Below are 144,179 nucleotides of genomic sequence, written 5' to 3' on the forward strand. Positions count from 1 at the left end.
CTTCAAAAACATAATGAAAATAGCACTTCAGACAATAGGCAATTGCTATGAATTTTATTTTGTAAATGATAAGTTATCCTCTCACTGAAGTCTATAATAGGCCTACCTTCTAAGTGGAAATTTGAGAGTCTAGAGGAGTTTCAATTACTCTGAATCTTTTCAGACGTTTTGCAAAAGCAAAGAAGTAATCTAATAACTCTAGGTCGTTGATGGAGAAATGGGCAAAGGGAGGAAAGGGAGTGAGGGCATCCACAAGGATGTCTGACCTCCAGAATCCAGCTTCCCCCGTCCTCTCTTTACACCAGTTGGCACACTGAGGTCAGAGAGGAATGAAGGTCAGCGATGAACAAAAACAAGCAGAAGGAAGCATAAAATAAGAATTTCAAGCTGTATAAGAGACGTGAAGGGAGAACGCCATATTCTGCGTATTTCTCTTCAATAACTGGAAATGACACTGTCTTCACTCTTGTGCCTCAGAGACTGCCCATACACTTTAGGGAAAAGCAGATTACAAATTAATCAACACTCATATTTTGTGTTAACTCGAAGCATTATTGAATTTCTTGGCTGTAATGACAGTTTTCCTCTTCTAAGAGGTCCTTATTAATATTTTTATTCCAACAAGAAGGACTTTGGTGAGAGGAGTGGATAAATTTAAAAAGAAATCTATAGATAGTTCAGATGTCACAGTAATCCCCCAAACTGTGAACCTTAATTATGCTAAAGCAAGATCAGAATTTATCTCCTTACTGAACACTACCAAGCCAACATCAATAAAATCTCCATTTAGTTCCACTATGAATGAAAACTGGTTTCTCTGATGTTGAGGGCACCTGACATGAAGCTGACCAGTCACAGTTCCTTGAAACTGCTGGCATAAACAGCACATCTACCAGCCCATTATCTCATTTGTTTTATTTTGCTGTGGAGGATAGGATTGAAAGGACTTGCTTTCCAAACTGTAACTGGGTGAGAACAAGTCTCTCTCTGTCTTCATGTCCGAAAGCCTGCAAGTGCAAGAGACGAGTGAATTTTCTGTAGTGGCAGTAATACAAAAGCCTAGATGTATATTTGGGATGGAGTGAAGTCCCTAGGTGGCAGCTGCGTTCACTGACTGAAGCAAGATTTGGTCATTGGAAACCTACTGTGATGCCTTGTAAGCAGAAAACCTCAGCTCGTATCTTCTTCCCATCTCAACACACAGATGTGGAAACCCTGAAAGAAATTTTCATTAAACTATCCAATAATACACTGAATAGATTCATAACACTTAATGAGCCCTGCCAGAGGAGTCACTGGTCACTTATTTCCAAAGAATCCAGAAAGGAAAATGGAAATTGCTGTCTGAAACACAGGGTAAAACCAAGACTTCCGAGATAATCTGTCAGTCACTGCGGAAGCTGAAGGAGCACATGAAAGAGGATGCTCAGAAACTGTCAATAAAATAGCAGGAGGGAAAACTTATGGGACTTTTTGTGATTCGCAGGACTTGCAGAGGGGAGCCACTGTGGGCTGGGATGGCAGAACCTTGTTTACTCCTCAGGGAGTGGGAGAAGAGATTTAGGCAAGGAATAAGAAGTTACAAGGACTGTCTGCTACATGTGCGTACAAGCCAGACACTCTACCCCAGGAGGAAGAGGACTGTGAAATAAGCACTCAATTACCCAAAATTAGAACCAGTGACATGGTTAACTTATTATTCTGCAAGCTGCTGCCTTACGAGATGCTTGATATTGAGAAGATTCATTTCTATTCATGTATTTTAGCCTACCAAGCAGAATTTTAATAAATAAATGTTGTGGCCCTGAATTTTCCTATGCTTTTATGCAGATTCAAAAAATCAGTTTGCCATACTGCACGGATAGAAGCTTATTTGAAACTGAATGCATTGGAAAATTGTGCAAGACCAAGTGATGAAGAAAATAACTAGAATTTCATATAAGCACTGGTAAGGGGAGAATAATTATGTAACTAAGCTTCCCGCATGCCCTTCACAAACCTTTGTAACTGGAAATACTGATATCTTTTAAGGACAAACTACCATGGAGGCTGCAAGTCAAAAGATTTTATGAGAACCATTAAAGGGACTTTGTTCTCTTCACATCTGGCTTGGCCTGTGTTGTAGATTTCATGCTATTTAGCTAAATCTAAAAATATGGAGACAGAATTGCTTAAAATCAAGCAAATATACTATTAATGAAGTCTAGGACAATAACTGATATATTTTTAAGATTACCTAGAGGTTGCTTATTCATGTCTATATATCTTTTGTTTTTTACTTATTTTACCTAGCTAAAAAAAGTAAAATTTAAGAGTTTTTACAGTAAAAACTATTAGGTATTGGCTTAAGACTACTTATCGAGTTGATGTGACACAATGTTACAAGTCAGGTCAAATTACACAAGCTGTGAAGAATTGTTTCATTTCCCTTTCCCAGATCTCATTCATTTTCTAGACTCCCATGTCATTTAAAGGTTTCTTTTCACCAATATTGATATATTATTAATTTATAGTATTTACTGGAAAAAGAAACCAATGCAGGAAAAAATGGAAGCCTGTCTAACCATACGTGCGGTGCAATCCCCACTATTTGCCCACAGTCCTTTCATGGGCTTGTCTATTTTTAGACAACTCTGAGCCAGAAAGAGAACTGGGGTTAATCATTGAAGGAGCCGTAGTATTTTGCATGAGGTTTTGGGACAAGAATTTTAAAACTTGGCTTTCATGCATCGATGCAAAATAATTCTTTCTGCAGTTGCTGCCAAAAAGATACATTTTGCCAAACTTTTACCTCTTTGAAGGAAATAGAATTAGGGAAGGGAAGCTGAAAACACTATGGCCTAATTCTGCTCTCAGACTTTCTACAATGTCATATTTCTCTCTCCCTTGCTTCTGAGATCATATGTTTAATGTCAGCAGGATAGGGGAATGGGGTCCAATGTCATGGAGACACTGAGGTTTGACCCTTCTCTGTGAAAGGAGGCAGGGATTTATGTGTCTGAACTTGACTGGAGGTAGCTACCTGTCACACAAAGTCTGAGGAGTGTGACCCCAGGAAGAGGAGACATAAGTGAGGGGAGGCAGAAGTCTTGATGGTTTGAATTACTACACCTCTTCAGCCACCTCCATCTTTCTCCATTGAGCATACTGGGAACTGCAGTTCTCCACAATGCACCTAAATACATTGCTGAGAAGGTGTTTACGGCATCCTCTTAACAGGCAGGACTATCCAGAGGATGTTTTGCAGGTCCATGTTTTCTAAGAAGGACTAAATTTTCCTTCTTTTGTACAGACTTTAAAGTGCCCTGGGGTCCTTGACACCAGTTTGGGCACAGAGACTTGTCTTTCCAGAGTAATTAAGCCCCTATATGTGAGCTATCAAGTCTGATTTGCTCCTATTGCAATGAGCTTTCAGCTCAATTTGTCTTAGCTGTACGTGGCCTGGGGCAGCCATAATGGGTGCTCAGCACCAACAAACATTTTACCTTCATTTTTACCAAAATTTAAATTGTTCCTGGGCGATTGCAGTGTGCTAAGGCATGAGCATCCCAGCTGTGGGCTGAGGCATCTCAGTGCTATGTGCGGTACTGTCACAGGAAGGGAATTCCCCTGTCCCAAAGACCTGTCCTTGCCGTTTGATCTAAAGGCAATGAGTATGTCAGCACTGCTCAGTCTGGGGTCGATGAACTGGAGCATTTATTTTATGATGGTCATGTAATTTGTCAGTGTGCACAGCACGCTGCTCAGAGCCATGGCGGGTATGTCACTAATGCAATGTACAAATTGGCAGAAGGAACCTGAGACATGGCAATATCATGTAACAAGTTCAAATGAACTAACACGCTATACAGCAGATGACTGCTGTTGTATCTGAAGAGGTCTGAGATGTGATGACCACTAGCCATCTGGATAGTGCAAAATGCAGACTGAAAAAGCAAAATATATTCACTGTCAACAAGGCTTTTCTCCTCACAGAAAGTTCTCTTAGTAGGAAACTAAAATAACATCAACAAAAATGGACAGAAAAGCAGCACATTAAGGCCTAGTGTCCTATAATCCTGAATGTATAGATAGGATTCCCCAAAAGCCTCTCCTATTCCACACTTCCCAAGGAGCCATTTAATTAGATCCTCCCTTCAGTGCTTGTGTAAGGAAAGGGAGCCTCCCCCCGCAGCTGGTTTAACTCTTTGTTCACAGGCCTCGTATCCCGCTCTGGAGCTTTTGTGGAAATTTCTGTCCAACAGATATTTTTAATTTTTTTAAGCAGCCTTAACATTTTTCTCCAGAAAAAAAGAAGTCCTCTATGTCAATCCATCTGCCCTGCCCCCCGCCCCCCCCCCCAAAAAAAAAGAAAGAGGCATCTCTCCTCTCAGTGCTTCTAAGCAGAGCTATTTGCCTAGGAAATTTAGAGGCAGGTAAGTGACAGTTAACTACACCTCTGCATTAAAACTTTCGTCTGAAAAGCAAACTGGCTGCTGGATTTCATTAATTTGTGTTATTACATAGAGGTCTCTTCTGTTTAGGAACAGAATTCTTAGATGCCATCTGTGCATTCCCCCCTTTCTGAAACACAATTTACCCCTTGCCTTGCTCTCCACCCAGAAGTAGCAGGAAGATAGTTGTTTCAGTGCTTCCTCTATACTAATGGCTTGATCTCTGTAAAGAAGGAATTGGATGTTGCATTTACTGCTTCACATGAACACTTTGCAGAAGATAAATACGAGAGCGCAATGAAAATGTCTCACAGGCCTGCAGCCGGGTCCCTCTGCTCCGCTTCTGCAGCCAAGGGCCCTCTCCCTGAGGAGACATGGCCTCCTGCCCCCTCAGCCAGCCCTGCCCTGCTGCTGCAAGCTACCCAACACATCACCTGCGGCCAACAGCCCTCGAGCATTTCTGCACAGGCTCTGTTTGATGCTGACTGCTTTCTCTGGGGCTGCTTAAGTATGAGATAAAGTGCATGTGCCTGTGCTTGCAAAGGGGCTGTCTACCCTGGCTTTGCTGATGTGGAGAGTATCCAGGGGTGGGTATTGCCTGTTTGGGTTCTCTTTGCATCATCCCCATCTCTGTTTGCCTAGTTGATGTTGTCTTTCCTGACTCGACAGAGTTAGAGCAAACCAGCCCTCTTTGGTTAGGGGAAGCCAGAGGCATGATGAGGGAAGAGATAAATTACCCCACAGCAGACACGGAGGGAAAAGAGAAGGCCCTCTTAGGCGGGGAAGAGGTGAGCTGACCGGCTCCAGCCTGCCTGACAGGCTACTGTGTCCCGGCCCTCACCTCGGATCAAAGGGCCTGCAAAGGACCAGAGGCCTGCGCCGGCAGGGACGAGGGGAACGGGCAGGGGTGGCTGCAAAGGCACCTCTGAGACAGCAGCCCCACGCCAGCACCGTCTCTGTCCCTCCCCGGGCTGGGGGCAAAGGGGGCTGCGCCCAGCAGGGAGCATGAAAACCAGCGGTGCCCTCTCTGGGCGCCCTGCCAACCCCATCTCTGAGTCCCTGTGCCACCATTTATTGCAGGTGGAGGAGGAGGAGAAGGGTCACAGAGCGCAGAGCTATGTAATGAATATATATCTTCTCCTTTCAGGAATAGGAGAAAGTGGAGGGTATGAGGTGGGATTGGTCAAGATGCAAAGAAAAAAATGAAAGCCTAATTCTTCTAGGGGGCTGCAGGGACGAAACATTGTCTCATTGATTTTGAAGTGAAACTCATCCTTAGTTTCAACAGGAGTTTTAATTTTGCTTCAAAACAGATATTGCATTATCTCACCCTATAAATTAACTTGCTCTCTCTCCTTTTATTTTAGCACTCTCTCTGCCCAAGAAAATTGCACATTTCATGGATGGGGGGAAAAAAAAAGATAAAAAGAAAGCAAGGTTTTCAATGCAGAAAGAGAATGGAGAAGAAAGAGAAGACCATATGGCCCAGATACTATAGCTGCTTATTGTACATGCAGAGACAGGATTTTATGCTCTGCTGTTGTGTTTGAATAACACAAAGACATTTGTTAATGTAGAGCCCATCACATTTGAAAGACCTACTTAGCCCTTGGCAAATAAAAAAATCATCTTCTCCAATTTTATACTAAAAAACACAATAAACCAAAAATGTTTGCTTATTTGTGCAACTACTGAGATGAAAAAAAGTTATAGATTAATATAAACAATAAGGGGTAAATTATCTTTACTCCAGCCATTACAGATAGGCTCCTCGGTATTTCTTTTAGCACCTGCTAACAGCTTTTCAGAATTCCTTTCTAACATTTGCAACACATACACCATTGCACAATATTTACATTTCAAACAAAAAAGGAAAGCTTCCTGCTCTCAAAAATAGCTATTTCTGATAAAGCCACTTAAAATAATACTCTGCCTCTCGATCTTAAACTTGCCAACAGCATCATTTCACCACTTATTACAGACATAAAAGAACATGCAGGCTGTAAAGATAAGTACCTAAAACGCAGGAAATTGAGTAATTAAAGACTGCATCACAATATGCCTTAACCTCCATCACTTACAGCAAACATTGGCCTGTAATTAGCTGTATTATTGTTGCACTATAGTACAAAGCATTTTACAGGCAGAGGAAAAGAAAGCCACTGCCCCAGATTCAACCAGCTGCAGCTAATTCAAGGGCTGCAGCCAACATGTCCCACTCAGTCTTTTCTTCCAAGGCATATTTCTTGCATCTGCCACCTGGGTCACATTAAATTAACCAGCATGGACGGAGCAGGGAAGGTGCAGGCAACCTCCTGGTCTGGGAGGCCTGACCCTCACTCGTGTGCATGGCTTTCCTGGCACACCGCTGGCTGGGGAGGAGGACACGGTCAGATCTTCAAAACAGTAGAATTACCTTGGGAACAGCCCTTTGGTTTGTGAAACAGGAGAAAAAAAGGCTCTGACCCATACTTACTGCAAAGAAAATATCAGTGCTAAGAACTGCTTCTTTGGAGACCACCCGTCTCTGACCAGTGTGTCAGAGCCGCCGACAAGATTTTCCAAGTCAAAAAGCCTTATCTGAGTCTGTGGTCTTGCTCAGCTGAGATAGCCTGTAATTAAATACTAGCAAAGTATTAAAGCTAATAAATGGGCCAAATGCTCACCCCTGCTGCCGTTGCTTCCCCTCCTTCAGCAGGATAAGGAGTCTGTGAAGCTGCTGGATCTTCTTCTTCCCCATCCCAAGGACTTCCTGCCCTCAGGTGATGTGGAAAAGCTTCTCATCAAAGCTGCTCCACATCCCCGGTGTGGAGGAAGCCCACCCAAACAGCCGCTGGGTCCCTCGCAGCTCTCTCGGAGCGGTGGCTGCCTGGCCACTTGCCTCTGTTTGCCTGTGATGGAGGAAAGCGGTATAGCTCTCCATTTTCCTACTCTTTCTCTGCAGCTGTGCCATCCTTCCTCTGCATACAATTTGGACAGATTGGGGAATCTGGAATATTTCAAACTCTACTTGATAAGTGTTTCCAGTCATAATTGTGATTTTAACAGTTCTGGGCCCAAACCTCCCTGCTGTGACTGTGCTAAGAGGAATGGGCTGATCTTACTCTGCTTATGAAGGGAATCGCATTGACCTCACGTGGCTTTACTGTTATAAGTATATCCATAGGGTTGGACTCCTTAATCAAGACACTGAGGTTTGCATTTATTGTTACTATGTACTACTAGCAAATGCATTTCATTCCCCAGTCTCTCTTCATCTGCCAATATGCTATAAGAGCAAAGTGTTGTGGAAAATCACTTCATCAGGAAGGAATCAAACACTGTTGCGAAATTTTCCTTAGAGTAATCCCATAATCTGGCAGTTCTTTGAAGAAGTCGTGCATCTGTAATGTGCAGACATCTTATTGCTAGGGAACAAAGCTTGCCTGTAATGACTATTTGATGTTAAATTTAAGCTTAAACAAGACTGCTGTAACTGTTGCTTCTGCATGACACTGCCTTCACATTTGGATTTCAAAGGATTGTAATATTAAATTCTTTAAAAATAGCATTTATTGTTTCCAAAAATAATGCTGCCATCCTCAGATTTTAAAGTGCTGCTGACTGTGCTTTGTCTTCTGTGAGTTTGTCAGCTTTTCCATCACAGACCCTGCTGAGAAGCATATGGGGTGAGATTTATTATCTTCAGCCAGCTGAAATGGCACATGAGGTGGAATTTTTACTCTCCCGGGTATTGGATGCTTATTTGTGTAAAGTTATGTCCATTAACATGGTTTTGGTGGAGGCATCAGCGAACCTCATGTGCTACCCTGTTCCTGAAATATTTTGAAATCTCCCCCAGGTTTCTGATGGCCCAAATATTTAAAGGTAGTGGATAACTAGCTGGGGCACGGAGATACGTAGGAGAGGATGTATGACATCCAACCTCCTTCACAGTCCCACCACACTGTAGTTTGAAATGCAGGAGAAAAGCAGGAGCGCTGCCCTTGTCATCTCCTGCACCTCTGAGCATAAGGAGGGGTAAGAGAGAGAACAGAGTTATTGCCTCCCTTTTCCTCCCACCCAACATGAAAAGCAAGGGGGAGAGGGAGACTGATTCCCTAAAGCATGCAAGAGAGAGAAAGCTATTTAATGCTTGTCTGTATGTAACTGGGTTTGCCAACATGGCTTTAACCAGTGGAGTTATTTCTGTACATGTGAAAGTGCAAACCTAATTTAGATGGGCGAATGAAATTTCCTTGTTGGTATAGCTTAGATCAGTTCTCAGAATAGAATAAAGGACTTAGGCCAGTGTAAATGCATCTTCATTAGGATTTTTTGCTGTTACAGCTATAACAGATTGGGTTGTGTTTTTCTTTTCCTTGTTCTTCAATGACATCATTACTATGCCAGCAATGCTTTTAAGAGCAAGCCTTACTTAGGCAGGTCTTGCGTGAGTCTGTCAAACAGCCCCTAGCAAAAGCAAACATGCTCTCACTAGTCAGACGCTTAGGCAGACCTGAAGCAAGAAGAGAACGGGCTGGCTACAATACACATCAGGCTCCACTGAAGGATAACATGAAGTAGAGTCAGGCCAATTGACATTCAGGATGTCAGATACTCAGGTAGATGGAAAAACCCATGGCCATGTGAATTGTGGTGAAAAGCAGCTAAGCAGCATGCCTTAAGTTAAAAATTCTCCTCTTGAGTTGTGAAAATGCATGTGCCAAACCCTTACCTTTTAGTAGTTCAGGTCTTAAGTAGCAAATAATTTCCATTCTTTGAAGCACTTTCCTGGCATCCTACTGAAATTGAATGTAAATCAAGGATCCCTTTTCCTGGCACTGAAAAAATCCACCATCTTTTCGTTTTCCCCTACACAGCTCCCAACACCGCTTCACAACAGGCCAGGTCTTCATGGGTGCAGAGCTGGGGCTGACTGGATAGCACCAGGTCAAACATCACTCTTCAACCCAGTTCTGTCAACAGACCCTCCATAGTCACTGACATTAAAAACAAAAGTGATTCTCCCCCAGAACTGACAGCTGAAAACACCTGGACAATAAGTACAGTAACTTCTTGAAACTGTATTTTCTGTTCTCTGACACGGTGTTCCTCTTCAGGCCAAGTCACTAAACCAAGTCTCTGCTGGAGACAATAAAACAGATTTTGTCCCCTCCTGATTTAACAAGGTCCTTTGTAGTTTTGCCATTGCAAAGCTGTTTGAGCTGAATGCCTGGGACCTGCTATCTCTATTCTTGGAAGTTATGGCCTATTCATCCTTACAGGCAGCTTTGTTGCTGCACATTAGGTCGTCTGCAAACAGGCATCAGATCAACCATTTCCAATGGGAAGCCCTCTCCTGGTATCTTTAGGGAATGTAGTGTGCAAACCTTGGCTTTATTTTTCATTCTTTGAACAAATAATTTGCATGCTAGCAGGGAGAACATGTGTCTTCGAGAGAAACCAGTGATGTGTAGAATCAATGATGCCAATCACGCAAGTTATTTTGGTAGCTCTGAGCTCAGATCAGGTTCACCCTGGCTGCAGGCCGTGTATGATTGTGCTTCGCCCCACGCTGGAGTGGGTTTCAATCGGTCTGCGGCTCAGCAGCAGCCCTGGAGTCCAAGGGAAATGGCAGTGCCTGCAGCTGGGGAAGGGGAGCCTGGCTAGAGAGGTTACTTTGCAAAACCCCAAAGCACCGCTGGCACCAAGGTGATGTCACTAGCTTAATTTAAATTAGCTGCTCTTGCCAACATCTTCATCTTCTCCTTCAAGTCTTTACCTGACCCTCTCAATACTAGAAAGTGAAATTTCCATACTGCTGTAAGCAACTTAGAGACTGTTTCAAGTGCTGACATACCTGTCAAATTCCCAACAAATATTCTGTCAGTGTTGTCCCTGAACTCCCATCCAGAAACTCTCGAGAGCCCATCTCCCCATAGGAGAGTCCAGCTGCAAAGCCCCCCTCTTGCCCTCCCAGCACCGGGGGTGTCTTCAGCAGGATGGTGTCAGTCTCTGCCTCCTCCTCCTCTGCGCCACACCCCAAAGGTCGGAGCTCTCTCATTCATTCCTTGCAGTTAAAGCTGTCATGCAGTGCTGAGAACATCTGTGGCACAGACTTAAATGATACCAATCTACTGATTTTTAAAGTCAGACCAATGGGAATCTAATTTAAAACCTGGAATAAAGTTGGAAGTATATGACTTAGCCTCACCAAAGCCAGTGTCCTTATGTGGCTAATATCCATTACTTCAGACTGAGCTCTGGAAACAGGCTTATACAAATTTTTGTCCCTATGCAAATAGAAGCATTAGCTCTGAATTGCCTGGCTTTTGCTAGCTTATATCAGATTCAAAATTATTTTATGCAGGATTTTAACATTTATATTCTTTAATGCCTCCGACCTTCTTGTCTGCCAGGCAGCTGTTTAGTGTCCCCTTGGATCTGCTCCAGCTGGAGCTGAATTCAGATGTCACTCTGGGTGCTCTCCTTTCTGACATCAACTATTATTCCTTTAAAAGTGCAAATAAATAAAACTATAAATTAAAAGAATCAAGAGGAAACATGTGCAGATGGGTTTTTTTTAATCTTTTTTTTTTAATTCATCAAAGGCAGCTGAGTCCCTCTAGTGCTTCCGTGTTGTGCTCTGCACTTGTTCCAGCAGGAGGATAATGAGAAATGGAAAACATCAGTCTTCATTATTTTAGCATATCCCCAAATGTGCGTATTGGTTCACTGGGAGAGAAAAAGGAGATGGACTTACATTGCATTTAATTCACTTCTAAATCTGCCCAGACCTGATTGTGAAATCGAATTTCTGACATATGTTTCAAAAGTTTCCACAATTAACAATTTCACAAAAGTCCTTCCCTTCCCTTCCCTTCCCTTCCCTTCCCTTCCCTTCCCTTCCCTTCCCTTCCCTTCCCTTCCCTTCCCTTCCCTTCCCTTCCCTTCCCTTCCCTTCCCTTCCCTTCCCTTCCCTTCCCTTCCCTTCCCTTCCCTTCCCTTCCCTTCCCTTCCCTTCCCTTCCCTTCCCTTCCCTTCCCTGAAGGGAATTAAGCACTTAAGCATGCGCTTAAATGCCCTGTTGAATCAGAGCTGTACCCACAAGATATCTTTCTTTTATTAAAGTAGCTACAGACAAGGCCAGTTTTGTGACTCAGTTTAAAGAGTAATTCATGGTTTTGCTGCTTAAGTGAATTATTCAAAGCTCTTGGTAGGCAAAAGTGGATCATATGTGTGAGAAACATAAGGACTACAGACTTCAGTAGGATGTGGTCAGTATCTATGCAACTTTGAAGCCATTTTTAATATAAACAATGCCCTGGTGATGTCAGATTTAGCCACTGCCCATCTGCCAGACATTGCAGAATGACCCACTTTTTTGTGCTTAGCTGTGCCTTCAGTGTGTGTCTTTGAGCATCCCTCTTTCTTGATATTGTAGCACCCATTTTTTTTGCTAGTCTGGCTGTCAGAAAATTGAAGAAAACAGAATAAGAAAAACAAGTGAATTCTTTTAAAGCTTCATATTTTTGATGGCATTTGTTTTCAATTAGAACAAAAAATTAGAAAAGATTCCCCATTAACATATGTTGCTTGACAGAAATTTTTAATCCAAATAATTGAATTTCAGTGGTTTTCTTATCCCTAATTTCCTCTCCAGTTTTGTACGTGAAAAATTTTACGAAGTGGCAGTATATATTTAAAGTGTTTGGGAGAAGACAGGCATATTGTCTCAGTTATACTGAAAAATATATTGGTGCACAATTAAAATGGCCACTGCGTTCAGCTTGCCTGATTATAATCTCTACCATATGACTTCCCTCTTCCCTTAGCTCCAATTGTTCCCACTATATTGGAACAACCAGCTCCTTTTTGCGCTTATAGGAAAATATGTTATAGTTGAGTGCAACTCATATTGGAGAAAATATTAATTTTCAAATGGAATATCTGGGAAGAATCATGAGCTGGTAGAAACTCAAATTAGTTTTGTAGCATTCTTACACAAAAGTACAGTGTATTAAGGATGACAGATTTTGCACTGGTTCAACTTAGATTGGGATGCTTAAATTTAAATATTGCCCAGACATCTGGGATCTCATTCGCTTATGGTCATAGGCTGCCATATAACAAAGGGCTATCCTTCATCAGATTGAAGCTATCAAGCACATGTAGCCAGCTTACAGGCAAAGGTGCTGTATGAAACTGTGCTTCTATTGCCCAATATTAAATCTCTTTTGCACAAGACCCTCTTACACTGTCGGGTACCATAAAACAGATCTGCAAGTCCAAACAACGCTACTTTCATCTCCAGCAAGAATCAGTCTGCCCCAGGCTCCGGGAGCACAAGCATTTATTAAAACACCATGTTCCTAGCACCACTTGTTGCGAACCTGATAACTATGTTTTGATTTCCCTTCTGTCGATACAGGTTGTTTTGTGTATTGAAGGGGAATATCATGCATGAATGCATGTTTGTAGCTGCTGTTTTACTAGGAAAGCATCAAGGTTTGGGGCTGCAATGGAAGAGCTATCAATCAAGCAGGCGCCACTAGGAGAGGTGGCAATCTCCTGGTCTGTTCTTTTTCCGCCTCCACATGTTATAACAGTGCAGTCTGTTTATGCAAAATGGGGTAAAATGCAAATGTTTATGCAAAATGAGGGCTATTGCTGAATGCTTATTTACACTCCTGTTGTAGCCTAGACATGTCCTAGGGATTCGCCTCTGTTTTCGGGGGGTGTGGGGGCAGGCAATCAGTTTGCTATATTTGGGTGACCTTTGCTAGGGAAAACTTTTCACCTAATTATACCCTCTTTGCCTCGAGGACTAAGCAGTCGTGACCATATCACACAGGATTTGATCTTTGCTCCAAGTGGTGGTTGGTAGGCATGTTTGCAATTGCATGGGATAAAAAGCTTTCCCAGGTGTATGAGGCCCAGAATAACGTCAGGCTGTTGAAGCAAAGCTGTGTGAGCAATTTCATAGCCACCTGATGAGCAGAAGCCAGACATTACTGTGGGAGTGTTTGCTGAGGAGTCTGAGCTATTCTTCTGAGGCTGCCTTTCTGAATTTCTTTAGGAGTGTTTTCTTCTCCATTCCCTAACCTAGCTAGTGGGTTAAGATATTTTATGTAAAATTTTCCCCCCACCTAGACCATATCACCTATTTGTCCTACAACATTCAACAAATCACATTACTTTCCATCTGCTTGCCCACTTGCAATGTGGCAATGGTAAAAGCAAAGGTCTCACTTGTTTTTCTGTACAAGGTGTCCCAGACTTTACTGAAACATACACAATGCTTGGCGATGTTGATTTGAATGAAAGCTACTGTGAAACTACAAACGAAGGAATCCAGTTGCCACACTACAAGCTATGTGGAGCTGCATTTCAGAAAGTGAAATGCCAGCTTTGCTAGTACCTGACACATCAGGGTGCTGTTCATAACTCTGGGGCCTTTATGCTCTAAGTCAATGTCCTGACATTAAAATTACAGCTCCGAATATACTCAGGCAACTGATGGCTCTGAAATGCATGTATCAGCTGCTAAAGTATATAGCAGCTCTAGACAATTTCAGGGTTTTCCCATACCAGATATATAGAATTATATCTTTACTCTGAAAGCTCAAACAGAACCAACTTCTATAATAGCAAACAACCTTTCTCTGCTCTGAAACCACATGTATTACAATCAGTAGCAAAATAGTTATTTGGGCAACACCAATATCTCTTGTTTTTACAACAACAGCTGGACTAAAGAGAGGGGAACGCAGCTGCATAAGAACCCTATCGTATACTATTTTTTTTTCCCTGTTTACTGTTAATACAATTTCAAGCAGTAAATCATATTATTTATTATTTTAACAGTGCCACAGGAAAACGGCTACTCCAGATTTTCTAGTAGCACCATTTACAGTGCTTACCCAGCATAGATACCACAATTTTATATCTAATCAGCCTGGAAGGTAGTTCTCCAGCATAACTATTTTCCTCTTCAAACTGCCACTCATTTTCTAACTTAGATGGTGAAGTTTGAAGATTGGATTCTGGAGATCTAGCCCTCAGACTGGACTTGTGTCCCAATGCCAAGCTCTTTAAGGCCACTGAAATGCTGGAAAGAGTTTTTCCTCAGTCTCATGATGCCTGAAATGGCAAAGAACTACTCACTATGCTGCTTTCATTTGCCCCTCTCTGCCAACGGAGAGACTTTAGCCTTACCAAGAACTGGAGGATCGCTCAGCCTTGAAAGCAATGAAACCAAGGGTGATTAAGGCAGACACATTTCATTCATTTAGACACCTGCCTCTCCCCACACCTCTGAAAATACTTGAAGATACAGATTTCATCTACCAAGCCCACAAGAGCCAGCTCATTTATCTTATGACACCAAAATGTTAAAAAAACAGGCTATAGCTTCTCTGAACCTGGGAAGAAGCTGGACAAATTTGGCTCCGAAGTGGAGTGAGGTTGTCCTCAGCTAAAATGCTGGGCACTGGAAACCTCCCACCCAACCTGTCAAGCTGGACAGCTGAGACAACCTGGTTGAAAACAACAATCTTCGTCTAAGGTCTGAAGCCCATTTGGGCATCCGTGGAAGAGTGGCCCTGGCCCAAGGAGAGAGTGCCTGTGCTGGCAGAAAGCACCAGCTCTTACACTCACCCCCACGCAAGCTTCAGTGCCACCTCTGCTCCCGAGAGCGTGCTGTGTGAGTCAGTAATAAAGTATTGCGATTCCTGCTCGCAGTAACGAACATGCACACAAAAAACACTTAACTCTCCAGTCCTTTGTAATAAAAGCTATAAACCGCCAGACTCTTGGTGCAGGGGATATGTTTAATTGTGATCTTGATTGCTACACAACTAAACTATGCGCCACTGTTTTTGCTTGTTTCCCTTTGCTGGGTCACCCAGAGCAGCAGACTTTCTTGTAACTAAAGGGAGCTTCGGAAGGGAGCAGTTCTTTGATCGCATTGCCTAATTAATACATTATTTGGAGCATGTTCTCTACAACCCAGCTCTATTATAATAGGATATAATTTCATGAACCGTATTACTGTATAACAGATGCAACTGCTGAGAATTCATGATCTAGTCAAAGAGAAATATGTAGTCAGTAAACTATGACTTGGAAGTGCAGTCTTGGTCAGCTGCGCTGCAAATATGGGTAACGAGTTGACCTTCTGCTACCATGCTTATGCTCTAAAGAAATGAATGCCACCATAGCAAATAGGCTGCCATTATATCCTAACTTTTTATTAATTCATCGCTCATTTTATTATGCAGTCGTTTGCAAGAGTGTTAAAAAAAAAGTTGTTGTTATTGCCATTTGTTATTGTAAATACAGAACGTGTTTGATTTCCCTCACCCCCTCCGACTCCTCCCTTAGCTCTAGTTAACCGCGGGGCTGGCTGATCTAATCTAGGTAATGCGGCCGAAGCATTTTGGAAATGCAGAACACTTCAGCACCTTTTGTTAAAGAAGGGGGAATTTGCTGCATTTGATTGGATCCAAATTCCCTTCAGCATGAAAGGCGGTGCCTGTGAAACACCATTTTTCTATCCCACGAGCCTCCTTAAGCGCTACTGCAAGAAGTGAGAGTATGTCAGCACCTTGGGCTTGCTTTAATTGATACGGGTAGGTCTGGGAGAAGCTTTCCTCCGCAGGGCTTTCTTAGCCTTGCGTTGAATGTTTCTCCTAGGTTGATGAGAACAAATCTGGGCAATTACCATCACCCAGAAGTCGTGGGATCTCGTCACTTCTGTAGATATGGCAGGGTCTTGCAGTTTCAGGACTGTAGCTCTGTGGGCCCATAAACGGAGGGTGTTTCAGGCAACACCAACCGACAGCTACCTATTAGGACATGAAGTCTACAAGGAGAAAGAGCAACAGCAGAAAATGAAAATAAAAATGCTTTTTTTTTTCTCTTGGAAATGTATATATCCCTCATTTTAACCTGCTGTAGTAAAATACACAATTAAATAAAGTATTATTTGTTGTATTTATAAATACTTTTAAGTATTTCTAAAAACACGAAGTGATTGGCTCCCTCCTAAATAATGCTAGAAGTAAAATGTTCCCCAGTATTTTTGCATGTCAAAGACAAAGTAATGCTCAATGAAGTGTGACGTGATGAGAATTTTTCTATGTGCTTTAGAGGGGCCAGGATTTTATCCGTGGAATAAAGTGGGAACTATTTCTGCAAGACAGAGTCCAAACATTGGCAAAGGAAGTTTTAATAGATTTTTACATGACACGAAGCCAAAAGTATTCATAAATGACTGATGTCTCAAATTCCATGGCAAAAATCCTACCGAGTTCAACAGAAGATTTTCCCTCGACTGCAGTGGTCATGAGATCAGAAATGAGGGAGCAAAAATCAGTTTCTTGATGCTTAGTATGTATTTTAACGTTATAAAACGTGTTACCAACAGCGTTAGAACAGTTCATTCATACAGTACTTCTAATTAGAAAAGCATGATGAGGAGGCCCTCCAGAAATTTGTGAGGGAAACCTCTGACTGTTAGTTAACGGTTTTGAATTTTGACTGCTTCTTTCCCAGTAGGGTAAGGTTAAGCGGAGCAGGTAAAACTGCTACTTTTGTACATATTTTGTTGGTTATAAACACCACTGACAGCAATACTCCCTCTGTAAGCAGTTATTAAAACCAGTGGCATCAGTCTAGTTGCACTCCATTTTTTTAAAAAGATGAAACAACAGTGCTGAGCACCCTGTTAGTGGTTAAGTAATAAAATGCAAAATTACCCTTTTTACCGTGGTATACGACATTATGGGTAGAGTTTTCCAAACCCCTTCACTAACACAGTCAATTAGTAGCCTAAGCTACCAGTCATTTTGAAAAATGTGGTTTAGCTTTTTTTGTAACATTGCCTTAGATTCCAACCTCTTTCCACTCGATGGACTAGTTTTACTCCAGTGAAATAAAGACGCTCCATTTCCAAAATTTATAGGGTTCATTTATTACCTCTAGTAACATATTATACTGTATAAATACTCTATCCTTGTTATATGTCCTTTTAAAAAAGCGATAACTTAGAAGATCACATTAGACAAGAAGTATAAAAATAAATACGCTCATTATATGCATTTATTACAAATTATAACCCTTCCCAGAAGGGAAAGAAATATAAAATACTTATAAAGTATATAACATCTATAGTAATATATTTTACTATATACATATGGAAAGCCATATTCTCTTATTGTCTATGGACTGGCACAAACTTTAATTATGCGAATGTTGGTGTATTGCTGTGGATGGACCTGCTATCCTTCAGCTTTGTCTTCCCGCCTTATCAGTGATTTGAGCACTACAAACCCATCAGAGGCCACATACGAGGTTCCCATTCAGAGCGGGACTTCTTTATCTTTTTTTAAACACAAATGCAAATAATTTCCATTGGCTGGGGTAAGGTAAAAGATTTGAATGTGAAAGCATGACTCAAATGCTCACAAATGCCATCAGTCTGGTTGACAGGACGGTAGGACCAAGCTCGAATCAGAAAAGCCAGTGGAAGGTATGCAGAAGGCACAAAGAGCAACTACTCAGAGACGCTACCTGCTCCATGAAGATTTTCACTTTTTCTAGCCTCTGGATTACATATGTCACCGCAACGGCATCAGAGCGGATGAGAGAAATGGAGAGGTACATTGGGATGACATAAAGATACTTTAAAAAAAATGAATTTCTAGTTATTTGTGGAGTTGACTGACTGTTCTTGATATCTTACTCTTTACAGGTAGAGAATATGGCTTTATTTTTATATAAAACTATTCTCTGAAACAATAGCAGCCATGAATGACATAGTTAAAGCTCCTTTTCCAATCCTGTTTTTTGCCCTTCGTGAGGTAGGTAAGCCCTGACCAATTATTTTAAGCTATCTTTTCCACTCCCCTTTCCATCCCCTTCCTACACATGGGGACTTGATCAGTACCACAATATAAATCCAAAAGAAGGGAGAAATAACCGAACCCCAAAATGTTTCCTTAGGCATGTTTTGGCCACTGCTCATGTTTTGTTTAATTTGTAACAGACTTAAAAAAAGGCAATTATAATGCCCTCAGGCCTTATCTGCTGAAGACGAGTGAGTGACATGGGTCTGCCATCCAAGTTTTCAGTTGGCAGGGTATTTTTAGGATGCAATGCCAACTAAAGCTATTTGCACTGTCCCACCTCAACGGATCCTCACCATGAATTTTGTATGCAAAAACACATGCGCTGCCTCCAGCCCTCTTTTTTTCAGTGCATTGTTCTGAAGGAAAAAAAATAAAATAATTAAAAAAAATTAGCTTTCCCAACTTATACTATTTAACTGCAGTCCGTAACGTTGCAGAAGTCTATTAGGTGTTTCGGTTTCTTGGAAGGCTCACAGCTTTCTTGCGGCAGCACATTGCCGTCGTAAGAAATACACTTCAACAATCTCTTCTTGAAACCTTTCCCGCACGTCTTAGAGCAGGGCGACCAGTCCCCCAGCTGCCACTGCGGGCAGGGCACGTCGGCGCAGGGACGGACGTCGCTGGGCTTCAGCTCCCGGGCGCAGTCGGCGGCCAGCCGCCCCTGAGGGTCCCGGCACTCCACCGCCCGCCGCTGCCAGCCCGAGCCGCACGACTTGGAGCACTCGCCCCACTCCTCAATGACCCACTCAGAGGAGATGATCTCCCTGATGGCGTTGAAGGACTCCTTCTTTCTACTGAGCGCCTTCTCTGACCCAGGCTGCATGGGCTTCTTCACGAAATAGGTGAACTTGATCTTGGGCTGTGGCAAGTCTCCCACTGTGAGGACCTGAATGGTCAGAGGCTCCTTTAGAGGGCTGAAACTGCGGATCCTCTCCAGGGCGGCGGAGGAGCCGCTGTACCTCAGCACGCTGCCCTTGTAGGTGATGTCCTGCTCCAGCGTCGACAGGGTGTAATCGCCATTGAGGACGTAGGTGCCATCTGCGGCTTTGATGGCAAGGAAGCTGCCGTCATGTCTCGCGCCCCTGTGGTTTCGCTGCTTCACCTCGATGTTCGTCGCTCCGGCTGGAATGGTGACGACGTCGTGGTAGCCAGGTCTGCGCAAGAGAAAAGGGAAAGACTGAGTCCTCCGCTCTTCCCTGCAAAAGGGAAGAAGCTGCTTGGCACAAGACTGAATTTCATTTGAAGCCAAAGCGTTAAGCTCATGAGCTGCTGACCTAACTGAACTAATGGATTAAGGGATTTGCAAAGTCACATCCCATGTCATTCCTACGGCAGAGGCGTGCCCATGCCTTACAGCTTCCTTTCGCTGGGATCTCACTGTAAGTTATCTTCAGTCAAGATGGCTCTGACAGATCAAATCTCAGTTCCGACAATGAACTGGGGCAACACCTCACTGACTTGGAAACCCAAACCTTGCACCCACAAAATATTCACCAGAACAAAATAATAGCAGCAGTTATATACTCACTTTGCTCTAACGAGTGTGCCAGACACTTTCTTGCAAGTGGATCCATTGCCACCGCAGATACCGCATTTGTCAAACTTCTTATTGGATCCTATCATACGGTCGCAGCCAGCCTTTACACACTGTCCCTGGACGCAGACAGAGGTGGAATCGGGGCTACACGGGGTACCATCCACAACCTTTGCAGGAAAAGAAGCAGTAGGGCGTTTGATTAGAAGATGCACATTGCTTTGAAATTGGCATGATACAGACACATACAAAATATGGACAGGTGGAAGACCTGCAGCACCTGTATTGTCAAGGCTTTTGAAACCAAAAACCAAAGCAGCCCATATATAGTTGAAGGTACATGGTGCTACTTCATCTCACTTGCAAAAATGATGCCATGGTGACAGGAGGAAACAACCAAATTAATTTTCTATTAACATTCCCCCCAAACCCCTCCACCCACAAAACTGTTTTACTCATTTCATATGAAGAAGAATGTTGTTTTCTAATTTCACTAGAAGGCAGTCATGTCCTCAAAGTACAGCACCAAAATTGCTTTTAATGGTGTTCAGTGTATCTTTTATTTCTAGGAGTACTGCTCTACAAAAACCATCTGTGTCATCGCCCTGGTAGTTATTGGCTCTCAACATCTTATGACAGTGAGTTCAAGTAGCTATGCAAGACAAACATTTTTCCTTCTGTTTATTTTAAGCTGTCAGCATATTAGTAACCAGTATGAGAAAGCACCAATGTTTTGGCAAAGAACCCCCCCAGTTTTCCAAACATATCTCAATGTAATCAAATCGGTGGAAGGAGAGGAAAGGAAGCTAGGGTGGAGTGAGAAGAAGAGGCGGTACATGTGAAATAACTGGAAAGACTGTGCCAGAATATTTAAAGCATGCTTGCACTAATCAAGCTGTACGTGTAGGAAGAGGAGAAGGAAGAATCTAGCTTAAATACGAGAAAGATGTAATTTCAGATTTCTACGCTCCTTGACTCTTAACTTCACATAAAGAGTTAAATAAAAATCTTATTCATGATTAGATGGAAGAGGTATAGTTTTGAAATACCTTTGGCTGTAAAACAAAGAAATATCCCGTTCCTTTTGCTCGGCAGACCAGCTTGCATCTGTCTTTTGGAGAGACACCGGCAAACTTGGGTGTCCACTCCACTGCAGGTCCGCTTCCAAAGGGAGACTTGGAAAACTCATTGTGCTTTTCACATTGCTCCTCCCTAAAGGTTTTGCCTGCAGGCAGAGGAAAGACAGGTGGACATGAGATCATCTTCTGTACATGCTCCTTCTCTACAAGATAGTCTTCCTTCGCCTCAAAAATGGGGAAAAGATTACCATCGTTGTCCGGGCAGTCCTCGATGTTACACGATCTGTACTGCACCCGCTTCCCTTCACAGTATTTCCCCCCATTCCTCGGGACGGGGTTGTCGCACTCCCTGAAGGAGTACTGCACTCCACCGCCGCAGGTCCGGGAGCACTCTCCCCACGCCCCCCAGGACCCCCAGCTCCCATGCACCGGTGTCTGGAATGACAAGCAAAAGCAGAACAAAAATGTCAATACAGTAAAAGCAAAACCAAACCAAACCACAAAAACCACAACCATGCGCATTTTTACCTAAGCCACTTAAAAAAAAAAAAAAAAAAAAAAAAAAAAAAAGCTCTAAGTTTGTTTTACTAGCTATCTGCCTCCATTTATTCAAGCCCTTTTAACTGATTACTCCCACTGAAGCATTATCTGTGCTACTCTGCAACCCAGGATGTATTCTGACTTTTTTTTTTTTTTTTTAATACTTACATCATAATGCTTCTTCTCGGTTTTATTCACACACTTGCCATTCATGCACCACTTCCCTTCCCCGCAACTGGTGCCGTCTGCCCAAGGGAAGTGTTTGGTTTGGCACACGAGCAGTCCTCCAGAAGTGCCAGTACACCACAGCGTCGTACACGTACTGGCTGCATCGGGGCAGTGCTTGGACTCATCTCCAAATGTAAACTGGCACTGTCTGTTGGCGTCGTACAACGTGCCAGGCAAGTCAGAAGGAAGCTGGATTGGTTTGTGGGGCTTGTCCAACAAACACTCACCTGAAAAGGAAGGGAAAAGAAAAAAAAAAAAAAAAGCAGACGATGCTGTCAGTGAGTTTGGTTTCAAAAGGGAAAAATGTATTTCCATCTTTGGAACTGCATTTGCTTTGTAACAAGTCTTTAAGCCAATTTGTGCCACCATTTTTGTAAAACTAAGGGTCTTCTAAATTCATTTGCAGCATGTAAAAGGTTAACTCTATGCTGTAGCAGAAAGCACTCTGTTAAGAAAAAGAAGAAAGAAAGAAAGAAAAAAAAAAAGCAAAGCAGTAAAACACAAGAGCTTAAATGCCACATGAATGGAAAGCTTAATAATCTTACCATGACCATTATCCAAAAATGTTGTAATCATGTAGGCGCTACATGGAGACCAAGGCTGGCTGCGATCCAGATTGGAAAGCATAGATGCCATCATGTGGAAATCCCGGCTTATTCCATTAATACCAGCACACTGCTTTGCATCGTCATGAGGCATGTTAAACACGTGGCCTTAAAAAAAAAAAAAAAAGGAAAGTCCATGATTTTAGGAAGTCTGTCCTATGCATTACCAATGCTATTTTAAATATTACTCTATAGCTGCTCATAGCCTGGTCTTTAAATAATAACCCGAATCTGAATGCTGCCAAACTTTAAGCAGATGGCACCGTATCTTCGCTCCCCTCGCAGGCTTCTCACATGCTTTTTTCCTGCAACCAGTCAAACACACAGCTCTTGCAGGCAGTGCCGCGCAGACCTGATTTGCTTTCCGCAGTTCAGCCCTGCTAAATGGCAAAGCTTTGCCTCCTCCCGACTGCGCCGGGGAGCACAGGGTGTGCCGTGCCCCGCAGGGCGAGCCTGCGGTGCGGGCTGGCAGCTCTTTGCTTTATGGCATCGAGCTGGCTTCAATTAATCACGTGAAATCGCCTTTAAAAGTTTCAAGTACCTAGTTCATGGGCTGTTGTAAAGGCAGCCTGTAAACCATCGTCTTCTATGATAGAGCAGCTACGGTTTAGATCACAAACCGTTCCCACATCAGCCATCCCGAGAGTATCACATGTCTTGGCACCACAGAGGTCCTGTAAAAAAAGGCAGTTTCATTATTAATCAGATCAGAGACTTAACCTTGGCAAGAAACATCCAGCCCTGGCCGTTTGCCTTTACTTATGGAAAGAGCATAAATATTCAGCACTTCAATGGGTATGATGGCAAAAATCTGTCTTTGGAACATACACAAGGGTTACACGTAGAAATAAAATGCATAATTTCCATACTAAATCTGCTAAAAATATATGAGGCGGAAATACGTTGCACATACTGTGCGTTTCACCTGAGACGGAGCAAACAACAAAATAAATGACTGAAGAGAAAGCAGTTCATTTCAATTTTAGCCTACTTTGCTGAAGCCGTGATGACACGAGACTGCCTCTGAATGCTTTTTCAGAGGTCTCCAGGCAGAGGGGGCCTCCGGGGGCAGGGAGCAACGGGCATGGGGATGGACTTGACCTCCGTGTCCCTCACCTGCCTGGTGAAGAGGATTGCTGTGTCATAGTGTTCGGCGTGCCGGTCGCTGGGCGGGTTGTGCTGCTTCTGCCAGCTGCAGAAGTTTCTCAAAGTCAGGGCTGCGTTGGAAGAGATATCGGGTCCCTTCCGCTCCTCGTAAATGACCATGATTTTCACCACCACGAGGCTGATGGAGTTGCGGATGCTGGGGTGCTTGTACAGTTTGGCCGCCACGGAGAGCAGCGTCAGGAGATAGTGCTTCAGCCCGCTGCCGTGGAACTCAGCCATGGACTGGTCGGCTACCAGCATGGTCTCCACATAGCGGGGGCTGGACACGAACCTTTTCTTCCTTCTGCTGCTCGTTTCTGCATTAACAAAAGACAGGGACAGGGAAGGAAAGGGCAGGTTAGCGCAACAAGAGAAACACCACTGCAAGAGACCACCATAAGGAACCCAAACCCCACCGATACTCAAGATTTGCACCTAAGGGATGTACCCCACGGCGCCGCGCCCGGCTCCCGCCCCCAAACTTTGGCAGCCTCGGCTGAATAACCCCCCGAGCCGCCGCCGGGCGGAGCGGCGATCCCGGGACCCGCGCCCAGGTGGGAGCCCCTCGGGGCGGGGATGAGGGGGAAGGGCTGGCCGGGGTGCAGGTGGGCGCAGGGCGAGGCAGATTCCCCCCCCGCCCTCCCCTCCCCGGCCCACGGAGCGCGGCGCGGCGCCCCGACGGTACCTGCGTGCCCGGCGGGCTCCGGCTCCGGCCCCACCGCCGCCGCCGCCGCCTCCGCCCCCGCCCCCGTCTCGGCCACGGCGCAGCGGGCGGCGGGGGCGGCCCGGCGGGGCCCGCGGAGGCGGAGGAGGTGGGCGCCGCGCTGGTGCGCCGTGCCGGGGGCGGGCTGGATGAGGTACTGGCGGCCCCGCAGGGAGAAGGCGCCGCGCATCCCCGCGCAGAGGCTGAGGGCGGCGGCGGAGCTGGGGTCCCGGTTGACGGTGCCGGAGTAGAAGCAGCGGGAGAGGTCGTCCTCCGGCGGCGGCGGCGGCCCGCCCAGGTACTGCAGGGTGAAGTCCGGGGCCAGGAAGCTGCTGTCGGGCTCCAGCTCCAGCGTCAGCCGCTCCCCGAAGGCCTCCAGGCGGAAGCGCTCCCGGCCGCCGGCAGCGCCCAGGCGCCGCGGCACCACCAGCGCCTGCCGCTCGGCGGGGCGCTCGGCGCGGCACAGGCACAGGCACAGGCACAGCCCCAGCAGCGCCGCCGGCACCGCCACGGGCAGCGGCACCGGCAGGCGCCCCCCGGTCCTCATCGCGGCCGCCGAGCTCGGGGCGGGGGAGGCTTGCTGCTGCGGCCGCTGGCTTGACGGAGCCCTTTTTATGTCTTTATTTGCTCTTTTATATATACGTGTAGATATATTTTGGAATTTTTGCTGTCAGGCTTTGGGGGTCTCTTAGTTTCTTTCTGCGGGCGGAGGAACGGGGAGGGCCGGGCGGGCGCCGGGTCCCGCGGTCACTGCAGAGGCGGCGTCGGCTTCCCCATGGCCGGGGCGCGGCGGCGGCGGGGAGTGAGGCTCTGCGAGGGGAGCAGCCGTTCTCCCCGTCTGTCGCTCCGTCTGTCCGTCCTCTTTCTCTCGCCGCCGCTTCTCCTTCCCGCCGCCTCCTCGGCTCTCCCCAGCAGCGGCGGTCGGGGAGGAAGCTCCGGCGAGTCTCCGCTCGCCCCTCCGGCAGCCCCGGGACGGCCTCGCCTGCACTTCCACGGCCCCGCGGCGCGGGGGGAGGCGAGCGCCGAGAAGCCTCCCGTCCTTGCAGAGCGGAGCAGAAAACGGAGCGAACGCCGCCCCCGGCCCTCCGCGCCGGGCCGCCCGAGCCCCTCCGCTGGGCTCCAGGCGCCTCCGCCGTGCGGGGTGAGTGCGGCGGCCGGGGCGGCCGCTGCCGCCCTTTATGGGGTTTGCCCGGGCCGCCCCCACCCCGCCGCGGCCCGCCGCCCCCCGCCGCGCCGCCCCTCGGCCCAGCGCCGCTGAGCTCACCGCCTGCGTAACGCTGCTGCGGGCGGCCCCCGCCCCCCGGCCCCCCCACCCCCCGACGGGGCGGGACGGGGCGCGGCGCGGCGGGCAGAGCCCGGGGTCGGCCCCCGGCTGCCGGGCGGGGGGCGGGTTGCGCCCCGCCGCGCCGCGGCCCCTTCCCCCGCCCCCGCGGCTCCCCCTCCCCGGGGCCCGGCGACGGCGGGGGTCTCCGTCCCCCCCGGGCCCCGAGCGCAGCCGGGCTCGGCCCGGGGGCTGTGCGGGGCGGGAGCGGAGCGCCGCCGCCCCCGTCCACGCCTCACCCCGCGCTCAGCTCCGCTCCTCTCCGCTCCGCTGGAGCGCCTGGACGGGCTTCGGGCGGCCGCCGGCCCCCACCCCGCCGGCCGGGGCGCGGGTCTGCGCCCGGGGCTGACAGCGGCAGGTGGACGGCGCGGAGCTCCTGCGGGGGAGGGAGGGAGGGAGGGAGGGAGATCCCTGGTCGTGTTCGTGGTTTTTCTTTTCCTTTCCTTTCCTTTTTTTTTTTTTTTTTTTTTTTTTTAAGCAATTCTTGCCCTTTAACGGCCCTAATAGCTACAGTCAGCTGTGCACCTGTACTTCTGGGAAATGGTCCCTTTCAGATCACTTAAACAGAGACATTTGCGTAGGTGCAGCCAATATTTTCCTTTGAAGTCATGACCAACCATCGTAGTACGGCTAATCCACTTAATTCTTTATTTGCAACACGCGTGGGATGTGCACAGCCCCAGTAATACCGCTTCCTCCTTGTCGAGGCCTTTTTGCAGGATGAGGGCAAAGAACTAGTGAGCAAACGTGTGAAGGAAAACAGAAGCAGTGTACCTGTTGGTCACAACTCCGGGAATTCCAAATTAAAGAAGGATGCTTCAGTGTCAAGTTGACACTGCGTTTTACACAAGTGTAAACCTCAGAGGCTGAAAACAGAAGTAGCAAAATATATCATCCTTGAGACAGAGCAAACATTTCTAAAATTTTATTTATCTGCTGTTCTCTTAGGATGCAGTGCCCCAGTTATGCCACTAAATCTAAACCAAATTAGGTTTTCTTCCTAATTTAAACCATGTCAGATAAACTTAGAGCCATGCTTCTGTGTCAATTGCACAGTCTGACTGCCTGCTCAGTTCCGATAATACATGTAACTTCCCATGGTGTTCTGTAAATCATACAAGTTTAGTAACACACATTTTGGAACTTGTGCAAAAAGCCTATGAAAAGATGAACCCAATTTTCCAGTTACTTATTCCACAAAAGTGCTGTTGTCCCATGGAGTGATGAGCAAAATCAGAACTGGGCCTCAGATGAGGGATTTTCCTTGGTAGACAGCAGGAAATGCTGGACTTTTTGAGCAGAGCCTTGGCCTTGAGAGGCTGCGACTGCTGCCCGTTACTACGTCAGGAGCGGAAATATCCATTCGGTTACAACAGAGGCCTAGTTTTTTGCTCGAGTCGGAGAGGTGTGCCAATCTCTACCCTTATCTTTGAGATCTGGCAATGTGTACCCAACTCTAACGCTTTTTCTGGGATAGAAAACTCACAACAAAGTTACGGCTCATTCGTGCTGTTAATTTTGTGTTGCATATGACACGTAGCTAGCAGTTGCAGATGTTTTGCATGTTTAGGGAATTACAAGTTTAAAAGTCTAGAAGTATGGTATATAGACCATAGTCTTGAAAGGAAAGCGTTTTTATAATTTATTTTTGAACTTATGCTAGATACAAAATAGTTAAGCTAGCAAAGATATGAATTAAAAATACGAAAACCTCCTAGCCTGCCAGCGTAATCAGTGCAACGCGTAGATCAGCAGGGACCAGAGCCAGGCCACTTCGGTGCCCACCCAGCACATGTCCACCCAGAGGCCGGGTGCACCTTTCTGGTAATGTTTTGCTGTTACTTTTTGGTTTAGAAATCTCGGACTTGAAGAGGTCCTGACCACCTTAAAACAGCTTTTTTTGCTGTGACAAGTCTTCCTGGTTTTCCACCAGGTGGCACTCGCCTATAAAAAATTTTTCTCGAAGCGTGTTGCACGGTTTATCTCCCAGGTTTCAAACTGTGCTCTGGTGGAAGAGCACTGTTCTCAGTAGTTCCATGATTAAGACAAAAGTTTTCCTGGCCTTTATATAACATCCAAGAAAGTGTTTTAGTAAAGAACTCGGCAATTGCCCTGTTTTCCCCTTATGGCCAGCTGTGCTGCTGTGAACACTCAGGCTGGCACGTAAATACTTTGCACTACGTGAACACGAATCGAGTTGGGAAGGAACATCTACAAAAGGTTTGCTTCCTGAGAAATGTGCGACGTTGCCACACACCACGCGTGTGGTCCTGCAAGTGCCTAAATCTGTTTCTGTGAATAACCCCAGGGAGTTCAGCTGGATTATTCAAGACTAGAAGGCACGGGCACGCGTATTTGCAATCCGTATCGTATCTGCTCCGTATCAACTCCAATCGTATTCTGTGTAAATCAAGATTTAGAAAGATAAGCGTACTGAACTTTTGCAGAATTTCAGTTAGTGGGATTAAAAACTTAGAAAAGGCATAAAACTTGTCTTTTTAATAAATTTCTAGTGCTTCTTGGGGAAAAAAAACCTATCAAGGATAGAAAAAATTGTAATGCAAAGTAAGCCACCAGGTGGAGCTAATAGATCATCATATTTTAGTCTCCAGTGCAAGAACAAGTTTTTAGGCCGAAGTGTTACCAGTATCTGAGCAGTATTAAAAATGGTGAACTTTTAATTTTTTCGCCAGTGTTTGTATAAACCGCTGTTTCCAAAATTTTTTTAAAAATGCCCACCACCCTTTTCCAGCCTATTTCTTTAAATCCTGCAGAATGATAGCTTCCGTCATAAACCGTTATGATTTAGAATTAAAACAGCAGGTGGCACATTAGGCCCACTGAATAGGGGATTAAAGACCTGATGCTCAAAAAAATCCTCAGGCGAACACTTCCAATAACCTTGAGCCATTTTTTTTGGTCAGACATTCATCTGATGTTGCAGAACTCTTTTCTCATCGCTGCTTGTGGCTACTGAAAGGCTCACCCTCAATCAATGCTTCTATTCTAAGCACTCTCTTATTAGTTGCTGAGCAGCGTGAGTGGTTTGGCTTCATGCAGAGGATGGGAATCCCTTGTCATTCAGGGCAAGTGACTGTACCAAGCGATTATTTCTGGAGATGGTTCCTCTGTGATGTCTTTTGTGATGTGCATGATTAGCTTATTGGTTTTTTTCCATTTATTTACTGATTCTGATGTCATTAACAGTTGTTTTTTGTTAAGCAGGATAACACGGATAAGAGAGAAAACCTCTGCCTAAGTGTTTTGATAATCAGCAGTAGTGGGAAAAAGCAAAACAATGTCCATCATCACTTTAATGAGAAGGATACTTTTTTCTTTTTTTTGAGGAGGAGGATCATGTGATGTAACCTGGTTATCTGTTTCCCCATAATTTCTGCTTTTACATGAGCTAATTATCAAAGTTGCTGAAAAAAATGGATGCAAAAATTTTGGGAGCCCCCAAATTTTATTCCTAAATAGCCTACATAGGCCTGTATGCACTCAAAATGAAGCACTACTGATTCTTTCTTCTTTCCATTAGTAAACTTTTGTCAAAATTGGATTCAATGGGAACTTGGTCTGCCTCTGGCTGCGTGAGTCAAACATTTTGTTATTCAGCAAATATAATGCACTGGACTTTGGGGTTCAGGATTTAGGTTAGTTCAATTTATAGAGGTAAGGGCAGCCAGGAAGCTTGACTGAGTTTAAACTCAATAATATTTGTAGCAATAAGAATCCATTTATTTGGCGCTGGTCCTTATTTAGATCACAAAGAAATTTTCTGTAGATATTTTGCACTGACTGATGTATTACCACTCCTATGATTTTAGTACAATTACAGGCATTATAACTGATGGCAAAATTTCTCTCTTTAACAATTTTTTATTGGGCACAGGTAGGAGCATATGTAATCCAGCTCACCTTGCTGCCAAGCTGTCTTTCAGCTGAATTTTTCTTGTGGCTTCTTCATACAAGTTTTTACATCTGGTTTATCTGTTTGCTCCTGAAATAAGCACGGTGAAAAAAAGTATTGAGTTTTGTCCACGGTAAAATGTCTTCAACCATTATATCATTGGGCAGGAGTGGAGGGAAATGAAAAACAGGGAGGGCAAAAGTCAGTTACAGAGCGTAGGGGACTGCAGCCATGGGTCTTGTCATTCCCTTACTGTTTATTGGGCAGCAGTAAAATCCCCCTAGTCACCTGTGGCCCTCAGTGTCCTCCTCGTGTTATAGCCACAAGTCATAGTCTTCTCCTGACAGTAATAGTAGGATAGATCCGGTGATGAAGATGGTGGTGTGGGTCGTGCTGGGACCGACGCGGAGTGCCTTTCCTTCTGTAGCTGCCTGCGCCCAAAGGAGGATGGCAGTGCATTGCCTATGGTCTGCACTGGCTGATGCACCTGAGCTGAGTCCGCTCTGTGGGGAAGGCCAGGCTTCGATCTTGACCAGGAGTTGGCCACGTTCATAACCACGTGTATAACTGTCTACTGTAGTGTCTCTATCTGATCCAAGCCATCAAAGGCTCTTAGTACCTCCTGGCTGTTTGTTGATTGATGTGCTTGTTAGAACCTGTGAGTTAATGCATTTTAAGTGATATGTTCTAAGAGCAGTGGAGGCAAAGCTGTGCATATATTTAATGCTCTGGTTTGCATAAGAACATGAATTCAGACATGACTGTATCCCACATAAATCCACAGGCAAGTGGTTTAAAAGACTGTTGACGTCTGACACGTGTATCTCACTTTCTGGTGGCAGAAGTATTCCTACTGAAGAATTTGTGTCACCGTCTAAATTGCTTGTGAACAGCTGACCTAAATCCACATTTTCATGGTCAAAACAACTGCTAGTGTCAAATATACAAAAAATCTCCCTGGAAAGAAGGGATCCAATAAAAGGAATAAGGTAAAACAAAACGTTGCATTATAGTACGTCTGCAAAAGTGTTTCAGAAGTTAAATATAACTGTAACATTGGCTGCAAAGTCCCTCGCCAACTGGCAAGGCACACATTCGTGCATACCCTGAGCTCCATGACATTTTGATATTTTTATCACACTGCGATTTCAACAGATACCACACTTTCTCCGTGTACTTTGGACAGAGGATTTCACAAGTACTGCAAGAAGTGTTACCAGTTTCTGTGAAAGTCCTCATAATGAAAACTCATCACTGTACCTATTAATAATTTTTTACCTTCAAGACGTCTGTGTGATGTAGGAGACAATTACCATCACTTAGCAGATGTGGGCATTGCCCACGCTGATTCCAGGGAAGCTTCCATCTTGCTAGACAGTGCTCTGCTTATTGCTGTCCTGGTCTACTCAGACATGTACTGGTCATTCTTTGTGAGCAGAGCCTATATAATGCTGATACTCTCTATAAAAAGTATCAAGAGATTTGAACATAAGCAACAAATATTTTCTGTAGCATTACATTTCAAGCTGGGCAGTTCCCTCACCCTAGTTCTAGCACAGCCATGCAAACAATTGTGTCAGCTTAGCAAAGGTTGTGATACATCGCAGCAAGTGGTGGAAATGGGCGGCTCAGCCTGGCAGGCAGGGGAGGGCAGGGAACCCCCTGAGCCGGTCTTGCTGTCCTACCATTGCTGGGTCTATGGGTCTCATTGCAACGCTGCTTCCAGACCTAAACTGCCACGTACACATCGTATTGTACTGAATTTAACGCGCATGAGGACGTACTAATATGAGGATCTGTTTTACTAACCTTCCTTTTCTGCTTCACATTCTTCAACTATCATTTTAATAGCCTCATTTACATGCTTTACCTTATCCATATTTTTGTTTCATCCCCTCTTACCTGACCCTTCCTCCCTGTTATGCTGCATAATCAAGAGTTGGCAGTAATTTTATTTAACAAAGGGCAAAAAACATTAAAGAAAGTGATTAACCACTCTCCACTCCCCAAACAATTTATATACATGTTTAGACTCATCTAATCCATGCTTTGCTAAAAGCTGGATTAGATGGGGTTTCCTCTTGATTTGCAGGGATGGGGCTGGCCCCCTGGAACTGCAGTTCTTGGGGCTCCTCTGGGTCTCGGTTTGTTTACTTGTTCTGAGAGGATTCCTCTTTTCCTCCCTCTCCCTTTCCAAAAAGCCTCACCTTTCCTATGTGTGTCTGAAGATGGCCGCTGCTGGATAAATGGCCTTTGTTGTAGCATTCATGTGAAAACTTTCTTTTTGCCTGGCACAGCTTTTGTCCCTCTTGAATAACGATAACATCTAGGCAAGAAAGTTAGACCCTTTCTAACTGTGGTTATAAATTCGTGTATGGGGGGTCAGTGTATTGTCTGCTCTCTGTTATAGTCCGATACACTGTTTGAGGTTACCCAAAAACACAGTTTAAAGTACAGGCTTGTATTCATTATCAGGTTCTCCATCACCTATGACAGAGATATTACACTAATTGCAGTAATCAAGGTAGTGTTCAAAACATTTGTTTGCAATTTTTCCCCTTTTCTTTTTCTTTAGACATGGGTCTTGCCTTTCTATATCTTGTGAAATGTTTCTCTGCACTTACTGTAATGAAGGGGAATTCCCCAGACACCAGTCCCAGGGGTATTTGGTATCCTTTATAAAAGTTAGATGTCTTGCACTTCAACATCCAACTATCTTAGATCACTGTCACCTTTGTTGATACTAAATAATGCCCAACCTGTGCCACATTGGTGTCTGACACATAGTTAAAGCCCTGCTCAGTACAGCTAAGGGTAGATTTTGCTATACAAGCAGGCCAGAAGCCCTCCGCCACCTTCTAGAAAGAGTGAAAAAGAAGAATTTCAGTTGTTTCAAATATGTGAGCCACATCTGTGGTCCTCAGTATGCTGAGGACATGGTCCTTAAATTTACCGGGGCACTGACATTGCTTCCTTTGCCTTTTGATAAAACCACAATGTCTTCCTGTTTCTGTGGTCTGACGTCTGGATCGCTAAGTCCAGAATATCTGTAGTCTGTGGGACCAGAAGGTGCTACTCTTTCTGCCAGCACTGGCACACAGGTGGACGTTATGAGCAGTCTTAATCTTTTTTACATGTATTTTAGTACCAGCTCTTACATACTAGGTCATGGTTGGTGTTTTCCATCTTAAAGCCTGATTTGATTTTAAATAAGAGCCTATATTGGCTGAGTAGCCACTGAGTTCCATGAGACTTGGATCAGAAATGGAAAACGGCATTTGTAGTCTCTTCAACTTACTGTTGGCGTTCTTTCTCTGAAGTCTGAGGCTTCAAACCAACATGCAACAGTAGCCATTTGAGAAGTAAATGGGGAAACGTCTTTATTACTCAAAAAGCAGAGTGAAACTTTGGGGAAAAATGGTACGGAATCGAGCAACAGTTACGCATTTCTGCATCCAGCAGTTGAATAATAAGCCTCAACAGCTCTGAGCTTTCCTCTCCTAAAGAGAGGGGTTTTGATATGTCAGTACAACATTTTTAAGGCCAAAAGAGTTGCTAGTCCCATCATTTTCACTAATCTCAGCACTACCTGCAAGCAATTGTAATGGAGATCGTCTTGCTGCCAAGCTGGACCTGTATCACAAAGGGAGAAAGTGCTAGCCAGCCAAGCGTGAAATACTCTTGCCATCGTCTCTTTTATTCAGAACTGATGGAAATAACATGTAAGTGAGTAAAAATCTCAGCAATATGTACCTCAAGAGAGAGAACCTTAAAAGGCAGCTTCACTTAACAGCAAATTTGGGGATTTGCATCAGGATCTCTATTTAGGTGCTGTAATCCGGGCATTCATCAATTTATCCCATGACCTAAGCAAGTATTTCAGAAATGCTGCAAGAGATTATAATGCAAAGTCATGGTTTTAAGTACAGTTCTGTGTGTCTGTCTTTAATATTTGCTGTATACCAAAACAGGGTAAGATATCTCTGTAGCTTTTGGGAGACCTAGCTGTGCTACAGGCTCCTTTTGAGATGAGGAGCAAATCACCTAAGCTTAAATCCAACAAAAGCCATAAATACGTAAAAAGCAGTTACTGAATCCAGTAGCTGGGTCAGCTCTAATTTTCAAAAGCTTGTTGGTTTTCAGGAGCCCTCATTAATTACCTCCTTCTAAGCATTATATTTTTGACTTCCTCATTGTGCTTATATGGCTCTGAAATGAGCAACTCACAGCCATTAAGAAGTATCTCCTCAAAAGCCCCTAGCAAGCGTTATCTTTACTTAACAGGTAGAAAGCTGAGGTACAAGGATATTCAGCAATTTGTTAGCAATAAGACAAAATACCTTTGTTATATCAATGCAGTTCACAGACACTTGCAGAGCCTCTAGCTCTGACATATAGCTTGTTTCAGCTATTTCAGGACAGGGCACATGATGTTGCTAAACTGTTCTCGCTTTTTGACAGTTTTATCCACATTTTGACCAGGACATGGGATGGCTACCTCTTATGTTTTTCTGCTTTCAATCCCCCTTGTTTTCTAATGTTAGTCTGGAACTTCAGATTGCTTCTTTGTACTTCTTTAATGTTAGGGAAAAGGTAAATGAGAAATCCTTGTTTGCTCTCAGGTTCAACGGCACAAGTCACTAAGACTTGTTTAGGTGTCTTGGGATAGAACAGACACCTAGAAGGTCTCCCTCAGTTCTGACTGTATCTGTATGTCAACGCTGACACGGTGTTTTAATCACAAGGTCAGCTGAGCTGGCTACAAGACTTCATCACAGATTTTGCCTAAGATATTGGGATGCTTAGTATCTCCCATTTTAGCGATGAAATGAGTAAAATAAAAGGTTGTAACACTAATCTTAGGCAAAGAACCATAGGGTATTGTGGTGGGTTGACCTTGGCTGGCTGCCAGCTGCCTATCCAGCTGCTCCCTCATTCCTCCTCCTCAGCAGGACAGGGGAAAGAAAATAAGGTAGAAAAGTTCGTGGATCGAGATAAAAGCAGGGAGATCACTTACCAGTCACTGTCATGAACAAACCAGGCTTGACTTAGGAAAAATTAATTTAATTTATTAACAATTAAAATAGAGTAGGATGGTGGGAAACAAAGACAAAACCTAACCCCCTCTTCCCTCTACTTTTTTTTCTTAGGCTTAACATCACTTTTTAATTACTGACTCCTCTGCCTCCCTCGCAAGTGGTGCAGGAGGACGGGGAATGGAGGGTTGCGGTAAGTCCATGACAGTTCCTCTTTGCTGCTCCTTCCTCCTCAGATATTGTCCCTGCTCTAGCATGGGACGTCTCCACGAGCTGCAGTCCTTCAGAGCAGACCTGCTTCACTGTGGGTCCTTCCCACAGGCTGCGGGGGATCCCTGCTCCGGCACCTCAAGCACCTCCTCCCCTCCTCCTCCTCTCCCCTCGGGGCTCGCAGGGCTGTTTCTCACACTTTCCCCCTCACTGCCGGGCAGCGTTTTGCCCTTCCTTACCCAGGCTTTCCCCAAGGCACCGCCATGGTGGCTGCGGGGCTCAGCCGTGCCCTGCGGTGGGGCCGTTGGAGCCGGCTGGAACCGGCTGTGTCCGGCATGGGGCAGCCCTGGCCTCTCCTCACAGAGGCCGCCCTGCAGCCCCCTGCCAGCGCCTGGGCACCTGCACCTGGTACAGGTACTCTGATTAAAAACGCTGCAGAAAGGCGATGCAGAACGATATCCTGTAGTTTTCGCTTTCTAACTCATTGTCTTTTTGCCTGACTTCACTGTCGCTGTCACCTGCTGCCCTTCCCCTTTGCCTTTTCCCTCTGCCTTTCCCCTTCTGGCCCGGGGTGCCAGGGAGGGGGCAGCAGAAGCGGGGAGAACGACCGCTGCAGTGGTGTCATGTTTGCCGCTGTCACAGAAACTCGTATTTTCTCGTCTGCCTGCTCAGAGAGGAAGATTTTCCCAAGCCATGCAAAAATCTAATACCAGGCTCTCTGTTCAGGAGCTAAATACTTGACGAAATCGATCAAACCATTTTTACTAGGCCTGGATTGCTGATAGCCCGTTTTTGGCTGTCCTGTGCTGACGCTTCCTCTGCTCCTCTCTGAGGAGGGCAGGTGAGGTGAGGAGGCCTCTTGCCGCCCTCGGCTTCCCGCCGTGCACCCGCACCCGCTGCCTTCCGCCATCAAGGGGCTGGATCGGACCGGCGGCTCTCAGCAGCAAGAGCGTGAGCGCAGGGGCGGTGTGGGCCTCTCTTTGCTGCTCCCTCCTGTTTTCGGAAGATTTTAAATGGCTGTCATAGTTCACTGCAGAGTTTCACTTGCTATCTCCCCAGCTGATCTGGAGCAGCTCATATGAGCTATTTCTCTGGCACATAACCTCGCTTGTGCAACTCCACATTAAGACTATTAATACACTTTGCTCATGTGAGCAACCCTCATTGCAGCAATGTAACATGTAGCTCAATCACATGATATTAACAAAGAGAACTGGAGCAGACACGTAGGCCCCAATCCTGGAAATATTTATAGTTAGGCTTGACTTCTAGCATCTTGCTAACCCCTTGAGTGTTTGCAGGATTGAAAACTTAATAAAATGTTGGCTGAAATATTCTGTTTACAAATGGTATCAAGAGGTAGCATGTGCAATGGCTTATACAAGAAATTAAGTTTTTAAAACAAAACACCGTTCCTTCCATCCATCCTCTGTGTCAGTTTATACCATAGACCCTATAAGAGAGCATAACAAGAAATAAACAGACACTAGTAAATCAATACCTGGATTTGTATTTTCACTCCTGTTACCGGTAGGTCTTGTGGAACAACATCACCGCTGCTTAAGACCAAACACCAAAAAGCCAGTCAACAAAACTTTCTTTTTAAGTTCCATTTAGCATCGCTAAATTTCTCCTCTTGGCTTTAGTACGCAAACCCTTATGCAAAGCCTTCGCTGTTGTGGTGTAGATGAGGTTTTTGATTTCCAGTGGGTATAAAGCTAAGTATGTGAACACGTTTGCAAGAGATGCTTGGGACCCCTGTTGATGTGCTGCCTTCACTGTGCCACCAACTCTTTTTTACATAGCGTGGCACAAGATATATTATTGTCTTGTGTGATAAAGAACTAAAATCTGGGAGCATGGGATGCTCATCAAACCTTTTCATTCAGTTTTATTTCCATGAGCATCACGGGGAAGTCACAGCATGTTTGACTGACAGGTTCAGATTGCAAAATGCGTGCTTTAAACTTAAAAGCTATACTTAAAGCAAAAGTAGAGGTTTGGGTGTATGATTAAGGTTGATCAAGGAAAAAAATCACAAGTTTTGAAATGTCTTGAGTCTTCTAGGAATATGTGGGCCTAAGAAGAGAGGGGAGGGGCAAAGTAGGCATGGGGAAAGCTTTTTCTGATATTATTATGTCTACCAATTAATCTCAGTATTTTGACTCATTCTCTTGTTGTTTTCCACCTTCTGTTTATTTAGAGGATATTAAGCTTTAGTTCAAAATATATTTAAATATGTGATTAAAATATTGTGGACAGAAAAATGCATGGTAGTTTCACATGGAATAGGTTTTTTTAGCAGAATAATTGATTTTATTGCCTGCACAAACTCAGCCGTCATTTCTGATCATAAGCCGGGCCTAACCAGAAGGCAGGCGTCATATACCCTTCCCGGCTGGCAATGCCCTCTCCTGTTGTGAAAGAGGCCTGAGTCTGATGCCTAGTTTGGCCTCTGGCTCCCTGGGATCCGCAGGGAGGACAGCTGAGGCAACCCCAAATTGGGTTGCAGTCGCCTCTGCCTGCCTCAGCTGCCTGCTGAAGCCTGGGCAGAGGGACGCTTGCGTGCCCCTTGTGAAATGCAAGTGGGTGAAGAGGCGGGCGCGAGAGTGTCCTGCAGCTGCTTGCGGCCGATCCAGGCTGTTTCAGGCTCGGAAGAGCTGCTGGCCGAAGTCATGTGGCCGCCAATGGGCTGCTCTTCAGTGGTGCATTGGTGAGAGCAGGGTGGTGCTGGGCTGGTCCAGGGGCAGCCCGGGATAATCCTGTAAGAGTTAATGAGGGACATGGACTGGAGGAGACTTTCTGGGCTTCTGAGGCTGACACCCCAAGGGGAAGCATGGTCTGGTTACATATTATGTGGCTTCAAAGGCATAAACGAAAGCAGCTAGGGAAACCCCTTCCCTGAGACCTCCAAGGTCCCATAGGCGGGCTCCCTCTGAGCCTGGACTTGTTCTTACACTTACAAAGTAGAACAGCACTATTCCTAATCAGCTGGGAAGAAGAAAATCGGTGTTATTCTGTGCTGCTTCTCTCACCAACATTTTCTTTCTTGATTATTTAAAAATCTCACAGGTTGTTGCTCAATAAAATTTATGAACTGAAAGTAGTATAAAAATCCTAGCTACAGGGCAAATATGCACAGCTGTCACATGTAACACACCTTTTAAAACCAAAGCTTCATCAGGTATTTTAGCAAACAGAGAGGTAAAAAAATTCCACTTTATAAAACCATACATGTATATAATTCTAGTGATGCCAACTGAGCTGTCATTGCTTTATATGGTAAACACATGAGCTAAAATAGGTTGTGTAAAGAAATTGCTAGTAAGACAAGAAAGTGCAACCAAATTTAACTGGGAGGGCCCTGCCAGCTTTATTAATGTGGATTTCAAAACTCTCCAAGAAAAATGTTCTCTTTTTACCTTTTCAAAAGAATTCAAACTCAAACATAGTATCGGAAACAAGCTGAAAAACTATAAACACTCAAGCTATGACATAAGACACTAAAAGCTCAGAAACTGTAAGAAGTGACAGCATTAACTCGTGCTGTTTGCTTCAGGGAGGGCAGAAAAGCAAAAGTCAATTAAGGTGAGGACATCCGCTGCTAAAACTGCCAGAATTTGTTGCTTTATGTTAATCTCTGTGGCCCAAATCCCACAGTATTTTTCACATATCGGTGGACAGCTGCACTTGAACAGAGGCCCATTGACTTCATGTCATTTGAGCATCTCCTTTGCGTTCGAGGGCTTTGATCTATGTGGCTGGAAGTCTCTTCTTAGCTTCCATCTACAGCAGTGTCCCGGCACACACCCGCCGCTTTCTTAGCACAGTGCAATTCTTCTTTACTGCAACTCCGCAAAGAGCTATGGAAATACGCTGTGTGTTTAACTCCCATTAGATCATTTGATTGTACAGTTATAATGTGAGAAGTACCAAAAGCTCTAGCTGTGAGCAATATAAATGGTGGTTGTCCATGAGCCAGACATTTAGTTATTAGTGCCAATGAAAAGAGACCAGGTTATTGATGTTGGAGACCACTGCATCCATAGCCTGTGTGGCCTCTCACGGGTGCAGTTTCACGATAAGGCCTGCTGTAGGTGCATATGTGTAGACCTGCTTTCCAGCAGGAGGGATGGAGACAAAGGTCACAATGGCTATAAAATTGAACTTGATAAATTTCTGAACTAAATTACATGTATCTATCTCCTACCACAGCAGAGGAAGGGATACACCAATGAAGGGAGTACCTTCCAGACTCATGTCCCTAAAATGCTACAAACCGTACACGCATAAACTCCCTGCTTGGGCTTATTTCAACATCCAAACAAGCTTGTGAGCAGTGTTTGATTGTCCAAGAACAGGGGAATGCAAACCTTCTGACACCTCCAAAAAGCCTCCAACAAGCACTTGGACTAGGAAGTGGTGCCTGGGGAACATTTCCACACAGAGATAAGTTTAATTGCAGACATCAGCATTTTATTGGGGAGGCTGCCTTGTCCAAAATTTTGCAGTGTGTGCATATGTCATTTCAAGCCTAACAACTAGCAAAAAAGGATCAGCTGGTGCTCTAGACTTCAAGGCCAAATGCTGTAAATATCTACAATAAATGCTGTTCCACACATGAGTAATTCCTTTGGCTCTGCCTGTGCTGTTTCTGGGACCATGAGTCAGGGAGCACAGTACAAACCTTGACCTGCTTGCTCTTTCTGGGCCTGCATTGCTGGCAAGGGGATAGCCGAAGCCCAGCTACCTCCAGGTCCTGTACTCTCCCTATTGCACGTGAAATTAGGCTTTGGTATGGGAAGTAGCTCATTTGTCCCGGGGAAGAATGGGATAAGGGATAGAAAGGCTTCTCACCTCATTAAGGAAAAAGGAAACCCAGCTGAAAGCATTACCTGCTTCACTACACTGCATTTATTCTTGCCTAAGATGAAACCAGTTGACCACCAACCTTTTCAAAGGGACATGGTCATCTAATCCTATTTTAGACCATCTGTGGAAAAGGCAGGGTTTTATGGCTAGATTTGGTTATTAATCACCAGGTACCATGGGCGTAACATTTCATGTACGCTTTTAATTCTGTGGCATCAGTGTAGGTGTGAAGTTGGATTTTTGGATGCTTGTTTTTTTATTTATTTTTCACATATGATCTGTTTTTAGACCTAGCAGGGAATATGGAATAAAGACAGAATATAAACAATTAATTTAATGAGTTCACTGTTGGTCTTCTGTTAGGAGTCAGAAGAAAGAAATTTGGTGATGCAGGGTGTGACTGGGATACATAGATAATTATCTTATAAAATAGCATGAATGTTGGACAAAGTTGGAAAAAACCCAGTGTTTCTAAATAGGAAAATATTTTGCTGCTGGGGATTTGGGGATTTGTGTGCTAAGAAAGGGCTGGGGGATTTCTGTATGCAGCATGGAAACACTCCCAGCAATTCATCCTCACATTGAGTTTCTTTGTCATCTGACTACTGCCACTCAGCCATGTATGGTCTTCACGTAACTGTGGCTGTGGGGAGGGCTGGAAGCATTTTGATGCTGGAAGAAGACTGAAATCTCATAATTAAAGGCACGTACCTTTTTAAACAATTTCCCCTGAAAAATTAAAAAAAAATAATGCAGAAGACAGGAGCTGTTACATCGGTGTCTGCTGCCTATCAAGGTAATTTGCAGTTATCATGAACCGAACAGTGCAAGCAGAGGGTGAAATCTGATTGATTTTACGAGGGTGCATATATACTCCTGTACCATAGGAGTGCCCTAAAGGAGCTTGTAGAAATTGCAGTATCTGTCCTGTTTCAAAGAGCTGCTACGGGCAAGGCTCCTCTGACCCATTTTCCCTTCAGTTCTCAAAGTTGGTACGAGATTGACACAGGCACTTCCCATCCCCAGCAGCTCCACAACAGACTCGCACCAAGCAAGAGAGGACTAAGAGTGTATTTTCTCACCCAGCTGTTGAGCATCAGTCTGCCTCTATGGTGTAACTACACCTGCCGTCACCGGTTGTACCTCCTCACCTTCGCTTCACCGATTCTGCCAGGTTGGTCCCACGGTGCCAAATAGCGGCCACGCTCCTGCACCCTGACTAGCACAGCCTGAAACCAGTGCAGCCCCCTTTATCTCTGCCCATTTCTTCTTTAGAGACCTCATTCACATTAGAAAGCAAAATCTTACGGAGAGCTGTAATCTAGGATAAAACCCCCAAACTCTCTAGAAACAAGTTTAGGGAACTAGTAACACATGGGTTCCTAGCCACGTGAATGATGGCAAATGTGAAATTGATTTGATTAAGCTGTTCTGTAGTATTAGGACCACCCAAAAGATGGCACTAAACAACCTTTAGTCACATATATACACCCCCCCCAATTGCTAATAATATTCAAAGAAATAGTTCACTAGCTTAATTCTGTAATTTTGTGTGCAAAAGTAGAAGTCATTTTAGATAATTCTATGTTAGACCAAGAGGAAAATTGAGGACAAACACTTTTATATAAGCAGATAAACTTTGTACTGTAAATATTACTTTTCTAGACCCACATGAAAGCATTCATATTTTTGTAAACATAACAATGTGACATTTGGTGAGCAGTGCAAATGTGTTAAAATTACTCAGGAGTTAGGCACTGCACTTAAAATATTTGTTTCTTTAGGAGCTACTGATGCCATTGCTGTATATTGACCTTCGTAAATCTGTGGTTATTGGGCCAAAAGTGCTTTTATTTATGTGGGCGCAATGTGGAGTCATTCCACCAGTGCCCACAGAGCTACATGGAATGGGAAGTGTTAGCAAGGGGAAGCTCTGGCCTATTGTCACTACCTTTTTTAATAGGTAGGGCTGATTACTTTGATTTTTAAATTAGTTTAGTGGTCTGCGATGGGAAGAACAGGCACGTTTCTACTAGTCACCTTCCATTTTATGATGGAATAGTTGAAGGAGGAAAAAATCCCTTTCATATTTATAACCTCTGAAAACTCAGGCATGGGATCTAATTTATAATAAACCCTAAAGATGAGAGTGTTCACAAATAGTGCTGGAGAAGGAATCCTCACATCCTGTAGGAGTCAGTTTTTACTGTTACTTCAGTTTCATGATTTTAATCAAATACCACTGTATTATTAATAATAAACGATACAAATGAAAAAGAACACCACCGTTGCTTATAAGAGAAATAATTTGCATACCAAAAGGAGATGAGAGATCTGATGCCTTCCACAAATGTTTGATTCCCCTGTATTATGAGGCTTCTCTTTTGAATGTGGTTGCCTGTTAACCTACAGCTAAAGTAGAAGGATAAAAAGAAACTTCTGAGGAACTGGGAGAGATGTAGTGGGAATCGAGCAGTGTCAAGTCTGCCTGGATACAAAAACTTCTTTCACCACTTTCTCCAAAGCTTGTCCTCTTGATAAGTCCAATATTTTGCTCACTTCTGCCTTTCTTACTGCCACAGCCAGCATGGATGCATACGGAGCGTTGAGCTCTCCATAGCCCTATGCACTCATGAAATTAAAGGCATTTAAATCAACTGTATCAGCTCAGAAAAGGGAGTCAAGGTTTTACATTTGGAGAAATTTTTTTTTCTTTTTTTGACAGCCTGGGTAAGGCATTTGGCTCATATAATAATTTGGTTATAATATGGTTATATTATAAGCACTATTTGGTTATAATCGAAAAAAGAAACTTGGATGTCAGGGTTTTATTCAGGGAATGAGCTGGAGCATATTCAAGAGAATTTAGTGGCACCTGCGGAAAAACTGTGCACAGACATGGAAGCACCAGCTGGCTTGATTACATTTATTCGCCATGGGGTAAATAAGCCAAAAAAGAAGAGATAGTGGAAGTATACACACAATGAATGGGCGAGGAGCTGGGTTCTCTTTGTGCTTGTAGCACAGCAACGAGATCTATGCACTGAGAGATTCTGCACAATGCACAGCATTCAAAGCCACCATATATTTCACAGTTACATTTTGGATCTCACTGTCACAGCTTGTGGAAGCTAAAGGCTTACTAATATTAGATGTGTAATAGGGATACTGGGTTGTAATAACCAGGATTGATATATAATTCATTAATCGACTTTAAAAGCTCTGTAGTAACGCACAGTTTTAATATTGCATAACAAGGCTAAGAGAACCAAATACTTTTGCATCTCTCCAAGGCCTTCATAATTTGATTTTAAACAACTTCATATTAGTAAAAAAATCTGCAAATAAGTCTTAGCATAAAAATTAGATCACTCCACAGGAATATATTTTTTTGAGGGGGGGAGCAAAGCATTTTTCTGACAATCATTGCAAAATATACAACCTTCACATTCTGAGGGGTTTTGAATTCATTGCAGATATTTTCTATACCAAAGAGGATGTACAGTTTCTTACACGAGTTTAAAGATAACTTTGCAATGAAGTAAGAGCTGGAGGACGTAAGGGGGAGGGATGATAGGGAGGGCGAGAGTCTGAACTGGAACATTACTAATTCTCACAATGGTAGCTCAGTGAAAAAAAATGCTGCAGAACAAACCTGCCTTCATCCAGTCAATTTTTGGAAAGAATTATAGCCATTTGGAACTGCGTTTTTACTTGAAAACTCTTTGGAAACAGGATACTGCTCCCAAGCACTTTCAGCCCTTTTGAGACCTGGGATGAGATTCATCTCGCTCAGCTTCAGACATCTGCACTGTGGCTGTCTACCTCTGAACCCCGTGTCCCTTTGTCACTGGAAAGTGATACACATTCGTAATGTGCAATTCATCTCACCTATTATGGGCACCTACTGCAGGGTGAAATGAATAGCATGTGTGAAGTGCCCATTTTCTCTCTGTTGAATCTAAAAGACACCCATAAAGACTGTTGCAGATGCAGATTCGAAAGTCCATGGGAGGAAACCCCTCCCCAGTGTAAAAATATTTTTAAAATTTTTTGAAAGACTATGAAACAGTTGCTACAGTTTTATGTATTTAGACTTAACAAAATTAATAGGAGGAACAGTGTAATACACCCTTGGCAGACAACATGCCACTGGAATAATTTATGACAGCTGTGTTTGTCTTCATAGACCAACCTGCATAGAAGTCAACCATTGTACCATAAAGCAGTCTGTAGAGCAGTCTGAGGCCAGGGATGGATTTGTCTGGTCAAAGGTGGAAGCCTTCTCCACATCTAATAACCTAGACACTCTCCACCCCCAACTCTCCACAGTTTTTCCGCAGGTGCCACTGAATTCTCTTGAATATGCTCCAGCTCATTCCCTGAATAAAACCCTGACATCCAAGTTTCTTTTTTCGATTATAACCAAATAGTGCTTATAATATAACCATATTATAACCAAATTATTATATGAGCCAAATGCCTTACCCAGTCAATGGAGAGGAACAAGAGCCTGCGAGGCACAGCTCATCTTATCCTAAGGTCAATGGCAAGAGCCACAAATCTTGTGCCTAATTTTCTCTGTCAATTAGCAAAGGTGTCTGGGTTGACTAATTCAACACGTCAAGATTGCTGTAGGCAGGACCAGTGCTTGTGTCTGCAGTGGGGGACTGCTTCTATGGATGCAGCTGCAAGAGGGGACTTGAATGAAAAAAAATAACTGAGTATGTCAACCTGATGCCGAAAGCAGCTGTAAAAAATCCTGGTAAAAGAGGAACAGTTGTTTTATATCGCTATTTTGGACCCTAGAAGCCCACAGTACGTTCCTGGCTGTGCTTCTGCTCACTGTATGACTTAAAACAGGATAATTATGACTTGTATGTGTTCCAGTTGCTTCAGCTGGGAAACAGGGGTAAGGATATCTTCTGGTGCCTCTTTGTTTGTCACCACTTCATTTGACCTGTGGAAGCACAGGCAAATTCTGAAATCTTGCAGCTCAACTTTACAGTGAAGGGAAACTTGGGGATATTTGATTAGGATTACGCTTCGGATGGCAACACTTTCTTTTAGCTAGCTTAGTCCTGGATCAACCCAGCGTAACTTGTTTGGGAGAAAATCCAAGCAATGAATTAATCAGTGAATCCTTGGAGGTACAAACTTAGTTTTATTTTGCGGCATCAGACGTATACACTTTGCCTTTTCTTCTCATTTTGTTTAATTCTCCTGTTGCTGCAATGCATGCTGGCTCAAGTTTGGGAACTGGAGACAAGAGCAGGGGGCAGACATCCCTGTTGGTGCACAGCCTTCCTCTTTTCTGGAACTACTCTTCAGAGAGGGCTCGTGTAACTCCACCATTAGCCACACAACTCACTTGCACACTGAGAACGTGTGAGGGGGCCACTTGATGGCTCCTGCCATTAAGTTAACCAGTGGGAAGGGATTTTTAAATAATCTGAAGTGCTATTGCAATAGCTCTCTATGTTTATTGTATAAAAGAAGCTAAAATGCCTAACATATAGCTATATAATACATCACTTGCACGGAGGCAGTGAAAATAATTTTGAAGGCAAAAATCTCAGTAAGGTAGGTACTTCATGGGGAGAAAAAGGGGCTTTTGGGTGCTTACGCTGTCTACACCGTGTTTCTGCAATTTGTTTGCAAAATATCTTGTAGGCTGAAGCTACTGTGGTGGAAATTATTAATGATCACAATGTGTGCAATGCCTAATTAGTACCGGAACTCGAGCCTTATCTTCTTCTCACACCCAGCCAAAAAATCTCAAAGCGACTTGTATCATGAGGGTCGTGTTGCATTTTAACAAAACTTCCCAAATCGGTCTGTAAGAGAATTCCTGCTTTACAAGTGGCTGTTCATCTCACTGTTATCATGATTCTTGATTCGTTCCATTTTTTGACATTCATTCTTGTACATCTGTATTCTTTTGCTATACAGGGGCTTGAAAGAGTAGCACATCAGACTGTTGAAGTGGTCTGTTACAATGTTTTCTCACAATAAGATAGCATGAAATCATCCAACTATCTGCTGGAAAATGTGCTAATTATTTTCTGAGTGGGTAAAAGGTCACAGCCAACGGGGCAAGGGAAAGACAAGCAAGCTCCATATAACTGTATGTTGGAATGAAGCCTAGGGAGGGAAAAATATTTATGGATACAGCCCATAAAAATAATTGTAAAGCTTTTCTAAAAGCTTTACCATGTTGTCAAACAGGAAATTTAAGAATTATTTTGTGTCAAGACCAGAAAGGCTTATTCATAGAAGCAGAGTTTTGGTACTAGCAAAGAATAGGGACAGTTTGTTTTCAAATTCATAAAGCAAACTTTGATCATCATGGAAAAAGTACACCGGACTTAAAGAAGTCCTGCCACTGACCTCTGTTGTAGAATAAAACTAAGAGAGAAGGGGAAATAACTCACCAATTTTTTAATTACTATTATGCCAAGACTTTTAAGAGAGTTTGAATCCCAAACATGCATAAGAGAGGAAAACATTTTCTTTCATTGAACAGCCCTGGGGGGTGGCTGGCTTTTTCTGGCCCCCCGCCCCCTCCCCGAGAGTTTTTTTTTCTTTTTTCTTGCATGTACGTGTAAAAATACAAAGTAATTTGAAAGAAGTTCACTTAATTCCTCACTCTCAGCTCACATTTGTTACAGATTTTGTTTGGCTTCCCGTTTGCCAGAAGGGAAGGGAAGAGTGTGCTCTAGCCAGGGAATGCTGCTGTCCACTGAAAAATGTGTTTGGATGGAGGAGCTCTTTTTCATGGATGGATTGTGGCTTTTGGCAGCAGAGGTGGCAGGAAGCAGTTGCCATAACTACTATATCATAAAAAAAAAAAAAAAAAAAAAGCAAGCTTTAAGTAAAAAGACATTTTTGAAATTATGCTTTTATTAACAGTCCTGGTAGAATCAATGAGTTCAATATGATGGGTGGCAGGATAGTGAATGTGGTCTCTTGGGTGTACACTAAGGATATGATTTTAGGGCTATATTCAGGCATTGGCTTGTAAGGTACATAGGGGAGGAAAATATGTAGACAGCCAGAGAACCGAGCATAATCTGCCTTGCGTGGGATTTCAGGGCTTGGCTAGAATCACACTATGGTGTTAAATAGCAGACTAAAAAATAATAATATATGTTTTTCAAAAACTTTAAGGATAGGATTTACAAATTCACTGAAATGATTTAGAAACATGAGTTACATTTTAAGTCAACACTAAGGACTCTGCCTTAAGTGTAGACATAATTTGATATTTATCTATATTCAAGTGACAGATATTACTCAGATAAAAAGCCTGGATATAGTTGGTTAACACTGAATATTACTGGAGTAGACCCAGGGATGGTTTATGCTGGGTCAAACCCAACCGAAGGTTTTTCATCCTCACCATTACACCACACATTATTGTCACTGGCAAACTGCTTTGGCACTTTTTTGTGTGCTGTTGGAATCAGAAAACATTTCACACTGCTAAAATAACCTCTGTCTATTGCCATATGGATACCAATGTAGTTTTTGTGGTCCTTTAGCTACTTTCCTACAGTGCTTTGAGATGTGTCCCAAATGGCCAGGCTATGTATTTACTCACGGGACCTTTACTGAACTAGTCAGGTGAATTGGACTCATACCCCTGCTTAAACACTGGCTCCCAGGCAGGCTTTATCCCTCCATTCTCACTAATTTCTGGGGTCAGCACCTATGAGACTGTCCCTCAATGAGCCTTTGCAACCCATGGTCATGGTGCACCTTCAGCCGGGACCCTTACTCTGGTCCCATGGAGAGGAAAAGTGCTCCCACATCCCCATTTCATTCAGCCAGCACCTTTCTCTTGTGTAATGACACCAAGAGCCCTTGGGGTATTTGTTAATCAAGCTTCAGCCTAAATCCCTTGTCTGTGAGGTGCGTTTCCTATGGTACATCTTACTGACCTGAGCACATATATCGAAGAAACTTTCTAGTCCACCTACTAACCCTTTGCTTTAAACGCAAGTGTTGTTACGTTAGGAAGTATGTTAGGAATGACTGATTCACTCCCACCCCTTTGTGAGGTGTAATGTATATTACAGCTACAATTGCTTCCATATAAGAGTAGGAACCTCCTGGCATATCTAATTAAATAAATCAACTAAGACAGACTTTATTTCCAGCTTTAAAAAGACTTAAAATGATAAACCCATCTGGGCTGCAGTCTTCAGGTTTTTTAGTAACAATATCCACATTCTCATAAATAATCGGGCTATGAAGTCTTCAGCTACTAGTTCTAATGGAAATCCGTATCTATCCTTATAGAAGGAAAAATTTTTGCTCCTTACATTTATCTAATAAATTTTATCTTGTGTGAAATTATCCTAAACTGTCTGAGCGCCCATCTTAGTTACTTCTTGCCCCTCGCTGTTATCTGAGAAGTAAAGCATGTTTCCTCTATCGATACTTCATTCTCTTATTTTAGCTGTTCTGCTTTATATTGTAAAGTTTACCCCAATATATGGATTTCTACAAGATCCAAATTAACTCCCTGAGTTTTCCAGAGTTTTTGAATGCTGCCTGGTTATGGCTTACATCCAGATTCAAGGTAGAAGAGATACTGTTTTTAAATACTGTTCTTTCTTGGAGCTTTCCCCCCCTCTTTTTTCTTTTGTAGTCGTAAATGAGAAGTAACTACATCTCCTAATTTTTTTTCCAATGTCTTTTTTATTTCCTAATCTACTAGGTCACTATCATCCTCTTTTACATATTTCTAGAAATCTGACTAGCTCTGAAAAGAAACCAGGTGATGATTTAAATAGACATTATGAATGCGGCCAAAGGAAATGGCTCCTGAGGCAGAAGGTGCAGGCTCTGGGGAACAGGAGCCCAAGGCTGGAGTCATCCTGGGAAGGCCTTCAGCAGGCTGAGGCAGGCAGGGAGCTTTTGGAGGCAAAGTTGCTCCACAGTAACCTCACAACTTGTCTTAGGTTCTGGCTCTGTCTGCCTTGCCTTAAGAAACTATTTTGGGGAAAAAAAATAGCCAAAAATACACAGTGAACTCATCCCAAAATAATAATTATTTTGATGGGGAGGGAAATAAAACATCCTTTGCCTCTTTCTCCTCTCCTCTGAAGGAAAAGTTCTTCGTATATGATACTTCAGTTCACCTTTTTGTTTTAACCCAGCGAAGGGCTTGTGTTCTGATGGTGATTTCCTGCATACATGAAGAGGCTGAGGTTTACACAGAGAAGTCCTGCAACTTCCCTCCTCCCTTTGAAGTAAAGCTGAAGAGCATTACAGCGTGCCTGTACGGCCAAGAGTCTGACTGTGTATTTTGGCATTTGAATGCCAGACTGGTTGGTAATTTCCCCTTAAATCCTTTCATAGCTCAAATTCCTGTCGAAAGAACCTATATCTCTGTAGCTGCTGGTTTACCATATGGAGTCTGTCTCCGCTATCTGTGGCCGCTCTGCCGTTCAGTTTACCCCTCAGAAGCAATGCCATTTCACGTGCTTTTATTTGGTTGTGCGCAGCATATATTTAAAATGAAATATTGGCCAAAACCCCTCTGGATGGCTGTCAGATGTTAGCATGCCACATAAATATCAGTGTGAAAACATTCCTCCCAGCCCACACAGAATGCACCTAACACTGTTTTTTCTGGACAAAACCATCCATAAGTACAGTGAGGCCTTCAGCAAAGGACCACTTCCAGTGGGCAGGGCCCTGCCTTAAATTGACCACTTTAAAGTGCTCTGAAAGTTTCCAGTATAATTTTCGTTACCCTTTAGTTACAGACCACCTTTACTAGGTAACTAAGCTTGTTTGCCAACCCGTTGGGTAGCTGCCATCTAAGCAATTGCCTCGGTGGCCTGCTGCCAGCTTTCAACTATTTCAAGATGTGAGTTACCTGATGCTCTCGGGCAGTACGGGACCGTAGCGATGCTCACTGCACCGGTGCTTTCCTGCTTACCAAGCAGATGTTTCCCTGTGGTGCCTTCATGGCTTTATGGCTGCACGGGCTCGGTTTCCAATGGGCCTCTGCTGGATTGCCAGTCAAGGGCAATTTGCACATTTTTTTGCAAGGAGGTGCACTTTATGTGCACTAACACATGCGTATGGCCCTTCTGTGGTTACCGTCACGGCTAGGGCAGAATTTACATCTGCAAACCTCACCGGGGCATATGGCCTCTGATCATTACAGCAGATGATAAGCAAAATTATCAATGGGCATGAGAACACGCAGCTCCCATCAGCAGAGGGCCTAGGCACAACACCCGCTACCACAGAAACTCAAAACTTAAAAGGAGTAAGTGCCTCAGTGCCTCCAAAGCAAAAAAAATGTAAAATCCATTTTGACTGCACTCTCTCAAAATAACACCACAAATGTGTAAGGGGGAAAAAGGTGACTAGCAGAGCCAGCGCTATAAAAAGAATTAATTTCTGATGCACACCTGTGCGAAGCACTCAGATGAGTTAGAGATAGGCATGTCCTTGCACATACACAGGATCTGAAAGTTGAGCCGGCTTCACCCCTCGAGACAGTCTGTCGATGCCAGCAGGGCTCTCGCGCGGCGCTGCGGGGCTCACCCCCCGACCCTCCTCTTCTCCTGGCAGCTGCAAGGGCAGGCGACGCCGGTCCTTCAGCGCCCATCTGGCAGCCGTCATGGCTCACTGGGAAGCGTTGCTGCTAACGTGAGTCTGTTTAGCAGAACTCAGGCTTATGCAGTCAGACGTGCGGGAGGGTTTGGCTTTAATTCTACAGATTCGGGTCCTTTAGGTAAAACCTTACTGATACAGAGGAATAGATGGAAGAAATAAAATACAGACAGACCAGTAAACCAAATTACAGGTAGGCAAATATACATGCTTACAAGCTTCCTGTGGCAAAATGCGTTAAAGCTAATGAAGATTATAGAATGCAACACCTCTTACCCCTTACATCTTCTGAGGCACCCCTCTCTTTCCCATACCTAAATGCTCACGCATTCTCCAGAATTTCATCCGCCTAGTCTGTCTTACCGTATTTGTTTAGCAACCCTTGGAGCAGTGAGACTGTGGAGGCAATGTGGCCACAATGGCCATTTTAATAAGCTCATCCTTAGGTTGCACGATTGCTACAACAAAGCTTTCTTGAGCAGCTGCTTAAGAAAATGTCCGTGCACTTTCACTTCGACATACTTTTCCCAGAATAATCAAGGGAAAGCAAAGAGATTGCTGCCCTGGTCCTCCAAGCATGGGAAATAATAATTTTTCCTTGGCTTTTGTTAAATTATTTTTCCCACACATTTTCTCTTCAACCTTGTCCTTAGGTCAGCTTAGACTGCTGAGTGGTCTAAGTATGATGAATTTATCACTTTACACTTCGCAGAGCATAGCATAAGGAGTGATGTAACGGTGTAAGCAATGTGGAAAGACTTGAGCATTTTCTAGTTTAATTATTGGACATATTTTGAGGTTTCCAAAACTTATGTTTTTTTAAAAGGATTAGTTTGGCTAGAGGACTGAAATTGGGTCAAATCCATCTTGCATCCCCACCTAAAAATGAGAATTGGGTCTACAAGTTGAGAATCTGGGGAATAAAAGTCTCCTTCCTCACATGTAATTACATATGGTTTCTGAAGAGGTGAAATGTCACATTATGAAGAGATGGAAAATACATTAAGAGAGAATGAGTTCATCTTCCTGATACAGACCAGTCCCTGCACAGTAATGGGATTATGACAGCGTTGGACATTTGAGAACGTCTATACTGCTGTCTCCGCTCTATTTGATTTGTATACAAATGGATTTCCGTTCCCAATAATGGTGTTCTCTGAACTACTGCAAACTCTAAAATGGGAAATAAAAAATGGAATTTTGTGAAGATAGGACCTGCCATAATCACTCGGTGACATTGCAGCTTGCTATGCAGACAAAAATACAGAGGAGGTACTGAAGTGCCTGAGGTGGCAACACCTGTGGAGTTCTCTAAGAGACAAAAAAATATCTAAAAGTAGAGGACAAAGCTGTGGCGTAGTTTGCATGTCTGCTATTTCTACCTGCAGGTGGGCAGGGCGAGACAAGGAGTTGGCTGAGCTTTTGCTCTGCCCCAGGACCCTGGCTGAGGAAAGATGCAGGGAGGGATGAAAACCTGTTGGCCAGTTTTTACTGAAGACAGTGTGTAGCAGATGACTCATCTCCCTCAATGCTTTAGGCAGGACAAATGGTAAAACTGCCTTCTAACACAGGTTTTTCACTGCACCCTTCACTGATGTTGACCATTGTATTCCTTCTGATGGGCAGCAGCCAGTTTAAACATCTAGTGTAAATGTATAAGCAAGGTTTTCTGAAACTTCTTTATACACATATAGGCTGGATACAAATAGGTAATATTGTGCATACATATAGACATATACTGTACCAAGCAGTAGCAGGACAGCTCTCCTGTAACGTGGTTCAAGCAGGTTTATATGTAGTGTAACAGATTATGAGACAAATTTTTCTGAAGACCTTGGGCCTCTCTATAGGTACTGGCAGCTCTGTAAAGCTTCACTGCCACTGTATGAACAACCTAGGAAAAAAAGCTATTCCTAGGCATATATAAAGCGTTTCTGTAAATAAAAATCAATTTCATTTACAATTTGTAAAACAGAATAAAGCAAAAACTCCACATTAAAAAAAAAGGCAAAATCCAAAATTCAGAAAAATGCCAGCAATCACTAGAGTAGACGCACACATGGGGTAAGATTTAGACAGGATGAGTTTGCTTTCACTTTGGAAGGAGAGCCTTGTTTTCGGGAACAAGAAAAACTCCAACTTAGTGTTGTGGAATGAGAAAGGATAAGCAAGAAATCAGCATGAAAATTGAATTAGAATGCATAATAATACTGTTCTATTAGAAAAGTAAATGTTGGTAGTAACACATCCTAAGAGCCACGCTTCAACTGGAGTGTGCACACAAGTCTCTCTCACCAGCCCAATCCCCTAGTTCCTGCTTTTATCTTTCCTTTGACACACACGCTGTACCACCACTTCTGCACACGTCGTACCCTTCCATTACCCATTCTGGCAGGTTTTACCAACTCTTAGATTGGTTTATGTGGCTAATTATGAATTTCATTCTGAGTATCTTAATCCACTAATTCTGCAGGACGTTGCTTTTGGACAGATCCCATAGATTTCCTGGGGGCTTTGGGGAGGTGCAGGAGATCCCACCTTTCTGAATTCCAGGGAACAGGAGCTTTGTCTAAGGCTCTGGAGCGGCACCGAACGCCGCTTCCTGCACTTTCCTGTCGTATCATCTCATGACTCACAAACCCACTTTGACAGCCCACCACAACTAAAGTGCAATGTTTACATATAGAAAGAATATTTATGCCTTAATGTAGGGATCCGCTCAATCTCTTCTAGCTCATTTGTCTCTACTGAGGCACAAATGGCAAACAGTAGCCCACAAATATACCATATAGAACAAATATTTTGGACCTATGATACAGTTTATATTTATTACTTTTACCGAAGTCACAGAATCAAATGTTTTAAGATTACAGCTGGTAAATTATACATATGTAATAGTTTACAAAACAAAATATTGGCCTTCAATGTGTCATAGTACAGTGTAGACCTTGTACAATTGCAGTTCAAATGAATTTATATTTTGCATAACATATTATTTATGATGTAAACTGGCTGACATAGTAGTGCTCTAAAAATGTTAACTCTCTTCGATTAGACACATACTAGGATGAAAAAAAAAGTTTTGTGACACATCTTGGTTTTTCAAAGGTTTTTTCCAAAGGTATTTCAGTCAAGTTATCTGTAATGCACAAAGTGACACTTCCCAGAATATGCTGACACCAATAGCGTATAAAGAGGCACATGAAATAAACTAAACAAAACCAAACGTTGTGCTTTCCTGTTAGTCTTCCCTACAATACCTGTCTCATTTTATCTTATCTGATGTTAGGCAGATGACCTGGCAATAGAAATGAAATGGATTTATTGCTATACAGGAGTATACACTGTCTCCAACTTACTGGAATTGGGTATATTATTTCCTGTATCTGATGGGATTTTAACAAAGCACGTGTGCTTGACTGTCAGTGAGTATGGTTCATATGATAAACCATCTGAAAATTTCACAGTTCATATGCTAAATTGCGTAAACCAGTTCTTATAAATTAAAAGACAAATTCTGCTGTCACTTAAAGTGGTATTAGCCTGAAGCAGCTCCTGCAAAGCCAAACGATGTAATGAAGTTACTCTGAATTTACATAGGTATAACTAAAACCGGTGTAATAACTAAAACCGGTGTAATGATTTTGCCCTGTGATGGGAGTAATGGAGACCCAAATGCTCATTTGTGTATATATGTACATGTAGGTGTTTATATATACGCAAGCATACACATGCACACACACAAAATACGCATTTGCATTTAGCCATAGTTAAGTTCTACACGTGCCCACGTATGTGTTTCAACACGGACTATGCAAGGTTGATGTATGTGGAAATGATTTTAGTGTCCTTACAGTGACCGTGAGCCTCTACAGACACCTTTCAGGGCAAACAACAACGTGAGTTTTGTTTTCGGCCTGCGGCTCCACAGTGTGCAGAGGAGCAGGACAGCATCAAGATGTTCGGTACAGCATGTCTGGAGATAAGTTCTTACACCGCTCACCTGCAAGACTAAGAATATGTTTGGGGTGTTTCAAATTTTGTACGCTATCCCTGAAAACTTGCACTTGTAATAAGATCTTCTAAACCCCTAAGCTACATTTTGTGGTGCCAGCTGAGGGCCTGAAAATTTCTCTCACGTTAAGAGTCATTACCAGTACACGTGATAAACCAGAAGTATCTGCATTTGCAACATTATTTGAAACAAGACTGTTGAACTAGCTTTATGATACAAGCTAGTATCAGTGTACCCACTGTGATAAACCCTCTTGAAAATGTTACCGATGACAAGTATGAATGCAATGATGTACCCTGGCAACTCTATAAAAACTAATCACTTAATTAAAAAAAGGAACAAACCCCTTCAGAGCAGCAAATTTTTTTCTGAAAATTGCAGCACGTGCTCAGAGAATCTGATTTTGGCTCTTGCCATAGGCTCCATCTTCCTCAGCGACAAAGAACAGCACGGCATTGATTAGCACGAGGAGAAACACTCACCTAAACATATCGCTAAAAACCCACAGTTATTCATGTTCCATCCTTACAAATTCTGTTTAAAGGCTGCCCTAAAGATTGTCAAAGTCAAGGCTTATAGTCATTCCCTGGCATTTTGGAGTGGGTATTAAGTGAGGAAGCATCACCCGCTGGCCATCACAAGTTCATCTAAAGCCTCGTGGAGGGCTCTGGGTCTTTGGTAGCGGCTGGACGGCAGCAGACAGTGGGCAGAGAGGCTGAGCTGGCATTTAACTTATGTGAATGTGGGCACTGATAAGCAAGATGACTTTCAACAGTTTGAAACAGATTATTTGCAGTCTGTATAACTGCCCTTATGGTGAAGTGACTATGGAAGTCATTTGTATTGTTAAAGAAACTGTAGAAAAGCTGTAGGTTTGTCTATATTGCATTTTTTTTCCTTACACTGGACCCAATACAAGCTCTCTTGAGTTCAGCAGTCGTTGGACTGGATGAAAAGTGGAAGCAAGCAGATACTGTTATTTTTAAGGAAACACTGGGAACGCATGCTTTGCTGGCTTTTTTGCGTCTAACTTTGCCTGATGTGGTGCAAAGAGCTAGAATACAATGAAGTAAAACACTGCAGAGCCTTCCAAATTGGGCTTTTGACTTTTTATAGTCATATATACATATTTATATATGTATGTAAGCAGTGGAAAGACTGAAAAAGTAGCTTTTTTAATGGTTCAGTCTTCATAAACCGAATCATACATTGTTTCAGCTATATTTTTAAAGAGGCACACAAGAATTTCTCTGTAGTGTTTTCACTTAAACATAAGAAGCTGCATGAGAGAAGACTCACTTGCCACTCTAACAACTCAGAGAAACGTCATTCACATATAGAGGACTCCCATTTACTACAAGCCTGAGCTTGCTCCCATTGAAGCAAAGGGTAAGGCTCCCACCAGCTTCGGTGGTAAATCACTGAGGCGTGCAGCATGAACTGCACGCACCTGGGCGAAGCGAGCCTGTTGCCTGACTTCTTTAGGAGCTAGCATGGGTTTTTTTTTTGGTCCGCAGACCTTTATGACTTGCTAGTTGAGAGATTTTCGAAGTGTAACAAGGAGCTTTGAGCATGAGGTGTCACAAAATTAAAAATCTACAACTTCTCTAAGAAAAAGATGGTAGCAGAAAAAGAATATACATCTATACATTGTGCTCACATGTATACACATATACTCCTGTTTCATGCAGAAAGCTTTCTAAATAAAAACATACAAAAAATAACCAGTGCCATACATTATGTAAACTCACAAGGCATACTTTCAACATAAATTTGAAGCATAAATTAAAAGAGAGCAAGAAAGAGAAAGACAGAGACGACAGCAAAACATTTTAAATATAGAATTTGCACAATTGGTATTTTTGTTAAATAAGAATAAATAAATTCATTACATCCGTTCACATACCAGTTGTAAAAACAATAAATTATTTTATTTTTTTTCAGTGCTGTGTTGCTTTTTTTTTTTTTTTTTTTTTTTACAATTGTGATTAATCCACAAGATTATTCCCTCTCCCCCCGTGTGATAAAACTGTTTCCACAGGAGGGCAGCTAAATATTTCTTGTATACAGCCAAACCAAAGATAATAGGCTTTTCCCTAAGGAGAATGTCTTCTTTGAAAAGCAGATGCTCTAAAAACCACCAATGCTTAGGGGTCCGACTCCACTTAAGGCCACTGGAGATGCGTCCCAAAAAGTCAGCAGTGAATTTAACACTGACGATTGTTTCTTTCTATGCAAAGAGCAATACTCTGGATTTCTATCCCCTAGATGGATTTTATAAATCCTGTTTGGCAACGCTCGGTTGTAATGTAAACAATGACGCAACAGTGTGAGTGACAAGGAATTTGCTTGAGAACAGAAGTTGAAATGACAAAGTCACATAGCTTCATTCACCACTTACAGGAGATAGCTATGACTGACAAAAGCAAGGGTTGGAATTGGAGTCTGATTACAAAGAACAGCTAAAGAGCATGTGTTAACTAGAGCAGGCTGACCTAGTTTACCCTGCACTTTCAGGGCTGCCTCCATGGGCTGTCCCCTTTGCCCTCTCACCATGTAAAGGCAACTGCTTTTGGCTCACGCCAATTTGCTTCATTACTACACTGGTGAAAACGGAAAAATCGCTGCAGTGGTTTGTTCTCATATTTATTTATTTTTTATAAATAAACTTTTTCTATGAAAAAAGATACTCTTGATCTAAGGAAGCTTTAAATTTATACCCGCGTATGGTATTACTCTTCTGGAGCCTGAATAGCATCCAAAAGCTTTACTAATCCTGTTGAATATATAATAAATTATTACTATGATGCAAACACAAATACTTGCACATTCTGTCTCCGTTATGATAAAACACAGGAAAAACAAATGCTACTTAATCCAGCAGCTGTATGCAGAGACAAATGTTAAGTCTACACTGAGACGCATTCAGTCTTATTTTTTCTCTCCTGATGGTTTCTATTTGTTATGAACTTCTTTGAGAGGTTCTAGAACATGTGTAATACATACATAAGTATAAAAATTAGATTACTTGAAAGGAAAATAAGTGCTCTTATGTTAATAGCTAGAGAAGGCATAAATCTTAACTTTCCAGAACTCTGCAAATATTCAGAGCCTTGATCTCAGTTCTTAGGGTGGGATCACAGATTAAGTGGGGAATTTTCCTCAAGATCCACAATTTTGCGTAGGACTACTGCTAATAAGGAGGCCACATCATTCTTGAAAGCTGATTAGTAACATCCCTTGGTAATTCATTTTGACAGAGGAGGAGGCCCTGCCCCTATTACTGTTTATTTAGAACAGGCTACAAAAATAGATACTTCTCCAGGTTTCATCCTTGTAGATGTAGCAATTCTATGCTGTTTTGAAATCACCACATGCTTTCTTAGAGTTCATACAAACATGCCACAGTTGCAAAAACATGTTTGTGTCAGCCTGGAGTGAGACCTGCCCTTGCTACACACGCCAACAAGTCTTCTCTACTGATTTCATGATTGGGATTTTCAGAAGAGCCTGGGGTACTTCAGTGCTCGCGTACCACTGACTTACAGCTGCGAGGCTTGTCTGAAAATCCTCCTGCAGTCTCACACTCTCCTGTGTGCATGAACGAAGGAATAAAAGACAGATGGGATTCTGTTTTCATCAGCGTATTATAACCACTTCTTTCCCTACCTGTTACCCTAGGGCTTAATCCAAAGCCTGCTGATATAAAAGGAAGCAATTTTAACAGGGTTGCTATCAGGCCTCCACCTGTTACCTGCATAAGGTGAAAAGCCCATCCTCACTCACAGAACTTCTACCAGACAATAAAAGGATTCAGAAGTTGCTGCCAATGAAAACGATGACCAGCTACTGCCTGTACTGTGGAAACAGTCTTATTGATATTGGGCAAGTCCTCCACATCCTGATGTGGTCTGACTTCCTAGTGACCCCTCTTCCTCCCCAATGTGGTAGATACACAAACATGAATGCCTTCTATAGCTTTAAAAAAACCCCAAAACACACACAAAACAATCAAAAAAGACAAATAGTTACAAACTTTTGCTGGTAAGATGAATACCAGAGTTAGTTAGACATGATGGACAAAACAGTGATAAAATATTAACTGCTTGCTGTGTTTTTTTGACCTTTATAGCCTCTTCAAAAGATGTAGGTACATTACACATTGTTAGATTCAAGGTGGAAGCCATAGAGAAAATAACAGAGAAAGCAGTTGAACACAGCCTCAGAATATCTGAGTCAGAAGACACTTGATTATCTTACCTGTAATTTTTGGTTCTCTAACTAGTTTCTACAAAATACAGTATGCCTTTGTTTTATAGAAAGAAGACGCTAGCAGCTATTGTTCATTGACAACAAGGACCTCAAGCTGTGACACAGCTGGAACTAGAGGAAAGTTTACAAGCAAAGTGTACACGAATACCTCCTAGCAGCCAAATCCTCCTCCTGTGTGCATCTGACGTACACAGGGTGACGAGTTGCTGATGGTGCTGGTATTTGAGCAATGTACATGGGGGGATCCCTGGTCTGCAAGCTGCTGCAGTGCTCCTTCTTGGTGGAAACACAGTACTTGTCATAGAATAATGATCTGCTGTCAGGAAATTCCTAGCATGAAAATGTGTTTCCTTTTGTCAAACCCAAAAGGTATTGCTTTTTAAAACCAGCAGCAAGCTCTTCATTTTCCAGTAAAACATCTGCGGCTCCTTCTGAACAACGGACCAAGTCCACAAGGGCTGCAGATATACTTTGGTCAATCACTTTGCTAATGTAGTTTGTCTTTTGATTTTTTAATAGAACCAAGTGATATAAAGTGACATACCAAATGAAAGATATTTACAAAACAGTATAAAATTAGCTACTGTGGTATCATGGGTACATGTGACGTTTTCTAAGGACATACTGTATTAGAGGTAGGTGAAAAAGGGGAGATGATTCTGTAACCTTCAAATATCCCAGGATCCTCCATTCACTAGTTTTTCTTCTTTTGCATTATTTTATTTTATATTTTTGCAGACACAGAGGGCTTATAACAACTTTAATGCTTACTTTCTTGACAAATTAAGATCACCCTACTATTATTTAAAGCAGTGCACATCTTCATTTGGTCCAAATAGGCAGATTCTGCCCATAATTTGAGACTGTATGTAAGTACATTGAAGCCTTTGCTTCTCTCTGTCTGGGCAGACCTAATACTAGTATGTCAACAATGGCTTAATCAAACCTCTTTTAAAGAAGATCACAACCACAGGTTAACACTTTTTCAACAAGCACTGTTTAAATGCTGACGGTCTCTGAGAGAGAAGACATCCCTTAGCTAATTTTCCATGCCCGTCTTTGCACTGGACAGTCCTGGTGTGCCATCCTGTGTCGCATGTTCGAGAACAAGAAAGCCACGGCCCCGTAACCCAGCGGGGTTGCGTGAGCTGTGGAGTTACTTTGCTGCTGCTGCTGCCACTGCTGGTGACAGAGTTAGTCATTTGCCCTTGCTTCTTTGGCACAAAGAAACTATAGCGGACATCCACTGGTTGAGTTGGATCAGTTGCAAGTATCTGCACAATAAGAACCTCTTTTGTGGCAGAGTGTCCCATTGCATGCAAGAAATCATCTTTGTGACTCCAGCCGCTGTAGTTCATGACAGTCCCGTTGATGTCAATGATTGTTTCTGAAGTGGAGATCATGTATTTTCCATTGACAAGGTACTCACCATTTTTCTTTTTCAGGGCCAGGTAGGCAGTGAACCTGCTCTGGTCCTTAGTCTTGAACTGCCGAACTTTGATGTGGGTTGCCCCTTCTGGGATTTTCACTACATCTGTGTAGCCCTTGCTGAATGAAGTTAAAAAAAAAAAAAAAAAAAAAAAAGAGTACTCAGTAGCTAGCGTGAAATAAGCCTCAAGCCTTACTCCAATGCCTAATGAAGTCACTGGCATGACACATCTTGTTTCGTTTTAGTTCAGGCCCTGAATCCATCCAGCTTGAGGCTCATCTAAGATTAATTTAACCAGGCTCCACTGTTTGTCTATTGTATTGTTCTTTATGTTCTTGAAGAAATTTCTACTGCGGTTATTTCAAATTGCTTAATCTTTATCTTTAGTAATGATTTTACGTGAGTCAGATACAAGAGGAATGAAAAATAACAGATAGTTTATATATTTCAGCAAAGGGTGGGAGATATGAAATACGATGCACGCTTTGCCTGCCAAGGAAAAGATAATGAGATATGCATTGGTTACAGCTGTTTCTTGCTGTCTTTGCTATAATGATGATTAAGGAAAGCATGAGCAGAGTAACAGCTGGGTAGAGGTACCTTGGGAACATTTAAAAATAATCTTGATCACTGAGAAAAAATTTGTTTACTTTTAAATTCATAAAGCCGAAGATTAATTGTCAAGTGTCTAATATGAGGTGCACCCAAATGTTTAATTTGTACCATCACAGAGTTCTCTCTGTTGCTACTTATGAAGTATCTTAATTCAGATTTAGAAAAAGACATTTAACTCTTCTACTGTAAGTGACAAGTATTCAAAACCTGTAAGTGTGCTGGAATTTATCACTATTCCAAGTATGTTATTTATTTTAACTTCACTGATATACGGAAAAAAATCTAAAGACTATACATAGCTATAAGCTACCAGCTGGACTTCAGAGACACGTATTTTCATTTCTAAACCTGTGACAAAACCATTCTGCAAGTATCTCCTATCTGAAAAGTTCAGTGCTGAAACTTCTAGAAAAAAAGGAATGAGAAAATATACTAAATATATGTAAAAGTGAAGGGGTCTCCTTTGGGATTGTTTAAAGAACAGACTGCTAATTTTGAGAATTTTTGGCTGCACAAGTAGAGACAGCACAGACTACAGATTAAACCCTGCTATTTCCAGCAGTTATGGGACAACGACTAAAACTCTATTGATTTAGCACCTCCATAAAGCTGAAGGAATAATGGTGCAAAAAACGGGCTGGGGGGGACTCTGCTCTACAGCACTGCATAAATATTTTTACATAACAGTTGCCAAAATAGCTCTGTTAAAACATGTTATTAAAGTTACAAAATCACTTGTTCAAAAACTAAAAGCAATGCTGGAGAATTCAAGTCGTCTGCAGAAAGAACTGTAACACTCCATGTGCACAAAGAAGCACGTGCAGCCTTAATTCTCCCCTTTCCCTACTTCTGACAATTTGGCTTTACAGCCTTTTAAAAAAAGTTCTTAGGAAGCACGTTTTCCAGAAGATTATGTTTTGACTGCTTTAAAAGAAAAAAGTACCAACAAATGTTGTTATGGCAATCCTCTGCAACGGGAAATACTACTTTCCCCTTGTACACTTAATAGTTTCCCTGTACATTCAATGTACAGATTGCTACAGTTTGGTTCATAACGGACAGTAACTCAGGAGCTGCTATTTTTCAGTGGCGAAAAGATAATTTTACTACAGCCACTGCCCTTTCATATGTAAAAACAGTTTACAGCCAATTAAGATGTCACTATTTTAATGAGGGGTTTATTTTAAAGTCAATTAGTCGCATAAGGGAATTGTCTCAATATTTCCAGTAAAAAATAAATCCTCGTCACTCCAAAATTCAATCAAAATAAAGTTAGAACATACTTGTTACTTAGAGGTTGACTGTTACTTTCTAAACGGGGCAACTTTTTGAATGCATTGAGGTTGAATTAATATTTTACTCTCTGACCAGTCTCGTTTCAGTTAAAGGCATGATTTGAGGAGTAAGATGGTAACTTCATAGGAATAACTGTAATAGAATCTCTCCATTTCCAAGTATATCTATGCTACAAACCTGGCTTCACTGAAATTCATGGAGTCCCTTTAACATTTTGCTGGAGCCTGGATTCCAGCACAAGGATCATTACTGAATCACATGAAGTATATCTCACACTGGCTTCTTCATTTAGACATCCCAGACATTTCAATATTTACAAATTGGAAAAGATTTGGTTTATATAATTACTAATTTGGATGGAAAGTCATTCTTTTTGGCAGAGGTGCTTTGGCATCAGCAGGTGAGTAATCATTGGTTTACCAGGAAGAAGATTAGTTATGTTTATTTTCAGAATAAATTCACTCTCAAAGCCATTTTTGACTGCTATTAATCAGTATGTTGAAATGTATAGAAATAAAAGGTCATTTCAGGAGTCAGATTTCAACTTCTGGTAGCTTTCAATATGCTATGGAAGAATTTGGAAGATATAAACCAAAATCAAGTTTATGTACATTTTAAAAGATGGTACACTAATGCAGTCACAGATACTGAGTAGAAATTGTCAACTGAAAGTTTCTAAGAGTAGATCACTACAGCAGTCCTTGGAATCTATGTAAAGGATAATTAAAAATCCTCATTTTTCTATGAATCTTAAGACTTGAAGAGGGAGGGAAACAAGAGTTCAGACAGAAAGCAGACTTACTTGACATTGGTATCTCAGTACAAAGCTTAGTGCTGCCCTCAATGTGGTCAGGGAAAACCATGGGGGCGGTTCCTTTTATTTTACTTGTATTAAGTTTTACTATAGTTAAAAGCTGAACTCTGACAGAAATATGTTGTATGGAATCATAGAATCGTTTAGGTTGGAAAAGACCTTTAAGATCATCAAGTCCAACCATTAACCCAGCACTGCCAAGTCCACCACTAAACCATGGCCCTAAGCACCACATCTACATGTCTTTGAAATACCTCCAGGGATGGGGACTCAACCACTTCCCTGGGGAGCCTGTTCCAATGCCTGACTACCCTTTCGGTGAAGAAGTTTTTCCTAATATCCAACCTAAACCTGCCTTGGTGCAACTTGAGGCTGTTTCCTCTCGTCCTATCGCTTGTTACTTGGGAGAAGAGACTGACCCCCACCTCACTACAACCTCCTTTCAGGTAGTTGTAGAGAGTGATAAGGTCTCCCCTCAGCCTCCTCTTCTCCAGACTAAACAACCCCAGTTCCCTCAGTTGTTCCTTGTATGACCTATTCTCTAGACCCTTCACCAGCTTCATTGCCCTTCTTTGGACACGCTCCAGCACCTCGATGTCCTTCTTGTAGTGAGGGGCCCAAAACTGATAACTGCTATAAATATTTTGACATAAAAAAATCCATCTGGGGATTGATATTATGCCAATGGACATGAAGGGATATAGCAAACGCCATGCTTAAGCCTATGTTTACTTCTGACATCTCATCTAGTCATCTAAGCTCCACATACACTCAGCAGTGTGAAAAGGTATTTCTAGGGTATAATCCTTCTCGGCTATCAAGGAAGACTTTTACAGCTGTGCTCTAATGCTGTCTGCTTCTCTCCACTAACTACACAAGGAATCTGTGTCACGAAATCAGGTGGGATCTCCTCATTGTCATTCGTAGTTAGATGAGATGAAACACGTTCTCAGCGTGTAACTTGCTAACACAGCATCATCTGGGAAATGCAGAGTTTCAGAGATACCCAGATTATTCTGACTCCAATAACTTTCTGATTCACTCTTCTCTTCCCTTTCCTCTAGAAACCACAAGCCATCTGACACAGCAAGATTAGCAAGTAGCACAAGATGCTATGCCTTATTCTAGGCCGATTTCCTATTAATGGGGTGCTCACCTCTATCACTGGCACTTTGTGTCAGAAATGAACTGGGTGCAGTGTTTTGCCAGTTGATTATTTGCCAGTTTGGAGTAATGCTAACAGGCCATCTGTAAACATCTGGAAAGTGCAATAAAGCACAGGCAATGTACTTTTTTGCTCAATCTTCATATGAAAGTAAATTGCATTTAGAGACGGAAAGAAAGCAAGCACATAGCAGAGTTACTATTTGCACAAGAAGATATATTTACTAATACTCAAGATCAATACCTCTTTTTGGTAAAGGTTCCCATGACTTTTGTGCAGCTGGAATTGTCTCCTCCACACACCCCGCATTTGTCATACTGGAGCTTTGAACCGATGATGCCATCGCAACCAGTTCGGATGCATTTTCCCCGGACGCAGACTGAATTACTGTACGGTCGACATTCAGTACCATCAGTTACCTAGGCAATCAAATGACTCAAGTTAAAACTACCATGGAAAAGATTTGCTTCTGTGAATCTGACTGGCAAAACCCAGTTACTTACTTATGTCACCTACTCAGAACAGAGTGCCTACCCTGACAGACCAGACTGAGTTTCTCTAACATTCCCAGCACAACAGCAGATGAAATTTAGCAAAGGGCTGAAAGCAATGACAGATAACTCCACCGTAAGACACTAAAATGACCCTGGCTTTAAAGATGATCTCACAGGTTATTAATAATAACAATAACAGTACTTGTAGAGAGCCTTGCATTTGAGCTATCTACATCTAAATGTCACCTTCATAACATTCAGAGGCAGAAACCTGCAAGTATAAGCATGGGAGACATTTCATTTCAAATTGCATCTGATATAACAAACTGACCACAAGTCACATCTATACTAATTGGCTAATTATTCTTTATTAATTGGCTCCATAAGAGTTACTCTGGACTCCCTTAACATAATTCAGGGTAAAACTTGTTCTTTTACTCACAGTACTCTTTCTCCTCCAGAAAACCCCAGAATGACAGATGACTCTCCAGGCAGAAACCCCTTTATCCACTACTGGAAACAAATCAGTGCAGAGTGCTCTAAGAGGCCCATATTTTTCCTGAATCCACATACTGAGATGTGGAAAAACTTATCTCATTTTAGAGGCCAATTCTGGTCCTAATGTATAACCAGTGGATCAAACCATGAAATCTAATCACACAGTTAAATGTTTGAATCATATGATTAATTTCTTTTCCCTTCTTGTAGGGAAAGATTTCGAAGATACAGGACACTTCTAAACTGGAGCATGAAATCATGATTGGAGATGCCATTACCTTCTGAGAAAACACCACATAATAGCCAGTTCCTCTGGCTCGGCAGGTGAGCTTGCAAACGTCTCCAGGAAGTACTCCAGCATACTTGGGGACCCATTCAACAAATGTCTTGACACCCTTTGCGTCAGACTGATAGCCATTCCTTGCTTCACACTGCTCTTGTCGAAAAGATTTAGCTGCAGAATTATTCACATCATTAGTGACTATTTCAGACCATGCTGCAAATATCATCATGCCCATCTATTATTCCAATTTCTTTTTTACATAACTTTTAAGTTACGTCACTTCACCTCTTTATTTAGAACTCACCTTCAAATCCTTCAACTGTTTTAGCTTGGAAATCTTCCCATGACATAATAAGCATTAAAGGACTAAAGTTTGCATTACAGTTCATTTTCCAGGACTGAAATTTCTTTTCATTCAAGGGTCCTTTCTGTATGGCGTCAGGGTGGGGATGGGGGAAGAATTACGGTATTGTATTAATGATGAATGTCTTGCCTTGGTAAATATGTTTTGGAAAAACTACAATGGACCTTTGTTGTTTCCTTTCACAGCAGATATTCAATATTTACTATCTATGAACATAGAGGCTGGAGCACGAAGGCACTTTGGCATGAAGGCACTTACCATTTGCTGGGCAGGGTGCGACGTTGCAGGAGCGGTAGATGGCCCTCTTGCCGGTGCAGTACCGGCCGTTGTTTCTAGGAGCTGGATTATTGCAGTGACGATGAGCAAACTGAACTCCTCCACCACAGGTACGGGAGCACTGTCCCCAGGGTCCCCAGGACCCCCAGTTACCATGGCTGGAAGCCTGAAATATATGGAACAGTGGGAGGTAAGGACGTCATCCAAGTGTGAATAAAGGTGCTACATCGCAAAGACACTGCTAATGTTTTCCTCAATTGAAGGTGATTCCTTGGTCATTTTAATCAGGGATAACAGATCTTAGGAGCCTTCTTTCTCCCAGCAGAGTTAATTTCTGTCGTTTATCTGCACATTGATGACATCTCATTGGCACTGCGCATGCAAAGGCAATATGAGGCCTTGCTCTGCACAGCCGCCTTCAGCCTGTTTCATGGAAGACACCCATGCACCAGAAATAGCACCCATAGTCTCATGTGCTGCTCTCTTATTTTTTGCTATTCCTACCAATAGAGCCCCTTAAACTCGCTGCAGGGCATTCGGCTTCCAGAATATATTCGTAAGGCTAATCTATGATTAATTAAATGCAATTATTGTGATGTGTAGGTATTGCTCTGAATTGCTGGTAAGAGATGGAGTTGTCAGATGTAGTTTGCAACTCTGCTAAATTGGCTACCTAGAAGGAGTATTGCAACAGCATGTAGAAGTATATAATTCCATAAAAAGGGCGTTATAAGGGCTGTAGCTTGATTTGAATGACTCTCATAGTTTGCAAGTATCTTCACAAAGCTCTACAAGTCCATACCTCTTCTGTGGGTGTAACAGAAGGGGCAGTGCTACTGTTTACCCAGTAAATTTACAAGTATCTGAATTGGGCAGTTTACAGTTCTCATGAGCCTGGGGACTCTTCAGATGTATAAAGTTGACAGAGGGGACTCTGTCACTGGAGGTGCAAACTTTTCTGCTCCAGAAATTATATTCTGGATGAACTTCATCCACCTTTCTCTTCACTAGAGTTAGAGTCCCGGGGCCTTTCAGATGAGGGCTGTAAATTAAATTTAGAGATTTAATTTACCTTGCAGTCCATTGCCAAGAAGTCAGGAAGCTAAGAATAGGTCCTTGACAATCTTTCTGTATGTCCTGAGACCTGACTTACTGAATGGGCACATCCTCTACTCTGACGGGATGCTCCCAGTTTCCCAGGAATTAAGGCTTTCATACTTCAAGAAGAAAACATGCCTCCTCAAATTCAGCAGCATTTTTCCTATAGCCCTTGCCAATAACACTCCAATTACATGCTAAAAAATAAGGCAGCTTTCAATCTGCTTCCATAAAGTCCCTTTCACTCCCACAAAAATCAGTGCCTTTGAGGATCATGCCTGCTAAAATTCCCTAGGGTCACAGCTGGTAACTTACTGAGTAGTACTTCTTCTTGGTTTTGTCAACACATTTTCCCTGGAGGCAGATCCTCCCTTTTCCACATGGTGTTCCCTCCACAGCAGGCAGCTTCTTAGTCAGACAAACCATCTGACCTTGGCGCACAACTGCACACCAGAGGCGAGAGCACACGTCCATACCAGGACACACTGTGTATTCGGGTCCAAACGCCAGTTTGCACTGACGAATGGCATCGTAGGTTTGTCCCGGAAGCTCCTCGGGGCCCAGGATCTGCTTTCTCGGTTGGTCCAGCAAACAGTTACCTAAAAGAGCAAAGCAACCTATTATTACTCATTTCCTAGCTTTCTCTGCAGTGCTACAAATCTGTCATTCAAGTTAGGCAGATTGATAATGACAGTGAACCTCATTCAAAGGATGCTGACATGAATGGAAAGGCTCTCTGAGGTGTCATCAGTTTTTGGACAAGGTCATACTATCGTGACAGTGTTGTCACTCAGCAGCACACCAGGTGTCGAGCTGCCTATTTCCAGTCTGAGGGTGTAAATGAGTTTTAGTCAGGTCCCTTTGGCCTTTCATCCTGGTTTCCTTTACTTGAATTGACTCTGAACACATTCCACTCTATTTATCAGTTTGTGATTTAAGGAATGATCAAGGCTCATGGCAAAGTAAGCAAAGTTGTCATTTGAATTTTGAGACAGAACGTCAGAAATGGTAAAGCTTCTAAAGGGATGCCAGAAAAAATCACAAAAACCAGACTTGTAGCCAATGAGGCACTTAAAAGAAAAATAAAAGAAAAAAACCCCAGCAGATCAAAGGAAAAATATAAGCTGCATATCAAAACTAATGTTGGCGGTAAATCTGCACTGGGCTTTCCTTGTAAGGAATAATACTTGGCTGCTTCTGAAATTAGTTTGAAGAGGGCTATCCATTTTATACAAAAATACATAAATAACAGAAAGAAAAGGAAAAAATAGCATAAGCATAAAGAATTGAATATGTGTTTTGAGATATACCGCAGAGGTCAAGATTTGTCTGGCACACTCTAAAAATGAGAATTCACATTTAGGTTCTAGAGGATCTACTGATAGTTTTTTTTTTTTTTACTATTGAAAAAATTACTTGTTGACATGCCGAACTATTTATTCAGTGTAACCTCTTTTACACTTCATGAAAGGGATATGTGGTCTGGGCAAGCTTCACTTATCCTTGGCCAAAATAACTTACCACAATTTACCTCACTTTGGAACCTACACCAGTGTTCTTCAGTTGAATCATGGGTGAAAAAAAGGCTATCTATAAAATCCTCACTATTTACACAAAAATGGAATAGAATTTCAAGCTATGGCAGTGAATTTAAACAAGCCAAATACCCCGTCTCTCCATGGCTTGTATTTTCCCTCCAGAACACACACTTAACTGCAGCTGTTCTTTTTTTCCCTCTAAAGACTAAAGCCAATTAGCCAAATCAGCCAAATATTCTTTCTGCATCATCACTTACTACCAAAAAACTCTCTGTCTTGTTAAACTTGTTCCATTTGTCCTTTGCTGACTCTGATTTACCCTAGCCTTATCTTTAATCTGAATTATGCTGACTTTTTTAATGAAGACAAGGTGTGCCAATGCTAACTGATGAGCTAAGTGCCATGAGATAAAGATAATTAAAGGTACCCTAGCATTCAAAGCCTGTTGTAGTGTAAAATATAAATTCATGGTGAAGAGTGAGGAAGCACAGATTTTTTTTTTCTGGGGTTTCTGAGAAGGACGTAATTGGCAAAAGTTGCTGTCAAAAATACACTCTGTAACAGCAAAGAGCAGCAGAAGCCCTACTTCGTATGTCTTGTGATGGGGGAGGAAGCTGGTGTTAGGGTGGTGATGGGAAGGCACTAGCATGTTAACATTTAGTGGTAGACACTACTGTTGCATATATACTGCAGCATTTAACAAACTCCCAAGTGCAACCATTATTCAGTATTTTAAAACATCGTAATAACACATAATTTTGCCATGACGGACACTGCTGCCCATCACTGGGATCTACCATGACTGATGTGACTGGAAATATAAATTTAGAGAAAAAAGAAAAAAGTCATATCCTTGCATGTACTTGATTTGTCAATCATTTGAGTTAACACCCATTTGAATATCTTTCACATGTGAATAACAAACAGGTTTCACAAGCTTACAAAGCAAATATAGCATTTTTCCCCTTCAGAATACAGGGGAATGAGATCCAAAGTTCTCCTTAACCGATACTGCTCTGAGGAAACACATATAATGTCTATAAAGCCAGGTGTTCCAGCTGATCTCACATGATAAATTCAAAACTGAAGGTAGGAAAGGCCCCTAAGGCTTACCCACAGGAAGAAAAAAATCTTTACATTTACAGATAGTAGCAGTGGTAATCTATGTTTAGACAGGTTGCAGGTGCAGTGCAGGTGTTTTCACCACCAGCTGGTCCAACCTCCTACTTGTAATGGTCAGAAAAGACAGAGATAAGTTGGAGAATGGTTTGCCCTGGGCCCCCTGGTTGAGAGGGGCAGAGAGCGCTTCAATTCACTACATGACATTGCAACATACAGAGCATGTATATACTGCTATTCCCATTTTTTGTCCTGAGTACCAAAGAACATCTGTGTGCCCTGGAACAGAGCAACATTGTTGTCTGATGACAGTGTTAATTAAGCCATCTCATTATCTCTCCTCAATGTTATGTGCAATATATCTTGGGAGAAAAAGGCAGAAGAAGATCTGTGCAGAAAGCAGATAAGCAGGATATAAATTAATTTCAATAGAAGTAGTCCTTGTTTCAGGTTGCACAGAGCACCGAGCACTCTGACAAACACTATAAATCGCAAGCAATCATACCACAGCCTCGTGGTTGGCATGACAATAAAGGCAATTAGTACCTTAGGAGAGGGTTGGCTAAAAGCAGATGGAAATAAATGTCACTGTCTTCTGGACACTAACCCAGCCTTTTCTTCCTAAATGTCAAACTGCTGTTTGGGGTTATCTCCTGGGTGTATAACAAATGGTGATATGACAATGATGTTTATAGTTCTCAGAGTGGGCCTCAGGAGACAGGGAATCAGCACCTTGATCCTCACCAGACCTCCTGTTTGACCATGGACAAGACATTTATATTGGGATTTATTTAGCTGACTTCAGCTGTATGTAATGCTGGTGTCTGCAATTCAGTCAGCTGTCAGATGTTTCACTACTCAGGCAAACGAGTTTATGGTGTAATTCAGCATCACTAATGCAACTCATGAGATCAGTCAAACCATTGATGCCATTGATTAGGCCCCTCTGCACTACGATGGGAACTTAAATACCCAGTTTAGGAGTAGCTACCTACATAGTTAATACCCACATTTTATAAGATGAGTCCACTCCCCAGCACCACTTTCCAAATTTAGAAAACAGGAACATCAGTATTTGACAAAGTGAGGTTAAGGAATTAGAGAGTCAAGACTGTGATGTTTGCTGTTACAGCAGTATGGGGTGAACATCTAAATCTATATGGGAAACGTAAAGCTTTGATAAGACATTGACTGTTCTTCTGTAGTAGAATACTGCTCACAGATCCAAACTTCTGGAAATCATTCACATTTCATTATGCTTAGCCATAGGCAGCAGCAGATGAAGCACTTCATTTATTTCCCCACACCAATGCTGCCATACCCTGTTTGTCACAAAGCACAATTCATGAGCTCATGCCCGCTCAGACCAAAACCCCGGTGCAATCTGCTTATGCTGCCTATTAGAGAATGGAAGAGTCTCCTCTTGTTCAGTGTTTCCCACATAAGCTTCCTGTGACTATGCAAAATCCGGTCACAAACATCCTAAAAGAAAGCCTGGCATATGAATATCTGTATTCTTTCATTGCAACTGCTACTTTGTGCCTTCCTCCTCTACATCATGCCTGCGGCACTGCTCAAAATTTCACCTGAATGGTTAAGGGTTTTTTCCTCTGCCTAGCAGCACTTGAGAGAGAGAGGATTTTCTTCTTTCTATGGGAAGACTGCAGGGGAGCACCTTCTTGAAAACAAAAAGGGAGGGAAAACACTGCAACTACACGACAGTACATCTGCCCCAGCTAAGGAAAAAAATGAGCAACCCAAAAAGCAGACACATGCCTATTCTGAAGGAAACACGGAAATATGGCACATTTGCACTGTTTTATTATCAGCCCAAAGCAGTCTGAAAGGCAGCGTCATGCTCTACTAGGATCCTGCGGTTTCTGGTACACTCAGCGTACATTACAAATGGGAATTATGGAGCTATGGATTCATTCACTGGCTGGAAGAACAAAATAAAACCAGAAGTTCCCTTCTTAAAATAATGCATGTCCTTTCAGCACAATAATTTGAGGAAACTGCAATTTAAATCACTGACTTCCATTTTTACTTCATAGATAGTGTTTGTGTTCTGTTAAGACAAATCTTTGATTTAAGATAAATAACTGAAAAATTATAAACTTCAACAGAAAATGAAGACTGTTACTTAGAAAAGGTTTCTGAAGGCCTGATCTTTCAAGAAAAGAGATTCCCTAAACATTGTATATTTGAAATCACACCAATAGCATCAGTAGAACTAATTCCCAGAGGACTATGGACTTCTATGATGAGAAGTTCAAATTTTCTGTGAATGATTTCATCACATCGATAACTCTTTGAGACTACATGCCTGAGTGATAACTACTCATGAGTATTAGAAAGGGCAATGTACCCTAACCTATGCATTAACAGACTGACAGATCCTAAGCCCTTTACATGCAGCAAAGAATACAAGACTTTGTGAAAAGTGTAAGCAGTTGAGGACTGCTAAACTTCGTGTACAGGAAAACAGCACTTATGCTGAACAAGGAGACCATAACGCAGCTCTGAAGGATCTGGAGCTCCTACCTACTTTTACTGGAAAAAACTGGCAGTTATATTCTTAGACCTGTAGGACTGACTGTTACAGCCCCGCCTTACTTTCACATTGAGACTGGGTCCAGCTCATGGATAAGGGTCCAAATTTCAAGCATCCCCCCAGGTACGAACAAGCCAAAGGTGAGGTGGGTGGGAGAAACGCTCTCTTTGCTTTCGTTATTGTTGGAGAAAGTAGCCAGCTGGATGCATAGTAAAGAGAAGAAGTCAGGTCACAAAAAAAGGGAAAAAATTAGAACAACCTTTCTACTCGCCTGCAGCAGGAGAGGAACAGAAGAGAAAATGTTTTTCAGTGTTCCTTGTGCTCTCTAAGAGATCATTCATGGATGGCAAGGGAGGTCCCTTTTTTTTACCCCAGTGAACTGTACTGTACCTCAGTAACTAAACTCGAAAAGGAAAGTTCTCTTCATATGTGGAAACTAACTTGGTAATATTAAGTCAATGCCAGAGCAATATGGATCATAAAACAGGACAGCACAGATTAATGGATCTAATAAAACTGAGAGAAAAAATGAAGTCATTCTCCAATAGAGGAAAATAGGAGAAAATATTTCAGAGAGCACTGAAATTAGCCGACAAAATATTTAGAAGCAAAAAAACCCTTTACATTCAGCAGACATACCATACTTTTTATCCATAAGCATTTTGGTTACCATAACAACTTGATCCATTCACTCAATTATGTCATTTTTATCTCAGCATTTTGGAATTTGAATGGTTTGTTTAAGAACAGCAGTTGCTTTGGGAGCACAATGAAGACTTTAAAATTCATTAAAGAGTGAAGACTATGCTTTTTTATTACTGCCTTTGGAAAATGAAAGTTTTGCACTTATTCTCCAAAGGGTAAATGACATATTTAACAAATATTAGTTACATGACTTGGAAGGTAAGCTCCTGGGGCAGAAGTAATCTTTTATCATATGCAGCACAGAGGAGTCTTAATTCTTGCTTACAGCCTGTCTACATAAACAATAAATACAATGGCATTATAAACATAATAAATGTCATTAATGGTAACAAGAACACATACACTCTGCTCATACCTGTAGTCTAATGCTAAGTAGACCGTGTCACCCACTTTAATTTCTGTGAGGAAAAAGCCATTTCCTTGTGTCCTCTGTTTAAAGTACTCTCCGAGCTCATATCTGTGGCATTTGGGAAGACAAGACTAATTTCATGCTTTTAAAAAAACCTCTCCATGTTCCAAACCAAATTATTGCCAACACACACTCCATCAACTCTTTCTTCTCCCTTGCATTTCAACCATGCAAAGGGAGGGTGAGACTCTGCCAGCCTTTTAGACCTTTCCCTTGTTTTGCAAGCACTTCCAAGATAGTCCTGAAGATGAGCGAGGAATGAACAAGCTGGTATAAAATGTTCTTATTAAACAAATAGATCACAGTAAAAACTAACATGTAGCTGACACAAAGTGTGATAATACATACCATGACCATCATCAAAAAATTCTGTTATAGTTGCTGAAGTGCATTTGGACCAGGGTTTTGAAGCATCGATGCTAGTCAGAATGGAGGACATCAGGCGCTTATCTTCCATGGAGCCAAAGTTCTCCTCACAAAATTTGGAGTCATCATGGGAGAGCCCAAGTAAGTGCCCTATAGAAATGAAGCAAATAAATAAAATGATATGACTACCCACAAACAGAGTTTACCAGCTGGATCTCGCAGTCAAGGTAAAATGAATTGTACAATTCATTCTCAAATTTTGAACAGCAGCCCAAAGCAGGTCACTTGAAATGCGGTATCTCTGCTTGAAGACAAAAAAGGTGTGACAGTTTACACCATTACATATAGCAAGGAAGTAATGCCATCAGCTGACATGTCATTGAACTGGGCTAATTGAAACGTGATGAAGACTAAAATGAACTGTACTCATTTATATTAGTCAACAATTTAGTTCTTACTGTTTTTCCAAATCATCTTTAGCAAGAAAGACTAATACTTCACTCTGTAAAGATGTTCTGCAACTGTCTAGAAAGGTGCTACAATATCTTTCTAAATGGACAAAAATGCTAATATTCATGGAGCAACTAAACAAACTGTATGTAAATTCTTAAAAGCGCACTCCTCGCTGAAGTGCGAGTACCCTCTATGATACATCAAACAATCTGAATAATGTTTTCAAAACAACCTCTCCCACACAGAGAGTCTTGTTTTGTGCAAGGGTGCTTTTTAGTATTGTTTTGGTTAGAGTTTTAGTTTTGCTCTTTTTTATTTTTAAATGTATACGGTATTGGATATTTATACTCCAGAACACAAAATAACGTGCATGCAAAGCAGCACATGATGGAACTTGCAAAAATCCTTAATGTCCAGAGGAGTTCAGTCCCGTGCTAGATGAGTTCTTGTAAGTGTGACAGCAACCTTTTCTGTAGATCAGTGATCCCCATCCTCTCTAGTCTCTGGGCAACAATAATAGATTGCAGGCAACACACTTTGTTCCCTCTGTAAACATCAGGTTTAACTTTAATTTCCATGCCCACACTGGCTTATTTCACAGCCAACTTACTATCCAAGAAGTAGAAGACTGAATGGGAACCAAAGCTGCAGGGAGCTCAAGCCTGGCTTTTACGCTCACAGTCTTCAACCTAGGCCAGGAGATGATTACTCAGACATTCAGGGCTAGACCAAGAGTGCTTTAATGATAACGACAAAGACCACCCATCAAAGCCACTGCAGAGAAATAAACCTGATGCCCTCAAATAGCAGCTGAAGAGACAGATTGTATTATTCTGCAATAACTAATAGCCTTCTACGTACCATCAGCTCATGCTTCAGTATAACTGTTGTAGACTAGCTGTAAGGTGACACAAATAGGGACACTGATGGCAGGATATCATATTCTGATATTCATAGTAATCATAGAATGGGTTGGGTTGGAAGGGACTTTAAAGATCATCTAGTTCCAACCTCCCTGCCAGGCGCAGAGTCACCTTCCACTAGAAGGCATGACAATAGTAATAACAATACCAATACCTACAATACAGGCTGGAAAAGCAGCAAATTTTATCTATTTGACTCATATAAACTTGCTGTTACGTTGTTTTCATCTGCTTTGGGGGAGAAGCCAAGAGGAAAGAGATGGAGACAGCACTCATTGTTGAGCTGTATCTGAGATTAGGAAAGTAGCTATCTGACCAGAAGTCTGTGTTAAGGCTGTAGGAGATCAGAAATCAGGGTTTCTGTCCTGTGAGAGAAGCCAAGGTACCACCTGGCAGCCTTACTCACATGCTGGGTTCCTGACCTAAGGATGGAGCTACAGGAAAAGTACAAGAGGACCTTATCTATCACTTTGAGTTGTACCAGTGATGACTGAGAACAGCCAGTCTGTCTTCTGCAGCTACTGAATTCCCACTGGAAAGGAGGTGGGAAGGAGAACTAAGAGAGCATTTCTCTTTTTTTCTTTTCCCCTGATGCGCACACATTTACCAACATCATTCAAACACAGCTACTATTTGAATAAAAGGCCCTGTAGTATTATAAATGCTAGTAAGAATTTATTCAAGGAACCTGGGTTAACACTGATTAGAGTTAATACTCCTTTCCGTGTTACTACTGTTACTAATTGCTATTGCAATGCTGTACGACAAGTACATTGCTGCAAAAACATAATGAATCAAACTTTCATACTGAAGGCATGTCTAATTTGGTTCGGTGTTGGAACAGACTGCCCAGGGAAGTGGTACCATCACAGTCCCTGGAAGTATTCAAAAAACGTGTGGATGCGATGCTTAGGGACATGGTTTAGAGGTGGACAAAGCAGTTAGGTTAACAGGTTGGATTCGATGATCTCGGAGGTCCTTTCCAACCTTAACAATTCTATGATTCAATGACTCTAATTACCGGTGTGTTTTATATGCAAGATTTGGGCTTATTTTTTTCTGATAGGTAAAACCACTTTCCTTTGGCAATACTTATTATATATGGGCCAGATAATGCTATTTTTACTCTGTGCTGAGACACAACTGAATATCAGCAGGTACATGCCAAGTTTCAATCTGATATAGCACAATATATAAATACTTGCTCTGAAGAGATGACAACTTTGTTTTATTTAAGCCAAATGCTGGTGTTGAGCAAAGTAATTCACTAGTAAGACCATGATTTCAAGCAGACACATTTCTCTGACAGAGTAACCAAATAATCAGTGCATCCCTTCTAACCTATACAGCAAATTCTGTGGAATTGTCACAAGCTAAGTGTTTAATGAATCAGCAGCTACTGTGCCCATGAGGACTACCTCTGACTTTGCCAAAGTCCTAGACACTTTGGCAACGAGTGTCTTCAGGAAATGCAAAGATGATGTTAGTTTTGGCTGCCCTTCTATACAATGTTATCGCTGTACTTGTATTCGTGCTAGTGCACTGAATGGCACCAGGTCACAGCTCATTTCTGAGAACTACGAGCAGAGCTGACAGGTTAATGAACCTCAACGCATGCCTAGTAGTAATATAACTAGAACCATTTTCTCTTGACATTAAATAACTCCTTGTGGCATGTTTCACTAGTGTTCTGCTAACTTAAGCAAACATTTACAAGAGAGGGCCTTAGCCCCATCTGCTAGCTTTTGTTGATGTGCCCCTCAATATGCAGCACAGCTCCCCATTTAAATCAGGACCGCGCACACGCTGCTTTGCAGAGCTGTTCAGGAGTTTCAGCCAGCTTCTTGTGCTTTACTTGAATCTGTGCATATATGCATATATTACCAATCAATTACACAGAAATACTTGCAAAAGCTTAGCCTAGTAAGCATGAAAACACCGCGCTGGTTGACCTAAGTCTCACTATAGCAACCTTCTCTGAGACAACTTGTATTGCAGGAACAATGCTTTTGTATTTAGTGTCCCAAGACTGCTCACAGCTGTAACACTGCAAGAAATCACTTCACTGCCGCATGCTTGTGAAATAAGGTACTGAGGTTCTGTCAGTGGAAAAGGAGTTTCATTTCTAAGGTACTAAATAGCTCTGGGTGAATAACAAACGCTGGAGGATTGTTCAAAAAGTTCGGCTGAGTAACATCACATGGCACACAACGCATGTTCAGTGTAGGATAGGAATAACAGTTGGGTGCAAACTTGCAACCTGAGAACTGAATTTTTCAGAGTGCTCAGCATTTTATAGCACCATTCAGAACTACCCAAAACTCTGTGATGTGAAGGATTCAGTCTTGTAGGGCAGAATTCAAGTTTCTTAACCTTAACACCCTCCGATACCGCTGTGCAATGCTCCACCCATTTAAGATACAACTTTGCTCTCTATACGAATCCCTTTCTTGCATAACTGTACTTCACCTTTCGTAAATTTGTCCATCTTACGTGACAAGACATCCCATGAGTGCATAATAAATGACCTAATACAGCGCTGATATGCACAGGCCCTGTTAACACTAATGCTTCTGGATGTGCAACCTGGATGTCTCTGAGTTTCTCTGCTACCTATGACATTCTTTTCACACAGTTTTTGTGTGTTTAAGTTCCTCCTTGCACTAACTTCATCAGTCCTGGTTTCGGAAAGACCTCTTTGTCTTTCCTACGTGTGTTTTTCAGCCCCGGCGCCTCCTGCAGTGTGATTTGTAAGCAACCTCAGCTTAGACTACCTACTGTCAGAGCAATGCGGTCATACCACGTGAAACTATGGAAATCCTACAGCTGAGCAATGCAGGCGAGGGAATATATTGTGCTTTAGCTTGCTCCTGGCTTCCCCGCCTGAAGATGGTATAGTTTCCTTCCCTCTCTACTCCGAGAGACACACAGACTCTGTGGAGAATGCAACTGCTGAGCTGTGGATTGAAGTTGTTCTTCTTCCTTTCTTTTTTTCTCCTCCATATATGAAAAAAAAATATCCTTCTGATATGAGAAAGCTTGCTACCAAATCTCAAGCTCTTTGCTTTGAGCAGAGAGACTGCAAATTTTTCCATAAAATGATTGCAAATTAGTCTCCCTCTCAGAAATGGCTGGACAGTCTCTGTGGAGAAGTTCAGAGTAAATAAATAAAATGAAATGCTTCCCAGGCAACTATTCAGCACAGAACATTTCATCCCAAATACTTTGGCAAAAGCACAGGAAACTGAAACAGGGTCATCTTCTGGAAAGTGTCAAGCTACTGGCTTCACCTTTAATTAGAGTGCAGCATAACTTCTATACTTTACAGTGATAAATGGGGTAAACAGAGGACATACCTCATTAACAGTGTCTACTTTGTCATATTAAATAAGGCCATTGTTCTAATGCACGACGAGAACTAAGTCACTCACTTGGCAGACTTCAGCTTTTTGAGGAGAAGCTTCCCAAAGTGTTTGTGAATGTCTCTTCTTATTTTTAAAATTGTCAAAAATAATTTTAAAAAATCATGACAAGGAAAGAAGTAGTAAGTAGCAAATAATTTCCAAAATATATAATGCTGATTGTCAGTATCTGAGCTTCTGAATTAACTGCCAGTGACATTAGTGAGGGTAATATCTGTTCATGGCATTAAATATATGGATACTACCTGTCCATACTAATTTGCCAGTTAACTTCATATGTATGCTTACAAACACTGTGAATACAACTTTCAAAGAATTTTATGGAATTAAAATTCCCAGTACTGATCACAACCTAAATCTCTCTCCATCCTAGCTTGGGCTTTTAAGGCACTCTCACCATGCCTAAAACAGATTAAAATAGATGACCAACTTCCAATGACTCTTAAAACTGTTTTTGCCTTTCATTAAAAATAATCAAAATTCAAAATATCACAGTGATCTGTAATCTCTAAATACTGTCTAGCTAACGTATGCTCTTTTTAGCACAGAAGTGGGAACAACAACATACTTCTACACCTGCGCCCTTCGTCCTTTTGCATCCAAGATCTGAAGAAGGGATGCTTCCCTTCTTCCTAAGAACCAATGTGAAAGAGTGACAGGAGATCCTTGAAGTGATCCTGTATATAGGCACGATTCCAGCAAAAGCTTTGGGCAAAAGCAAAGACTTAACGAGCACAAATCTTATAATGAAGATGTTTAAAAACGATGCCAATTTTAGCACCACAACATTTTGTACTAATATGAACTTCAAACCAGGCTATTGAAAAAAGAAAAAAAAAGGCTCCCAGCAGCTGTGTAAAATGATGACTGATTGAGAATTGGTTAGTAGATCATCTGATGTTTTCCACTTAGTGAAGCATCTTACTGGTGTTGACAGTTCCCACTGAGTGAAAATGACATAATATAATTTTACCAGCAGGATGGTGTTTAGTTAAGTTATGCTGTAGGAATGCACAAAATGGTAAAAGAAACAGATGGCGAGGAGGCAGGGTTTACCCTCGTGCAAGTGAAGAGGAGCTAGCCTTCTGGTAAATCGGTTCCTTCCCAAACGGCAAAAAGACGAACGAGCTCAATGGACTGACAGCCTTTCTACACAGCCTGCCTTCTCCCCTTGAGGTGAGAGAAGGTGAGACTACATCAGTGAACTGCTGAAAGCGGCATGAAAGCAACCTGCAGACTTTGAACCCTAATGTGTTTTGGAACGTTGCCTGCAAGGGGCTCTTGACACTGCTCAGTCTGTTTAGATCCTGAAGCAAGAAATGAAGGAGTCAACAGCAGTCATCAGCCTCTGGATCCCAGTTCACCTGCACTGTCTGCATTCCTAAGAGCAGACCTTGCACTGCACAAGCTTCCCTGCCCCAGCAACTACTGAAGGCCAACACCCCTTACAGCCCAACAAGAAATAATACCCCTAATGGCTTCAAAACGAATTCCTACACCTTGTAGGAATGGAGTGTATATTCCTAATATAGGCTGAGAACACTCCAAAGCAATTATGACAAGTCTGCTAAAACTTACATCCTCTCTAAATCTCAGGGCACAAAGAGCTCTGCAGGTAAATCAGGAGCGCATCAGAGCTACGTTGGATGCGTGGCGAAGCACATTGCACTGCAGGTATTTTCTTCCCAGGAGCGCTGGGAAGCAAAACAGAAGTTCAGGTATTTCTGAATTTTCTTAAAATATGTTGCCAGGCTATCTATAGAGGTTCTCTGAGTGAACAGCATGCAAAAATTACTCTAATCTCATTTATTTTTCACTGGTATCTCAAGCATAGGAATAAATAAAACAAAAAGCGTCCCCAAGGTATAGCAGCTTTTGCTAAAACACAAATCATGGTGGCTCTTCTGGAAAAAAAGAAAAAAAAGCAGTCTTATTTATGGACATACACAGATCTCTAGTGCTTGAACTGAACAGCATGTCAAAGTACAGCTCTTGCACTGAATTTGACCACAAGACACATGCAAAGTGACACAGCACGCTAAAAAATGCTGCAGGCATTGTAATTTGTTTTCTTAGAAAAGCTCAGCTCCGATGAAGCATGTGTTTTTCAGTGAGGTCATGCCTTTCACCTAATTTTCAGTGGCGATGACTGGGGTACAAAAGGAGGTCAAGTGATTTGCCCAAGGTTACCCAGTGAGTCACTGGCTCTCACGGGATCAGGATTCGGGAAGCTCCTGGCTCAACATTCCTTGGTCTAATCACCAGCCCATACCTTCTGCACGAGCTTCTCGCTCTCTCCTTTGCTAAACAAAGATTGAATGCGGTAACTCTTTTAAAATAAAACCATTTCTTTCTGCATGTACTGTTTTTCTAACTTGTGCAGAGTACTTGACTCGTCGTTAAGAACTGCATACTGATATCACTCAGAAATCCTCTTGAAGTCATAGGAATTTTGGATAAAAAATGACAGACTTAAGCAATAATGATTAATAAAGTTGTTTTTTTATAAAACAGAAGTGTTTAGAATTACACAAGCTTACAAAACCCATGTATAGAATATAAAACTGGCTATTCCTCTTTCGTCATATTTGAACTTTCCTTCCAATTTTCTTTTCTTTGACTGCTATCCATCACTTACGAACGAAAAAAGAAAAAAACCCCCACTCTCTCTTTTAAATCTCCAGCCCAGAGGCAGTTTTTAATATTTCTGGCTTAAAAGAGTTCTTCAGACTGAATGAAACAATAGTCTGAAGTGCAGCTTCTTTTCAGGAGCAGACATAAAAAAAAAAGCCACAGTCAGACATCCACACACCAGTCTTGCAGACTTTACACAAAACAAACTTCTGCTGAAACGGCTTGTTATAACAGACTTCTGCGGGAGATCACAGATACATCACCCCCATCAGACAGACAATTTGCAGGCAAGATTCTGGCCAGGCAATGCGGACTAGGCAATCAGAAACCACTGTGTCCACACAGACTCAAATAATCATTAAAAAGATGTGGTCTTGGAGGTCCGCGCTACATCTGCTATGCTCATTAATGGGGCATGTAGAAGATAAATACTAATTTTAATGAAAAAGTGGGAGATGGTGACACCCATTTCACATCTGTCCAACTCAAGAGTTTAACTCGCAAAGAATATAATTCATGGTAGCTCATGGTAAATGAATGAATTCTGGGAGAGTAGATAGTGCAAAAATGTAAAAATTGCATTGCCCGCTGCCTGTTTATTGGGTAATTCTGCCTTCTTCTCTGTACCAGAAGTACTTTCCACACAAAACCGACATGATCACACCGGTAGTATTTACCTGCCAAGGAGGAAAGGAATCCCTACTTTCCCCTGCAGTCTGGAAGACTGGGGGTTCAGGCACACACATCTGAAGTGGATTTCTTTTAGAATCATAGAATCATTTAGGTTGGAAAAGACCCTTAAGATCATTGAGTCCAACTGTAAACCTAACACTGCCGAGTCTATCACTAAAGCATGTCCCTAAAATAATTTTGGATAAGGATTGTTCTGAAACATTAGGCAAAACAGTTTCATTCTCAATTCCCTTATTGTTGCAGAGATACTGATATTTCACTCTATATATTTGGCTTTAAGTTACGATGTTTCAGGATCCGTAGCAACTTTTCAAAGCATAGCACTTGTTTAATCTAATTCTTCATGAGGTTACATGCACAGAAAGATCAGCACAACTCCAGAAAACCTCTGAAAACTCGGGCAATGTTAGTGCTGTGTCTGAGTCACTTCCTCAAGTCTCTGGTTGAGAACATGGCCCCCCATCTCCTCACTGCTCTGTCAGAACCGCTTCACAGAAGGCAAAGATCCCCAATCTACTCAGACTTAAAAGTATGCGGTAGATAAAGAAAAGCTCAAGCATATTCAGAACCTGAGGATTCAATTTTTCTTCATCATATCCATTTCCCCCTTCCATCTCTCCACTTTTCCATACAAACTGTCTCAGCTTCACTAAAAAAGGTTTCCTTTAAGCACCATGTGTACTGCAGGTGGAACAACTATGTATTACATAAAACATTATAAGTTAATCAAAATATTGTTGGGCAAGCCAAGAATTTTTACCCAAAATTTTAACCAGCAACCTTTTGTACAGCTGATGTTTGCTTTTTGAAGCATCAGTTACATTTTCTGCCCCACTCTTCACCTCTTGTGAAGGCTTAGCTTTGACTGCCCGTCTTTTCCCTTAACCAAAGGGGATATGTTCATGAGGGCTTAATTCAAGAGCTTTTGCAAGTGTACACTTAGGCAGAACTTTGAAAAAGTTTCAAAGAGAAGGAATCAAGCAATTTTCCTGATGTATGTCTTCAGAGAAGACTTGGATGAGTGTACCCTCTCTCTCTTTTTTGTTGTTTTAAGAAAACAAATCTGCCTAATTATGATTACCTGGATATTTGCCTAAACTTCATCTGTCATGAAGGAAACATAACACGAAAGTCAGACAACCTTCACCATTTTTTCATGTGCCTATGAGATTCTGTGCCCTTGGCAATGTATCCTCCTTGAAATGAAAGGCTAAAAAAGATTTGTACCTGTCAAGTCTGAAGCTTGTCTTTTTCTGCTTTATCTTGACAGCCTTGAAATCAAAGGGCTACATGTTCAGCAGTGGAAAAGAAAAGATGACTGTATTTAGTTACTTTTGAGCGTATACAAAATGAGCATGTGGTAAAATATGGAATAAGAGTATTTTTTGACTCTTCTATGGACATCAAAAGCAAGACTACCATTTAAATATCATACACATCGTTCTTGGTTTCACTTTTTTCTGAAGAAGGGTCAGAATCATACAGTTTGCTATAAAGGTTACACAGGTTAGACATGGTAGGCATGGCCCTCTTTCTACAGAGGTCTACAACTCAAACACAGGCTCAGGCTCTGAATAAATACCCTCAATCCACTCAGAATTCAGCAAAATGGTATTCTGATGTATTTCAGTGAACCACCTGAGTAGGGACCCCAGGACTGATACCTCACTTCTAAAATGTCTTCTTTACATAAAATTATGCTCTCTAATAAAGCACTACACTTTGCTGACAGCGCTCACGGTATTTTTGTCCTCAGTGGTGGCAGATGCCACAGAAAGACAGCATGCTGAAAAAGATCTGGTATTAAACACGTTATTTTCTAGTTTTAGTTTCCGTACAGTTCCTTGATTTTAGGTGCTACGCAGCATAGCGGTGGAGGAAGTTGTGATAACTTCACATAACCATGGAAAATGAGGCTGAGAGGAGATGCTGAAAAGCCATCTTGTGCACCCCTCCGCCCTAGGGTAGGATCAGCGTCCCCTAAGCCACAGCTGTTTTAGCCAGCCGCCTCCTGTGAACCTCCAGTAATGGAGATTTCACAGCCTCCCCAAGCAATTCACTCCTGCCCTTAACTGTCCTTCTGGTTAGATGATTTTGGCTAATGCTTAAAGTAAATCTCCCTTGCTGCAATTTAAGGCCATTACCCCTCGTGCTGTCCCAGGTGGACATGGAGAATGATTTATTACGTAAATTTTCGCAATGATTTTTTTAATATATTTGAAGACTGCTTTTATGCCCCCCTTTGGCCTTCCCTTCTCTAAAGTCACATGTAAAAGATAAAAGAAAACTAATGAACAGAGGTTTAATTAGTTCCATGTAGCAATGTTAAAGGTATATTCTAAAAATAAAATACTTGGAAAGAACATCAGTAAACCATATTACTCAGGAGGATAGAAGGAGTAACAGCATGCCAGCGTGGTTGCATAACAGAGAAATAGGAACTTTGCAAAAGGTCAAATGAACATTACCACTGAGCAAAAAGGCAGTGCTTTCTCTGTACCTCCTCTTAAAAAAAAAAAAGAAAGAAAAATGTTCTTCAAGATTGATGGAAAGAATAAAGATACATATAATTTAAGTTATTAGATCCATGTAACTCTCACTGAACTAAACTGGAACTTTGCCTGCTTAAAGACTACAGGAAGGATGCTTTTGTATTTAAGGACTAGATCGAAACTCAAGAGACAAGTTTAATCCTTGGCTTTCCTTGAGATTTCCTTTGTGATTTTGGGAAATTACCTATGGATAAAACGAGCAGTTTCATTCTCCACTTATTTTCTCTTGAACTCTTCTCATTTTGTTTTTGCAGATGATGAACCCTTTAGGCTGGTGGGCTGTCTGTACCAAAGCATGTGGGACTCCAGCATAGGAGGAGCTGAAGTCAGCAGAAACTTCTGACTGTGACTGCACCACAAAATGCAACACACCAGGCTACTAAACAAGGAATCGTCATGTATTGGATATATCCCATCACAAGAGATGTTAAACGTAACTTCAAATGGATTGACTGTGTCTGTTGGTGATGTTGGATCATGTTTATCTTCACAGGATGCACAGGTTGGCTTATAATTCAACACTAAAAGCAACAAATCTCCAACCCAAAAGTCCAGAGTATTAGAGTGAGAATCTAGTTATTTTTGTTTCCTGATGGTTATTTTATTAAGTGATATATGGAGAAGCAATATGCTAGTGCTGATCTATGAAAAACATTAAACAAATGCTGAGATTATGAGCAATCATAGGTTCTTTAATGCTTTTTTCCAGATGTCTCTGTGAAGCAGGGAAGTGCCTGAAATAAGGGAACATAATTTTTTTTACAGACAATAGGCTGATGATAACAAAGACTTGGAGAATGTCTACATACTGTGCCTAAGCTAGCTCAGATATCCCTGCAAAGCTATGGAGGCATAGCTGAAGGAGTTGCTTAAAGTCAAAAAAGACATCCACATGCCACAACATGGAGCTGAACTGATGACTTTAGGCAAGAATCCAGAAGACTATTTTTGTGACAGCAAAGCTGCTGCTGTCCAAACTGATAACAGCATGTCCCCTGCTAGAAAATAACCATATATGGATTTACCATTAGTGGCTGAATGTCTTGACAGGCTATGATTTAAAAATAACATTTATGCTATTAGCACTGCTTCCCTTTATTCTGAGGAGAAACTGGATCATCATATTCAAAGTTACAAAGCTTCCTCACATTTTTTGTTGCATTATCCTCATTTTCTGCATTTGATATTGGCGATAAATTATTCCTGATTTTCCTACATGCAAGTAGGACAAGATTCAGACTCATCAATCTTTATATATGGATCTCCACCTCCTATGGTCAGCTAATCAGTTGTACTAAGAATTTGGTTGCACCTATTTCCTTCTGTGCTCTCGTTTACAGCTTTTTGGAGATTTTGACTGTTACTGCTGCTCATTCATACTCTCCCCCTCAAAAACCACTGGTCAAAACCCATCTGTTTTATCTGAGAGAAATAAAACACACATCTAACACATAATGTAGTAGAAACCCTGGCAACCGAAGCGGCAGGCTTTATTCTGTAGCAGGCTGCTTTTTGGCTTCCTATGCACGTATCCCACCTGAGCCCCTGGGCTGTGCGTTGTCCTGTTTGGTTGTGCTGCAGTTCTATTTAATTTGGTTGCCTTCCAGAGAAAGAATCTGATCCTCAAAAATGCTCTTGGATCCTTCAGAGAGGAAACAAGAGCATTCAGATCTGCTTGGAAGTCAAAGTGAGGACACACGGCCATTCTCCAGATCAAGTCCGTGTTAATGATGCTGCATCTGCTACACATGCACACGCAGCAGGGTTATTTAAAAAACTGCAGACGGTGACTCTGATTCACCTAGCGGCTCACCTTGCTCTTCCTACTGACTGAAAGGAGCATCTTAGGCTTAGAGCCCTCAGCATCCCCTCTGTCTTGCAGGGCATCTCCTATGTTGCCAGGTGAATTCCACCAAATAACTAAGCCGCTGTAAAATAAAAGCTACACCCTACCCACAGGAGAGGGGGAACTTTAAGACTTCTGACTTGTAGGAAGAAATCTGGTCTCCAAATAAAATAAAGCAAGGTTTTCCCCAAAGTGCTTAACTAAAGGGTATCCAGGCCACACTTTTATTTTTCATCCTTTTTTGACCTTTAATTTCATGTAAGTACTCAAGCAATTTTAGCTGTGTTTTCTTCTCAACTTCTCCCACTTCAGGCCACACACACAAAGATCATTCTGTGACTTGACACCCCTCCTTTCTTAAAATCTTATGGTGAGGAGAAAAAAAAAGGGATGTTATTTTAAACAACCTCAAACTAGAGTTTTTTTGTCAATTAGGGTACTTATTTATTCGTTTCAATTCATGCCTTTTTTACATTGAAAATTATAGCTTTTAAAGATTCCTGTAAGCAGCTAGGTATGAAAATGGCTCTATTTCAAAAATGTGCTTCTAGATCATTAAAAATAATTCACTTTTGTTTACATTTTCTTTGTGTGGAATTCAAGGTAATAATATGTATATTTACTGCTCATCCCTACCTTTATTGATCTATGTTCTTTCATTTTTAACCTATCTAAACATGTATTTATTGCTGATAAAATGGTTGTCAAGACACATTACTCGCCTCTCCACACACCAGATATATCAACACTGGCATCACAAGAAGGTCCCTCATCCAACTTCACCAATGCCCACTAACCTTCAGCAGTAAGCATCACTTCTGGATGCAAGAAGCTACCAGCAGTCCCTCTAGCAGACTGGCCTCTGAGTGACAGGCTAACTTGGCCGATTTATCTACTTGTCCCAGTTCTAGACCACGTTTGTGATGGTTCATTAGCTTCAAAGCATCCAGGTTTGATGCCACTAAACTCATCTGATGTGAAGTTTTATTTGATGTATTGCTGTACTTATCTCCACATTCTCTGAATTACTGATTTCAGCGGGCTTTTTCTTTTATAATTATATTCTTGTTTATTAAAATAAAATTTCTGTTTTGGGGACTCATTCTGCCACAATACTTTATGTTTTCATGCAACACATGCCTCTCCACCCACTACTGATTTAATTTCTTTGTAGCACCATAAGAGCAGTAGGGTTAGGTTCACTAATCATTGAAGGGTCAGGTCGCTGACATGCCAGCTGCTTTTTCATACTTGGTGACCTCTGGTTGCTGAGCCAGATGTATATATAAGGCACACAACTCTTGGGCTCTACCTGCTAGCTACTTGAAAATTGAACTACTGCAATGATACTCCCAAAGCAAACTTTACTTTGGTTTGGCATGAGGTACAAGGCAATTCAGAAATTGGCTCTCTCTGAAAGTTCTCCTTTCCTTGTCATTTCCTTCCAAGAATGTGAAAAAAAAAAAAAATGTTCTCCACTTTTAAATTGCTGTTCACTCACCAAAGCGAATAGCCCTCATACTGAATATATTTCCAGTGAACACAGCTCACAAAACGTTAGTAAATTAAAAATAATCAAGATGGCAGCAGTGTCTCTGAAGGAATATATCATGACAGACATAATACCCCAGAATATGAACTTTCTTCTGTCACTATATCTTAAATCCTTCTGAAGAGTACATGTAAGGCTCCTACATTAAATTGCTGTTCACTGAGGTGGAAACTGAAATGAAGTTAAACAGTTTTTTTGACTAAACCTTCATCACTTAAATACTATTTCACTTATTTCAGGATTCACATTAGTACCATATTTTATCATAAAGGTGGAATTTCCATACACTTGGAAACAGATTAGAATTCTGTTTTTTCCACAAAAGCCTTCCTCTGCAGGTAATACATTGTCCCAAGAAAAAGTTTCGTAACAGTAGAGCATGGAAGTAGTTCAAAAAGGTGAATTATTTTCCACTGTGTATGCACTAAATGCATGCGAATTCCAACAGATGAGACAAATGCTTTCTCAGGAGGGACACGTATTGACATCTTTGGACAGTAGCAGCAGCCTTTGAATTTTCACTTCAACTACCGCTTAGAAACGACACTGTCAGAAAGGAAACACCTACTGTGCGCCTTCACTTGCCTTCTGATCCCTTATTAGTTAACCCTGAAGTGTATATGTATACAGCCTTAATCCCCAAGTGAGTATCTGGACCAGGGGAAATCTGGAATTAATTGCGAAGTATTTTGGTTACTAATGCAGCTGTTACAAGTGTTTGATTTGGCAAGCGAACAGAAAAGGCACTGCATACCAATTTCGTGAGCCACTGTAAAAGCTGCATGGAGGCCGTCATCTTCAATCACTGCACAGCTGCGCTCAGGAGAGCATATGGTCCCAACGTCTGCCATTCCCAGAGTATCACATGAATGATGCCCACATAAATCCTGCCCAGGAAGGAAAAAAAAAAAAAGGCATTAAAATAAATTTTTACACCCATAGGTTACAACATGTTAAAGTCACCAGCCCTCTGCAAACAGCAGAACCTGGACAAAAACATCAATATAAGCTTCCATCTACAGATGTCAATGCAGTTTAAAAGCACAATGACCCAATCCCACCCCTGGTAAAGTCAGTGGGAGTATTTTCATTGACTTTAACAGGATTTGGATACGTTCTGTAATTAATTATTGTTAGTTAAATTCGTATTTCTGCTATGCATACAGAAGTTCAGACTTGCATTGAGTTAGGTACTCAAAATACATGCCGTAGAAGCATTTCTTCATTGACAATAAAAATAGAATATTCTCTTTATTTACAGAAGGTGAACCAAGGCACAGAGAGAAAGCTTCAGATTCCTGATCAGTTCTTGAACCAGAGATCACCTTTCTTTTCCAAAGGCAAGTCTTATACTTGTGCTTAAAGAAATTAGAGTGTTATATATTAAATCTCATGTCACATCTGTCAAGTAGTACAATGATTAATAATGTATTACCCAATATACCAAGTATTTAAGCAATTCTTAGAGGTTGCTTAAAGAGCCAGTGATATGACACAGTATATAATCCTTTGATTCCTAGTCTTACTAGCGCAACAACTCGATCACGTTTCCTACTTGCAGATATGGGGTGTCTCCAAAATTCATGCAGGTAGCATTAAGTTTTTTCTTTCCATTCCGGGATGATAATGATAATGATAATGATAACAATGAAGGCAGCTTTGGTCAGACACAGTGTTTTAATCATCAGCAGTAACTTTTCAGTGCTTCTGCTGAAGCAGACGGAAGAATACTAGTCTGAATGTACATATATATGCTTTTTTTGATTGAGAAGGAAAAGTGGGTACCATGCTATTTGGAACAGTTCAACATTTCATTGTGGCTGAATGAAATTGTCATTTTCAAGGCATGACAGTATTATCAAATGTTATTATCAAAATGATCAGAGTACTTTTTTTCCCTTCATTTTTAAGACTCTCTTCCTCCCTTCAGATGTCCTTTTAGAATGACTTTCTTTTATGAAGCCTTTCATAATTAATCCCTCTGAATAACAGATATCCTGTATGAGGCTTCAGGTCAACAATGTTCACAGATTATGATAGTTTCAAATTTAGGCAAACTTGAAAATGCACAAGATTAAAATCCCACTGAAGTCAAAGGGAAACACACTGAATTCACAGATACTGTGACAGAGCATCTCTCTAACAAAAAAAGTGTATTTGTTTTTCCCCAAGATGAAATAAAGAAATTTTCAAGCTAAAATTACATAGCAATATTACATATATGGAGCAAGAATTCTGGGATCAGTTCTGGCTTCCAGGTGTCTGGGAACTCTTTTTGGTAAGTGCACTCTTGGTGCTACTTAATGTCAAGACTTAAATACCGCAGTACCAATGAACAAAACAGCCTCACAAGGAGAGAAGGAACAAAGTTCAAAAGTATTTCAATTCCCAAATTTTCACAGGTATAATCCATGGTTTAAGAAAACCTTCCATTCTGTAGCAATGCAGAAAACATGCAGGCAATTTTCTCTCTAACCCCACTGGCTCCCACCCTTGACATCCAATTAGCTCCCCAGACTTTGCTTCTGGCTCTGCATGGGTTACAGGAAGGTACAGAATAAGGATGTCCATTTTCAAGTACTTTAACAGAAATGCAATTTTTTTTCCAGTTTTATTTAGGCAAATAAACTCCATCTCAGCTTCAGCATCTCTGGACCAATGCTGCAAGAGGCCCTAAGTGAGGTCATCTTATAGTGTCAAACATCTGGGGCATATTCAACAAGGGAGATACAATCCTTAAACTCCTATTGCTTTTGCTTGGGTTCATATCCATTTATCCCTTTATGTACCACTTCTGAATCTGGCCCTTTCAGTCTAAGGGTACATTTTACATAGAGTAAACTCTATGTAAATGTAAGTGGTTTACCTACAGCAGTATAAGTAATGAAACTCAGAAAAAATGCATGTGCATAGTACCAATAAAAATACCTTTTCATGGTGATATAATCGGTCTAAATAAATGAGTGTAAGCTGTATAGGAAGTAAGATACCTTTATACTAGTGCAATTTGAACTGAATCCACACAAGCAGTTGAACCGAAATTCTTACACAAGTACCAAAAAGCACATAAATCAGACAGCAAGCAGCTTACTGGAGGAGGTGTAAATTACTCTCAGGTTGACAGTGCCAATACTAGTATAAAATGCATAAATTCAGGTCTTGTCTCTGCATGCAGATTCTGTATCATTTGGCCTTTTCTTGTATTTGGGTGTCATTATTACATAGATACTTACATCAGTACTGGTCCCAATGTGGTCACAATAATATCAGCACAGAGATGTCTTATGCCAGTGCATGATTTATTTCCATTTGCATACAAGAAGCAGCTATGCCAGTGATACGGCTATGAAGCTACACTAGCAGATGCAACCAGACCTCACAATGATTCTCCGGACTTGATGACACAAGTATAACTAAAAGAATACAATCTTTCTAAGCAGGCAATCTCATAAACTTCCTTAGAGTTACTTCTGATGGGATGTGTGGAGTATGGAAAATTATGACAGGGATGTTAACCGTAAGCAGCCCTTCTGACTTTTGGCTGGTTAGTAATCCCACCGCCAGAATTTCGAAAGCTATGTGCAGGATTGCGTTACGCCACCTTCGTTAGACATTAAAAAAATAGCTATGTACATATGCAAGCACTAACGGACACAGCAATGCTTGATTACTTTTCATATGTTACGTGTTACTAACATCGCACCACACTGCATGCCTGGGTTTTCCTCACAAATCCAGTCACTTCATCAAACAGCTGTTCTGCCATTTCCATCGTTTCCTGGAGTATGACACATATCCACACATCTCGGCATCCCACTGGTAACTTCCAAGGCAGTGCTCATTTGCATAACAGTTGTCTAGACGAAACAAAGCAGGCTTTACGCTTTCTTTGTGAAATAACTTAACTTCAGGTCTGATAAAATGAATTTCTTGAAGGGCTCTATTAGTTAAAGGTTGCTCCTAGGAAATCCCACAGCAATAAGTGATTCTGAAAATTGCTTATTTGTAAAATTACCTAGCTCCTCCACCACCCCACGGACAGCTGGAAAACAGCTGTCCTCAGCTGGTGTGGGACCAACGAACCCCATAAAGGAGAAGAGAGGAGAGCGACCGCCCTGCGGTCAGAAAGCGGTGGACAGGGATAGAGTAAAGCCCCATTCCCTTCAGCCAGCTCCCTGACCACATCCGCGCTGCCTCCCCAGCAGTCTGAGCAAGGCAGCGTGGGGAGCCCTGCCGCCGCCTACCGAATCCCAGCTGGGCAGCGGTGGACGAGGCTTGTAAAGGATCTTGGAAACAAGGACAGGAAATATTTTCTGGCGTTAGCTTCTTCGTATGAAGCTGTTATTGGGGAGGGATGTCTACGGGTTGCCCATCTGCTGCTGGAGCAGGGCATGCCTTCGCTACGCTTTGAACAGAGAGCATGTGCTGAGCCTCCTGGTTTTCGTTGCAGACTTCAGTCCTCAGTGACTGCATGAGAATGCTTTTTTCAAGCTAATGCTGACATTGTCAATAATCACGTAGGTAGATTACTGAAGACTCAGCTCCATTATGTTCTCAACTCATAGTCTCGTTTATTTTTCATTTCTCTTGCCTCTGCATGATTTGAATTTTAATATATTTCTATTCATAGCAACACATAGTATACACAATACACATAATTGAAGCCTATCAAGTGGCATCTCTGATATTCTGAAAAGTTTGCTATCAGGTCAAATCACCATTCCCTAGCTACACAGTCCTTCCCAACAGCGTGATTTCGAGCGACGTTATGGAAAATCATGCCTGTTTACACTTCCACTGATTTAAATCTTTATGGCAAAATTTCTTTCGACTTAAACCTCCTGTGGCTGTACTGGCCATGGATCATTTGTTACCAGCATCACTAGCCATATTTTAAGTTTTCCTGGGCAGTCTTGGAAAGCAGTCTCAGACTTTTATGAAGTAAAGTTTCTGGGAGTACATTAAAAGTTTTTATTCCCCTTGAAATTTTTTTTTTTTTTCTTAAAAACAGGCCCTGATGTAATGATGCAATCTAAAAAATCTGTGTGGGTCTCCTCAACTTTTCACACTCCTGCTAAAGCACTAAGAAAGCATGGACTCACATGATACTTAAAATCAGTTTCCAATGACTATTTTGCTCCAGTGTGTGGCTTCTATTTAAAAAGTTAATCGCTTAGTCAGATCTGTATACTCATGTAATTGCCTCCAAATAGCGGCAGAGGCTTCGAAGAATAAGTGTTTCTTGATATTTCTAAAGAAGGAATGCAGAGTCTGGCCCTTGATCTGCATTACAGTAGTTTCAAAACAGAAGAATGGCTAGGAAATGCATTTGCTACACAGGAGACAATAGATGTTAAGATTTAAGCTTTGGCAAAGGAATGACTTAGGAAAACTGAGCTGTACATCATAAGACTAGTAGTTAATTAGACAGCCTATTAAAGGCCAAGTTTTCTTGGCATTTGTAAGTACATCAAGAGGACCTGGCTGTTTGCCATGTATACGTGGCATTGTTGTGAATGAAGATAACTGCCGCGGCACCCTGCTGGAGCAGTTCATTTATTTTACCTGAAATTCTTTGATTTATGCAGTAGACTTAAAAACAAGAATAAACTGTTTAGTGAAACCTGATATTAGGCCAGAGCCCGTGGACCGGATCCAAAACAGGATTTAAGTGCCAACACGGACAGTTTGGTGGAATGTAAGGGCAGAAGAACAAAACTGGCTCAAATGTCCTCTGGTTTTTGAGTTATCATAGGGCTTGCAGCTCATGACCTTATGGACCCCAAAGTGCTACAGTTTTACAGTCCTGAGCAGCTTAGCACTTAGCTTATACTAAAGCTTGATTGGAGTTGAGATACTTAATGTTTCTCCATCTTTGCCCCTAAGGGAAGCTAAGCCTACAGACGTCTCAGATCAGATGTACGAGAAACCAACAGGATTGGGCTTTCTATCAGGCACAGCTGCACATCACCTTCTTTTAAAGCACAGCTAACAGCTTTCACATCTTTGCGGGTTTGTTCGCTTGCTTTTCTGGTTTCTTTACAATGGCCCATCAGTTAAAGCCAGTAAGAAGGTGATCCAGCTTCAAATTCCTTTCAGGGATGAGGATACTTAGAAGGATGTTTCTTAGGAGAGTGCCCTATGGTCTACACCAGACTATGGTCTACAATGAAGGTCTGCATGTGTTCGTGCGTACAGGGAGCTGCAGCTCCTCCTGTTGCAGCCCATGTGCCAAAGGTTTCCCTAGCTCAGGCTGCAGTTAGTTAGTGCTTACGGTGCTTGGTGAAGGGACCTAATTTTTGGACCTTAGCCTGCTTCTGTATTTTACAGCGAACAGTCCTTCGGTAAATTACAGAAACAGTCTTCTCTCCGTGCTTTGGGAACCCAGACTGCCTTGCTCTAAGCGGTGCACTCCAGTCAGCGGCTTCAGGTCACGATTTCTCTCCTTCTCACCATATGAATCTTGAATTACTTGCTAAACAGTGACACAGCTTTGGTCAGAGGGGTGGAAAGTTTCCTTAACACCTGGAACAGCTTACAACCTACCGGTTAAGGACCTCTCCTGGGAAGTGGGCGATACAGACCTAAAATCCTTCAAGCAGGGGAAGGAATTAAATACGACTTTCCGACTTCCTGCAGCAGCATTCCCACCGCAGCCCTGTAAAGGGAGGGTGGGGTCAGGCGGTTTTCGGGACCCACGCGTCCGCCCTCTCACGCGCCCCTCTGCATAGTGGGTGAAAGCTTATTGATGTCGCAGCACGGCAGAACAGCACTTGTGGAGGAAAGTAAGGTTCACCCAAACAGAAAGGATTACGGGTATCACCCAAAGAGTGTGCGATGTCTGGAAGGCAAAAGGAGCGCAAGACCGAAGTCGATAGACTGCAAAAGGTATACTGGATATAAGGGCTAACTGGTGAAAAAAATAATTAGGGCATGGTCTATTTTACCCCTCAACCGATACTATGACACTTAAAAGAGAGGTTTTACAAGCCAAAATGGTGGAAGGCTGCCCTGGAGGAAGCCTGCTGTGAAAAATCCTCATCCTGAGACACTGGTGGGTCTTGGTCATGGGGATGTCCAGGTTAGGGCACCAGGGAGAGGGCCTGGCCATTGCTGTGAAGCGAGGAAGGACTCCTGTCAGACTCACTGGGATACTGCTTTGTCCTCCCGTGGCCGTATTTTGAGAGGAAAGACAGAAGTCCGGTTACCTTTCGACGAAAACAGGAGTGGTGACACCTGCCATACCTACCAGAATAAAAATCACACCTTTTTCTCCAGTAGTTTAACTTAAAAATTGATGTCATCTTCCTTTCAGGTTAATATGGTAAATATAGGCCTGAGTTTTGGGCATTTGTATCTCAAACGTACAGAGCTGTCTTTCTGAATTCCAGGTAAGGTGAAATTCAAGAAAACCCAGTGTATGGGTGATGTCCTGTTGGGTTAAGTTTAGCACAGGCATGCTACACTCGCTGTCTTCAGAAACTACCTCCTCACTGGACTGAATATTTAGGCATATTCTCACTCTCCCCTTGTATGGTACAGGGACCCTTGGCACTTGTCATCCAAGGACACTCTGCAACAAAGTATTAGAAATAGAGCCTAAACTGGATTAAGCTTTTATGCTCTGAATATACATATTAACAAAACAACTTTTTTCCCTAAAGTGCATGAAGAAAATGCAGCAGCATTAAGCAAACCACAGATTATTTAAAAATATTGACAAAATGCACGTAAATTAGCATTTGGACTCTGTATGGGGAGGGGAAGGGCAAACGAAGTTTCAGTTATGAAACTGGTGACTGGTGAACAAGGAAAACTGCGATTTAACTTGCCTAACCCATAGTTCCTCTGTGGGGAAACTCCACACCATCTCTGTAGATTAGTGTGAATCATGCTACTTCTCCCACACAAATTATGTCCCACATTATTTTCCCCAGGGACATTATCTAAATGTATTACATTTGCAAGCAAATTGGTGAAAACACTATGAAACTGGTAGACACATCACATTATAATTTCTTCACAGTAATAATAATAAACATTAGTGAAATATGTTCTATTGACCATTGCTAGAGTGATCTGTTTTACTAATATGGGATAATAATTATGGGAAGATGATAATATGGAAGAGCAAAAAAGAAGAAAGAACTAGAGCCAAAGCAAGCATATGCTCGACGCAATGAAATTATCATCTATAGAGCTGAGATAATCCAAAGCTTGCTGTTAAATTTCAACAGCACTGTCAGATTGACAGTTAAACTAAATCACACACACAAGACCCATATAATTACTGTGTATAAAAAAGCAGGACACTGGCCTTTGGCTCTAGCATGAACTTTTTGTTAGAGCCAGGCATGATGGTACTATCATGGATGATGCTAACAAGCACTTAGGGAAGTATTTTTTCTTGCTCTTGTTGCCTGTATCTACTGTGAGAAATACTTATTTTAATTTTCACATGATTCAGAACTGGGGGGGAAAGGAAAGGAAGGGAATTGAATTTTGTCCAAATGCATTCAATAGTTCACTTCAAATTTAAGTAAGGGTCAGTAACGAAATAGATTAGAAAAATTCTAGAGCATAATTGCAGATCAGGCTGGACCTTGGAAAAGAACAGTCTGAGTTCAAGTGCAGTTTGGAAGTCATGTCTAATACGTTTTTCTACTGTGACAAATAATCTGGCAAGTATTTTGTGGCACCCATAAAAACCTGAAGACTGAAGATAACCTATTTCCAGCTTCCGAGAACTGTTCACAACAAAAAAGCCTGAAACAGACTAAATTCTAAATTTGCTGTTGACTTCACTGACACTGAGAACAAAGAGAGCTGATCTCCAGGGGAAGAGGGCTTTACGAGTCCTTCCTCCTTCCCACCACACAGCTGCTTCTCTACCGCCGCATGGGGCAGAGGACTCACCTGGCCACCAGACGATCAAATCCTTGCATCACCATATTCCACGAAGGATGCTCTGAGGATGCATGTGGCCCAAAAATTTACAGCTGCTGTCAAGGACTCAACCACAAAGTAGTCGAACAGCAGGGGACCCATGTATTCTCTAAGGCTGTTAAGGCCAAACCGCCTTAACGAGAGCTCTCACAGGATTTATTAGAAAATTATCACCTTTTGGCTCTGACAAGTCAGACCTCTGTCAGGCTTAGTACTGGCCACCGTGGGTCAAAATGAGAGACTGAGACCACTGGGAAAATATACTTTTCCTTATTAGATTTTGGGAATTTAAATAATCACTGTGGAACCCAACTACATTTCTGCAATATTTAGTGATAGATAATTTCTGTGCCATTGAGGGTTTTTACAGCCTCCTACACAGGTGACAATAATGACCAGACACGTTGCTGTAGTTTTCCTTGCAGTTACAGAGTAAACAGATTCACTGCAGCTAATGGTAGTTACATGGTTCTTGCCACCGCTGATAAGGAATATAGAAACTTAAAATAGTTTTAACACCAGTTGTCTGTGAACTGAATCTATGTTCCTATTTATTTACTATTTACTATGCTCTGCAGCACGATTGCTTTAAAGCCCTTATGAAATTAAATACAGATTATGACCAAAAGTGAGTGAATGTTTTAATCCGACATCAGTAAATCTCCCTCTAAAAATCTTTTTGCATGGGAAGTACTTCCTAGTATGAATGATGATACAAATTGGAACCACCAGTACTAATTTTATAATAAGGGAGAGCAGCCAGCACACTCTTTGTCTATGAATGGTTATTAATTTATCTTTAAACAAGTAATGACAACAGAAGAGGAGAAAGCGATGGTGCTGAATTCTGACGGGATTCTTCCTTTATAAGGAACTCGAGTAAAGCTACTATCTTTTCAGAGAGCCTCTTTTGGTGTCAAAACCAACATCCAAGCAAATGTCACTCCAGAACGAAGATAATTATTATATTAGAGACTTGTATGGCAACAGGCATGTAGATTCTAACTACACATAAACAGTTACATACAGCTGAGGACTTGAGTTTGGCTGACAAACGATTTGCAAATATTATTCTGTTGACGCAGAGACACAAAGTTCAAGGTGGCCTCAGTTAGTAAACAAAGATGGAAAATGTACCTCACACATTTACCCCATGCCTAAAAACAAGCCATTTAGAAGAAGACATCTGGATGTTCAAAAATTAGCATGACGGTATTCAGAGCCCATCAAAACATGCAGCCATGGCTTGGCGTCTAGTAGCTAAGCAACGTACTTCATACATTCAAAACATAGTTGTAAAAGTTGGATTCTCCTGCCAATTGCTGCCACTCTCATTGAAAAGCTAAACTGGAAAAAATCTCTCTTTAGTTCAAAGTGGGGCTGTTTTCTCCGGGAAACATCTCTACTGCTTTTTCATCCTTTAACCCTTTCTGTGTTTACATTCCAAGAGGAGCAAATAGATTCATGTTGACATTTCAAGTGCAAGCATATAAAAAATCATGTGGACTCAGACATACTCCCTGCAAAGAACATCATGAACACATGTAGCAAGAAACTACAGTCTTGTTCTTATTGAGTCAAATACCGCAATGTAATGCCAAACAACATGCATGTGCACACAGCAAATGATTACAGCAGATTAAGCTACGCTGAACCACACTGAAGAGCTAATCCCATAGTTAAACGTGTTAAAATGTAAACCAAGAGAATGGAAGCCTGTGCTTTTTTCTTGCAAAGCATTTACATCCCTAAGTAACAGTGCAAGCAATATTTGCATCTTAAGAGTGGAAGGAGACCACAGGAACTGTGACATTTTGCTTAGTTTAGGTACTACTTACATCCAAAAGAAGTAACTCTACGCACGGGAGATGCATTGCTCAGGGGTCTTTGAAAGTGGATTACTGATTAGCAGCACACTCTCATTCTGGCAGGAGGGCATCCATGCAAAGAATTACAGATAAGCATCTGTAAAGCAAGTGAACTTTAAATTCACATCCTATCTCAATCCAAATTAACTTAATAATTGATGTTAAGACTCACAATCTGCCACCTTAAGACTTTCTGAATTGTAATAAATCCCAGGGAAATAAATGGGAATACTGGCAGAGAAAAACACTCTTTAGTGAAAAGTGATGGATTCTGGCCCAGGCTTAATTAATAAGCCATTAAGAAGGATGTTTATAGAAAAAAACAAGAGCATTCTGACTCAGCCTAGGTAGCCTGCTTTCATTCAGATTATAATGATAAAAACATGAAAGCTTGGAAATCGGACCGATGGGCTTTAAACTGCTAAAAAAGGCTCCTGCTGTACAAGTGATGCCTGACTGACACAGAACCTAATGTTTCAACTATTTACAGCTATAAAAGCAAGCCAGGCGCTTTTTTTCCCCCTTCTGGAGCAACTCCTTCCACAAACCATCCAAAGCATCCTTTTTGGCAGGCTCCTATGATGTAGAAAAGCAGGAGAACTCAAATGAACGGAAAGTCATGCAGTTATTTTTTTCATACTTGGGGAAGGGAAAAAAAGAAAACACCAAACCCAAACCGCTGAAGGGATATTCTTACAGAAGAGCTTCATTGCATAAACTCGGCCACATGTCTACTAGAGCAATGTCCCTTAACGACCTCTGGCAATGCAATTAACAACCGGGCAGGGAGCAAGGCACAGCTCTGCATGGGTAAGACCGGATGGATCCAACCCACTGTTGATCAGGACACCCATTTTTCACTTGGTGAACGAGAAAGAGACTGCATCCCCTCACCACCAGCCCAACTCAACTTCTGCAGCTCTGTTTACCTGCGGTTTGCGTTTACGTCCTACCCTTGAACCACAAGCATTGCCGGCTTCCAGTGCGGCGGAGCTATTCTTGCTGGAAATAGCATCTCAACGCACTCAACAAGGAAGCCGCGTGTACTTTTAAGGTGTTTTTCACCATTTTCACTAGCAGGTTGGTTTGGGGACTAATTTAGGCTAGGGAGCACTATCAGCCCTGGACCACCTCCCTGGAGAGAGAGGGGCTGTGTGTGAAACATCTCACTGGGAAAGATGGAACAACGTCATCTCTCAGGCAGAGATAAGTCAGGCGGCCTCAGCCGAGCCCCCCAACCAGGCACCTTACCACCTCTCCACTCTGGCAGGAGTCCCAGCACCGCACTGACACGAACAACTGTGTACCCGCAGTGGGGATGACCTCGGAGGGGAAGGGGCACACACAAGTGCATACGCAATTAGTTGGGTTTTCAACCCCTCTTCCATCCCCGGCGGCTGTGTGCGTGGGTGCCGGTCCCCGAGATGCAGTGCAACCCAACGGAAAGGCCGAGGGCGTGAGCGGGGAGGCAACCACCGAGCAAAGCTGGGCAATGTGGCTGGAGGGCTGCCAAGGTGGCCTCGTCGCAGCCCAGCCACCCCACGACACATCGTCCGAGGGACACCAAGTCGCCGTCGGTCGGGGCGATGCCTACCTCGCGGGTGAAGAGGATGGCAGCGTCATAGTGCTCGTCGTGGTCGTCGTCGAGGCGGTTGTGCTGGTGCTGCCACTTGCAGAAGTTCTTGAGGGTGGTGGCGGCGTTCCTGTTGACCTCCAGCCCCTTCTCCTTCTCCCCCAGGGCCACCACCTTCACCACGGCCAGCCGGACGTGGTTCTCCAAGCTGGCGTGGGCGTAGAGCCGGGAGGCGATGGAGGCCAGGGTGAGCAGGTAGTGCTGCAGCCCCTTCCCGTACTTGCGGACCATGGAGGCGTCGGCCACCAGCAGCAGCTCCACCTGCCGGGCCCGGGAGACGGAGCGACGCCGCCGCCGCCGCCGCCGGCCGTCCCCCTCCGCCGCCGCCGCCGCCGGGTCGCGGGTCTCGCAGCTGGTGCGGGCCGGCACCGTCTCGAAGCTGAAGCGGTCCCTGCGGAAGAGGTGCGGGGCGCGGGCCGGGCCCTCCCCGTAGATCCGCGGGCCGGCCGCCTCCCCGCCGCGCCGCGCCGGCCTGACGGTGTAGCGGGAGCGGCCCACGGCGAAGAAGCCGTCGAGGCCGCCGCAGAGGTTGAAGACGGCCAGGGAGCGCGGGCTGCCGTCCACCGTGCCGCGGTAGTAGCAGCGCGGCGGCCCGCCGGCCCGCGGCGCCCGCGCCCCCACCGCCTCGTCCCGCTCCAGGTCGAGGAGGAAGCGCTGGCCGCCGGCGTAGAGGACGTAGCCCGCCTTGCCGCCCCCCGCGTAGGTCGGGTCGAGGCGCCGCACGACGCCGCTGGCCCCGCGGGGCGGCGGGGGGCGGCGGGGCGGCCCGGGGGGAGGGCCCGGCCGGGGCCGGGGCCGGGGCGGCGGCGGGGCGGCGGCGGGGGGCGGCGGCGCTCCGTCGTCGGCAGGTGCCGGCGGCTGGGCCAGAGCGAGGTGCAGCTCGGCGGCCAGCAGCAGGGAGAGCAGCTTCAGGAGCATGCTTGCCTCGCCGTCAGCAGCGGCCACAGTGGCGGTGATAATTATCAGGAGTAATAAGAATAACGAGAGTTGGGGAGGGGGGGTGAAAGGAGCCGGTCGGCGGAGTGCAGCAACGTAGTTAAGGGAAGGAGAGAAGGGGGAAGGAGGGGGAAAAAAGAAAAAAAAAAAGTAAAAAGAAAGTTCTCCCTCCCAAACTCAAGTGTGAGAGAAAAAAATGTCAACAAAAGCCGCTCGCGTGTGAACTTTGTGTTTCTCTGCAGGGAAGAGCCGGGAGCACATGGAAGGAGAGAGAGAGGCAAAAAATCCCAAACTGCTGCTGCTGGGGAGGCAGAGGGAGGGGGGAGAGAAAAAGGAGGAGAGGAGGCTCGGAGCCGGCAAGTAGAGAAGTTTGAGCACTTCCCACTCCTCTTCCACTTCTCTGCTGTAGTCACCGGATCATCACCAGCAGCAGCAGCAGCAGCGGCAGGGGCAGGGGGCAGGTCTGCTGCGACTCGGCACTTTCTCGGGCTCCGGTGGGCTCCCTTTCCTTCTTTTGCCCCCTTTTGTTTTGAAGAGAAGGAGGAGAAGGGGAGAGAAGAAATTCAGGCACCAAAAAACCGCCTCGATCGTCTCCGGTGAGATGGTTAAAAAGAAGAAAAAAAAAAAAAAAAAGGCAAAAAAAAAAAAAAGCCCAAGAAGCGGAAAACGTCCCGGATTTTTGCAAAAACCCCCTCCCTGTATCTTTTCTGTTGTTGTTGTTGTTATCCCCAGTCTGTCGATGTGAACAAGAGGAGAAGGGAGAGAAATGTGAAGATGAGAGGAGGTGGAACAATGAATTTATAGCGGAATGCCATCCTGCAATGGCAATTTCAACAATTCGTCACTGCAGGCTGCCTCTTAAAGGGAGAGCTTCAAAACCACCACTCCCACACTTCCTTCTCATTTAATCAGACAGAGGGAGAAACTTGAGGGGAGGGGGAAAGGGGGGGGCTGCGGGGGGAGGAGAAAAGGAGGGAGAGGGAGCGGGAGAGAGGGAGGCAGGAGAGAGGAAGAGAGGGAGGAAGCCGGGGAGGGGAGAGAGACCGGGAGAGAGGAAAAAAAAAATATGTTTGTGTATGAAAAACGCAAGATTTCCCTCGAATGGCTTAAAGCCACAGAGGCCCCCAGGGTCCGAGGTGCCACCGCCGGCCGGGGCCGGCGGAGCTGCGCTTACCTCGCGTCCTGCCCGCTCCCCCCTCTCTCCCGCCCGGCGCTGCCGGTCACGGTGCAGCGTTGGGCGGAGGAGGCAGGTTTGCGCCTGGCTCTCGCAGGGGAGGGAAGCGGCCGGGGCTTTTCCGAGGGCGCCGGTGATGCGGGGCGGTCGGGGGGCGGCCGGGGGGACCGGGGCGGCGGGCGGGAGGCGCGTCCTGGCCGCTGCCCGCCCTGCCCCGGCTCGTCCCCTGCCCCGGCACCTTCTCGGGTCGGCGGCAGCACCCAGCTTCCTCCCTTTGTCTGGGCGGCCGCGGCTCCTCTGCACCCAGCCTGTCATTAAGTCCCGGCAAGCTGTCATCTAGTTTGGGCGGACTGTGATTGCCCCCGAGCCCCCGAGGAGGAGGCAAGGCGGGGAAGAGCTAATGCTTGCTCTGACCTTTCGAATGACTTCAGATACTTAGATCATCCCCGGCTGCCTGACACACGCACCCGCTCACCCTGTCCCCTCGTCTTCCTTCCCCCGCTTCGTGCTCCGACGGGGACACCGCAAAGGGCAGATGTCTGCCTTCACTTTTTCATCTGCTCTTTCCACCTTAACGGTGCCCGGAGAGTGAGAGCAGATTGGCAAACCGCTCACCCTCTGCCGAGATCAAGGGCTGGAAGGCAGCCTGGGCTCCGGGACGGCGAGAGGAGCGCGACCCCGGAGGGGTCCGGCTCTGCCGGCTTCCCTCCGGCTGCGGTGCGCCGCCCCGCATCCCCCGGTGCCTGCTCGGTGCCACCGAGGCAAACCCGGACGCGTGGGAAAGAAAAGTTATCTCCTGATTCCTCTCCACGTCCCCAGCCGGGTGCCAGGAGCAGGTGCTCTCTACCTGCAGGACGCCACAGGGGACGCGGGTCCCCAGTCTCGCCGTAGCCCGCGTCAGCCTCTCGGCCCGACCACCCCCTCTGCGAGGGAGTGATGTGCGCCTCTGCGATGCTTGGCAGGATCAGGGCCGTGGCGGTGGGCTGTGCACAGAGCGGCAGACCAGCACCTGCCCCCGTGCCTTCCAGACGCCGCTTCGAGAGTCTAACGCTTCTGTAAAGAACAGGTTAACTAATGCAACAAATGTTTCAAAAATTAATATTCCCATGTAAATGATTACATTAACGTAAGCCCGAGGTTATGCTTATGAAATATTTAATGCAGCAAAGTTTTGCAGGTGTTCTTTTTTCCTTTTCCATTTTTCCAGAAATGGTGATACCTGCGAACAGAAGTTAATTTCTCAGCCTCCTGGTATTTCTTTTCCTACATTTCAGTGTTTTATCATCACCAAAAATCCTTGACTGGAATCAGTAAGTACCAAAATTAAGAGTTATATATCAGGAAGGTCACATGACATTTTTTGGGCATTGGTCCAGGCCTATTCAACATTCTAAAATTTAAACATTTTCTCAGTTACTTTAAACTAGTTAAAAAGTTAAGACAGTCAAAAAAAATTAAAGGGAGGGAGAGAGAAGAAGAAGGCATATTTTGATTAAAAAAAGAACCCGTAATTGGTCTCCCATTTTTTCTTGGATGGCTTTTACTTTTCATTTGAGCCTAGTGGATATCTGTTCAGCACCAACAATATTTTTATTGACTTCACTGGGACCTGATCAAGCCCTGGATTTGCATATATGTCTGGGTCCAAACTCCCAGATACCTCTGGGAGAGGTGCTAAAGATGAGATCTGGGATAAGGAATGTAGTTTGGATAACAACCTCAGAAACTCTCATTAAAAAAGTGTTAGTTTGTCAATGAAAAGGCATATGGTACACAAGAGGCCAGTGTAATGTTCTCCCATGCTACAGCATAATTCCAACTGTCCATCCATGTAGCCTAGGAAAAACAGGGATGCTTAGAAGGGTTAGTGGTAATTAAATGGTGCGTCTCACTGCTCGCCTCTTCTGTTGTCTTTGATTTCTCAAATGACAGGAAAAGTTGGCTAAGCCTCCACAATGCCCTGTTTAACCAAGCAAGGATCTAGGCTTTCCAGGAAGGTACAAATTAGCCCACGCAGATTACCCCATAGATTATGAAGTCTTTCCTATTTACATTTCAAAACTGTAATAACTCAGCAGTGCAAGAATGGAAAGATAGGTCAGTCATGCCTCATACAACAAGAGGAACCCTCTTCTAGTCTCAGAGTCTTGAAGTGTAAGGATAAATCACTTAAACAAATCATCTTCTTTTTCTTCCCAGTTTTGCCCTCTTAGCCTCTTTTTACAGTTGCAGCATTGCCTTTAAACAAGAAAGCCTGTTAGCATGTCCCAAGTTGTGGATGACACTAAATCCTTGTCAAACAGTTTTGACCTGGAAATCTCAAAGCTGACCTTTCCCAACTGAGAGACGGAGAGCCACAAATCCTCAATTAGCTTTAAGGCACAACGCAAGTTTTGTACACTTTGGACCAAATTCAGTCCTAATGTAAAAAGACCCAGTGCCCTTGAGTCTCTGGGAGCTGCAAGCTGCTTTCATTAAGGTTGTATTTCACCCCCTGAGTTTGTCCATGAAACGCTTCAGGATCCTTCAAGCAACAGCCTTGGTAGCTGGGGATTCCTGATTATGTAGTATTTTAGCCATGTAAGAAGTATCGCTCTAAGCATTATAAACACTCGTATGAAGGAATAGCTTGAGAGACATGTAGAATCTGACAAAGTTGGTAATCATTTTACCCACATGGTCTTCAAACTGTCTTATAGAAGGGTCCCATTTTACATCACCTCTTTTTCAATTTTCAGTCACATTACTAGGGGTAGAAAACCATGAATCCAAGGTGTCAACAAATTAGTCCAGTGTCTGCCTACAGCCCCCTGACAGTAGTCAAGGCCTAGCTGAGATTTCCTACCCAACACAGTCTGACTTTCATCATTACCTTAATTCTTCCTCCTTGGGAATTAAAAAAAAAAAAAATCGGCTTAGCTTTTATTGTTCTTGTGCGAAAAGTGTCTGACGTATCTATGTAATTGCACAGGGGAGATAGGAATTACTACAGGAGATGATATTTTTTTCTGTAAAATTATAGGAAGATCCACTTAAACCCAAGAAAATTGCCTGCTCAGCATGTTCTGAAGTAATATCAACCATAAAACATTTAATAAGCTTGTGACCAACACAGGCAAATGGCTGGGAACTGGACCCAGGTTTGGGTAAGTTCCTATCCAAGAAGCTACCTGTAGCAACACACTTATTAACATGGGACAGCTCTGTCTCTCTTGAGAATCGAATGCCTCTGTTATCTTTATGGGACATTTTCAATATGTATATCAGCAAGATCAAGCTTGCCTGCAACAGGAGGCTGTTCAAATCTTTATCCCCCAGAAATCTATCAGTGATACTTAATCCACCATGGTTTATTGGTCTTGTCAGCAGTTTTAACATTATGATTATAATGTTCAAGTCTATTCCTTTTTAAAGCTTTCCTATGATGATGCATTAAAACCACTGAAGACATTTATTTCTAAAGTGCTCATTATTAAATAAAATACTCATTATAAGTAATTTTGCGAAGAACTCGTAAAGATGAATGTTTTTGGTTAGTGCTCTGGAAAGGACTAGATATAGTGGCATTTGGAATAAGTCATACAGCCTTTGACCCCCACCCAAGGACAGCAGCATAGACAACATTGTCCCTTATTTGGACTATGTGTCTTTACGTGGCTTGAATGCTATGAAAACCCATTCAGATGGAGACCTCCTGGCAGTCATTTTGACTGACTCTAACTTGCTTGTTGATACTGAAATAGGTTTGTGGTTGATAAATAAGCCAACATCACCATTATTGGTGTATCCTTCCTGCCAGTCTTACCAGATGCATCAGGAACTGAGGGCTTCTGGAGACCGAGCTAACTTCTTCATCCTTCTCATATTGCATGTGAGCGGGAAGCTTGCTGTGGGCTGCACGTTCTCTCATTTCCATGGCTGGCATTTCTTCCACACACAGCTGGCATTTCTAAGGAGTCCAGTCCAAAGTTTTTGTAGGCCCTAAATCATTTATTTAAAGGTCAAGTAACAGCTACCTCAGAAAACCCAAACAATTAAAAAGTACTTTCACAATGAAAGCACAGGCTGGTGTTCCTCAGCGCGTGAGTTCCTGGATGGCATTAGTCAGGTTGTACCTTTGTGCCCCTCACAAGCCACCGCTGCATATGACCACCACCCATAGTTGCTGTAATCAGCCAGATTTAGAATAAAAATATCTTCAGTTACAGTAAAATCATGAACTTAAAGCAGTCATATTTGGTAAGAAATGTAAGTCTTTTTGGTGTGAATCACTGCAGCTTTAAGGCAAAATGTTTTACTTGCTTCTTTATGGTCAATGACATCTTCTTCAACTACAGCCATGTGGGAGCGAAGGAGATGCTTTTGGCTTGGGGTTTATGTTTTTATAAGTGGCATGTGTAAGTAATGTATCAAGTATATAACAGTTCCAGCAGGCTGAAAATTTTACATCTGACATCAGCTTCATTTTTCTGTAAGAGCTAAGGAGGCAGCCATAAGGGGTATACTGTTAAAGCTGGGCTGGGCACTGTTTAAATAGATGTATTGTTTTAGTGTAACAACACAAGAATATTGTGAATTTGTGGGTACCATATCAAATTAAAATAGGAAACTGCCTGAGGCCTGGCTAGAAATCAAATTGCTAGGGTATCCACTTATGGAGGAGGAAAAGAGATTTCTGCAAGATTAATCATATATAAAAATGTATCACGTAATAAAAGTATACCTCTTGCCTGCATAGCAGGATCCAGAGGAGGGGTGAGTTTACTGATCAAAAGAAGCTATGACATTGACCAGTCAGGAGGAAAAGGAGGTGCAAATGACAAATTATATTTCCTAGGTATTGACCTAGAGAACAGACCGGAATGGGGTCCTCACCTTCCTACAACTGTTGCAAGAAATGAACTCACATAAACCATAACATAAGTGAATAATTGTGACCATTGAACCTGCTATGAATTTTGTTTAAAAACACATGTTGGGTGGAGGCAGTGCTCTGCAGGAAGTATCAGATGTTAGTATAGTAAGTATCAGACCCTTATCCTTTTTTTTTTTTTTCTGAACAGCAGCAAGATAATCAGAGGAAGGGTAAGATGTTTAACTTTCCTTATAAAAAAATGACACTTGTTATAAAAATACATTTTAAGAGTGCAAGATATGCACATGATGTATTCTACAGCTGTTCTTTCAGAAGACTAGAAGGCCTGAAAAGCTCTGGAGTCTAGTTTGTATGAGGAGCAGCAGACATTTAATTAATCTCAGTCCTAGAATTTTACAGCCAATATGTGGTCTCTGAACATCTCTGCTCTAGTTAGCAGAACATCTGTAGTAGAAAAACAGAACTTGAATAAATCCAAGTATTCTTGTACCCCTCCAAACCTTACTGCTTTTCATCATTATTTCTTTAAATATTTTTCCAAAGATTTGTATGTTCAGCTTCTCCCTGTCCTCCCAGCTCCATTCGTCAATCCACCCTTTCAGCCAGCTATGTGCCTTAAAATTTTCAATGATGAGCCACATCTAAACAAAGACTACTTCAATACTGATTTAGCAGGCAAATAGCCTTCCCTCACTTCTACCCAAATCTTGTTTGTTCTTTTTTGCACACAGGCTGGATATGTGTTCTTGCAGATGTTCTGAAATAGCTGGATCTGAAATACTGGGGCGATTATAATAAAAGAAATGCCTCAAATGTTCTTTTTTTTTTTTTTTTCAGTCAAGTTCTCAGTTGATGCAAATTGGGATAGTTCCATGTGGGCAAACTGTTAGAGGCATAGCTTTATGAATTTACACATCTATAAATGATATTCCAGTACTGTAGGTGGAATATCTTTTTCCATGTCATCTGAGGCATAAACCAGAAAATGTACTTCCCTAGACTTCAAAGTTAAAACTGTAAGAATGATTAAAGAGAAATTTAAAACAAACATTCACTTGCCAGATCTCACCTGGCATTAACACACACGCTGCACCACTTAAGATATCGAGTTCTGGTTGCCATGTGCACAGATTTTTCCATTGAATCCTGGTTGCCCTGAAATTCAGGGAGAGAGAACTTTGCAGGTCCTCTGAGACAGGAGCCGGGGGGGGGGGGGAGCGCTGTCAGGTGGCACCACTGCCTGGCATAGAGCTTCATCTGGCTTGTCCTCACTCAAAATAGAAATCTTTGCCATGAAAGGCAACTGTGGAGACCCTGCAACATGCTCTCCCCACAGATACCTTTGTAAAAAGTTCCTAGGCAAGTAGGAGCATTTTGTAGCACTTCTTTGTCTTGTATGTTGTCTAAGAAGGCATGTAGGTGTGCGCAGGGTGCATCTGGGGGAGAATCACGAATGTGCTTTTGGAGTGACTCTCCCTATCATCTCCACTTACTGCGCTTTGGTTTGCACCAGGTAGGGGTTGTGGAGCACACAAACAGGATTCCTTTGGGATGAAACTAAACCAGAACTTGATATCTAGAACTAGACTAGAGCTAGACCACGTAAATCCACCTGAAGGCATACTGAGTGAATGGCACGTCCCAGCAACTCTTCCGCTGTCCAGATGTCCTGCTATCCAGCTGCACTACTTCCTAGAGCAGACAGTCCTGCTAGTACGGTTGAGGAACATCAGAAGGACCCAAAGAGGCTGCAGCGTCAACTGAAGGCTACACAATATTCCTTTCCAGATGCAAATGGTTTAGACACTTTTGCAGGCTAGGGTGCTGTATGAAGAAATGATAAGAGAATGCATGTGTAAGACAAGGAGGTAGTTTTCTGAATATATTTTACTGTCTTTAACAGTGGAAAGCATACATTTTAATGATTAGCACATGTCTTGTAATGCACGCACTTCCGTCAAAAGGGTGAGGAGGTCCATGTAACATTTAAATGATATGGTAGCTCTTATTTTAAGGGCTTAAATGGGTCTCAAATGGTGCATAAGGCTTATGCTGGCCTTGGGCATAAGGGCACAATTCACCCTGAAAGAAGAGACCAAACATAAGTCTCATCACAGCTGCAATATTCATTTCTGGAATGCACCCAGCAGGTCTTATCCAAGCCACTACAGACAGGCAGTTTGAGTTTTTCCAGTTCCTAATGATTACACAGTATCCTGGAGTCAGTTGGACAATTTCCACCGAGAGTGTGTATTTGTATTTAATATCCCCCTAAAATAAAAGTGGTATAAGAGAAGGGCCTCGGTCTTTTTCTTCTTTTATTGCTGTTGTTGAAAAGCTTTAGCCCACAGGGATTGGAGCACTGGGCAAAGCTACAAAATATGCAGTACATCCTGTTACACCAAAGTAGGCAGATCCTCTCCCGTAACAACCAGACTGGTACAATGGAAGACTTTGTCTAGTTTTCCTGACCATAAGGTACTATAGCGTGCATGGTATTTCATTATGGTTTCCATTTCAGGAAGTTAAATGGTGGAAATCTCTAAGTATCATGACTCCATTTTCACCATTGTTCCGGGAGGGGGTGTGTTTAAAAGGAATGGGTAAATCTCCCTGGAGCTCTATTACATGAATCTGCAATGTACCACAGGAAATTATTTCCCTCTTTACTGGACACCCAGAATATTGTCAGATGTGAGTCTTGAAAATCTTCAGCAGCCATGTTGCAAAGAAATTTGAAAAGTGATAAATAAATGAAGTCCCTAGCAGACATAACATATGGACAGAGCAGAGAATAGCTTGATCTTAAGTTGATCTGAACAACTGGTCCTTTCAAAATCCATCTATCTTGACCTTTACCAGGTGCAAAAACAGAGCAGGTCCACTAGACAACAATCCTACCTCCACTATAGCACATCATGCTACAAAATGTCATTCTTGTTTCATGTGACCTGGAATAGATGTACAAAGCAGTACACAAAACACACGCAGCCATGGAGGCAGCCTACCTTTCCAGGTGCTAGGAGAACAGGGCAAGAAACCTCTAAATGAACTCAGACTTTTGCTCTCCTATGTAGTCTGAGTTACAGAGATTTCATCATAGCCTCAAGGCTGTTTCCCAAATTACCTACCCTCTCTCAGAACCCTTCCGCTTCTCTGCTCCTTTGTCTGTAATATTTTCAGATTTTTTTTCTCCCAAGAGGACATTTTGAAATGTGCATGTCATGGTCCAGATCATAACCACACCAGGCAACTTTCTTCCCTCCCTGATGTTTACTGGGTTGTATATTCTCCAATATGAACTGAAAAAATGTGTGTACTCAAGCCCTTGCCAATGAACAGCATGACTTTCCACGGTTCATAAAAACTCACCCATCCCCTGTGTAGGAAAACCATTCCTCTTTGCACAGAGCAGGAGTTCACTACTTCAAAACACGGAAACCATATGGTGACATGTTTGAAAAGAAAACATAACAAATGTCCCACCCATGACTCTTCCCAACAAAACCCCACCCTTTTCATCCTGGAAAACCGACCAGTGCAATCACCTGGTCTACCACAAGGTTCCAGCTGCTGTTGTGTGAGGAAGAATGAGTGTTAGCACCGCGTTTGTGTTTGGCAGCTGTAAGTCAGCCTGTTGTCAGCCTTGTCACCTTCTTTGGTCACTGACTTATGCCCAAGGCAGGGGGATGGCAGAAGGACATTAAGGGGTAGTTTGTGCTTGAGCCTCTTCCCGTGCTGCGGCGAGGAAGCTCTCAAACCTGAGCCTCCAGGCGTATGTGCAGGAGCGTGCACATAAATTTGGAGTCAATGTACATTTGGGCTCGAGAAGGGCCATGTGTTCACACCCGAAATACTCAGCTTGACCCACTTGACTCAGTAAAACCAAGATTTTGATATTACCAGGGATGAAATGACAGCCTTTGGTAAGGTGTTCCAATGCTTATTAACCTTAACTGTTAAAAAGTTGCATCTGACTTCTAATCTGAATTCATTTAGCCGCAGTGTCCAGCCATCACGCCTTGTTAAACTTTTGCCTGCTAGTCTGAAGAATCTGCTGCTACTTTTTCCTAGTTAGTAAAATTATAGATAACAGCCATGTCACTCTAACATTTTCTTTGGGAGGCTAAAACACGATAAGGACCTTGTGCCTATGCAAAGATCTGTTTTTCAATATTTCAGTCATTCTCAGGGTCCTTGTCTTAGCCTCCTTCAATTTATCAAAATTCTCTCTAAGCTGTGGATATCGCAGCTGGACAAAGCAATGCTGCTCATGCCAGTGTAAAGCACATGTACAGCTTGACTTGCCATAACTCTGTCGGGCAGACCACCACACCAGGAACTCCCATGAGCTGATTAACAGCAGCAGCTTCTCCCTTTGCTTTTGCAGAGTCCTGCTTCTCTGGAGAAAATGTTCCTCTTCTAAGGTCATGGCTTACAGTCTTTGTTTCCAGAGGTACCGCTCTGCTCAATACCTATTCTTCAGGATACTAAATTCTTCATTTCAATGTCCAGCCCACTTTAAAGCTTAGACTGCCTCCCAAACTTATTTTATGAATTTATGTCTATTTCCAGGTCACTGATAAAAATATTAAATTGTGTTGTGCCAAGAATTGTGTTCTTTGGTATGCAGCAGCAAAGTCTTGCTTGATAACAAGCGCTTCTTTACAATCGTATGTTAAGGTCTATCAGTTTCCGATACAGCCAACGTTTGCTGCATATTTTCTACGCCTAGACAAATCCACATGAACCACACTGAGCAACTGCACTGTAATAAGGCTGAATAATAGTTCTTTGTTGGATAGTCACTTCCTTCTTCTTATCCTCCGTCTGAGGGAGCGTTTGTCATTCAGGCCGAGGGCTGCCGCCTAGAACATCGCTGTTGGGGTCCCACAGAGCGAAGTCAGGCTTCCTGAGTGGCACTGACAAAGACGTGACCTCACTCCAGCTCTGTTTTGTCTGCTTGTACACATTTCTACTCACAAGGCTCAGATAGCACCTCCCTCCTGTACTTCACAGACATAAAAAACTTGTCTTTTCCTGTTTGCATCTTCTGAAGAACTCTTCTTGGTAAACTCTCATTGCAGGTTTTTTTCCTCTTGCTTAGAATATCTGCCTACACTTTTGTGTGATCTTTAACTCATCACTCCACTCACTGGTCCAGTTCAGACCAATTTCTGGTGAAGAGCAATATAGCAGTCTCACTTACTGTTAGGTTTTAAGAATTAAGGAGAAAATATTTATGGGTGAGGAAAATCTGCGTATCTGTGACAAAAAGCCCTAATGCATATCACTGTGCATAAGCTGTACTTTTCCTTGGGAAGTAAAGGCTGAGTGAGGCCCTATATTCTCTTTGTTTGTTTGTTTTTCAATCTGTATGTTTTTCAATCTGTATGTTTGTTTACAGTTATATGGAGTAGTCCCCACTAAAACTAGCCAAGGAATTATGATGCAACAGAGTCTTGCACTTGAGGAAATTAATGACTGCACGAAATGCAAGGCACTGGCATATCAGACTGTCTGTTCTCTGCAGCATAACCCTCATGGACCTTTCTCCTCTCTCATTTGGCTAAACCTGTTTTACCAAGCACCTGGAACGGTTCAGCTCAGATGTTCCTGCTGTTCCTGCTCTGTAAACCCAGAGTGACTCCTTCATATATTTCTCTTGAAGCAGTGACTCGCATGGGGCAGAGGCAAAATTCCAAAACAAAGCAAGCAGACGCTGTGGGTCCGTGAAAGCCACATGAAGTTGGAGCTCTGATGGCTTTCATTATGTTGTGGTGTGAGTACCCTCTGTTCACATGCTGAATTTTAGTAAGCTCTGCCATTATTTTGAATTTCAGACTCTTTCTGCAGATTTGAAGGCACTGTGTGTGCATGTATATTTGCCTGCACATGGTGGGTATTTTATTTTATTTTTTAATGTCGGAAAGCAAACCACTTTCACCCTCCAACCTCTTTACTTACACTTTGCTGGGCTACCAGGGAAACACTAGGAGAGTTATTGGTCAATAGCTCTTATAGTAAAAGTTAGTAATGTTTCCCAGTAGTAAATGTTGTGGGAAAGACATGAATTCCTTTCAAGTTCGGAATCAGATTCTTTTTTTCCTTCAACCCATTCTTCAGATCTGGGGAATTCCAAAAAGAAGGGGTTTCATACTGAAACCAAACCCATCTATATTGTTAATGGAACTGTCAAACTGCTGTTTTTACAATGTGTGATTCAGAGAACTCAGCCACCCACACGCTAACTGTAACCACAAGAGGCAACACTTCAGAGCATCCTATCTGAGAATCCATCTATATGGACATTTCAGACAGACCTGAGGCTCCTTTGCTTATGCTTCGAACCTCCTGGATGCGAGCCAGCTCTAATTTAGAAGTCCTGCAGACATGTTAGCTCAGTTCTGTGTTTGAGCTAATATCAAAGCCCTTGCAATAATCTGGATTGAGATGATGCCTTGTAGGTAAACCTCAGTCCTCAGGTGATTCAGAGTTGTGCTGCCTACGTGGATGTCAGAGGAATTTTGCCTCAGAAGAAAAACATATAAGGGAGTATGTGTTTTTCTGCTTTCTGTTATGCATGTGGCATAACCATTGCTCTTGCCCAACAGATTTTTCTGCAAAACCGATGCTTAGTCTACAGCCAGTTTCAGGGAGCCTCCTCACACCCAGCAGCCTCCCTGTTGAACATGAAGCAGCTCACTAACAACCCTACCCCCGGACTGTCTTTCTCTCCCTTCCTTTGTACCCACTCAGGCTTGGCCAAAATCCAGACCTCAGCCGAAGCCCGTAGGACTCCTTTCCTACTGCACATACTTTACAGATAAAAAAAGTAAGACTTGCATCAGAAGAAAAACAACCAGAAAACCCCCTGCCTGCAGTCACGTGTCACACCCAGAAGCAACATCAAGGGCTCTTGGCTCTCAGTCTCGGCAGACAACAAGTTTGCACCTGAATCATTTGGAAGCAAAATCTTTTCAGGAAAAAGGCATCCGGTCCAAAATGTAGTATCAATTCCTTTGTTTAGTTTAGCTGAATCCCATGGTTTTGCATTTTCATCCCTCAATCCTCTCTACCAGAGAAACAAATCTCCAGTAATTTGAACACATGTATGCTCTTCACTAACTCCCAACACTGGTAACTTGTTCCATATTCTCAGTACCATTTGCATTAAATAGTTCTGCCACATTTCCTCCTTGCTCCAAATCCAGAGAAACAGATGGGTAAACAAAGCAAGGAACGGCTATGTCTCACTGCACTTGGTTTTTTGTTTGAAATCTATGCAAACTTTGGGATTAATTAGGTCATTTTAAAATAAGGGAAATTCCTGTAAAACCTTTTTTTACTTCTTCAAACAAAATGAAATGTGGAAGCATTCTGGATTACAGCATGTAAACTGATGTGGAGATAAGATAGGCTTTGTTTTGTTTGAGACTCAGGAAGATACTTTAGGTAAAGTTCCTTGTCCTTGGCAGCCTACTTACCTTGCTGAAATGCAGTTTAAAGTTATTATTTACCAGCTTTTTTCCCAACACGTTTACAGAAGTAGGAGGAAAGTGGTAGTGGGAAGTCTTTCTATGGGAGGTTTGCTGAATGATTATGAAAATTTTGTTACACTGAAAAAACAGTGCAGAATAACCGTTCTGCTGTTTTTTTCTGAAAAGTCAGACCCATGGATAACTGTGTCTTTCACATTATGTTGATACTGTCTGTACCTTGGAAAAACCCTCCCAAAAATGAAAACAGAAATAATGAAACCTCTCTTCTGTAAAAGGGTGTACTCCAAAAGGTTGTTAGGTAGTGTTTTAACCTGGGGCTGAGACAACTGGTATTTTACTGACTCAGGCGACAGTACTTAATGATTGTTAACAGTATCTCGTGACTGTGAATGTTCAACCTGTATTTGCTTTGCGTTCCGTTTTGCCTCTGACTGCCTCCACTGAAGAAGGCAAAGAAAACCCTTCCGAAAGGCTGGGAGATGTTTTTGCAAAACCTTTGCAAAAAGGCGGGGAGATCTTTGTGACTTTTCAGTGCTTCCATTACACCCTGCCCTTTCCAGCTCTCCTACCTCCAGCTGGAAGCTGTTTCCTTAAAATGTCACTGACAGGTGCTGCTTCTGGATTCCTGTTTCTCTCCATCGCAGGCATATAGTGTCCTCTGCTTGGGCAGCACAGGTAGCGTGGCCTCCTGGCTGTCTGGGTTGCCTGGTTCTTTCCACCTCTTTCCGATGCCCAAGAGGCTGTTTGCCTCCAGTGGCATCCCTCAGGGAAGGACGTGTTTGACTTGTTGCTCTACCTGGAAGCCCTACATTGCCACAGAGCTGTGGAAGGAGCAGGGATGAGATGGGACTTACTTGTTGCTAAAAAATAACTTCACAAAATAAAGAAGCTGCCTTCAGCTTAATGGCTACAGTTTTTTGTTTCTGTTTTTGTTTTTTTTTTTGAAGGGCTGGAACCTTTTTTGTTGTTTAGCAAGACAACAATAAAAATTCCTCAATTAAAAGTAAATGCAGATTGGGCACCTGGAAAGGCTAATTTCTACTTCCATTGATTTAAGAGACTGCAAATCTTGATCAGAGGTTTTCTGGAAACCAGACAACTCTCCAAGCTGAAGGCCCACAGCAAAGTGGTCTTGAAATATCCAGTGCCTCTTGTATACATGTAAAAATCTGTAGACATTCTGGTTTTAGCATTGTGCTTGGTAAATAAGCATTTTCCAAAGCTAGTTTTTTATATGCTGCCACTGCTATGCTTTTTTTATTGCGAATTTCTCTACTCCTCTGGCCACCAAGTAGTCACAGCAGGAAGCTATGCAGATTCAGTAGATAAACATGAAATCAGGCTAATAACAGGTGAAATTCTTCATAAAGGGACTTACAGCAGGCAAGGAGGGGTGTTTTCCAACCTAAAGGATTCTATGATTCTATTTCTCCAAGGTCCTCTTTATCAAAGGATTCGAGACTCTCACAATCATTTGCTGCATGGCACCACAGCACAGGGAAGTTCATTTTACTCTTCTTTCCTAGCCAAGCAGCTGAGAAAAGCAAATATTGTAACATCAGAGGATATGGTGGGAGTCACACGGAGAGCCTTGGCTGGAGGAACAAACCCCTAGAGCCCAGGTGAGCCCGGTAACGAAGCTGTTTTTATTTCAACAAGGACAGAAAGTCACCTCCGTGAGCAGCCAAGGAGGATATACCAGACTGAGCTAGGAACACAGTGACCACCATTATAATAAATTGTTTCCTCTGTGACCTACTGATGGCCTGTAAAACAGGAGAAGACTGGGCTGCAGTCCCAGACACGGCAGGTGTGAGAGCCAGGAGGACTATCATAGAATCATAGAATCACTCATAGAGTGCGTTGGGATGGAAGGGAGCTTTAAAGGTCATCTAGCCCATCCCCCCTGCAATTGCCAAGGTCATCTACAACTACATCAGGTTGCTCAGAGCCCCATCCAGCCTGGCCTTGAATGTTTCCAAGGATGAGGCACCTACCACCTCTCTGGGCAACCTGTTCCAGTGTTTCACTACCCTCATTGTGAAAAATTTCTTCCTTATATCCAGTCTGAATCTACCCTCTTTTAGTTTAAAACCATTACCCCTTGTCCTATCGCAACAGGCCCTGCTAAAAAGCCTGTCACCATCTTTCTTATAAACCCCCTTTAAGTACTGAAAGGCTGCAATAAGGTCACCCCACAGCCTTCTCTTCTCCAGGCTGAACAACCCCAGCTCTTTCAGCCTTTCCTCATAAGAGAGGTGCTCCATCCCTCTGATCATTTTTGTGGCCCTCCTTTGGACCTCTATCCTCAAGGCTGGGGCTGGCGAGGAGCTACCTTGGTCCCTCCACCTCCTCCAGCCATCCTGCTCGCTGCACAGACCCTGCTGACAGGCAGCTGCCCTGCAGCTGCACCTGCACCTGGGGTCAGCAGGGAAGGGGGCAATGTTGATGCCTCTAAGGATCTTCTGGCCCCTTCAATTAGCCACTGATTGAATCCCCCTGTTACTTCATACTGCTCAGGGCCTTGTCCTCTTTTTTTACTGTGTTTGGAGTCAAGTTTTCAGCCCTTTGGCTTGCAGGTTCACAGGTGATCAAAGCAAACACAGAGAAGAGAGGAAGCAGGCTGGTGTCGTGTCAGCTGGACATCCTGGCTGAACCACGGTATGCTCAGGGCCCTCAAAACTGAGAGAAATGAGTCATCTTTCAGAACTCAGATTTTCTTTTCTTTTGTTTTAGTTCTTGAGCTTATTCAGGATGTGTTGAATATGGCAGACCCTTATCCAAACTCCATAAGCATCCAAACTTGCAATGAGCTGAAGTTTGAGTACCTACAAATTACCTACATGAGAGCTTTCGGGAAATAGCAATAAAACCTTCTCCACAGGTTCTCACACTCACATTCCATGTAAATGCCTGAGGCCTTTCTGGAAATCCTAAATGCCATTGAAAGTCACTGAGAGGTGGCTATGGAGTTTTCTAAATCCCCAATAATTCAGGAATATGTTTAGTAATTCCTCGGAATGGTATGCTTTGGAATATCCCAGCAATGTGGATTTATCATTCCAAATCAGAGATGATTGTGGAAAACGACTGAAAAGGTGAGTCTTTTTGGTTGTCCTGGAAGACCTCAGCTAGCATATTTTATCTTCTTCTCCTGCATTTCTACCTCAATTTGTTCTCAAATCTTGGAACAAAAGAACTCTGGTAGCCAACCAATTCAAGAACAGTTTCCTTACATATGAAATTACATGTCTGAAAGCATGTGCCTCTTGAACCTATTAATTTTATTGCTATGATACTGAAAAGGTTCTATTTCATGCGTTTGATATTAGGACTGTGCTGACAGATCCAGAGCTTTGCCTAATACCAGTACTTGAAAAAGTAAGATTTTGCTAAACGTTAATTTTACATGACACAATTTTATTTTTATCATTCTGTTTGCCTAAACAAAAGCAAACTTGCCTTGCATAATTTTTCCTTTACTGATGTTAGTTGTACAAATATTTACTGACTCACCTAAGCCAGGGTTTCAAATAAAACCGTTTTTATCCAGCTAAATAAGGTAATTTAAATGGTCATATACCATTAAAAAGAAGAATTTTTACATACTTCAAAACATAAGTTTTACTTTTGGTGAAAGGGAGGGCAATTTGCTACATCTGGTCTTGAACTATGCTTTATTTTATAATGTAGTAAATAAATTCATTTTGCTACCTATCAACTCAGACCCAATTAAAATGGCATTGGTATATGATCAGCCTGTTCAGAACCTCATTCTGCTGTTTTTGTTCAGAGTAAAAGGATGAGTAAAATGTCTTTAAAGGGTATTTTATCTAGGCTGACATTGCAAAATGAGTATTTTGGTGTTTTGTTTTTTTTAAAATTTGTTTGTTTGTTTTGCTGGAGGTGTGGACTTGTATCCAGGTTCCCAAATAATGCAAAAATACAGTCTCATTGGTGAAAAGATGCACAGCGTACAGCAGTCTTTGTTTTAACAGCAAGCAACCAGGGAAACCGTAGGAGATCCATCCTGCAGGAGGAAGGGGTAAGGGAGGCACCCATTGTGCAGGCTGCCTGAGAGGCCATGAGCATAAAGTAAGCTCTATTTGTAAGGATTTTTTTCCTTCTGTTCCCTCATTTTAGCTTTGGTTTAAAAAATAAAATAAAAAGGTGAAATGCCATTAGTCACAGCTTTGTTAGAAGGAAGCCAGCACTAAATCTTTCTTCTTCTTAGGCCCTGCTTTATATTTTGGTGATGTGAAAAATGGGATCTGAATGCAAATGGGCCCATTGTTTATTCTGACCTTCTTTTCTATTTTTCTCTAAATTTTTAGTTTAGACGTAGGACTGATTGTCTGTTTTGAAGGCCATGACTAATGAGAGCAGCCCACGTCCTTAGCAAAACCAGGAATGCCTCCTTGACATTTTCCAAGTCTGTACCAGATATGCTATTCCCTGAACTGCAGAGGAGTCATCCAGCTGACCTCAGTGGTTTGGAGCTCAGACCCAAGGTGTGTGGTGGAATGTGCGGAAGAGAAGATCTGGATCAAGTTCCTCTTTAGTGTCTATTTTATAGAGGAAGGAACTGGTTAGTAGGCCTTCCCACCTCTGGTCTCAGTGCTCAACCATTTCATCATCCAAGAAAGGGAAGAGAGTTATGAAGAGTAACTGCTGTTTTCAAAAGAAATGCCTTTCTAATGCCTCTGCACTAGAAGCATCTGTTCTTATTTATAAAGTTTTCCATATACAAGAGGATATCACACATTTTCATTCTGGAGAGCTTATTCCTGATTAAAAAAAAACAAAACAAAACCAAAACAAAAGCAAAACCAAAAAACAACACATGAAAGGAAAAAAAAAATCTCACACCATGTAAATGTCTCCAAAGAAAGTGAGACTGGGTGCCTGGCTCCTTGGCAAGGTATCGTCACCCAGGCTGGCCCCGGTTCAGCAAAGCACTCTAGTGCATCCACAAGCCTCGTTCACTCCAGTGGGCCACTAAGTCTGGACTTACATTGGACTTTCTGTAATGGCTGCCAAACAAACTTGTAGTACTCCCTGCCCCACAACGATGCAGGGAGAAACCTGATTAAAGCTGATGTAAGACACTACTAGCGAAAGCCAAGTGCTCTGTACAACAACAAGTTTTATTGGTCTCATAAAACTCAGGAACTCTTCTGTTAGCCAGCCACCTATTTTTGACTGCCATATACAAACAACTAATCTACTATTCACCTGTCTAATGACACAGAGCACTCTTGCATTAAGTCCCAGCATTTAAAGTACTCCATAAAAGGAACATCAGGACTCTCCCCACTTGTGCAGCTACATAAACATTGTCTCTCATTTGGATGTGTAAGAGCATTTAGGCTGCCAAAGGTTACTCCGGCTGCTGATTGCCTGGTGCTGTTGCACCATGCAGCAGAGGTAACAAGGTTGGAGTGCCTTTGTGAGTGGTTACAGTGCTCAGTGCAACCCTGAATTGCCAGGATAAACTCTCCTCTCTCCATCACCACCGACCACTCTTATGTAGCTCCCTCATAGTTGAGCAGGGAATGAACCTCTGCAAGTTTTAAAGTTGTGCTGCTTTTTAGGGAGTATTCAGGCATGTGAGATTTCCAAGTTGGCAGTATGGAGAAAAACAAGGCTGTAGTAGGAAGTGACATAGGATGGTGGAGAGAAAAAGGATGAAGTAGGGAAGTTCCGTTTTGGTATGTCACCCATTTAATCACTGTTACCTCTATAGTTATATTTATTCATTTACAGAGTAACTCAGATTTGTTTCATTGCTCTTGTCCTGATTGTGCAGGGAGCTAGCTAGTTCCTTGCACTGACAGGTTTCAACTTCAGCTGAAATCAGATACTAGAGGAAATGAATTGGATTTATGTGTGTGTAGAAGGGTTGCTCAGGCAGGATCAATGTTTATTAAAGCACTGTCTAGCAATTCTCATAGGGTGTCTTTATAACTTGTAAACCTTTAATACAAAAGGAGACTCAAAATGCAATCAAGAATACAACAGGGTTCACAGGCTCATGCAGTTATCTATCTCCAATCCTATAATCCATCCTTATGTGGTGACTTGCATGATCCTGGCCTGAATCTACAACCCTATTTGTATGGAAATACATATGTTCATATGAATAACTGTTTAAAATCAACTCTATTTTATTACAGGGTTTATACATTTCAGAATCAGATCTTCTGAGAAAAAGACAATATTGTTTGCAGACAAAATAGTCAAGACAGCAAAGTATTACTTACGCTCGAATGACCGAATGGGAGACTATGTATGAATTTCTTTCATATGGGGAAAACAGTGCAAATATAATCTTTCTAAGGTGAGGGGAGGATACTTTAAAAAGTTGTTCACTTGAATTTAGAGGCATAAAAATAAGCCTTGGAGAGGTGTGAAGTGGTCATCTAGTCCATGTCTCTGTTGAGGACTGGCTTGTAATGAGAAAGAATGAAAGGAAAACTTTGGTGTTAATTAAGTTTATTAACATAAAATACACTTTTACTAGTTGGTGATTAGTTCTGACATTCATAGAAGAAAAAGACAGTTCTGTTACTATATGGCCGGTAAGGGATGTCATCAGCATGTGATTTCTTTGAATACTTGGGTTTTTTTCAATGTACACATTGCTTTTCCATTTCTGAACCAAAAATAATTTTTGTTGACTGGTTAACCTAGTACGGAAAACTTGTAGGGGGCAAATAATTATATTTTCCTTTGTGTTTAATTGCTACTACTTATTCTATTAAAAAAGATATTCTTTGAACATGTTAGACTCCCTCGCTTGGCAATGTTATCAGTTATTCAGAGCAGATAATTTATGAGCAAACACAAATTCCATTTGGGATGAAAAAACTATAAATCTGTAGTATCTAATAACATGGCTTTGTTGAAGAAAAAGTAATTTGGAATTAGTAACCTTAAATACAAATTTGTCTCAGATACGAATAAAACCTTTTCCCTAGGAAGAGCTTATTTTATGGCAATCAGCTTCTCTTCTGAGCCTGGAAAGAAAAACAGTTTCTCACTCCCACTAAACTGAATACTGAAACACAGAATTTTCACCTTCCCACCATTGCTGATCCAGTCTCTGGAATAAATTAAACCATAGAAGCTTTAACTAGGGAGGGCTCACAGTGTCTGAGCCTGCTTAGTGAATTGCTTGAAACAACAGATTCTTGGCACCAAAAATTATTTGAGATGCTCTTTCCATTATAAAAAGGATTAATAATAACCAAATATCGTTAGTTAATTTCTCCAGAGTCCTTAAAGGGTGGAAACAGTGTGCAGAGGAGGTAGAACCCTTCATTACTCTCAGTATTCAAAACCCTGCTGGGTACTCATAGTCTTTGAAATGTCTGCTTTTAATTATGCACACTGCCTTTCTGCCAGATAGCAGGTGGAATAGCTTTCAATTCAAGTGGGAGCTAATATAAACTCCTCTCAGCAAAGTCTCTTCAAGAGGATTCTCTTTCAAGGCTGCCTGTGTCAAGCTGAGACACTAGGTGTGCCCAAGAGTATATTATTCTCCTTTCAGTTAATTGCACAAGAAGTAAGGTCTTCTCCTATGTACTGATAAAATTCAGGAAAACTTGAACTTCCCCTGCTCCTCTGTTATCTGTCTACTAGCCAGCTATGGCTGCGCTGTACTTTGGTGAAATAACATTATCTCTTTGTATCCATAAGTAATGTAGACCTGCTGTTTGTTCTCATTCATTCTCACCTTAAATTGAATCTGTCAGGGAGACTTTTTCCCCTTTTGTGGCAATTTTTTCCAGGTTTTCCCTGCATTGTCTATGGACAGAACGAACACAGCTGCATACGCAGGCGTGACAGAAAGTCAGGCATTCAAACTCCCTATTTCATTACAAGTTTGCATGTGCCAAAGGGCTTTTGTGCACAGGCTACTTGTTGACAGACATAAGGAGGTAGAGGTTTGAAAATTCCTGGAGATATTATTACACTATACCAAGAATATCTGTCAACAATCAGGAGTGATCCTACAGACAGTAGGATCCAAAATGACCAAATCCTCCAAAATGACTCACAGAACTTTCATAAAGTTTAGTTAAAGAAGACACAGCTGAACATAACTTTTTTAAAGCCCTGATTCAAGAAAAGGCAGGCCCTGAGTATGTGTCTAATTGCTTTTCTGAACAAGTGTAAATTGAAATAAAAACCCAGCCAAATGAAAACAACCTAATAGCCCCAACCTTCTGTAAGCCTCTCATCCCCTTGGTTTCATCTACAACTAGTTCCTCTGCTGTGGATGGGAGAGGAGAGCTTGTGAGAAGACAGGATGTGTTTAGCACTTCTACAGCTTTAATATAAAGTGTTAGTATTTGTCTTGAAAATGAAAAATGTAGGATACTGCCACTTAGTAACTGGATTTTACTATGAAAACTGTAATCACCAATTCTCTTGAGTCTTGTTGACTCCGTTGTTGAGTACAGCACAGGAGTTTTTCCAGTTCAAGGCCTTGGTTTTGCAAGAAAAGCAGGAACAACTCTCAAGGGTAGGTCTATAAAAGCAGCAGATACTCCATACCACAGACTTGTTTTTTTATTTGAGAAGAAGCTTTCCCCAGAAAAGATGAGTCTTCTGGTGTTGTGAGGTGATAATTAAGAAGAATGCAGTCAGGAACTTACTATCTCTGGAAGGGGTCTGTAATATAAGTAGGAGAACAGCAAATATAAGTGGAGGGGGGACTAGCAAAAGTAAAAGGGAAGAAGGCTATCTGCATTGTGTTCAACAAGGCTGCTTTGAAAAAAACTGTAATAACAACAGTTCTTAACTTCAGTGTCCCAGAGGTTATTAAATTTCTTTCCCAAACTCTTAAAAAGTCAGTTTCATATGCAGGTATTAGCATTTCTCAGATCGAGTGACCAGCTCCTCAGCTATCGTACAGAGATGTCACTGTCAATTTTCACTAGTTGGAGATGTAGGCAAAAAAATCAAAGCAGGGCTTAAGTGGGGTTTAAGATGAGTATAAGCTCTTTGCAAAGCCTGAGGAACAGCTGGCATGCAATGTAAGCATTGTTGAACCAGCATATAACAATCCCGTGTCTGCTCCCCTTACACAAACACCCTCCTGAAGAACCTGTTAATCCCTGCTGTGACACTGAGCACCATAAACAGCATGAGCACCATAAACAGGGTAACTGAAGCATGCACAGGACTAGGAAAATACTTATATGTGATGGTGAAACCTAGCAAACTGTAAAAAAAAACCCAACAAAAAAAAACAAACCACCTCAAAACATGTGAAGTAGAATAGTAGGAGTGATTCCACTGCTGTTAAAGGCCCTCTCTATCTTCATCACTGTGATGAAATATTGTGTGATTGTAAGACTCCTCCAAAGGCAGGCTTGACTTTAATGCATTTTGTGCACAAGACACTTCATATAGAGACTGTGTTCATTTAAGTAGTTATTAAAAATGGTGTATAACTGTTGAAGAAAAATATCAGTTGAATGTATGAAAAGAAAATCAGACCAGGTGTATGCAGCGGTTACAATGGCAGGCAGTATTCCTTGAGCACGGTTGTTTACTGCCATTTCAGAAACCATCTATTACTACAGTACCTGAGCACTCAATATCGGATACTGATGTAAACAATTAAGGAAGAGTACTATATGCACAGATTGTTCCAAAGCATGTTCCAGTGCAGAGGTTTTTCACGTGCACCCATCTCATACTTTCAATAATAAGAGGAAACAGGTTCTTTAATGTGCAAAACCCAGTTGAAAGTAGCTCACAAATTTAAAGGAATTATTTACACTTGAAACAACCTTCGACCGACCCTGCGAATTGCTCACATCTCTCACCTTCTTGTACTGAAGTTGTGGTGCGTTAAGAGTCATCCCATGGTCTAAGAAAAAAATCAGTGATAAAATATCTGCTGCTTTCCTTAAATACTATTCTAGTCCTACCAAAGTGAAGCAGAGATAAAGTTTTAATGTAATAAGCTTAAAATTCTTTTTTTTTTCTGTCTTAGTTTAAGTCAAAATTATAATGGTATTTGAGCTTCTTTTCAAAGACATGTAATTGCCCAGATGATAAAAGCTGGACACTGTGGCAAAAGGCATAATGGAAGGAATGTGCTTCACTTCTCACCTGTCTTTCCCAAAATGTGCTGGCAGCCAAGTGTGATATTTGAGACAGTTTCAAAAGAATGCTTCTCTTCTCAAATAAAAGGAAGCTTTATTCAGATACTCTTTTTGATTCCAAAGTCCAAAAGGGGCCATGCACTTAACATCCTCAGAAGCTGGGCTGGATTGAAATGGAAATATTGGAGCCAGCACATGTGTTGCTACTTCTTTTGGCTCTATAATTAAAAAAAAAATAAAAATTATTAAATCTGCTAAAGGGTTCAGTTTTGCATGGTCCTCAGTGATCTGAAACTCCAGGAAAGCAATAAAGTTGAGAGTGCTCAGCCTCTTCTGGGGATCTGGATATGGTACCTGACAAGCACACGGCTTCCTGACATCTGCTGAAGCAGCGCTACCTGCAAAGCCGTGACGCTGCTTGAAGTACTCGGAGAGCGCTGGAATCCAACTCTTTAAAGATGAATGTCACAAATATCCCAATATATCAAGTAACTCCTGACATCTGTAGACAGGAGAACTGCTTCGCATCGCAGTGCTGGGTAAGAACAAGTGCAGAAATCCATCTTTAAATTTAAATGGAAACAGACATAAGCATATATCTTGCTCAAATTTACCCTCCAAATTTCCAGTCATTGCAGTGGGTTGCAAACAAATCTGTTGCCCTTGCAAGAGGCTGTTCAAGACCAAAGAATAAGTCTTGATATTTAATCTGACTGGGAAATGACTTCCTTAAGCTATTTTGGGGAAAAAATGTAGCAAAAGCATCTAATGTAGTCACAAAATTGTATAAGATAACATTTACATAGGTCACTGAGAAATTTCTCAAGATTTACCAGCGCATCTTTTTGTTTTTGGTTTCCCACACCTCCATCCCTTCAGAAAGTTGGGAGTTTTCACAGAACACACCCAGACCCTGTTAACGTGTGCTTTCCTTTTAAAAGGATAACAAAAACTTCTGTGAAAAAACCAACGACTGTCAGCTGAGAACTAACTTTTTTTCATGATTTCAACAGATTTCAACTGTTGATGTTTTCTTTATAGCTGCCAGCATCTTGTTTTTACTTCTTTTTCAAAGCTTAAATTTGATTTTATAATGAAAAGTTAACATTTTCAATCGAAAATTTTCCTGTGAACAGCAGTGGTTTTCAGCAGAGAGCAAAAGTTTTCTCTCCTGCCCTGCTCATATCTGCTCCATATTTATTGTTCTCTTTCCCAGTGGAAAGAGGAAGGGAGAAGTAAGGATAAATACATGAGAACCACAATCAATCCAGCACGAATGGCTTTGCCACATTCCAGCTTCTTCATCCCAGCCCCTCTAAGGAAGTGTCTGTCACCTCATGGCTTTCCCCACTGTCGGGTTACCATCACACCTTTATTTCCACAGCAGGCTCCATGGCTTGTTTGTACCTATAACCAGTGAAAGACCAGAGCTTCATGTGGTCCTGCCCATCTCACAAGGCAACAAGACACAAGCATTATCCTCAGTACCTTATGCAATTAAACTGTTCTAAATTGTCATTGATTTGCATGGCTCTTTCCCCAGATCATTTGTAATCTAAACTGGATCACACTCAGACCTTAAGATAATTAGCAAAGAAAAGGAGCAAAGGGTTTTCTACAGCTCTGTTTTGGTTCAGAGCAGCAGTACAGCTTCGAAGCAAACCCCCCTGCTTGTCCCCACTTGTTGCACTTCATTTCTGTTCTCAGGGTGGTTTCAGTACCTGTGAACAGGTCTCATTTCAGAGGCATCTGAGGCAGATGGTCTGTTCCAGTTGCACACCAAATGCATTCCAGCTCCTAACGGAGAAAACAGCCCAGAGTAACAACGTGCCCTTTTGGCAGATTCAGATGTGATGGGGCTGGGGGGGGGTGGGGTATCTGTCCAGCAACCAGACTAAATTCAGTCCAAGGTAAAATCACTGTGTTGCATACAATATACATGTAGGGGACAGAGCACCATCTGCCCTTACAGTGTCAAATTACTTGCTAATGTAAAGTAGTCAGAAAGTGTTAAACATGTATTTGCAGAATTGGCCAAATCATCTGTTCTCTGCTGGGCAGTTTAAGCTTTCAATTTAAAACATGCTAAAACCTTTAATAACAATGACATGATTACTATTATTAAACTTCCATTATTTTTATTTTAAGTTTGCTACTGAACAGTTATTACCCTATAAAGCGCTTTCATAGTCATAACTAAAGTACTTGTCAACAGGTGCATTTTACTGTGTATTAACCTTGTCTCCTTTCACTACATTCAATTTGTTAGCACATTTTCTCAATGCAGTTGTGTGGCACCAGACATCTAACGACTGAGAGGGAGGCTTTGCTCTGCTTTATGCCTTCCAGAGCAGCCTAAGGATTGAGTAATTTCTCTGGCTTTACCTCTTTATCTTTTGGAAGCCTTTCCTCTCACCACCCCTTCCAGCTCCACATGTTCTTGTCTTGTTATTCCTTGTCTTTTCCTTCTTTGTCTCCTGTGGATTTCTACACAGTTACACCCTCCACCAGCAAAGTAACAAGTCTATAATGTCATTGTAGACCTCCTGGCGATGGAGAGTGGCCAACATTAGCCACTGTCCCGGTGAGGTTTACTGACTCAGTGAAACGAGGTCATACAGAACTTCTTCTTCCAAGCTTTCTTTTCCCACAGTAGCTGGTCCCCAGAAGCACTGTGTAAACCTGGAGAATAACACATCTGGAAGCTATATGCACATCACTGTTTTAATTCACACACCAATTAATGACATTCAAGATTAAAAAAACCTTTAGGAGTACCTGCCTCAGTTCCTGAGTGTGTGCAGTCACTGTGCAAGGCTTGTGTTTCTGTGCTTTCCTAGAGAAGTTCATGAAAAGCTTTCAGAAATGTCAATAAAATGGAGCTGTTTTTCTCTTTTGAGACAAATCAGCTGTATTTTTCTGACTTTTATTTAAGGGTGAGGAGTCAAGTCTCTTCAACAGCTTCATTCCTCACCAATAAAACATTTGCATGTTTTTTCCTCGTACAGACCTTCGTTAAATAAGGATGTATGCAGCATATATCACACTTCAAAAATCTTTTGTTGGCTCACACGCATCTCCATTTTAAAGATCTTATATTAATTCTTTTCCCCATTCAAGGTCTCTGAGACCTTTTTACTTGTAGGTGAACAGGCAGGTGATCTGCATGAAGAAAACCTCAAGGCTCAAAAAGTAGAAAAGCTAAAAGCAATCCCAGTCTTACTTGCTGATTACAACAGCAACTCAGAAGGCTTGGTGCTGTGCAGGGGCAGTCCAAAACAGCAGGATTCAGTTGCTTAAGTACAAGCATGCTGTGTCACTGGAAATGCCTTGGAGTAGCTGTGACGTCCATACAGGGTTGGCAGCACTAGCAAAGGTCCTACGGGAAAATTGTGTCCTTCTGGATCAGCAGTTAGAGGCCAGGTGGGATCCCTAGGGCATCTCAAATGTCCCTAAACACCTGTGTTTTGGCAACTGAATCAGTACTGAAATGCAGCACTCCCATTCCAGGAGGCATGATTCTGATTAAACTTACACTGATGCCATAGAGTTAATGAGATAAGGACCAGTTTTTCAACTCCACAGGCTGAAAAGAATTACTCCGAAAAGTGAGTAGGTAAACCATACTGATGTCTCACCAGATTTTTAAATCTATAAATCAACTTCCTTTCTTCTTTGAAATCATTATACTTTATAAAAAGCGATTCACAATCTTGTTCTAATTTCTTGGGTTTGTTTCTAACATATTTAGAAACTCTTCCTGCGTTTTTCAGCTTCCATCTATAATTATAAAGGCTTGGAAACTTTTATTTTTTCACTGTTGATGTATGAGGACATGCTTGGTTTTAGGAGATACAAGTTTAAAAAACAAAAATTGCAAAACTTTTGCAATGAAACATTTAAAAAACCCCCACAAATCTTTGCAACACTGGAGCTACTAGTGCAATACTGATTAAACATGAATCAAGACTTAGAAGAACTGGATGTGTTAGAATATGGTTTTCTGCAAAGCTAGCATGTTTTTGTAAGTTTTAGCAAAAACTTTATGCTCTGTATACATTCCAGGTTTTATTGCTTATTAGTGAAGTGTAAATAAGTAACTAGTGGAGTGTAAGTAGGTCTAATTAAGCATCACTTCTGATTGTGATTTGATTATTTCAAGAGAGTGCAGAATAATTTGCAGAAGTCTTGGGTTGCAGGCATCCACTTTTGGCTTTGAATTTACTACCTCTGTGACGGAAGTATGAAGGATATTTATGAAGCTGGTAAGTCAGAAAAACATAAGCTTTCATTCTAAAAAGCTGAAAGAGTATTTGTTTTTCAATAAGTATAAAATTAAAAAAGTTAATAATGATTGTTGGTTACTAAAACCTTCATTGTTCACTCTCCTGTCTTGTCTGATTTCAATTAATTAAACGAAGTGGAGTAAATGAACAAGCATTAACCTTTGTGGCAATAAAAGGTATTTTCTAGATGCAGCTAATCTAGCTCTCAAAAGGAGTCACTTTTTGTGTTTTAAGCTTGAGAACCCCTGCTGTTTGATTAGATCTTGGATTAGTGCCTTCTGGAGGACAGCAAGAGCCATCAGAATTAGTAACACCAAAAACCTGGATGATTTACAGGCTTTATGGAAACTGCAGAGGGTTAGGCAATGAGGCCCAGTAACTCCCTCGCTTTGTAACTTCTGCCTTGCTACCAGTGCTTGTAGTAAGAAATCATTTGATCAGGCAGGTGGCCCTGACAAAGAAGGGTCACTTCATGGTAATCTAATCTCTGAAAGAGAGAGTGTTTTCAGTTGCAGGGATTCAAAAAACCTCTCAGTGAGAAAATTAAACAGGGACCAAAAAAATCTATTTAAAACTAATCATAAATCAAACTAAATAATGAGCAGAACCTATCTTCTGTTAAAATGCTATGTGAAACTGCATTGGAAACAGTGATAACATAGTTTAAAATATAACTTTCATTAAAATTAATTTCTCAAGTTGCCAGCCTGCCTCATTAGCTACTGCCCAACACCAAGAAGAGATAAAGTTATCAGAGTTCCCTTACTTTTCAGTGAACTGATGTCAGCTTTTCTATTGCAGAAAATATTTTTCCTTTTGATCATGTTGCTTTCCATGAATGGCTTGGGAACACTGGCAAAGAAGAATCTTGCTTTCTGTAGGATGTGGGATTTCACAAACGCAGTGGGTTGGGAAAGCTAGTAGCGTTACCATCTTATTGCTTTTGCCACCACTGAATCACATTTCTGATCACTATAAAAACGTTAAATCATCATATCTGCATGGTCTTACTCACTCCTCACACACGGTTCACTTAACTTCAGCATAGACAGAGGCTTAGGAGTATGGCTCTAAAGGTAACATCTAAGAAATTTGTTAAAGGTAGGGGAGACCCTACTTAGCGTGCTATTTGAAACCTCCATTATTCACATTTTTGCAGGGTATTATGTCATCTCGCTGTTGCACCTTTGAGGTATTTTACACACACTTCACGTAACATGGTGCAGCACAGTTATAAGACAAGAAAAATATTACTGTCTACGAATTGGCTATAGCAGACAAGCCTAAGTCTGGTGCCATATAATTGTGAAAACAGTCATATTCTGTTGGCTAAGAGTGGGTTCAGTGTTGATGTATGCCTTTTCCGTGATTTTCATTTAGTTCTACTTTGAATAGATATTTTGTTTCAGTCAGATACAAACTTCATCCGTTTCTCAAAGTTGAAGCTTTAGGCTTTCCACATGCAATTAATAATAACGTCTTTAACAGTGACTAAGGTACATATTCAAAGCAGAAATCTGGGAGAATGGTAGTCGGTAAGGCAGTCAGCTCAGTTAAGTGGAAAGCCGGGAAATGTCTGGAAGCATGCTTTGGTTGTCTTGATTTCCTTCTTTTCCCTACAAGTATAATTTTTTACAGCTGCTTTCATTCAAGATTCAGGTTAAGGTGTCCACCAGACAGAGGTAAGCCAGTCCAGAAGCTCTAGTCACCCATCACAGCTCCCTTCTCTGCAGAACAACAGTCTGGGTCCCAGCTGCAAGGTAACTGCATCAAAATTTTCTGAGAAAACTCCCATTTCCTTCCTAGCTTTTCTTGAGACAATATGCAATTTCTTGGTCAGGAACAGCACTGTCATCTTCTGAGGAAAAAAATCATGTGGAACAGTGTAATTCATTCCCCAGCAACTGCAAATGACTACTGTTCTTTATGACAATATATGTATTTTTTTATATATGGTGATTATCTGGCACTTTGCAGGTGCTTTCCAAGAAAACCCAGGTACTTCAGATGAGCTATTAGGCATTTAAGGGCATAGATCCCTCTCACAGTGACTCCCTGGACCTTTTATAAAAGATATATGGCATTGTTAAATGTTCCAGTAGGACGTTCCTTGAAGGCGTGGGCATTAAAGGTCTTTGGCTGGCACTGACAAGGGCGTCCATGCAGCCCCATGCTTGCCTGGCTGTGCTGACAGCCCCGTGCTGCCTGCCGTGCCACGGCTCCTGCTGTGCCAATGGTGGGTGACTGTGAAGGTGCTGAGGCAAAGCTCGGGAAGGTGGAAATTCAAAATGTGGCAAGAGGGTATTTAGGTTCCTTATGAGGGGGAAATGGCTGCCAGGGAGTAGTAAGAGCAGGGCTGTTCTCTCAGGGAGGGTAGCCGGGAGTCTTCCCGGGGCTGGCAGGGCCTGTCCCTCCTGAGTGAGGGAGCAGGACAGACCTGGAGGTGGCGGCCAGATCTGACCAGGAGTCCAGACCATAAGGCAATATCATGGTGATGAAGCAGGTCTGGGGTCAAGATGGGAAGTCAATCCAGAGCTCAGGGCCAGGATCAGGTCCAGAGATTGATGGGCAGGGCCCTGGGGATGGGGATGGTCTGGGACGTGGGCCTGTGTGTGGGCCCGGCTTGGCCCATGGCTGGGCAGGGCAGGGCTGTGGGGAGCTGGAGACCAGTCCTGCTGTGGTGTCGTTGGGGCAGGGGCTGAGGGCCACGGGGGGCTGAGGTGGGGTCCTGCGCTGTGGGCAGGGTGGGGGGAGCCCCAGGGACAGGACAGGGACAGCCAGGGCTAACAGTGCCCTCAGGGCCCAGACAGTTACATGTATGTGGTCAGAGCACCCCAGGAAACTAATCGAGGGGTCGGACATAAAATAGCTGAAATGCACATGCTGGAGAAACCTGGCACAGAGCAAGAGGGTATCTCAGGACTCCTTGTTGTCTCAGTTATTCCTATGATTCTTCTGCTGAGAAGTCTGAGTTTAAGGGTCTTTCATTATTGTATATTCCTCCTTCTGTGTATTGATACTTCTTTCTCAATAGTTGGAAGGTGGGAAAGTGTTCTCTTTGGGAAATTGTCTGGACAATACAGCATTTGTGTCATAGGGAATGGAAAATAACACAGAAGGGAACAACATTAACAAAAGAATCTGGTACAACAAAACTCATCAGTGTGGAAGCTGGAGAGAAGTACATTCCTTTTCTTTTTACCTATCCTTTCTGTTTTCAGAACATTCAGAATAAACGATAACCTCTCTTGACACTGAGATATACCCAAAGCCTATGGTGCAATTAAAAAACCAACAACATAGCAATTGTATGCGATTTAGTGTGTTTATTTTGATTTAAAATATATCTTATAGTTAAAAAATTAAAATAATTAAAAAAAAGAAATGTGAAATTAATCTAAAAGAAATTATAACAATAATTCTGCTGGAGTCAGCAGCAGTCTCTCAGTTGAGTTCACTGGGCTTTGAATCATTGAAACCCATGTGCCCGAAACCCCTTTTGCTATTTTTTCAGTGTATGGAATGCATTTTAAAAGTATTTTAATTTTTTATGAATGTCTCACGGAAACAAAAATGGGAAAACTTTGTAATTGTAGACCTGTCCTACGACCTCTCTCCTTTATAATTCTACTCTTATTCTGGAACCTACAAACTCTTTTCTGTTCAATTTTACTCAGAAGAAATGGTTGGAGGCTGTTATCCAAATGATAAAGCAGCAGCAGAAGAAACTGACTTTTTATTAAAAAAGAGTCAAACAAAGAATCAAGCTAAAGATAACCTAAAAATATTTTTCCTGTCTTTCAATTAGACCATTCTTGCATGTAACTTGTAAGAATCTATCCTTTGTTTTTAAAATAATGCTTTCTCTTTAAATAAAATTACCTTCTACTATGTTCAGAAAATTCAAGATCATTTACATCCTGTTTTACATCATCTTGTAATGCTGTAAGATGAGAAGAAAATAGTGTCTGGCATCACTGCTACACAGAGGTCTACCTAAAAGCATTTGCATTTGTTCTCATACAATAGTCATTGTAAAATGATATCTCTGCCCATGGCTGGGAAGTTCTGAAAGATTAAGCAGTCTTCATCGAGCAGAATGCAAAACCCAATTTTCCTCCTTCTCCAGGCCTCCTGCACTGTACACTTACTACAAAATCCAACTTGCAATGATGTTGCTTTGTAAGAGTATAATGAAAGGATTTGGAATAGCCCTTTTAATTCAATTGCTCTGTATGATTTACTGTAGTCTGTTGGAAGGCACTTCTCATTATACTGTGTTTTATCATAGCTATTAACATTATCAGTCGGTACTTGATATGAAGATTACTCTTGTATAATGAGCATGATGAAAGACCTGTTTGTGTCTTTCATATCAAGCACACTGGAGACCTTCTGCAAATTAATTACCTTTATGAGAGCAGCTTGCAAATACAAAGCACTCTAAAAACCTAAGCTCATATTTCTCGCTTTGTATGGAAATACAGAAAAACCTTAGCCTTAAATGAACTATGCTTTAATTTACACCTAAATATATACCAAGAATAACTTCTCCAGCTCCAGGGCAACTTTGTACAATCCTACGGGTCTTCCCAAACAGATGTAATTGAAAGGTTGAGGGCTTTATTTGTTAACTCGGCAACGTCAACATGCTAGTGAGTCATCTGGTGACTGTTATAGATCTAAAATTACACATAACTAGAGCTACTTTTGTTCCTCATCCTGAACCCATACTGCTATGATCTGATGGATTCTGATTTAAAGGAAGAGCAGTTTTAGACCAGAAATGTCATGACGGCATTTAGCCAAGACCCTTCTTATGTAAGGCAAAAATGTACAATGAACAGCTGACGCTATTTGTTCTCTGAAGTAAGTCCAAAGCAATTTAACACAAGGCTGTAAGCATAAATTATGATAAGTAACATCATTGTCCAGGTTTAAAAATCCTTGTATCAAATCAAAGCTTGTAGTCTTTCAGGGATTTTGGATTTGCAAAATAAACTGCAAAGGAAATAAATCCATACCTGGCCTAAAGTCAGTTAACTGACAGTAAGTTCCCTCTCTGAGCTATGCTCACTCTAGAGTCATGGTTTTCTCTCTCAGGAATTACGTCTCTCTTGTTTATCTCAGGCTACCCATAGCAGATACTGCACAACAATAACTACAACAGCAGAGTAAAAGAAGAATATTTTCGAGATCAAGATGCCAAATGTGTAGCAACAGCAGAAAGGAGGACTGGCAAAGGCCCACGAGTAAAGTAATGGTGTTAACGTGAGTTAGTAGGTTCACTGTCTGTATTATGTGATGGGGCTGGCTTAAAAAGTAGTGTACTCTTCAAATCATAGCAAATTATTTAATTAACAGACCAGATACTGGCAGTATTCATCAAGCTACTATTTATTCCCTTTAGGGGAGGACAAGAACATGGCTTTTGTACAGTAGTATAAAAACATTATTCCTTGTGTAGAAGCAGAGCATTAATGGCAACAGGTGAGCTGGTGTGAGAGGTAGCTAAAAGGGCAGTTTGCATGGCTGGCAAGGGGGAAATCTGTGGGAGCAGGGCAGGAAGGCAATGCTGAGAGGCCTTACTGGCCTTCAGTAAGAGCTTGAGCAGATGAGGTAGTGAAGGGGAAGGCAATGAAGGGCCCAAGAGGCAGGTTTGACAGGCAGAATGAGCAGCTATGAAGATGATTTTGGCAGAAAGTGCATGTGCACTCATGCATTCAAGAAGAAGAGAGAAGGCTGTGATGGGGAGAGATGAGGGAAGAGAGAAAATCTGTTTGGGCAGTGGAACATGGTCTTGGAAATGGCTTGAGAGTGGCAAAGAGCTAGATGTGTGAGGTGATGGAGAAAGCAGTCACAGACGACAGCTTTTTTCTAATTCAGTAGGATAGAAGAGCAGTAATATTTCTAGGAGTGATAGAAAGGTAGGAATGCAAAGTGGGCTAGGATCTTGGCTGCGATAGATTTAGGATAAACTCTTCAGGACAAAGTGTCAGAAATACAATGATGTAGGAAACGCTGAAGGCAGGCAGTCTGAGTTAAAAAAAATCAGGGCTAAGATCGACCTTTTCTATTCTTGCATCTGTGTTTCCTTCAATTCCAAGCAGGTAAACAAGTAATGTATTTTTCCATATTAGATCATAAAATCACTATCTTCTCCCTCATTAGCTTCAAGAAGGAGGAGAAAGGCACAGACAGAATGAGCAGTTTTGTGACAAAGGCCCTTACACTGTTGCCCTTCAATCAATAGGGTTAATATACCTGTGCAGTGTATCCTATACTGCACATTTTCACATTTTGTGTTCAGCCAGGCAGGATTTTATTCTCATTTTCACATTTTAGACCATGTTTCAGGTCTGCACAGATACACAACATGCTCCAGCATAAGAATTTCCTTCTTACTGTCAACTAACAGCACACATGCCAGTTCACATAGCTTGTGTCAAAGCAAGTCAGAACTCATTACAAATTAAAGGGTGGCCATATACTGTTTTCTTTAGGCACTCAATTAAAGGCAGGTGTCTGGCTCCTCATCAGTTGTAGGTGGTCTTTTCCTCTTGGGTTGTTTTTCTTTTCTTGGTGGTGACTCAAGTGCTTTCTTCACTTTCGAAACCTGTAAAACAACCCGTGATCATTTTGTAACATTCTCTCTAGTTACATGTGCAAAAGTTTCCAAGTAACAGTCAGGACTTGGTAAGAAATTTTTCTTACTTCTCCTAGGTACACATTTATTCCAGATTCCTAATGGTGGTTAGTGATCTCAAAAGAAACGGAATAACAGATGCACAAATGTAGATGGCAGACATGCCAATTTTCCATTGATGAGTTCAGAGGACACTGTAAATTATGCCTGCTGCCAGAAGACCCCAGAAATGGAACAGTCAATCAGAGGATTCCTGCTTTGTTTATCTTACAATTTTGGGACTTGAAATTTAACCCCTCTCTCTGTCTCTTCCTCTCAACAGAAAAGCTGAGAAGGCACCACATGTTTGGATTTAGCTGCTTTTGGATGTAATTGCACAAAATTCACATTGACTCTGGGATCTTTGCCAGGGTACATGCTGACAGAAGACAGAATAGACCTTGGTTTGATAATGAACCTTTCTTCAGTCATCAATATTTTACATTAAATAGCATAATCATAGAGTAACACTGTTAGCCTGAGGGTCAATAACTGCAGAGATCTGAGCTTGGCCTTTGCTTGGTTGCAAAAGGTCAGAAAATGCTTACAAGACTACGTGACTAGGATCATTAGCCGTAAGGAAAAAATGATTTAAAATGGACCATTTACCCATACCAGTTTACTAGAGGTAAGCTCCCTCCTTTGGAAAAACACTGTTCTTCGAGAAACAGCCATTCACTTACAGTCGGGCCACATCACACTTACCTTAAATAAAAAACCCAAACACCTGCTCTAGCAGCCTACTGCTTATTTTAAGCAGTGGTGCAGAAGTAAGTTTCGCCCAGTCTTTATACAGCTGTGCCTTGCAGGAAATGGTGCATGGAGCTGTTTCCTAACCTTGCCCGGCTCCTGTGCATGCCAAGATCACGGGCCTTTCATGCTCTGGAATTGAAGAGCTCAGCTCTCCAAAGCTTCCTCGGCACAGAGCTAACCGAAAGAGGGTGGGCAGGAAAGGAGTAGGGGGGTAGGGAAAAGAGGGAAAAGAGTCTGGCTGTGTGTCAGGGGGTTTCCAGATGGCAGGCAGGCCAGCTGGGGCAATAGCTGAAACCAGGCTGCCTGACACCCAGAAGTCCAGGACAAATGGCTGCTGCATGTGCACGGTACACCCAGAATACATTAGATTTGTCATGCATGTGCAGGCCATCTGTGAAGCAAATGCTCAGTAGTCCCAGTGAGCTGAGATGGAAATATGAGGGCCCCTGCAGAGCACAACTGTCACTGGAAAGTGGCTCCCTCCTGAACTGGGTGAGGAAGGACGCTGTCCCTCTGTGGTAACCATACTGTATTTCAGCATCAGCCTGCCAGCATTAAAGGTTTTTCAGTGACAGCATGACCGTAAGAATATTACACACAGCATTGGAGTAAGATGGATGTTAAATTGTGCACACAAAATACATCTGTTTTTAAAAGTGGGCAACTGCATATGCCAACAACTCATTTAGGCAAACTAAAGTAACCATTCACTTTTGCCCTTCTTTCTTTATACAATGCCAGCTGCTGGCAGTGAAATATTAACCTTTCTTGCCCTCCCTTCATTACATGGCACCTTCAGGTAACATGACTAAAGAACTATGCCTAAGTATTAGAACAAAAGACAGGTTTTAAACTTCAGCGTGATGACTTTTTTGGGGGATAATATCTATATAGTCAGAGCAAACCGCTACACTACCATCTATTTTTTTCTTTCTTTGCATGGCATTGTGCAGATGTATTATTGCTCTCACTTTTTTACCTTGGATTTATAGTCAGGAAAACAGGATACCTTTTTAGGTAGGATTTTTCCTACCTCGCAAGGACATAATGAGTATAAATGTAAAAATTGCTCTATGCATACCTCAGAGAAAAATGTGCCTTAACAAAAGAATTTGTGCATTCTTTTAGAATTATAGTACTTTTCTAGAATCCAGTCAGTAAAATTTTTGAAGGGACAAAACAATCACTGAAATACACTGAAATTATACAACTATTAGCTGTTTGTCTCTGAAAATCTTTTTTCCCTAGTTAAGATCCTCTTTGAATGGTCTGAATCTGTCACTGGTGGCAGAGTGGCATCTGAACCTTTCTATAATTCTTATAAAAATTCGCTACGTCTTTAATTCAAATGAGCCTCCTTAGTTGTGTTTTAGGTTTCATGACATGGCAATGCTGCATCATGATGCAAAGATGTATGACACAAAGGTCTTGTCCTTTCTAGTCAATTTGTTACACCAGTAAAATATGATCTTAACTTGACATCAGAAATGCAAAGATGGAAATGATGCAATATTAAACACAGTTTTATCCTGTTAAACAATTGCAAAAAATGCCTTGCAGCTTGCCATAAGCAAACACTTGTTTTTCTTCCTATGTATAGAACCTAAATGTGTGTACCATGTATATGGAAAATGCAGATCCCATGGAGATCCTCACAATTGCCCTCTGGTACTACATTCCTGTGGTTTCTCTCTGCTTGAAATACCCCACTACCACTTACTTTTTTTCATTAATTTCTACAATTTTAATTATTTTCTAATTTAATTTTTTTTTTCTAGAAGAATCTTCAAGCATATGCCTGACTTGCTAAATGTAAAGATATGTGCTATAGGCAATCTTTAATAAACAGTCCCTCAAAGAAAAATGTATCAGAATTCTTTCTGTCTCTGTCATGTATTCATGACAAATATTCTGTCTCGTCTTAGAATGGTAGCAATGAGGGAATTGCTCACAGAACACCGCCACAAGATGAGACAAAAGTGACTCTTTTTATGTGGTCTTTCATTAGTAGTCTTTGTAACACAGGTATGATACCCACAATGAAATGCAGACATCCCTCAGGTTACTGGAAATGTTTTAACTAGGAACAAAAGTAGGAACCAGGTAAACAGAGACTATTTATACTCTGCTGGAGACAAGTAATAAGGCTGTAATGGACAGCTATAGACAGGCAATGACATAGTGACTAATGAAAAGAAATAGGAAAAAGCAATTGGAAAATTTTCTTCCTTATTCCTTCTATGAAAAATAAGTAGGAAAAACACCATGCTAACTGGAAAAAATGCAGATCTTGAAGGTGTCTGATATCCTTCCTGTTATGTTAAAAGAAATGGGGATCTGGAAGCAAGCAAGAGGGAAAAGAAAAACCAAAACAAATAATCAACTTGTTTACAAGGAAGATCACAGCAGCTGGATGAGCAGCAGGAATGGAATGGGACTGGACGGTCTGGCCCAAGCCTGTGCTCCACAGACACACAGCCTCATCGCAGGAGTGACAGCGTCCCCAGCCAATAACCTCTTAGACAAAAATATAACTTCAGCACTCCTCCCACAGACTGGTGAGTAATGCTAAGCACGGGGCACGCAGCTTCTGAGACCGGATTAACCGTCTTGTGGGTTTGCTATTCTGCTTTCCCTTTTGTTTTCAGTTTTCCTACCTCTGATCATATAGTTAGATCCTTCCCATGCAATCCCGTACTTGCTGGTTCCTAAATCAGCTGCTGTTGAGCCAGATGTCCCCACACAAGGGCATATCTAACCTGTGATCACGGCTGGGACTGCACCTCCTGGAGGGGTATCGGAGCCTGTGAGGGTGCTTCTAGCAGCGTTGTTGGAACAGCCTTGTGAGCAGCATGAAAATCTCTCAGGCATTTTCTCTACTCCAAAGAAAACATGCGGAGAGTTTTCTTTCACTCATTTTGTATCCATTTCCTTGTTTTTTTCTCTCTTGTTTTCCTACATTGTATCTTTTTTTCCTTTTCCCTTTCTTTTCCCAGTATCTCTTTGCTTGTTCTGTGCTCACTATAGTGCTGCTAGCCCTCTTTGTACCTTCCTCCTGTCCCCTCACTTTCTCTTTTTACTTCCCTTTTGCTTTATTCACTCACCTCTGCTGCAATTCCTCCTGTTCCCTCTCTTCAGTTATCCTCACCTTGTTCCTGTCAGGTGCTTCTTCCCTTTTGCAAAGTTACCCTGTAGTAGCTCCATTTGTTTTCAAATTCACTTTTCATGGCTACACACAGAAAAATACTAGCAAAACCACTTGCATGCTACCTAAAGACTCAGAGAGAGGACTTCAAACAGCTGAAACTCTGTTCTTCCTGAGAAGGCCCTGGATCACATCAGCCCTGCGGTAACTACTGATGAGATGAAAATGACGGACGTTTGGGCACAGTGGCCTCCATCACTGCAGTCCCATCCACCCTCCCATGTACGTTGTCCTTCTCTCCTGCTGGCTGTGATGGGGTGCTGAGGTGGTCAAAGCCCCAAAATGGTGAATTCAGCTCACAGAGAGTGAGTGTGGCAAAGCCACGTATGGCACCAGCGTAGTTCAGTGCTCGGATACGCAGCAGCTGAGTCAGGGAGGCAAAAGTTCAAAGAAGGGCAGCATCTACAATCAGAAACATGTTTTGGGCCTGAGGACTAGAAGAGTTAAAAATAGGAACATGTGGGCCTAATTATAGAACAAAGGAAAAAGGGGCTAGAAAAAGGAACAATTTGGGGAAATTAGGAACAGTTGATCAACCAGAGTATTGCAAACAACATCAGATACTGCTCCTGCTTTCCTTACAGAAGAGATCTGAATCACGTATCAGATGACCCACACTCTGCATAGGAATAAAATGCATGGGGAGCTAAAAACGAGACGCGCACTTGACAAGATGATCCTTGCATAGAAAGAATAGGAGTTAACTTTGTCCTTGTAGAAGCTGCACAGGCACAAAGGCTGTTCAAAGCCCACCAAATACAAAACCTGCTGGCAGAGACCTGCCTGAACTTTGAGCAAGCTAGTTCTTGCCCTCTTTCTCAGGTCCCCACAACCTTGCCCCTGTAAGCTGTAGAGTGTAGAACTGGATGGCTTATCCTTAATGGTTTAATGAAATATATCTTTGAGCAGTACTAAGACTTTAAAGAGTGTCAGGTTCAACTGTATTGGCTCTTTTGGAATTTGCTGCTTTATCTGGTGTATCTGTATGTATACAACTGTTTCTGGACACTACAACTCTAATCAATACAACAAAAAATCGGTGGCAGTTGTACTACAATTTGAAAATGCAGTGGCCTCATGGTGGCAGACTGCAGCCAAACTTCCTTTTGACTTGGGCCCAAATCCTGCGTTGGGACTTAGATTTCTTGACCCAATAATATTTGCCTGTTCTGAATGGCTTCCATTCTTGTACAGATGGTAGAAGAATGTCTCAGCTATAAGGCAAAGCAGCAGCCTATCAGAGTAAAGTAGTGGCCAAACCAAACATGGAAATGAGTGGATCAGTGTATTAGACTGCTACTTTTCTTTCTTCTTGCTCTGATTCCAGCAGGGCATGTTTAAACGTCCATCTGGCTCTATGCACTGCTCCAGTGCACCAGCTGGACTTTTGATTTCACATTTGCCAGTATCACCTAAGAGTAAGTGCAATGGCTTCCTGGTAATGTCTTAATTTACAGTGATGAAACACCATTATAAGACATTGTCTTTTTGTTCCAGCATTTATAGTACAAGCTTTTGTATACTGAATCTAGATTAATCTTCACAGCAGAAATCAGAGAAATGCCATGGTAAAGTCAGAGTCATTGTAAGTCTTCAGAGAGCACAGGAAGCCTTTATGGCAGAAATCTAACTGTATCATCTAATTGACACAGAAGCAGTAAAAATTTGGATGATCAGTTTTGGTGATCGGCATTGGTGACGAAATAGGAAAAAGTAACTTATTTCCTCTCCCAGACCATTTTATTAGTGTAAGTACTCTCAAGAAGAGTACAAGAAGAAATCTAAGCCAACCTTGAGAACTTGCACTCCTAACCAAACTCTATCCCATACAGAAGAAGTACAGAAATCAATGCAGCACTACACTTATTACCCAACCATGCAACATCTTGACATTTTTTCCTCATAATTGTTCCTGGACACAGAGATACTCTAATTAAATGCCGATAATTGAACAGTCATTTTATCATTAAAGCCTTCTGCTGTGCTTTTCTGTGCCCCTAGAGCTGCTCAGATACAGCAGAAAGCAGTACTCTGAAGTAATCTGGAGAGAGTTATTTGGATCACTTTTTCTTGGAAGACAGCAAAGGAAGAAATGCAAATTTTTAAAAAGCAGTCTGACTCAGGAATCACAGAAATTGTAAGAGCCACTGAAACGTGTTGTAGAAACCTGCAATGATGATTTTTTTTTTTAAATTGACTAACATTGGTCATTTTTGTTTACGTCTGGCCAGTTTGGTTGGGACAGGGTATATTTGGACAGACACATCTGGCTGTATATGCTTACAAGTCTGTGAATTACTAATGGACAACAATGCCCTGGGCTCCACTCACTTTCCTACACCTGGATCCCCAGTACCAGAGGGTATCCTTCATGGCATCCTGTTGTGCTCGAGGACAGAGGTCTCCTGCAAACCCTGTATGGCATCCACCTGCCCAGTGCTGATGGATGCTGTACAGCATCTCAAAAGGCACTGGGTGACTGAATCAAGCCCCTAAAGTAAATATTCTAGAGAGCTAAAAAGAACAAATAACTTCCATTTTGGGATGGTTCAGGTACTGGATATATGCTTGTATCAATTCTCCAAATAGCAGTGCACTTACAGTCTGAGTTTTAGATAAACCTTATTATGTGGAATTATAATATGTAAATCTGAACTCATTTTTTTGGGGAAGAAATCCTCCAAGAAGGGAAATGTTTTACAGTTTTTGCATTTTTTACTTTTTATTTTACTCCTGAGTGCTTCCAGCAAAGTAACAGTATTCCATGAAAAATACCAGGATAATTCTAAATATATGGTGTCTAAGCCCATATAGCATTTTTCTGAGAGTTTACACCTTAGCTGAATTATTACACCATGTCATCTGTATGTTATTCTTGACATCTAGAAAGGCTGGAAGATAAATTAAAAATATATATTGAACTAATTGCACTATGATCAACTTTCCTCTAAACACAGACGTTCCTTATTTGCTCCGAATAATAAACAAGGATATGAGATAACATTCTTTTGGGTCCAAATGATCTCCATGGCCAATCTGGCTTCCTTTTACACCCATCTGTATCTCGTATGGACAATGCCACCCATGCCTTCAAGAAAGTGGCAGTCTCCACCAAGATGCATCCATGGAGAACTCTAGCATCTTTATGCTACAGAAATTATTTCTAGTCATCAGAAAAAGGGAAAACAGTTTTAGGGTAGAGCATATAAGTTGTCTCATATGGACATTAGAGAATGGTAAGAAACAGATTGAAAATAGCATTTTCTAATTTCCAAAGTAATATTTGAAAGAAATTTTTCTCTTTCCTCCCTGAGGTATTACTGAAATGACAATTTATTTCCATTTCCAAGCAAAGAAATTTGCCAAAAATATTTTCTTGCTTAATCCCAATATGCTGCTAAGACTCAAAGTTTAAACACTTCTTTTCTGCAACTCCCAGAGTTTTATTTCTCCTTCTTTTATGTAGGGCTGTTTTGCAAAGCTTGATCTCTAGTGCCTAAATGTGGAAAGGCTGATAATTTACACTGGAAGTAGCATTTGGGGAACTTGTATATCTGGAGAGATGGTTTGAAAAGAAATTGTAAAAATGCACTAAAGAGGAAAATTAATTGCCAAAATTAGACTGGCACACTTAAGGATTTTAAATGCCAAACTTATTGCATAATGGACTGATTAGCTAAGTCTAAATTAATTACTGAAATACAGTTAATGCTGGTGTTCTTCAAAACTATGCAAAGATAAAAAGTGCAGCAGACATTTGAATATGTAGACTTAAGCTTTAGGGTATACCTTTAAAATATATAGTGTGTTCAGTGTTATAAAGTACTGGACATGTTCAGACAACACTCTACTAGGAGGGCGGCTGAATATTCTCTTCAGTTTGACCTCAGGGCACTGTTCTTGGTTTAAGCTTACCTCTTCCCCCAGTGGCTGTGGAGCTCAACTTTGCTTCAGTGGGCACATATTCACTGGCAAGCTGGGAGTTTTATTTCCCTGTTCCTGTAACATATTTTTGATTTTCAGTTCAGTCCTTGATAACAAGGTTTCTGAGTACCACAAGGAAGTTTGTTGTCCAAACACTTTATAACCAAAATGCTGCTTCAGTTACTGCCTTGGCAGGCTGGATGGGACCTTACAGTGAGGAAACAAAAAGCTCAAGACCCCAGCCTGTATTCAGCAATGCAAAGAGCTGTAGGAGGTTAAAGCCTTCTGCTTCCCCAGATAGCTGTCCATCACCTCTATCTGAAAATTGATCTTTAGCACTGCTAAAAATGAATATCCTAGACTGTGAACTGGGCATGTGTAGATAGGTGCAGATAAGAGTACAGTCACGTATTTCCAGTCTGCTGACTCTGCAACAGTAAAGGATCCATGGGAGGTGTTGGTGGACAGCTGAAATCAGAGTGACTGTGCCTAACAGCAGGGCAGCAAGGTGTGCCCCAGTCTTGCAGTGAGGATTCCCAGCTTCCTCCTGGATGGTGCCCACACTGTCTGTTCTCACAGGCAGTACTTCAAGCAAGGAGAGGATTGCATGTGCTAAAGGCCAGCTTATCCAGTTTTTACCCAGATTCTCCATCTGGCTGTTAATCACAAAATTTCATGCACAAAACTGCTTATGGGAGCAAATGCAGAACATACAGCTTCAACTTT

The 144,179-nt window shown here is 42.2% G+C and overlaps 2 protein-coding genes and 2 long non-coding RNA genes across 4 annotated transcripts; 2 read left to right on the forward strand and 2 right to left on the reverse strand.

The window, feature by feature from the left end:
- Nucleotides 1-17,489: 17,489 nt before the first annotated feature.
- ADAMTS1 (ADAM metallopeptidase with thrombospondin type 1 motif 1) lies at nt 17,490-25,320 on the reverse strand. Its single transcript, XM_087756239.1, has 9 exons — nt 24,146-25,320; nt 23,431-23,777; nt 22,856-22,988; nt 22,255-22,422; nt 21,650-21,936; nt 21,190-21,376; nt 20,912-21,087; nt 19,857-20,032; nt 17,490-19,482 (listed from the first exon to the last, which is right to left on the reverse strand). Exons 1-9 carry the CDS (start codon nt 24,708-24,710, stop codon nt 18,741-18,743), a joined length of 2,781 nt encoding a protein of 926 aa, XP_087612365.1. The 5' UTR covers nt 24,711-25,320; the 3' UTR covers nt 17,490-18,740.
- LOC148055703 (uncharacterized) lies at nt 24,323-65,718 on the forward strand. The gene is made up of 4 exons (XR_015704524.1): nt 24,323-24,461; nt 34,548-34,626; nt 64,965-65,078; nt 65,587-65,718. It is a non-coding gene; the product is annotated as an uncharacterized LOC148055703 (long non-coding RNA).
- On the reverse strand, nt 52,987-101,800 carry ADAMTS5 (ADAM metallopeptidase with thrombospondin type 1 motif 5). Its single transcript, XM_009473543.2, has 8 exons — nt 99,950-101,800; nt 88,296-88,428; nt 73,449-73,616; nt 67,091-67,374; nt 65,660-65,843; nt 65,033-65,208; nt 64,006-64,181; nt 52,987-59,991 (listed from the first exon to the last, which is right to left on the reverse strand). The coding sequence occupies exons 1-8, from the start codon at nt 100,904-100,906 to the stop codon at nt 59,418-59,420; spliced, it is 2,652 nt and encodes an 883-aa protein (XP_009471818.2). The 5' UTR covers nt 100,907-101,800; the 3' UTR covers nt 52,987-59,417.
- Nucleotides 65,730-88,887, forward strand: LOC148055704 (uncharacterized). The gene is made up of 3 exons (XR_015704525.1): nt 65,730-65,867; nt 84,398-84,645; nt 88,803-88,887. It is a non-coding gene; the product is annotated as an uncharacterized LOC148055704 (long non-coding RNA).
- Nucleotides 101,801-144,179: the final 42,379 nt, after the last annotated feature.

The sequence above is a fragment of the Nipponia nippon genome, unplaced genomic scaffold, assembly GCF_047370975.1.
Source record: "Nipponia nippon isolate SJK-2023a ecotype South Korea unplaced genomic scaffold, ASM4737097v1 scaffold_2, whole genome shotgun sequence".
Taxonomy (NCBI): Eukaryota; Metazoa; Chordata; class Aves; order Pelecaniformes; family Threskiornithidae; genus Nipponia; species Nipponia nippon.

Bases quoted from the DNA above. Each gene is read 5' to 3' on its own strand.
- ADAMTS1 (XM_087756239.1), bottom strand. From the start codon at position 24,710: ATGAGGACCGGGGGGCGCCTGCCGGTGCCGCTGCCCGTGGCGGTGCCG. The intron at 21,377-21,649 runs GTAAGTATTAAA...TTGTCATTCCAG, and splicing joins CCGAGAAGAAGCATTATGAT to ACACCGGTGCATGGGAGCTG. The intron at 19,483-19,856 runs GTGAGTATATAA...TCTCTTGCGCAG, and splicing joins GGCACACTCGTTAGAGCAAA to ACCTGGCTACCACGACGTCG.
- ADAMTS5 (XM_009473543.2), bottom strand. From the start codon at position 100,906: ATGCTCCTGAAGCTGCTCTCCCTGCTGCTGGCCGCCGAGCTGCACCTC. The intron at 73,617-88,295 runs GTATGCAGTGCC...TCATTTCTATAG, and splicing joins TACAGTGGCTCACGAAATTG to GGCACTTACTTGGGCTCTCC. The intron at 65,209-65,659 runs GTAAGTGCCTTC...ATAATTCTGCAG, and splicing joins CGCACCCTGCCCAGCAAATG to CTAAATCTTTTCGACAAGAG.